Genomic DNA, 144179 nt, shown 5'->3' with positions numbered 1-144179 from the left:
GCAAATTCTGCTTTCAATGACTTTGAGTCATGTAGGAAGAAAGTTCAACCCCATTTCCATGTCCTTTCAACCCTGACTACTGAAGGAGCAAGTCTCAGTCTGGTCTAACATTTCTGAAGTACCTCTCTCTCTCTATTACTGATCCACCAGAGGGAAGCCAGGCTTGGGGTCAAAGTTTTCTAGCCAAAACAGCATCAAAGCACAACTTAGTAACAGCATTTTCTTCGCATTGTATTTATTTGTACACTTACCATCTATTTATGGCGTGTGATATGGTTTTCGATTCATGATAATGATATAAAGTTTCTTTCATTATTTATTACTTTATGATTTCAAAATTATGAAATATCTCAGACTTACATAAAAATGTAGACTATCATGTAACAAACAACTAGCTTGATTAAGGAACAAAAACATTAGAAATATGATTGAAGTCCCTGTGTACCCCTCCCCAGTTGTATTCTCTCCTTCCCACCTCCCCTGGCCAGCCACCACCCTTCTATAGAGTTGATTATTCCAAGGTATGCATCTCTGCTTTCACTAGATAGAGGATAGATAGATAGATGGATAGATAGATAGACAGACATACAGATAGATAGACAGATAGATAGATAGACAGATAGACAGGGCCGGCCCCGTGACTTAGCGGTTAAGTACGTGTGCTCCGCTGCTGGCGGCCTGGGTTCGGATCCCAGGCGCGCACTGATGCACCGCTTCTCCGGCCATGCTGAGTCCGCGTCCCACATACAGCAAGTAGAAGGATGTGCAGCTATGACACACAACTATCTCCTGGGGCTTTGGGGAAAAATAAATAAATAAATAAAATTATAAAAAAAAAAGATAGATATATATGGATATATATGTAGGGTTTATGGATATATACATAGGAGGGGATATATACATAGGGATATATACATACATACATATATACATACTTCTCTAAAATTATATGTGTGTATTCCTAAAATTATAATATATATATATGTGTATATATGTGTGTATTTATATGTATGTATGTGTCTATGAGGCTTAACACACACAGAAAAGTACACTAATCACGAGTGCGCTTTTTATATAGTAAATACACCCAGCCCATTAAAAAAAGTGACTGGCGCCCAGAAGTCCCCCTTGGATGCCCTCCCAGTCAGCATCTCCTCCCTCCTCCCCAAAGGTGACCACTATCTTGACCTCTAATGGCATAGATTAGTTTTGCCTGTCAAAACAATAGCAAGTATCACTTTGTGCAGGTTTAAAGTTTATACAAGTGGTATCATTCTGCATGAATCTTTCTGCAAATGTTCCTGAGATTTTTCCATGTTGATATTCATGCTTCCTTTTTAAAACAAATGTATTTAATTAAGAAGAGTGAGTTGATTGAAAGGAAAACATCGCGTGCTACTAAGACAAGTTGAACACGGTGTGCCAGAATTTGGGAAACATTGGTTCTAACTCTACTACCTTCTTTTACGGGTGTGGAAACTGAGGCCAGAGAGACTAACAGCCGTACCCCCAGGTCCCTCTGCAAGTTCGAGGGACAACTAGGATGAGGGCCCCAGCCCCAAATGTCTGAGGCCAGAGATCTTTTCCACTACATCATGTTGGCAAGAAACACTCCCCTCCACCTCACCCCATTGCAACAGATATCAACTCTATTTCCTCGCCAGGATTAGATCTCAACCTTGAACTGCAGAAAGTAAACTGTTTTTGTTGAGTTGATTGTTTCAGAATTAAGCCTGGGATGAGGGCAGTGTGGTGTTGGGGGGACAGGACAGCTGTCCAGCCTTCAAAGTTATGACAAGTCTTCCACTTGGCAGCCCACCTCGGTGACCTATATTTTAATACAGGCTATTAGATTATTGCTAATAAGACATCTTAGGGATAAAAGAATTACGCTCACTGCCCAGGCTGTGGTAAAAGTACAATTGAATTAGGGGCTGAAATCGTTTAGGACTCTGCTAGACAACCTGTCCCTCAGGCTGGGCCTGAATGGAGATATTAAGCTTTGGAAATAACACAGGAAAAATAAGTATAATTGATCTAAGGTAACTTCACTCGTCTAAATTAAATAATGTGATTGTTACAGGCAGAAAGAGTCGGGATGAGGAGCCGGACGGAAAAGGTTCGCCATCTGCAAACAGAGTTATAAGTAAAAGCCGGAGGGAATTGACTGTTCCCTGATGAGCTGAGCACCTCCTGATGGCTCTGAGAGACCACTTGGGCATTAGCAGGAAATGGACATAGTCCGGGCGTCACAGAATCTGAGGCCTGGCAGGGACCCCCGACCACCGTCCTTACCGTCGCTACCTAATACATGAGCCCTTCTTGCTCCCCTCAGCCCCACAGTGTGGGGAGCTCATGATCCCCCAGGAGGCCATCCAGTGTCTGCACCCTTGGTTAGAAGAGATTTCTCTGCGGGTGGCCGGCCAGCTGCTTTTGTGTAGCTTGCGTCCACCCACGTGAGTCCTGTCCTCCTGAACACCAAAAGCCAGTGCAATCCCAGCTCCCTGGAACGAGCTTCCACCCCCTCCCGTTGTCACCATTTATCATGGCACAATAGCATGGCACAAGTGCCAACCTGAGGCCAGTTCTCGAGTGGATAGTCTGCCTTTGCAGAACCGCGGCAGATCCAAGTCCCGTCTCCAAGGAGCTCTCTGGCCTAAGTATTTGCATTCCACCAACCCTTTCATTGATTTTAGGTTATTTGGGGGCAATGCTGGTCCTGGTGCTGTTCATAAAATGCAGACACTGCCATCAAGAGTTTCCCAGGCAGGGCAGGCCCTGCAAACCTGTGAGGGCAGAGACTGCTCACCTCCTCCATCTACTCCATCGTGCCCCCCTGGCAGCTCCCCTAGCTGTGTCTGTCCTACCCCTAGGTGACATAGCTGGCTGCCTGGAAGGTGAGACTTGGAGGTTCCCCAACCTGCCCCCAAATATTGCTGCTTCTAACTCTTTTAAGTGTTACCCTCTTCGGGCTAAAAACCAGCTAGAATATTTAAATACAAGAGGCTTCCTCCCTCCCTCCATCTTTTCTCTTTTTCTTCTGTCTCTCTCCCTCTGTTCCTTCCTTTCTTCCTTCCCACAAGTATTTCCTGAGCAACTTTGATGTGTTGGGAACAGTTCTATGAACAGGACTATCATGATAAAGAAGATAGTCGAGAACTTAAACTCAAGCAGGGGAAAAGTCTAGAAGCAAATAAACAAACAAATAAGGTATCAATAGATATTGACAAGTGCTTGAAGAAAATACCAGATGGTGGGTCAACTTAGAAAGCCTCGGAAGGGCCCTTAGCTGGATGATCAGGGAAGCTCCCTCCAAGGCCTCCCAAGCTGAGTGACCAGAGGATGAGAAGGACACAGCCCTGCAGAGAGCGATGAGGGATGATTCAGCTGGAGGGAGTGATTGGCGGAAGAGGATGTGAAGAGGTGGGCAGTGGCCTGATTTTAAGGTGCTTTTGGCCACTCTGAGGAGGATGGCGCCTACTCTCAACACAGTGAGAAAGTCTTTGAGGGCTTTTAGGCCACTGTGGTGACAGGGGTGGAGCAGGGACTTGATCAGGAGGTTCTGGAGCCACCTGGAGAGAGGAGGGAACGTGAAGAAGGGTTGAAGCCCTCCTCCCAGGCAGGAGGAGAAGGATTTGCAGGAAAGCAAAGGGCGGTTGTAATGACAAGCCTAAAGCACACCCCAAAAAACATTCTGGAGATGCTTTCTGATTCTGAAAAAATATAAAGAAATAGTTAAAGAGTCAACAGACGTGCTCTCTCTAGTTCTTTACGGATAGGACTTCCCTGGTTCAGAAAACTGCGTAACTTGCCCGGTCCTGCTGGGAGACCATCTTGGGGTCTTTCTCTGTCTTTCAAAGTTGGACAAACTGGGTCAGCTTTTAGTATGTGGGACAGGAGAAATCTTTATTCTTCAAAAGCCAGTTATTGAGTTGGAGAGAATCCTGTATTAATTCCCAGAGAGGATGTTTTCTAAAGTAGAGTCACCAGCTCTAACTTTAGCAGTATGAATTTCTTTATTCTGTTAATTCGGGAGAGGAAATGAATTGACTCTGGCATATCTCAATCTTCCCCATTGCACTTAGCACAAGATCCACTCTGTGGGCCTCAGCTTTCCTTTCTGTATAATGGGTAAAACGATTCTCAATGTTCACTTCGGTTCTGACCTTCTATGTCCTTACTGGGAAGGAGTGATGAATGGTGGATCTGTCGGCGCTCTAACCGGGGTGAAGGAGACCACTCTGAGCAAATGGGGAGCCCCTTGCCCATCTAATTGTGTCCTGGGATGGGGGCTGCTATGGACCGAGCAGAAATCAAATGAGAGGGGAGGGTCAGGGGCAGGATGGTCTGGCTGCCGCAACGGATTCACATATCAGTGTGTAATTACATTTTCCCAACTTCTCCTGTTGTTTGGTCACCTGGGGTCTTTGCAAAGCCTTCATTACTTTCCAACTGTCTGATTTTCTTTTTTTCTTTTTTTTATTTTTTCCTGTTACTTTCAGACTTTGAAATTAGTTCAGTGACTCAGCCATTTGACTTCTTATTAATTCCAGGCTCCCATGCCCTATCTGCCCATTCTCCTTCCTGTTTCTCAGAAGCCTGCCTTGTACTTTAACTCTTCCCGGGCAGCCACAAATTAGGCCACTGTCAACGACTCCCTGTTACCTTCACCTCTAAAGTACCGTGGTTCTGGGTAACCTTCCACTCGTCGTATTTCCTGTGCTGGGAGCTCCAAGTCCCATTTCTAGAGTGGAAACAAAATTCTAAAGTTTCTGCATATTTTCTAAAAAAAAAAAAAAGATCCCAAATAAAGCAAGTCAATAGAATATAACAAGCTGCAGCTCATAAGAGAAATCACAAAATTTCTAGGGCAGAGGAGGCTCCAGAGTTCATCCAAAGCAGCCCTTCTCTCCACCATGTTATCCCCAAACAGTGGCCATTTAACAAATGCTTGATTGCCTCCCGTGACGGAATGCTTACTTCTTCCAAAGGCAACGGACTCACCTTCAGACCTCTCTGATTGTCAGGGGGTCATTTAGGTCAAGCTGTCTCCCTATTGTTTCTACCCGCTGGCCCTGGGTTAGCCCTTGGATCCACACGAAAGAAGTTGATTCCCCCTTCTACATAATAACTCTGCAGATGTTGGAGGCGGGAATAACAACTCCTTCTCTGGCCCCATCACCACCCCACCCACCTTGAGTTTTCTCTTCTCTGGGCCAAGCATCCAGCCCCCATGCCTTTCAGTGTGGCTTAAGAGACTGATTCCATATCATAGCTCCCGGAATTGCCCTTAGAATTCAGCAGCTGCCAGGGACATCAGAGCTAATTGCTTAAGAGGCCACGGGGACACATTTCTTCTCCTCTTCAGCCATTGACTTTCTCAGGTTTCGTTGATCTGGTTTGTATCGATTACATCTCACTGAAACGCAAACATTTGTACCGCTTCACCGCCCTCGAGAGGCCTGCCTGTTCTCTCGCACCAGGGACAGGCCATAACCATTTGTGATCATTCAGGAAGGCGCCCGAGGGTCACTAAGACAGCGGTGGCGTCGCACAGCCAGATGTCAGCGTAGATGGTGGAAGGAGTTTCCTCTGTTACAGGGAGTCACCAACCAGTGCCTTGTGGGCCAGATCGAGTCCTCAGTGTTTTATTTGGCCCATCCACTGCTTTACAGATCAGAAATTTCACATAAAAATCTGAGTCTCTGGCTTCTCATAAAGCATCGGGAGCTCTGTCTGGGCCACCCTGAGTTTTGGAGAGGGCACAAGCTCTCCAGTTGAGCCCAGACTCCTTGCACTTCTCGATGGCCTTACTTACTTACCTTTCTCCCCACTTCTGTGATGTCAATTTGCAACCCCTTCCCTCGGAACTTCAACCTCTTTGGCATCGGCATTGTCCCCATGGTAGTGATGCTGTCTGGGAAAGAGTTATCACTTTGCCTCCACACGAGCATCCAGGGCTTTCCATGCACACCCACCTCCCTAGCCATCGCTGATCCTCCATCTGAACGCCCACCCATGTGAGCATTGCCAGGTGTTTCCTGACCAGGTCAAGTGCCTTTGGCCCTCCTGGTCTTTGCACATGCTGTGCTCTCTGCCTAAGGTACCTCCCCACCCTCCACCGCCACCCCATTGTCTGCCAAACATACATCCACCCTGAGTGATCAGCTGGGATTGATGCCCCTTTCTCTGAGATCAGGGGGCCCTGCAGGACTTCTCTCCCCAGTGCTCCCTTAGCATTGTCCAAGGGGTGGGCTTGCTTTTGCATGTTTCCCACATGGGAAGCAAGAAAAAGCATAGCCCCTGTACTCAGCAGAACTTACCACCTCCTTAGTCATCACAGATCTACACACGTGAAGAGAAGAAAACACACTCTGATAAAATCATCACTATTGTTACCCCTGAAAGGACTTGAGACTTTTAACGTGTTCACATCCATGGTGTCCTTTAATATCATCTAAATATAAACTAGAGAGGCCAACGACAAAATGTGAGATGGGCTGGAAGAACCAGAACGAGACTCTGCGTGATGCTCCTCGGGGAGGGACATTGCGCATGTCACAGGCGGGCCAGGAATTCAGAAGTTGTGAAGCCAGACCAGGGCTGACCCAGCTTGGTTCATCCAGATTCCTGAAGAGCCTGGCCAGAAAGTCCCAGCACGCATGGCGAGTTCTCTCAGGGACCTGGCCCAGGATCTGGGACCTCCACACTTTGGAGCCCAGGTGACCTGAGGAACATAGCCACCCCCAGGGTACCCAGCCCAAACTTAGGGAGTACTTGGCAACAGGCAGTCTTTACAAGTGAGCCATGGGCCAGGGACCTGGGACAAATTCAAATCTGCCAGTAGCTTCTTTATGCTGCCAGAGGAGGAAGGTGTGTCATGAATGTGTGGCCTCCACCATTTCTGGGGCTAGCAGCAGTGTCTGTGGGCTGAGGCTGGAGATGGCATTTCTCCCTGGGCCAGACCCACTCTTTGCTCTCAGAGGGAGCACTGGGGCCATTTTCAATCTTACAGACAGAAAGCAAGTCCCCACCCATTGCTCTTGGGGTAAACCAGTGGAGAAACCCAAACGCAGATGCTCAAGGCTGAGAGACGTTAACACAGATGGGTGTCTCTTGACAAGCCCTTGCCTGGTAGACTGACTGTTTTTCTCCTAAATGTGGAAGAAGAAAAGTGTGGCCTCTTTTGTTTTAGGTATTTGCTCACAACAGATTACGAGACCAGAAGGCTTTCCCATCCAGCAGCCCCTTCCCCAACACGCACCTCGAGGGCCTGCAGGACCCCCCTTCTCTCTCTCTCTGCTGAAGACGGGCTGTAGAAGGAACTGAACTTGGCTCAGTGCATGGCGCCCCAGCCTTATCTAAACTGGAAGGGGACTGTGGGGACCCGTGCGGGTGTCTTGCCCAGGCTGTGAGGGGTAATGGGGGCTACACCCCTGAAGGAGACAGCTACCTCCATCAACCACCCAGGAAAGGAATGGTGGTAGCTTTTAGCTGGGTGGAGGAATGCTCCTCCTCCTTCTCTGGGCTCCTGAAGAGAGGGGCAGAGTTGTGGGGCCTCCCCTCCGAGGGAGAGAAGCCACTTCGCAGCATTGCTGTGGCTGCCAGCACCTGTGCCGAGAAACGTGGTCACTCAGGGCAGGAGGACCTCATGAGCGATGAGGTCGGGGGGGCCAGTTTTGAGTGTTCATTTTCTGCAGTCTAATTCCCTCCTAGGGGCCTTAATGCCTCAGAAACCTTTTATTAAGCCATGCATCTTAGTGTGAACCGTGATTTGAGGAGCTGGAGAGCAGTGGTCTCCACTCTCAGGCAAAGAGGCCTGGAAACAGGGCAGCAGCCTTGAAGAATGACGAAGCTGGGGTGGTGGCCCAGAGGGAGAGAGGAGAGGTGACCAGCAGGATAGTTTTGTTGTCTGTGGGAGCACATCTTGGGGTTGATCAGAAAAACTCCAAGCCTCATAAGAAACATGGATATTCAATAGTTCCAGAAGGTAAAGTTTTAAGCTGATAGCATAGTTTGCTTCAACAGCCTGTGATGAGGATTTGGGCACAGGCAGTTTTATTTGGGAGGTGATCCCAGGAAGCAGGACTGACGGGACAGGACGAGGTACCCAGGGAAGGGGGAAAGGCCAACACAAGGGGGTGTGATCAGGGTTGTGCTGAGCAGTGGGGGCTCAGTTCTGGCAGTTCCTCTGAGAAGCTCCATGTACAGAGTGCCTCCCAGCATTGTCCCTAAAGGACGGAAGGCAGGACGTTTGTCCAGCAGCCCCCAGCCCCCGTTGGTGGGATGCTATGGCTAAGGGCATCAACTCCCTTGCGCTTTCAGACTGCACAGGCCAGGAGGGCTCCCAGCATCCCAGGAGGCCCTGAGCAGAGAGCAGAAAGGTGTGCTGCGCCCTCTTGAGGTTGTGCGCTGCCTGCAAAAGGTGAGAACTCTCCATTGCAGCAGAGGCTGAAATCAGAGGAGGGTCGAGTGGCCGTGATGCTGAGCTTCCAAAGTGCCTCTACAGTTGGGCATAACGAGAGGGCAGCCAGTGAAGAGCCAGCGGACATTCCCTGCCCCAGCCCAACCCCCACCGCATCCAGCAAGAAGGCCCAGGAAGGGGTGGTGGGAACTGCCCCCTCCCACCCTCATGGCTGGGCTAAGTCATGGGCTGAGCTGGGGTGGCAGCCCATCTAGCTGCCTGGCTTAGCCTGGGGCCAAGAGCAAGGCCGAGGTCTTCCTTGGGGTGGCTCCATCACCCTGAGGCCTGGGCTGCGTTGGAGAAGCTTCCGCAGAGCTGAACCTGGCCTCGCCCTGAGTCATGTAGGGTGGAGGATGCAGACGGACAATTGGCAAAGGTTTTGTCTTTGGTGAGGGTGAGGAGAGAAGCGAGATGAATGAAATCTTGGTTAGGGAGGAAAGGTGGGGCAGAAATTGGCATCTTGTTCTGTCTGGTCAACAAGACTTTGGCTAGAAGTCAGAGGTCATGAGCAGTCAGTCTGCTGGGTGGCTGAGTTCTCCTCGAAGGTAGAGGATTCGTCAGCCACTCGACACCTAGAATAAAGTCTAGAATCCCCAACTGGGCCCACAAGGATCCTTCAGCTTGGGGGCCTGCCTGTGTTTCCAGGCAGTTCTCTCACCTCCCCTCTCCTCACAGCCTCCACTGCTACCACACTGGTCCTCCTAGCTCCTCCACCATGCACAGGCTGGTCCCTCTGCCTGGAAGCTCTTTCTCCTTTTTGTTCAGAAAATCCTACTTCCTCAGGTCTTGGTTCCGACTCCTCTGACCCCACAGACTGGGTCAGATCTCCCGGTCCACGCTCTGGTTGGATCTAGTCATTTTAGTCACAGGCTGATCCCACACACCATTGATTAATATCCATCTTCCCTGCCAGAGTATAAGCTTCTTGAGGGCCAAGACCAGGTCTTATTCACCACACACCCCCAGCTGCTAACATAGTGCCAGCACCAACCTGGTTTGTTGACTGACTTGATATTCGAGCCTAACCAGATGTTCTGCTGAACAGGCAGGAGGAAGTAGGAAAGGATCTCATGGATTACCAGTCTAACCTGTGCATCATCCAGTTGCCCAGAGAAAGTGTGGTCACAGGCTTCTCCAGGGGAGGCCTGAGAACCTGGGGAGCTGCTGCTGAAGCTTGTTCTGCGCGGTCTTTGGAAACAAATCGTTTACAAAAAAGTATGTGTTTATTTCTTGTGCTGCTATAACCAAGTACCACAGGCTGGTGGTTTTAAACAGGAGGAATTTATTCTCTCACAGTTCTGGAGGCTAGAAATCTCAAATGAAGGTGTGGCCAGGGCCTGGCTCCCTCTGAAGGCTCTCGGAAAGAATCTCTCCTTGCTTCTTCCAGCTTCTGGAATTTGAAGGCAATCCTTGGCGTTCCGTGGCTTGGAGCTGCGAGGCTCCAATCTCTGCCTTCATCATTACATGGTTACCTTCTCCCTGGTGTGTCTGTGTTCAAATTTCTCTCTTCTTATATAGACACTAGTCAGATTGGATTAGGGCCTATCCTAAAGACCTCATCTTAAATTAACTAATTACATCTGTAAATACCCTATTTCCTAATAAGGTCACATTCTGACAACTTGGGGTTAGCATTTCAACATATCTTTTTTGTGGGAGACACAATTCAATCCATAAGAAGTACCAAAATCTCTTCCACTTCTAGCTATTACTGTCTCCAAGCTCATGGCCAAAGGATGGTATCAATGATAAAATCAATTGAGATGCTGTAGTGAATAACTCAAGACTAACAGGGCCCCTCAGTCTACTCTGGTCCACCCCAAGGTCCACTAGGGGCAAATGTGGATGCTGTCTGCGGCATTTCCTAATGCCATTTACTCTGTGTGGTGCTGCTCTGGCAGGGGTGTTGGAGCATGCCTGGTGCTAGATAATGCGCCAGCCTATCAGGGCAGGCGGTGGCTGGGTTCCCAAGCTCAGGGCCCTGAGAGCTGTCATTTACCTTTTCTTCCCTAAAGAAGAGTAAATATTTTGAGTGGTTCCAGAAGCAGGCTGGAAACTTTCAAATGGCTTCTCCTGATTGGGATCAGATTAAGGACCCCGGACCTCTAGCTGTGTCTTAATTGGGGGTAGTCTTCTTTTCTTCTGTGACAAAACCTCAGCCTCAGACCAAATCCATTCAGTTCAGATGATATATTGACATTGGGATTTTTTTTTCCAGTACACTAGTTATAGATAAAAAAAAGAAAAAGTTGATGCCTATTGGAATGGATTTATTAGTGGGTGTTGGGATAAGCAAGAAGCCACAGCTTTGCTTTCTTTTGTAACTCAAGGGGAAAAAAATAACCAGTTTGATTCAAGTTTTAGAAAATAAGCTTGATTTTTTTTTTCCAGTTTGGAGTTCTGGTTCACTTCTCTGAAGTATCCCATCTGAAAAGACAGCAAAGCATGCTTGTTCTGAGGAAGGCCGTTTATCCTCATCAGAAGTTGTCAATAAGACGCTGAGTACCCAGCATGTAGTAAGCACTCAATACACCCTCCACCCCCTGCCACTCATCCGAACTGCCTTAAGAGCTATCATTTGACTACACCTGGATCAATCAAGGAGTGCCCCGGCATTCTATCTCCCCTTGGCTGCCGTTTCAAAGTGGTTGGGAGAATGAGCTCCAATCTCTCCCAATATCCCTGGTCCTCCCTCTGCCTCTCTCCATCCATCTATAAAATGGGGGTCCCAGGGTATCAGAAGGACAAACTAGGCAAGATCTCTGCTGAGCCCTGAGATCTTTAGGAGAAAAATATCAGATTATATCCATCAGAGTCTCCAGATTTCCAAAGCTCAGACAATAATGTCAGCTTTCAAGAAAATACATTGCAGAGCCAGCCTTGATTGCCTAGTGGTTAAAGGTCAGTGCTCTCACTGCTTCGGTGGACCTGGGTTTGTTTCCTGGTCAAGGAACCACACCACCTGTCTGTCAGTTGCCATGTTGTGGTGGCAGCTCACGTAAAAGAACTAGGAGGATTTACAACTAGGATATACAGCCATGCACTGGGTTTTGGGGAGGAAAAAATAATATGTTGTATTTGCATAAGATGTTACACTTTGCAGGGTTTTCTCTCAGTCTCTCTGTGTCTTTGTTTTTCTCTGTCTGTCTCTCTCACACATGCACACTCACAAACACACACACAGGAGTTTTGTCTGAACTGATTCACAGATTCTCAGCGACAGTGTGTAGATAAATTAATATCCCCATTTTACTGATGAAGAAACTGAGCCCCAGGATGGGGAAGGGATGTGACAATAAGTCAGTGGATGAAAACAGGGACTAGAACCTAAGTATCCTGACCCTGACATTCTTTTCTCTGCATTACAGGTCCACTTAGAGGAAGGTGAGCTGAGGCAAAAATGGAGGGTGGGATGAGGAAGGCTGGAGCTCTAGGATGGGGGCCTCCCGGATTCGTTTCCATGCTTCCACCCTCTGCAGACTCTTCTGCAATGTGCAGAAGTCCTCCCCCCACCTCAAATGTGCACAGAAGCCCTGACCCCATGCCTGGCAATCAAGCTCTCTGGGAATAAACAAGGCTCTTCCTCCCACCCCCGGAACACTCAATCTCCTCTCTGCGTGCTGACCCCACCCCGGGAACCATGCGTCATCACTGTTAACGCACTGGGGCCGGGTGGCCTCCGCAGGAACTCATCCATAAACGCACAAACAATGGCTGAGGAAGTGCAGGCCTTTGATGTGGCTCAAGGGCCGCCATGTGAGGGATCAGAGCAATGGGGGCTTCCATTCAAGGTCATATTACCACTTCTATCCTTATGTGTGTCTTCACGTGTGTCCAGAGCCCACACCCATCTCCTGTCTCATCAGCTCTCTCCAAAGGCCATGTGCCATAGACAAAGCCACGAAACTGAGGCTCAGAGACTGCAGTGGCTCAGTGCTGGTGGGTGGGAATCGGAGCCGACCTACGAGCTAGGAGACTTGGAATCCTAGGCCAGCGCTGCCCCCAGAACTGAGGGACCTCTGCCCCAGAGCTGGACCCAGTGGTGACTTCGCCTCACAAAGTCTCAGCTTCCTTATTTGTTAAAGAGGCCTATTGCTTCTTCTGAGACACTGCTAGGGTCCAAAAAGGTGGCTTCTTAATGAAGGAAATCATACGGTATTTGACCTTCTCCCTCTGACTTAAGTAGTAGATAATAACAACAATAAACAAACACATAGAGACAGAGATTGGATTGCTGGTTACCAGAGGGGAAGCAGGGAGGGAGGAGGGTGAAAGGGATAATTCGGTACATGTGTGTGGTGATGGGTTGTAATTAGTATTTTGGTGGTGAACATGATGTAATCTATGCAGAAATAGAAGTATAATGGTGTACACCTGAAATTTTTACAATGTTATAAACCAGTGTTACTGCAATAAACAAAAATTTAAAAAAAAAATAAAAAAATAAAAAAGGTGGCTTCTTTTCGACAGTACTTTGAGAATTATTAAAAAAAAGAAAATTCTGCCCCCATTGTTTGAATAACCTGCTGAATCAATGTATGAATGAAGACAAAGCTAAGGTATATTTGTGGCTGTTAGGAGTGAGCTCAAGCTAGAAAACAAAATCATTCTCCAAAAATATCTTCTGGGGAGCGGAGAGCTGTAGAACATACCACAGGACCAATTATCCGGTTCCCTCTCTTCTGAACCATTTATGGATTATGTTTAAATGTTCCCACAACTGTTCTCTATTTGCCAAACTTGTTAGAAATGTCCATGACGCAAGCGTTGCAGGGCGATGATGGGGAAAGAGGCAGTTTTGGCAGATTTAAAGGCAGCTTACCAGCAGGTTGGGTTTCTGTTTACAGACAATTTAAACAAGGAGCCAAATTGTCACTGGGGAAAGTGACAGCATTTCTCTTTCAGGGTTTCTATGTTTTGTTTTTTCACCAAGAAACTCTGAGGTTGAGAGTATTCAGTTACTAATTTGTCCAGAAATATCATGGCAGAGTTGAGGAGGTAATACGAGGCCTACAGATGTGCCAGAATTTGGACGAAAAGGAGATGTAATAGGTAAAGACACAGCCAACACAGTGTGATAGGGTTGGGGGATTGTTGAACAACTGTTGCATTTTATTGCAGGTTGAATCTATTTTCTGAGAAAATGCCCATGTTCAAATAAATTAGTCGTATCAGAAATCCCTTTTAACCCCCTAAACTTTTCCCTGTCCATTTTATTTGAGCTTTGGTGAATCACTTGTTCTCCTCCAGCCTATGCATCCTAAAGTAACCTGAATGGAGGGGAAGTGATTTCAGCAGGCCCCATCAACGCCGTTCACAAGACCTGTGTTTACCTTTCAAAGGAAATTGCTTTTTCCTAACAATTATGACAAGCACAGAGATTTTGCTTCAATTATCTCAATTTAATTTGGAGCGCCTTCTAGCTTAAAACATTGACAAGCAGATGATTGAATCCAAGAAATCTGGAAAAATTTGCAGCTTTCTATTACGAGTGTTTTTCATGGAAGAAAACTTGTGTGTGTGTGTGTGTGTGTAAAATAAATTTAGGGGAAACTTCAGGCTTTTCTACTATATAGAAGCAAATTATGATTGAGCAATGCTAATTCAAGCAACCATACTGAAAGGTTCTATCCTTCCCCCAACTCCAGCTCCCAAATTATCACTCAATTCATCCACTTGAACCTTCTCCATGAGACACACAAGATTTACCTTTCTACATGGCAAAAATACTTGCAACAACTTATGAAGCTACCTATTGGGAAAATCAGTCTGAGAAACATAGAATCTCTGGGATAAAAGGAACCTCAGATGTGTTCTAGTCCATTCTTCTTAATTAACTGGAAGCCTTCTCCTTGATCACATTCCCACTTTTGGCTATGCAGGAAAGGAAGGGATTTTCTCTCCCTGGAGGCATACACCTTGTGCCCCTCTCTTTACTTACTTGGTGATCTGATAACATGAGAGCTTACAGCTTAATAGTCTTTGCACTACATTTTCCTGGTGTGCTGGGCCACAGGGTCTCCCTGCTGGGTGGGATGGGCAGGAGGTACCACTCTCTCTCACTCTCACTTGGAGCCACCCCAGCACTGGGTGTAAAGCCGCCTTTGCGATTCTTCCAGCTTCCGGAACAGATGTATATGGGCATTGGCTTTATAGTAAGTGAAAGGAAAAGAGAGAAGATAATCCAAGTGCTAGTTTGGATTCTTACCTTCTCATGGTGGTGCAGAGAGAGTTTGGCAGCCCAAACACTAGGGAATCAGTCATATAGAAAGAGCTGGAGAAAGAGATTTCACACACACACACAAAGGAATTGCACACAAAAAAGGAAGAGCTGTAGTGGCTCCAGTGCCTAATAAGCCTTGGTCTTGCAACAAGGTAAAAATATGCAAGGGGTAGTACATTATCCCAGCACGTAATTACTTTAGGACGTCTTACTACTGCCTTGTTAAAAAGAGAGTCATTTATTAATTCTTGGGATTTTCTGAGATGACAGAATTTATAGGATTTCTCTGCCTGTAAATCACACCAGTTCCCAAACTTCCTGGACGTGTTATTAATTGTGCTCTATTTCAGATACCAAGTATTAAATATCACTCCCTTCAGCTTCCAGTAAAACTACTTAATATAGCTCCCAGGGCCTTCATGAGCATGTTCTCCATGCCTGACTCTAACTGACTCTTGGACTCCTCTGCTTCAAGTCAGACTGAACTGTGCTCAGTACTAAGACCAACAAACCCCCTTGGAGCTCTCCTTTGATTTCACCCAGCTAATGCAAGCTTCTGGACTCAGCTTGGATTTTGCTTCTTTTAGGAAAACATTCCAGGCCTCTTTCATGAGGCCAGATTTAGTAAACTAACTCTGTGTTCCTGGAGTACTCAGAGATTACTTTGAATTCTAAATAAGCTGTGGATCAGTCCGGATCCCTGAAGAAAACAGATGGCGCCATCAAATTAGGATAATTTGAAGAGGGCTTCATAAAGGTCAAGTTCACAAGGTGTGTGCAACATAGAGGGAAACCAGATGCGATAACACAGTACTATGGGACGAGTAACAGTGAAGGCTACTACCACTCTTAGGCGGCAAGGGGAGAAAATGGTTATTAGAATCCAGGTAGGAGAGCCATGTAGAGAGAATTGCCTTGAAAGGAGCTATATCTTCGGCAAAGAGAAGTAGCCATCCTGAGGAGAACACTACAGGGAGGAAGCTAGAGTGATAGATACTCTGACTCCATGCTCTTCCCTCCCTCTTATTTCCTGCCAAGTCTCCACACTGGCTGAACCCAACAGGACATAGGAGAGCAAGGGAAATATAGTCTAAACTGGTCAACCTCCCAGGACTGAAAGCAGTCTGAGTATAAAGGCAGATCACATACAGGGAAACAATAATACGAATAACAGCTAAGTTCTCATGAGAAACAATGGAGGCCAGAAGATAATGGAAATGATATATTCAAAGTAGTGCAAAAAAAACACCCCAATCCACAATTTTATCCTCAGTGAAACTGTTTCAAAACTGATGGTTAAATAAAAACATTTTCAGATCAACAAAGACAGAGAATTTTTCACAAGTAGAACTGCGTTACAAGAAATATTAAATGAAGCTCTTCAGGCTGAAGAGAAATGACACCATATGGTAATTCAGATGTATAGGAAGAAATAAAGAGCAAAAGAAATAGTAAATATGTAAGTATAAAAGTCTGTATTTATATTTTTCTCTAAATTTATTTAGAAGACATAGGATCTTTTAAAGCAAAAATTATAAAAAGAGTTGCTGGGGCCAGCCTCGTGGCATAGCAGTTAAATTCGCTCATTCCACTTCAGTGGTCCAGGGTTCGCTGGTTCTGATCCTGGGCACGGACCTACTCACCACACATCAAGCCATGCTGAGGCAGCATCCCACATAAAAGAGCTACAACTCTACAATTATGATACACAACTATATACTTGGGCTTTGGGGAGAAAAAAGGAAAGGAGGAAGATTGGCAACCGATATTAGCGCAGAGCAAATCTTCCCCAAAAAAACAAACAAAAAAAAAGAGTTGCTGAGTTTCAATAATACAGATGTAATATATGTGGCAACAATAGCACAAAGAATGGAGGATGTAAATGGAACTATAACGTTAAAAGTTCCTATGATTTATATGAAGTATTGCAATACTAAGTAGACTGTGATGAATTATATGATATACGCTCTATAGCAACTACCAAAAAATAATGCAAGGAGGTATGGAATAAAAATCCAATAGATGAATTAAAATGGAGTCCTAAAAAATATTCATTTAATCTAAAAGAAGACAGAAAAGAATATATAACAACAACAAAAAAAGTTGGCAAAATAGTAGACCTAAATACAACCATATCAATAATTATACTAAATATAATTGGACTAATGGTGGGAACATTCACCAAGACAGACCATTTGCTGGACCATAAAAATATATATGAATTTCTAAAGATTGATATCTTACACAGTATGTTCTGTGATCACATAAGATTAAATTAGAAATCACTAAAAAAAATACAGAAAAGTCCCAAATATTTTAAAACTAAATAATGGACTTCTAAATAACCCATGATTCAAAGAGGAATTGTAAGAGAATTTTAAAAAAATTTAGAAATGCATTATAATGCACATACAAACTTTGTGGGAAGCAGTTAGGCAGTGCTTAGAGAGAAATTTACAGATATAATTTCCTATTTAGGAAAGAAAGACTTAAAATCAATGATTTAAGTATCTATGTTAAGTAGCTAGGAAAAATATGAGCAAATGAAAACCAAAACTAGAACTAGAAGCTCATAAAGAAGAGAGCAAAAATCAGTTGAAAAGAAAATAAGTAACAGTTATAATTAACAAAGTCAGAAGTTGATTCTTTGAAACAATAAAGTGAATAAACCCATTGATTTTATCTATTAATAAAGGTAAATTAATAGAGATCTTTGGCACTAGTAACACTTATTGTCTTGAAAAAAGCCTAGGAATACTGATCAAAAAGGAGAAAATATAATTTACCAATGTTAGGGATAAGAGAGAGGATATCACTAAGATTATACAGACACCAAAAGAATAACGAAAGGATATTATGCACAACTTTTTTGCAATAAATTCAACAACTTTGATGAAATTAACAAATTCTTTGAAAAACTACAACTTACAAAATTAAAGGTACTGATATCATCAAATGCTAGTGAAAACGTAGAGCAATCAGTATTCTTATCCACTGTTGATGGGAATGTAAATTTTCCAAAAGCTACTTTGGGAAAAACGTTTTACGGTTTCTTATAACACTAAACTTACAGCTACTCAATGACCTAGTAATTCTACTCGTAGGTATTTGCTCAAGAGAGGTAAAACATATGTACACAAAAAGATATGGAAATGAATATTCAAAGCACCCTTATTCATAATAGTTAAAACAATTCAAATATCCATCAAGAGGAGAATGGATAAAGAATTTGAGGTATATTCTTACAATGGAATCCTACTCTGAAATAGTTTTCATCAACATAAATGAATCTCATATACACTATACAAAAGGAGCTGAATACCAAAAGTACATATTTTAGGTACTTAAAGTATATGCTTTATAATTTCATTTATATAGATTCCTGAACAGACAAAGCTAATCTGTAGTGATAGAAATTAAAACAGAAGTCTTCTCTGTTGTGATGGGGGTTATTGAATGTAAAGAGACCTAAGGGAACTTTGGGGATAGGGGTGTGGTTTACATGAATGTATCCAGTTAAGATTTGTGCATTTCAATGTGTATATATTTTACTTAAAATAACTATAAAAATAACAATAAAAATGCACAATCAGGGGCCAGCCCAGTGATTAAGTGGTGATGATTAAGTGGTGATTACCGGCCTGGTAGTGGTTATGTTTGCCTACTCCGCATTCCGCTTGGGTAGCCCGGGGTTCTCGGGTTCAGATCCCGGGCACAGACACACACACGGCTTATCAAACCATGCTGTGGTAGGCGTCCCACAAAAAATAAAGGAAGATCGGCACAGATGTTAGCTCAGTGACCATCTTCCTCAGCAAAAAGAGGAAGATTGGCAATGGATGTTAGCTCAGGGCTAATCTTCTGCACACACACACACACAAAATGCACATTCAAACTTTTCTCAAAGTCAGAAATTCTATAATATTCCTTTTTCTCTTTATATTTTTATTTTACAAGTTTATGCTTAAGATCTTTTACTGATCATTCTATCACAATACTCTTAATTTTTATGTTTGATTTAAGGCTATAAATGTTAAAAATGTCTTATATTGAATTGAATGTATTATACATTTTTATTAATATTAAATACAAAGGAATTAATATCAAATACAAATTTCATTGGAAATGCATCTTTTAATACGATGGATAGGATTTCTTTCTAATAAGTTCATGTATCTGCTCATGAATATTACTTATTGCTAAAAGGATTCATGGTTTATCATCAGTACTATACTCATTTTTATTTTTATAGATGTAAGCCCTAAAAAAGTTTATTTACATATGTAAGAGATGGGAATGGAGGATTGTTACAAAAATTACTTTAATTAATTTCAAGTTATTTCCGAAAAATCATGTAGTAATCTATTACTAAAGATTATATGTAATGATCGACCACCAGCAGGCTGATTGGTCCCCTTTCAATTTTGTTGAAAGCAAGTAATTGAAACCAACTGTTTTACAAAAGTATTTGTCACCCAATTACCTTCCCATTCACTTTCTCAGTGCTTCCATCAGTATTTCAAATGGTTCCTTTGTTCCATGCCCAGGACATTCTTACATCCTGGGGTCAGGTATGATCTTAAGATTCAGAATGGGTGAGAAGTGTGCTTTTTATCTGTGAAGTATAGGAAATGGAAATGTAGACGAGGTCTCCTTGAAAGGAAAGCAGATAAATTTCAAGAGGTCACTCGCCCCCTTATCTTTCTATCCCAACCAAACTAGATTTCTGTCAATTCCATGAATACGCCCTGCTTTCTCCTGCATCATTTTGTTCCTTCTGGAAGAAACGCGCCTTTTTCCACTCTAACTTCTACTCATCTTTCCTGACACAGAGAGGACTTCCTCTCTGACATTAGACATTAATTACAGTTCCTCTTTTACATCTTCCCCAAGTATTTCAGACTTTTCTTTTTTGTAACCTCATCACACATATGACTACTACTTTTTAATGACCTGTCTTCTCCACTAGACTATGCATCCCATGAGGATAAGGACTATTTGTCTTGTTAACCACCGTATTCCTGGTATCTGTATGAGAACCTGGCACTAATTATGTGCTCGATACATATTTGTTAAATGAATTTAAATAAATGAAGAAGATAAGAAGAGTAAAGATCTTTCTTTCTCCAGGCTTGTTATTATTCCATGGTCTACTTTACCTTTGCATGGTTTCACTTTGCCTGAATGACCATGGCTTTATAATAAGGTTTTATATCTGATAGGACAAGTCTGCCATTTCAAATACTTATAATATGCCTTTTTCTTCAGAACTTCTTGGCTATTTGTAACCCTTTGTACTTCTATACACATTTTACAATAAGCTTTTTAGAATCAGCTTGTCAGTTCTACACACACATACACACACACACACATCACATCAATGAGGGATTTTTATTGTAATTGCTTAGAATTTACAGAACAGTTGGGGGAAAATTTACATGTTTATGATATCAAGTCAGCCTATGAATTTAATTAGATACTCTTATTCTTTTCTCTTAGCCTTATTTAATGCATTTTAATCATATTTCATAGTTTTCTCCGTAAAGTTGTTGCACATCTATTTCATATTTGTTCTCAGATGTTTTTCTTTTAAATATTTCATTTTCCAGTGGCTGATTACTAGTGTGTAGAAATGCAGTTTATGGATATCAGTCTAACTTTCTTATTAATTCCAATAATTGATCTGTCGAGTCCCTTAAATTGTGTTTATTCCATAAAATTTCTTTCTTCAATTTCTTGATTTTTTCCTGTTTTCCTGTGCTTGCTAAAACCTCCACTACAATGGTCACTAGAAGCAGTGACAGCAGACATTCTTGTCTTCTTTCTGATTTTAAAGGAATGCTTTCATAATTCAGTATGCTTTTTGCTAAAGGTTTCTGGTAGATAATTAGGTTAGGGAAGTTTCTTTCTGTTCCCAGATGGTCATGATGAGTAAATGCAGAATTCTATAAAATACCTTTTCTGAAACTATTGTGATGATAACATGATTTTCGTTTCCTAAATTGTGGTAGGCAGAATAATGGCCCCCCAAAAAGATGTCCGTGTCCTAATTTCTGGAACCTGCCTTACATGGAAAGGAGAATTAAGATTGCAGATTGAATTAAAGCTACTAATCTCTTGACCTTAAAATAGATAGATTATCCTGGATTAGCCGGTGCTCCCTTTAAAGTGGAAGAGGAGATCAGAATTACGTGATATGAGAAAAACTCTGTCTTTTGTAGTTTTGAAGATGGAGACAGGGGCCACAAACTAAAGAATGTTGGTAGCCACTGGAACCTTCAAAAGGCAAGAAAAATATTTTTCCCTAAAGTCTCCAGAAGAAATGCAGCCTCGCTGACACCTTGATTTCAGCCCAGTGACCTCTGGGATAAGATAATAAATTTGTATTGTTTAAGCCACTAAGTTTGGGGTAATTTGTTATAGATGCAATAGGAAACTAATACAGTATTAGTTTAATTACAGAAAAGTATTTTTTAATGTTAAACCATCCTTGTACTCCTAGAATAAATCCAACTTGATCATGAATTAATTTTTATGCATTGTTGGATTGTATTTGGTAATTAAATCTATATTCATACCTGTGAAGCAGAAAACTTACTGATCATTCTCAAATTGCCCTTGTTGGATTTTGGTTATCAAGGTCACCTTTCTCTGTTAAAATATGTATAATATTGGGATTATCTATTTCTTGAACATTTAAAATTTGTCTGTAACACCATCAGGGGTTTATTTTGGGGGGTTGCTTTTTAAGCTACTAACTAAATTTCTATAATGATTATAGAGCTATTCAGGATTTCTCTTTCTCCTTAGATTTATTAGTTAGATTTTTCTTAAAAATGTTCCTTTGATCTAAATTTTCAAATGTACTGACGGAAAGTGTCTCATAGTATTCTCTTATGATTTTTAAATTCTTTTTCAATATGCAGTTGTTCCCACGTTTCAATTTCTAAAATTGTTTTTCGCTTCATCAATTTTCCTAGGGGTTTTTAAAATTTGATCTTTTTATTTTGAGATAATTGCAGATTCACAAGCAGTTGTGAGAAATAATACAGAGAGATTCTGTGTACCCTTTAGTTAGTTTTCCTAATGGTAACATCTTGCCAAACTATTGCACAATGTCATAGCCAGGATAATGACATTGATACAGTGAAGATACAGAACACTTCCGTCACCACAAGAATTCCTCATTTTGCTCTCTATAGCCACTCCCACTCCCTCCCATTCCCCTCTCCCCCTTAGCATCCGACAACCACTGATCTTTTCTCCATGTTTATAATTTTGTCATTTCAAGAATGTTACATAAATGGAATCATATAGTATGTAACTTTTGGGGGATTGGTCCTTTTCACTCAGCGTATTTCTCTGGTGATTCATCCAGGTTGCTGATTGTATCAAGAGTTTGTTCCTTTTTATTCCATGATGTGGTTGTACCACAGTTTGTTTCACCATTCACCCATTGATGGACATCCAGGTTGTTTCCAGGTTTTTATTATTATGAATAAATCTGCTATAAACCTTTATGTGCAGGCCTTTGTGTGAACATAAGCTTTCATTTCTCTGGAATGAATGCCCAGAAGTGCAACCGTTGTGTCTTAGAGTATTGCGTATTTTCTTTTCTAAGAAACTGCCAAACTATTCTCCACAGCAGCTGAACTATTTTACATTCACAACAGCAATGAATGAGTGATCTAGTTTCTCCACATCCTTCCCAGTATTTGGCACTGTCACTACTATTTATTCTAGTCATTCTAATAGATGTGTAGCTGTGGTTTTAATTCACATTGCCCTAGTGACTAATAATGTTGAATATCTTTTCATGTGCTTATTTACCATCTGTGTATCCTCTGTGCTGAAATGTCTGTTCACGTTTTTTGCCATATTGTAATTGGATTATTTTACTTTGTTTTTACTCCTGGGCTTTGGGAGTTCTGTATATATTCTAGATACTTCTTTGTTAGATATGTGATTTGTAAATATTTTCTCCCAATGTGTAGCTCGTCTTTTCGTGAAGAAAAAGAGTTTAATTTTGATGACATCCAATTGATCAATTTTTGCTTTATGAAATTATACTTTTGGTGTCAAGTCTAAAAACTGTTTTCCTTCTTATAGAGCCCAAAGACTTTCTCACACATTTTTCTCTGAAAATTCTATAGTTTTGCATTTTACATTTAAATTTGTGATCGTTTTGAGTTAATTTTTGTATAGAGTATGAAGTTTACGTTGAAATTAATGTGATGATCCACAAGTAAATTAACTACCTGGCAGAACAGAACTCAACATTCTCTTAAGGATGATAGCCAAATCTAGACACTCAATAAAGTGGCATCTATAATGTCCAGGGTATAATACAAAATTATTTATATAAATAATCTGTGAACATTTGTGTACAAAGAAATTTGTATAAAGACATATGAAGAAGAAAAATATCACCCAATAGTAGGAGAAGAATCAGCCAAAACAAATAGACCCAGGAATGATAGAGATGATGAAATAAGAAACAAAGACTTTAAAATTACTAGTATAGGGCCGGCCCCATGGCTTGGCGGTTGAGTGAGCACGCTTCGCTGCTGGCGGCCCGGGTTCGGGTCCCGGGCGCGCACTGGCGCGCCGCTTCTCCGGCCGTGCTGGGGCCACGTCCCACATGCAGCGGCTGGAGGGATGTGCAGCTGTGACATACAACTATTTGCTGGGGCTTTGGGGGAAAAAATAAATAAATAAAACTTTAAAAAATAAATAAATAAAAAAATAAAATTACTAGTATAAATATATTCCAGAATGTTAAGGAATCTGCAAACATAATGAGGGAACAAATAGAGATTTCTCATTAGCCAAACAGAAACTATGAAAAGAACCAAATGAAAATTCTGAAAGCAAAAGATGCAGTATGGGAAGTGAAACATTTACAGTGTGGATTAGACATTTGCAGAGGAAACAATTGGTGAACTAGAAGTAAAAGTGACAGAAATGATTAGAACTGAAGCACACAGAGACAGGAAGGCTGGAAAACAAACAAACAGAGACTCAGTGACCTGTGGGATAATCCAAGTGGTCTAACATATTGTCATTGGAGGAGAGAAAAGAGAAACATTAGGGGCAGAACAGTTGTTTAAAGAAGTAATGGCTGAAATTTTTCCAATTGAGGTGAAAACTCTAAACCTACAGACCAAAGAAGTTCAATAAACCCCAAAAGGATAAACTTAAAGAAAATCACACCAAGACAAATCCTGATAAAATTTCTCAACTCTAGTAATAAGCAAAAAATGTTAAAAGTAGCCTGATGATAAAAATATATTATATACATGAGAACTAGGAAAAGAAGTACTTCTAGCTTCTCATAAGAGACAATAAAATGAAGACAACAATGGAATCTTTCAAGTAGTAAAGAAAAAAGTCAACCTAGAATTCTGTATCCAGCAAAAATATTCTGCACAAATAAAGGCAAAATAAAGACATAATCAGATAAAAGAAAGCTGAGAGAATTTATTGTCAGGAGATTTGCATTACAAGAATTGTTCAAGGACATTCTTCGGGCTAAAGAAAAATGATGGAAAGGTAGAATTACACGGAAAAATGAAGGGTGCCACAAACAGTAAATATGTAGATAAATAGATATTTATTCTCAAATTTTTGACTGTTTAGAACAAAAATGATAAAAGTGTTTTATGGAGTTTAAATGTGTGTGTACAATAACACAAATGGTAGGATGAGGTAAAATAGAAGTATATTGTTATAAGGTTCATGTTATAAGTGAAAAAACATACTATTTGAAAGTAGACTATATTAAGTTAAAGATATATATTGTAAGCTCTGGAGCAACCACTAAAAATAAATAACTATAGCTAATAAGCCAAAGAAAACATAAAGTGATAAAATACTAGAAAAAAATGATTAATCCAAAAGAAATCAGGAAAGGAGGAGACAAAAAATCAAAGGACAGATAGAACAAACAGAAAATAAAAAGCGAGATGGTAGACTCAAACCCAATCATATGGATAATTACATTAAATGGAAACGGACTAAATGCTCCAGTTAAAATTGTCAGAATTTGTCAGACAAGATAAAAAAGTTAGACTCAAATGGACCACAAAATACTCATTTAAGAGATGTACACTAAATACAAAAACACAGATTAAAAGTAAAAGGATGGAAAAAGATAAACCATGCAACACTCATCATAAGAAAGTTGGAGTGGTTGGAGTGGCTATGTTAATAACAGAACAAGGAGTGTTACTAGAATTAAGGAGTACTCATAATGATAAAAGGGTTAATTCATCAAGATGACATAAAAATCATAAATGATTATGAACCTAATGGCAGAGCTTCAGACAAACTGACATTTGATAAAGCCACAATTATAGTTGGAGATTTCAACATTCCTCTTACAATAATTAACACTAAAAAAAAAATCAGTAGGGATATAGAAGACTTATACAGCACTATCAACTAACTGGATCTAACCCACCTTTACAGAACATTACACTCAACGATTACAGAATACACATTCTTTTCAAGTATGCATGGGGACATTCATCAAGACATATCATAGGCTGAACCATAAAATGAGCCTTAAAACCATTTTAAAAAATTTAAATAAAATAAACATGATCACAGGAAGATTTTTGCCCCCGAACTAGAACCCAGGCCAAGACAGAAAAATTTCCTCATAGACTTCCTTTGCCAGAAGATGACTTTTTCCAGTTCATTATTTTATTTTTTATTGAAGTATAGTTGACATACAACGTTGTATTAGTTTCAGGTGTACAACATAGTGATTCAACATTTATTTAAATTGCAAAATGATCACTCTGATAAGACTAGTAACCACCTGTCATCGTACAAAATTATTACAATATTATTGTTGACTATATTCCTTGTGCTGTACATTACAACCCCATGACTTAATTATTTTATGACCAGAAGTTTCTACCTCTTAATCCCTTTCACTTATTTTGCCCTTACCCCCCACCTCCTGCCCTTGGGTGACCACCCCTTTGTTCTCTGTGTCTATGAGTCTGCATCTGTTTTGTTTTGTTTATTCATTTGTTTAGTTTTTTTAGATTCAACATATAAGTGAAATAATATGGTATTCTTTTTTCTCTGTCTGGCTTATTTCACTTAGCATAATACCCTCTAGATCCATCCACATTGTCACAAATGGCAGGATTTCGTTCTTTTTTTATGGCAGAGTAATATTCTATTGTATATGTATACACCACATCTTGTTTATCCATTCATCAGTTGATGGGCACTTAGGTTGTCTCCATATCTTGGCTATTGTTAATAATGTTGCAGTGAACACAGGGGTGCATATGTCTTTTCAAATTAGTTTTCTTCACATAAACACCCAGAAGTGATATTGCTGGATTGTATGGTAGTTTTATTTTTAATTTTTTGAGGAACCTCCACATTGTTTTCCATGGTGGTTGCACCAATTTACAGTGCCACCAACAGTGCACGAGCATTCCCTTTTCTTCACATTCTCATGAACACTTGTTATTTGTTGTCTGTCTGATAATAGCCATTCTGACAGGTGTGAGGTGATACCTCATCATGGTTTTGATTTGCATTTCCTTGATGATTAGTGATGTTGAACACCTTTTCCTGTACCTGTTGGTCATCTGTATGTCTTCCTTATCTTTTTAGGTCCTCTGCCCATTTTTAAATCAAAGTGTTTGTTTTTTTGATGTTGAGTTTTATGAATTCTTTACATGTTTTGGATATTAAACCCTTATCGAATATATCATTTGCAAATATACTTTTCCCATTCAGTAGGTTGCCTTTTTGTTTTGTTGATGATTTCCTTCACTGTGCAAAAGCTTTTTAGTTTGATGTAGTCCCACTTGTTTATTTTTGCTTTTGTTGCCCTTGCCTGAGGAGACATATCCAAAAAAATATTGCTAAGACCAATGCCAAAGGGTTTACTATGTTTTCTTCTAGGAGTTTTGTGGTTTCAGGTCTTAATTTAATCCATTTTAAGTTTATTTTTGTGTATGGTGTAAGAAAGTGGTCCTGTTTCATTCTTTTGCGTGTATCTGTCCAGTTTTCCCAACATCATTTATTGAAGAGATTGTCTTTTTCCCTTTGTATATTCTTGCCTCCTGTGTGGTAGATTAATTGACTGTATAGACGTAGGTTTATTTCTGAGCTCTCCATTCTGTTCCATTGATCTATGTGTCTGTTCTTGTGCCAGTACCATGCTGTTTTGATTACTATAGCTTTGTAGTATAGTCTGCAGTCAGGGAGCATGAAGGTTAGGTATTAATTCTTCTTTAAATGTTTGGTAGAATTCACCCGTGAAGCTGTCTGGTCCCGGACTTTTGTTTGGTGAGAGTTTTTGATTACTGATTCAATTTCATTACCAGTAATCGGCCTGTTCAGATTTCCAGTTCGTTTTTTTACTAAGAGTGTAGCCCTTCAAATGTCTGTTTTTCCTCCCCTGGGATCTCAGTTCCAAGTCCCACCTGATATAAAAATCTTGTCTTTTGTCTCCCATAGCCACAAAATACAAGCCTCTTTGTTACTTCAACTGAAAAATGGCCACAGACCAACTGTAACTCTTATGTCTTCACCCAGTTCTGGTTTCCAGCTCCCTCTCATTTTTGGCCTTTGAGGATTTCCCTTAGTATCTAGCATGCTCAGCTATGCTTTTCAAATACCTTTGTGATATTTTGTTAAGCATTCTAGGGGTTTTGTGGCCAGAGGGTTCTCAGATTATCTAGTTTCCATGTTTCTGGACCCTGAAGCCTGTCATATAATTCTTTAGTTATTCTATGGGTTCAAGTTACCTTGGCCTCATCAAAAGGTCCCACATTTAGAGCCAGACAGCCTTGGGTTTGGATTCCAGCCCCAGCACTCACCAGTTATGTAAGTCTGAGCAAGTGATAACATTTCTCTGAGCCTTAATCTCTATATGAGTTTTAGGGATCACAATCCCAGGTTTTCAAGTTTGTTATCAAGATTGTCTCTAGTCTAATACAATACAAAGCACAGTAAGTGAAAGATAATGTTATCATGATTCATTTATTCATTCATCAAACATTGAGTGTTTACCATGTGTTGGGCACATCTTCTAAGTGCAAGGAATAACAGACAATAGCTATATAAACAAATAAATAATTTCACATAAGTTTAAGTGCAATAACAAAAAGGGTAATGGGATTGAGAATATCTGTAGAGACAGAGTGGGCTATTTTGATTAGGTGATGGGTATTTCTATTTAATGACATGACATTTGATTTAAAAACTGAATCAAGTAAAGAAATGTTCTAAGATTAAATGTAATGGCTGTGCAACCCCATGAATCTACTAAAAACATTGAATTGTACACTTTAAATGGGTGGATTGTATGGGGTGTGAATTATAGCTTGATGAAGCTGCTTTTTTAAAAAGTCTGAATGAAGAAGAGAAGGCCAGGGGGAAATCTTTGGGAAAGAACATTCTAGCCAGAGGGAACAGCAGTACAAAGATTCTGAGGCTAGAAGGGGCTGCCGTCAGTCTGAGGACAAGAAAGATTTATTGTTGGTTGTTAGTGAGGGAGGAGATTGGGGACAGTTGGGAACTAGACTGTAGGAAGGGCCAGACCATGTAAGGCCTTGCAGGCCATGTTGAACATATGGGATTTTAACCAAATTTCAATGGGAAGGCTTTGAAAAAATTTAACTGGAGAAGTGATATGTGGCTTATGCTTTGAAATGATCACTGTGCTTTCTGTATGGCAAGAGAATTTATAAGATGGCAGAAGTGTCAGTGGGGAGAACAGCAGAGAGGGTGGTCCACAACAGTTAGAATGAAGCTCCGAGATATTCCAATTTTGACTTAGTCCTCAGTTTCCTCAAACTCTACTTTATTGATCATGTATTTTATTCTGAGATGAGAGATGTGACTAAAAAGGCCACACAGCAAAGGGACCCATAAGAAGTAGAGAATTCATTCATGCTCCACTACCACCCACAAAGGAAAAAGAGTATGGTAGTATTCTGAAGTTCGCCTTGCCTTTGGTTTACAGTAACTTGGATTATTCATATAGGAAAGTTTCAGGATTTTCAGCAGACCTACCCTGAGCCACAAGGAAGAGGGTTGGGAGTGTTACCCTCGCTAGACTGTGGTTCACCAATCTTTTCCCATCTCTACCACTGCTCAGAACCATTGTGAACCACCTCTGTCTCTCTTCCATTTAAGAACTCAGTGAGAATTTGATATCTAAAACCCATAAATAGGAAAATATATGGCAGATGCTAAATCTATAAATTCTATAAATCAGGCAGCTGTGTTGCTCTATTTAAATTAGAAGCATGGCCTTCGCAATCAGACAAAATTAGGTTTAATTCCAATTTAATGCCACTTAATGAGTGACTTAGGCATAGTTCTAAACTTTGTTTAGTAAAACTAGTGACAAGGATACCTATGCTTCATTGAGGGTTTAAATGAGTTGATGCCTGTAAATCACTTAGCACAATGCCTGATACATCGTAAGCACTCCAAATTGGTAGTTATTATTATTACTTATTGTGACAACTAGTAAGTCTGTTACTGTTACAAAGGGAAAAATGGTTTTTAAAAGACCAAGTCTACTTACCTTTAAACGACATGAACCTATGAACCACTACATGAGTTAAAATTACTATATGTATTCTAAGATAATTTCAAATTTTTTCCCATAATAAAATTAGTTTAAAACAAATTTTAATAATTATAAAATCTTTAGTGAATTTTTCATTTTGGAATTCAGAAAGTATAAATAAGTCTCTTAGCAAACTAGTTGTAATTATGGATTATTATGGAGTATTGGGTTGGATATTTTTAATAGTCCCAAAATGAAAATCACAGTCATGTGTTCAATATGAGAATTACATAGTATATGTATGTATAACATAGTATATGAGATTACATATACTATGTTATAGCTATCTGATGGAATATTAGGTACACTAAAAAATTTACAGGGAATTTTAATGTCAATGGAAAATGTTACATTGCAAGTGAAAAAGTAGGATGTAAAATACCATATACATTGTTACTTTGAGAACATAAGAACATCTAGAAAAAAGGGTGAAATAAAATATGTCAAAAAATTAATAATGGTTGATTTGGAATAGTGGAAGTAAACATGATTTTTTTCTGTTTATTCTTTTCTCTACTTTTTATCTTTTATAATGTACATAGATTCTTTTATGAGAATGATTAGAAATTAAGGTTAACATGTAAGAAAACATAGCAAGTTGGGTGTCATAATGTAATGGAGACAATTTGTTAGAACATGCTGGTCCTTACATAGACACTTGAGAAGTTTGTTGGGAGAGAATGATTACCTAGAAACAAGGTCACATTAAATGGAGTAAAAAGGACAACATATCTTCAGATATTACCCTATTTACCAAAGTCTGAGATATGTATAGTTTTGTACCACGTAACAAAGTTTCGGTCAATGATGGACCACATATGCAACGGTGGTCCCATAAGATTAGTACCATACAGCCTAGGTGTGCAGTAGGCTATACCACCTAGGTTTGTGTAAGTACACTCCATGATGTTTGCACAACGATGAAATCACCTAACCACACATTTCTCGGAATATATCTCCATTGTTAGGCAGATACATGAATGCATATTGGATACATATCAAGAACTTTGTGAGGGTCTTCACCTCTATCAAGCCACAATGTAACACTAATTTGATACTTTGGTATAACAATTTAACAAAAAAATTGAAAAGTTCATCCAAGTGAACAGGAAAGAGAAAAAAGATTGTAAATATGTCTGTTTTCCTAGGGATGGATTTCTTACTAGAATCTCTTTATCCTCTTTAGTCATTGCTATATAAAAACAAACACACAAGGACTTCTGTAGTAGGGAGCCCATCTGTTCCAATACAGTCAATGCCCCTCTCTTTAATAAAGCATCAGTTAACTGTTGTCAATTAACCACCCTGCACTTGCTACCATCTGCAGGGGAGAGTTCCTGATTCTGGGAAGGAGATATCTGTACTGCTGTGCCTCATACAGAGAGCAGACCATATGTCTTCTAAAAGGGAGGTAAATCTCTTTTAAATATTCATTATAGATACCACTACTAGCTAGCACACTCAGCCTTCCAAAGCTCTAAAGGCAAAGTCAGAGGAGAATTAAATATACATAATGCAAGCAACTTGGCCTATAAGCATTCAGTATGTCATTATCCTTCAATGGAACTGTTCTGATAGAAATTTTTATGGTTAATATGCCTTAGGATCTAGTATTTCTCATTTCAAAGAGTAACCCTTTTTTTTTCCTTCAACCTATTATATAAAACCACAGTGTTTTTAACTGATTTAATGAAATTGAATTCTTTACTTTAAATCTTAAGAGGAGAAAACTTAATAGGAATTTTTAAGAAGTCTCATCTTTGAAGGAAATCTTTGTTAAGATGGCATAAAAGTAGAGGCCTAGTCTGTAGTAATACTGATGATCATGACTTGTGTTATTACATACACCCCACCAGTCAAGTCAACTTCTTTAGGAATACTAACCACTGCTATTTTGAGCTAAAATTTGACTTTTTCATTAAAGTGATATTTAACATTTCATAAAGCTTAAATGCAAATAAAAATGATTAATCACATTCATAAATACACAAACTTATATTCAAACCCCAATATTAAAAAGGTATATTAGACGAGACAAAATGGCAAAACCATAATTTTTTAATTGCCAAGAATTTTATGTAGCAAGTTTGTTTATTCAGTAATAAAATAGGAATAGGAATATTACATTGGCAGAAGTGGAATTAAAGAGCATAAAATATTATTTTAAAAAAGGCAAACAGTAGGATCACTTTCAAGAGCCTCATAGAAAGCTTTTATTTTACAATGCTACTTTTTCACAATTAATACCTGGCTTTTTTACGATAAAAAACAATCATGGTACCTGAGTATTATATACATTCAATTGCATATGACAGATACGATTATAAAGATGTACTTTCCCAATTACTTAAGAAATTGTTTTCAGCTCATTCAATGCTTTGTCTAAATAGCTTTAAGACACACAAAAAGCAAACAATTATATATACATATATAAAGTTTTTAGTAATCAATTATCCAAATACATATTTACTCATTAGACTACTAACTGCTTAATATGTAAAACTAGCTGGAAATCATAACTCTTGATTAAATATAAACACCAACATCTCTCATGAGACTTCTCAACTTCAAAAATGGCTTTAAAAAATTAGCCTGGGGGTGAATCGCCAATATACTCAGAAACATAGCCAAAACAAAGAGTTTGAATTCAAAGACTGAATTCAGAATTTGAACAAACTATTTTTGTACATTATATTAATAAATTGGTTCTTTGTTCAAAATCTCAAACATAAATTATACTAACAATACGCATGCATGCATGAAATCCAATAAAAATGGCACTTGAGGGAAATTATTGCTTAACCAAAAGGAAAAATATCACTGTTAGATTCCTGCCTGGGGGTTACATTGTGGTCTCACATTAAAAAGTAGGTTTTTGGATTCCCTAGCCTTTGGTGATACTTTGGAACCTTTTGTGTTTTCCCTGTAGATATTTCAGACAAACTCTAAAACTTGAGAGGACACTTAACAAAACTCCCACTTGGATGGCAAAATATATTAATTCTAATATATAAATAGAGCTAATCTGATTCCTTTATTGGGTAAGCACTACATTACAAATTATCCAACTCAAATTAAACTCTGTGGCAAAAAATTCATTTTCTCATTAGGCAATCGATGTTACCTTCCATAATGCAATTCCCACTTAGCTCTTGGCCACAGCTGTTGTCTTTAAAACAAAGTTCTAAATCTGTAGATCATGCCAAAGGATATGATCTCCTTAGCAGGTGGCTAAGAAAATCCATAATAGGTATGCATGATAAAGAGAATATGAATTTTTAAGAAGTCCCCTGTAATGAACAGAGCTCTCCCTTCTAATCCGCCCACAGTCAGTGATCCAAGAAACTGAAATGTAAATAGAAAAAAAATGCATCTGTGAAGTTACAGGTATAAAATTCTGCAACGTTCCTCAGACTCTTGACTCTTATTTCCAGAAATAGGAAGGGATTAGAGACAATAGAATATTACTTTATTTCTTTAGAGGGCAGTAGATTAAAAAGTGTTTACAGTTGTTAAGCTCTATAATTTATAGTGTTAATAATGCTCATCAGTATTGAGAACATTTCACACATTTGGATATGCAAATTAAACCGGGAAATGCATAAAAACATATTTATCCCCAGAAACCAATCAGTACACACAATATAACATAAAAGTAAAGGAATATTACTTGATATACACATGTGACTAAAAGCATTTTAATAAGAAAATCTATCATTTTTATAAAAAAGCTTTCCATTTTAAACATCACCACTCAACAACGACATTTAAAACACTACCAATAAATGTCTGTACAATTTCAAGTAAGAGCCACTGCATTTTCCCTGGTGGGGAGATTTGCTTTCAGTCATCTTTTTTGTCTGAGGTACTCTCTTCATGATTTTCAGGACTGACTTTATTACTTGTGAGTGAGGGAGTTGCCTGGATTTCTTTCGGTAATGAAAACACGTGGCCTGTCTGAAGGTCTAAGTATGTTGTAAATATTTTAGCATATTCTGGATGCTTTAGGGCAAAACTTTTAAATTCCTCTAGAAAAGAAGAAAAAACAAAATCCAATAAATTGAGGTGAAGCTTCTTTTGGCATGATGTACACTAACATGTGAATTTAATAATACATTATTGCAAAATTCCATTACTCAACCCTCTAAAAACTGTACAACTATTTCAGAAGATAGCTTTTCCATGATTTAGTCAAGTTGAAGATATGCATACACTATGACTCATTAGTTCTATTCCAAAGTATATTACCTAGAGAAATTTGTGCATGTTGCATTCTGGGAGACATGTACGAGAATGTTCACAGCCACATTATTCATAAGAGGTGAAAAATGGAAACAACTCAAATGTTTGTCAACAGTAGAAGCAGATAAATAAATTGTGGCATATTCATGGCACATTAATGTTATACAGCAATGAAAATGAATGAACAGCTGTGTTGTAATAGCATGGATGAATCTTAAAGCCATTGGAATGAGAAAAGCCAGATACAAAAGAACACATACTATATGAGTTCACTATATAATGTTCAAAATCTTAGGCAAAACTAAAACACACTATTTAAAGATACGTACTTCTATGGTAAAATGCTAAAATAAAGCAAGGCTCAGATTCCTTTTTAAGTCAGGTCAGTAAAGCTCTATTTCTTGATCTGAATAGTAGTTACACGAGTGTACACTTTATAAAACTTCATTATGCTCTATATTTACCTTTTATTCAGTTTTCTGTATTTTTGTTATTTTTTTGTAATAAAAGTTAAAAAAAATTCTATTACTCAGGAATTTCTACGACAGGCTTTTAAAACTATTTTAATCCTTAACTCTGGTATAGAAATATACAGTCTTGAAAAGCAGAGCCCCGAGTTATGATCAATAACGGCAAGTAGTGTGTCCACTACATAATAATCACGGCATGAGACCTTTGAGCAGCAGACCTCTTCTTATCTCGAGTGTCTTAGATTTAGAAACTGAAGTAGAGCTACACAAGGCTTACTACATTAACCACCAGAATTTGAACCTCAAGCTTCCAATAACCGGGGGTTTCTGAAATATGCTATCCTCAGTTTTGCAATTTCTCTATCCTCTTCTGTTTGGATGAAGAACATTTTATTGAGCCTATAGAGCAAAGGGAGCCTGGTCTTTGGAATCACCTTGCTATTTGGCTCTATAATAAAAGTATTTTAACCCAACGTCCTATTTCTATCTATTTTTTTTTTTTAATCCCCTGATAACCAAGAGTCTACTTCATGGCACATTAAACCACCTAACAATTCTTGAAGATAAAAATAGGTCTTAGTGATGAGAAAGTCAACAGACTGAGCCCGAGTCATTCTTTGCAACTGCAACATTATTTTGCATTAATAGACCACTTTAGACTTCCAAATCAGGTAAGCTATTAATTGTTCTTTCTTAACATCCAAAATAAAGGTTCATCTGCAGGAGTCTATTTCAATGATGAGGACACAGGGGACATACGTGACTTCTAAGATGAGTAAGCATGAGAGTTGATCTACTGAAATCAAGAGCTTTAACTTCAAGACTTGTGTTCTGTTCAAAAGATCAAGGTCTCTGTTCTCTTTGGGGATGGCAGTGGCATTAAAGAACAACTCATTTCTAGAAGAAGTGCTGTGAACTGGTGATAAATGGAATTTGGGCATTAATTTGGCTACTGAAAAACCAAGAATGAAAACAATTTAAATGATCATATTTAAACAATTTAAATGGTCACATTCATGATACATTTCAATACCTATTCTTTGATAAAATCATGCTTAAATACTTCAAACATTCCTGCAAAAAAAAAAAAAAGTACTTGCATAATATTGGGGAAAGGAAAATATTCTGTGTATTCTGAAAAGAAAAAGATTGAACTCCAAAAAACAAAGCATATTTCCCTAAAAAATTATTAAAATCGAAATTCAATTACTTAATAATTTGATTAATTTGAGTAATTTGATTAATAGTCATAAAATTATGACTACCTACAAATAAATTTTGGGATTAGCTTCCATTGAAATAGCTATTCCAAGTAGCTTTCCAAAATCTGGTATTTCAGAGTAACAGAGTCTTACTTATGAAAGAAAAATGGTCAGAGAATTATTAGTTCACATGGGGTTTATGACTCATAAATTTTATCTCAGGAAATACTTTCTCATTTTATACTTTCTTGCTTTTTTTTTTTTTGTAATGCACTTAGAGTATAAGTGCCCTAGGCACTTAATTACCTGAAATAGAATAAAGGGCAGCCAAAATGACAGTAATTAAAAACAGAGAGTAATGTGATCTAATTCCCCGGTCCCATGAAAGTTAACAAGCTGAAACTCTTTGAACATCATAAGGAAAAATGCATTCATGAGGAATCCCTCTCCAGCCTGAGGGAAAAGACTGGGGAAGATAAGCCGACTTTACATCTAGGACCACATCAAAGCCAAGGCTGGGAAACAATCACCTAGGCCTCTCGGCTGCTGCCCTGTGTGGTGTGTTTCTCAATGACTGCACTGTGAAATATGTGAAACTGATGTACCATCCTTCCGCCCGACAGAGCTTATTGTGATGTGTGGACTCGAGCCATCAGGAGAAAAGTCGGTCACTGACAGATGGACCTGCCACTTGGCCAAAAGGTCTTCCTCCACGATAGTCCCTACCTTTACCTCACCTTTACCTCACCGGGTGCCAACAACATGACGAGATAATGAATGTGAATGCTTACCTAAGCACTAACAGTAAACATCAACAGAAGGTCTAGCTACTGTTACGCTTGTTGGTACCTCAGTCCATATCCCTCTATTGTGGTTACAACCCAGTTTGGTTAACTTGCTCCGTTTGGCTTGGTCACACTGGCAGCAGAAAGGAAAAGCCCCTCCAGGAGAGGCAGGTCAATGGTGTGGGCTCTAAAGCCGGGCTGTCTGGGTGTTTGAATCCTGGCTCTGCTGTTCTCTAGTTGGATGATCTTAGGTAAGTTACTGAAATTCTTTGCATCTCAGTAAAGTAAGAATAACGAAGAGTATTGATTAAAAAGGCTTGTTGTAAAGATTAAATGAGTGAATAAAGATAAAATGTTTAGAAGAGTGCGCAGCATATGCTAAGCCCTCAATAATTAGCTACTACGATTACACCACTATTGCTATTATTACTATCATCATTATTGCTATTATTTCTACTGTTCATATAATTAGTGGAGGGAAGGAAACAACATTCCCATATGAGGGTCAGTCCAGAGTTCGGATGCCCTCCTTATAAACTAAATCAGGGGCCAAACTGCCTACTCACCATAGGACACAGAATCCCCCTGGGCTATTTCCTTGAAGAGACCAGAAACATCAAGATCAGGCACTCCAAGGGAAGCCTGCAGAATGGTTGAAAACTCTTCCTCGGTTATGTAGCCATCCTTGTCAAGGTCAAAGAGCTGAAGGAAAAAGAAAATAAAACGTAAGAATTAGCTCCCTCAGGAAAATAGTGGTGTGGAATAATCTTGGAAAATAAGCTCTTTAATAATTCAAACATTTATTGTGCCACGGATTAGGGATATGTATATGAAGAAAGTATGGTCTCTCCTGTCCTCGCAACACTTACAGTTGAGTGGTGGAAAGATACAGAATTAAAATAGGGGCTACAACAATAGGAAGTACAAAGAGACATGGGAGTCCTGTGGAGAACAAGATGAGAGAGAAGTCAGGGAAAGCTTTACAGAGGAGTTGCCTTTTGAGTTGGGTCTTAGAACATGAAGAGATAGTCCCAGACCATACAAGGAACTAGCAAGTGATTGCTGGGGGCTCGAGTCAGGACTGAAGGACAAGCAGAGATCTGATCATGATGGATATATAATGCCTCACCTAACCCTGCAGGATTATGATGGGAGGGGATGTGGTGTGATCATAAGTGAACTGACGGAGCTCTCTGAGGCAGAGTGTGGAGGATGGATTGAGAGCAGAAGGTTGAAAACACTAGAGGCAGGAAAAACAATTAAGAGACTGAGGTGGAGAAGCAGGAAGGACAGGAAGGGACAGAATTTATAAGGAGGCAAAGATAAGATTGCATATCAATTAGAAGTCTGCAGTGATGGAAAGGAAGGAGCCAAGGACGGCTGAGGTGTTCCAGCTTGGGCAACTGGGTGAAAGTGGTTACATCACTAAGAGTGGGAGCACAGGCGCCCAATGAGATCAAGAGCTGGACCTGGAGAGGTTAAATTTGAGTCAGAGGTGCCAGGAAAAAGTAAGTGATTCTGGGCCAGCCCCGTGGCTTAGCGGTTAAGTGCGCACGCTCCGCTACTGGCGGCCCGGGTGCGGATCCCGGGCGCGCACTGACGCACCGCTTCTCCGGCCATGCTGAGGACGCGTCCCACATACAGCAACTAGAAGGATGTGCAACTGTGGCATACAACTATCTACTGGGGCTTTGGGGGAAAAATAAATAAATAAAATTAACAACAAAAAAAAAGAAGTAAGTGATTCAGCATATCAGCTCGGGAGAGTGATGAGGCTTGAGATAGGAATTCAGGTAAGAACTGGAACTACAGGTGTATTGAAGCTTATCCGCAGAGAACATACCAAGTAAGGCAAAGCCCTGAGAACAGCAAGAGTTGAGGTGTGTGTAGGGAAGAGGAACCTGCAAAAAAAAACTCAGAAGAAGCAGTGAGAGATCGAGAACCAGACAAGAAGAGCATGCATTTTGGAAGCTAAGGGAGGGCTTTCAAGAAAGGGGAAGAGACTTTGACAGTGGTTATGGCCAACAGAGTAAAATGCCATAGAAAGGTCAGCCAAGAAGCAAAGAGGTTTGCTGGATTTGGCAATTAGGAGATCCTGATGACATAATGATGTAAAGACAGTTTCCAGGAACTGGAAGCCAGATGGTAACAGGAATCAAGGAATGAACAGAGGTGAGAAGTGGGGGCAACAAGGATGGACTTCCCTTTAAGAAATTATGTAGCAAAGGAAAGGAGATAAATGGGGCAATAACGAAGCACAAAAGGAGGTTGTCCTTAGAAAGGGAAAGACAGAATATGTTTATAGGTGGAGAGGAAAAGGCAGTAGGGTGAGATAGATTGAAAGTCAAGCAGCAAAACAGGGGGAACAGTTAGATAATTAAAACCCCATATTTAAAATCCTCTCCTGGTTATTAAAAATTTTTAATGATATAGCACTGACTGGGCAGGCACTGATGAAAAGAGTTCAAATCACTTCACACATATTAACTCATTCGACCCTTACATCGTCTTATGTAAGGTAGGTGCCACTATTAGCCCTATCTTACAGCTAAGAAAACAGGCACGAGGAAGTCAAGCAACTTTCCCAAGGTCGCTTGTACTTGTAAGAGGTGGAGCTGGCATCAAAATCCAGGCAGCTAATATCTAGAGGTCCTACTGTTAAGATATCTACTTCTGACCAAATACATGATCAAAACCAGGAAAAAAAATAGGCATTAGATAAGGTGTGATCATCGTGAAAAGAGCAACAAGGAAATATTGAATAGTATTTTAACTGTCCATGAGGGTTGGGAGGAGAAAAACATAGTATTTTGAAGCTGTGATTAACACCCACAGCTGAGGAAGCACTGCTTCTAACCCATTTTCCACCACTCAGCCCCAAAGTGGAGGTAAGAGAGTTGGAAAGTGAAAAGTGAGCTGGCATTTATTTTCACAACCTGCAGCCCCAGGGCTCTTGATGGGCCTTGGACTTCAAACTAACAGCCAGGATTCAGTCACACCCCGCTCCTCACCAGCTCTAAGCTCTCCTTAAAGGCTTCCACTCCTCAACAAGTCTCACCAACTCATCCAACAGTCTAAATTCTTGCCACATTGGGTGCTTTGGTGGGTCTCACTTCTGTGTAAGTTCCCTTCACACGTCCATACTGGAGACTTACTTCCTCTCCTGTCCATTGTCACGACTACTCCAGATCACTCCCCTCACTAAAACTCTCAATTTCCCTCAATTACACATCATCCCCAATAATCTCCCAGCTACACAGTTCTTGGATCTAAGGTAAATCTCATGATCTGGGCTCTGGTAGAACACTTAACACCCTAGTTTCCTTTGAGAACGGGGGAATGACATCTCCCCATTGCAGAGAATACTGCGGGACTCTTAATCAAAACATTCTGTCTTTCCTGGCGAGCACATGGCCCAAGACCATTTGGACCCTGCCTGGAACATGAAGGATGAACGGAGCTGGAGTTTGCTCAATCTTGTTGCAGTGCCCAAGGGAGAGTGTAGAGTAGTTCCTGCAGCTGGGGCCTTTGCAGCTGCCTGGTTTTGAGTCTTCCCTTGAGCCTCCTCCCCAGTCTTCCAACGAATTCCTCAGCCAGAATCTATGCCTTCAACTATGGCTTACAACCGCTGCAGTTTATTGCTTACAACTGAAGCATTCTAACATTCTACCTCCAAAGGTCCCTGTGACGATGAAATGAGATCAAAGATGGGAAGTTGTGTGAAGTGCTACCCAAATAAAAGGATGTGAATGGATCCTATATAAAAGGATACTACCTCATGAAAAATAAAGGTATGCCAACATATTTTCAAAAAACCTAAAACATACCTAAGAAGGAAGTTGAAAAAATAACCATTGTAAAGCATGACCCCTGCCTTACAGAAAAAAGAGTTAATTATATATTTAAGTCCTCCTTTCCTCCTTCCCCCAGCCCCAAACCAAGGTCTAGGCTAGATAAAAATCACACGACTCCTTTAAAAACAATAATTACTGTGAGTAAGGGCCGAATTTTCTATCAGGTCTTTCATTGGTAAACCAAAAGTGACCATTTGCCCAACTAAACTTGTAATTACACATACAATCCCAAAACAGAAACAGAAATGTATCGGGATTGGAATAAGTTAGCTATGTGTGTAATTTTAGGTTTTATGATGAATAAGTCTGTAAAAGCCAAATGTTTTAAACTTGGAAAAAGTTCTGGCCCTTGCCTTATGACCATCTGCTAAGCATCAACCACTTGGGTTCTTTATAGGCCTAGCAGTTAACTCAGTTTAAACCAATCTGAAATAAAAAGTAAACGAGGACTCCTCTTGTCAATGATAGAACACATGAAAATTCCTGAGGCTATCCCTGGTGTCCTCTAAGACTTGAGAAAGAACTCTTGGAGGAAGAGAGTCTTTGTAGATAATAGAAGGGGAAAAAAAAACAAAAAAAATAACGGCTTGTTGGAGTCACAGTGGGATATTCTTCTCAGAGACAATCAGGAAGAGATAACAGCAAGAAAGAGGAATAGAGAATAGAGAAGGTCTGCAGCTGTCATGGTGGACGGAAGCAAAGAGACCAGCAAGGGGCTGAACAGTAAGTCACTACATACAGCTTGGTAAGACAAGTAGGGAGACCAACTTTTTGTTTTACTTGAGAGCAGACCATATAAGCTTAGAACTCCAAGGGGACATGCCCCTTAAATACTAATTAGATGAAGTGCCTTCCATCTCAGAAGAACTGAAAACATAATTTGGGAATGTATTCTTCCCTCTCTTTTTGGGCATGTAATTGATAAATGGAGTCTGAGCCCTCACAATTCAAATCTCCATCAAGTTCTGCTGGGGACTCTTATTCATCTGCCTCCTCAATATTGCAGTGAAAATAAGTGTGATACTGCAGGAAAACATACAGTGTGGAAACTTGGGACATTTATGATGATGCCCACCTGACACCACCACAACAAAATAAATTCCATCAGGAAAATACCACTTAAAATAACTCTGACATACAGAGCGAGAAAATAAGGATAGATCAGAACTTTCCACATGGTGAATTAGGAGGATTAGTGACAGGTGGTGTTTATTTATAACCCTCACTTAGGGGCTTCAAAATGGGGAGGCTGAAAAGAAATAATTTTTTAAACTAATTTGTCAAATCACCTGCTCTTCGATCTTGACGTTGTTAGCTGCTTCCAAAGACGTTTTTGCTTAAACTGATGCTGTGTTTTCTTCATTCTCAGTAGCAATTGTCTTAATCACATTACCCTCGTGTACATGTCACAGCAGATCTATAAGCTCATGTAACAGATTCACTGATTTTCAAATAATACACTTAGAGTCGACACTTGTTTATGAGACAGACGAAGATGCTTTCAGTGGGGCTGACAGTACCTTAAATGCCACTTGGATGATCTCCTCTGTGTTGGCAGGGTTGCACAAGACAGCCAGGCCAATCACATACTCTCGGAAGTCGATACTGCCATCATGGTTCTGTGAAAGGAGGGGGGAAATCAATTAGTAGGACCACTAGTTGAATTACTATTAATCACGGCCCACAAGGTGAAATGCAGTTCTACAAAACAGCTCAACATCATTGTGCACTGAGCCTATGTGGAAAAAATTTCGCACTGAGATAGAACAGCAAGCCAACGGCCCACCCATTCTCAATTCAGAAGGAAGAAAACTCTATTTCTGTTTAGCAATAAATATAAACATTTTATCATTGAGGCTCATTTGGAGTGGCTCTGTGGCACCCAGCATGGGTTCTTGAGCTCAGCCTTGATGGCAGCCCCTCTGGGGAGGCAGGATCTAGGACTTTCATCCTAGGTAGGAATAAAGCACTCATTCTCCCATTGATAGTGGCCCTGCCATGATGGCCAACACCAATGGGTCCCTAAACAACCCTCTACGTGTAAAAAAGGGAAGGGAAAGGAAAAGGGCAAATTGAGGCAATAACTGTAGCTAACATTATTTCTTCCTTCCAGGCTTAATCTGCAATACACCAGGAGTAACTGAGCAAACCTGAGTAACTTCAATGCCCCTTGGTGATATCAGGCCCCAAAAGATCGGGTACTTCTAAGCCTCTGGAAACTACACCTAACTAGTGTGATGGTAATATCTATACACCTCACGATGTATTTCGTGATGGCAATATGAAAGAAGAGGTTGATAATTCTAACCCAGGCTGACTGAATGCAGAGTTTTTACTACACATTAACTACTCACCTAGACAGGAATTCATAGAGAGTTTGAAATGGAGAGAAAGAGAGAGCTTAAGGAAGAGGAAGAAAGGGAGAAAGAGGCACAGCAGAGCGGGAAGGAGGACTGAAGGAAGAGACAGAAGAGCGAGAACTAAAAGGAAGAAAGGAGGAGCAAGGAAAACGAGATGGAGAGTGGAGGAGAAAGATGGAGAGGAGGAAAGACAGAAGGAGGAGGGAGAAAGGAAGGGTGTAAATAAACACAATGATTGTAAGCCCACGTGTTAGAATCATTTTGGCAGCAAAATCTTCAAGTCATGAATCCCTAGATAAACTATGAACTAGTAACAACAAAGCTATGAGTACTTGAAAGATTAACAAATAATGTCTGGCATCAATAAGAGTGTAATCTTGAACTGTGACTGAGTATCTACTTTTCAACCATCAAGTCTTCCTTTAGGGCAAGGATTGCTTGCTTTGTGCGGCAGTGGATACCCATTACCCAGTTCACACAGGTGGGCACTAAAAACAATACCACCTTTTTTCCATTGACCCTTACCTACTACTCTGGGTTCATTTTAAATCACTAAGGCAAGTGTTCTGCCCTGGGGTTTCATGGAAAGCAGAGGCTGAACTGGTGTGCATTTTTTGTATGTACATTTTTCTAGGGAAATTTTTGTAGCTTTTTATCAGCTTCTCAAAGCAACCAAGACTCAACAGGTCAAGAATCACTTTCACCACACTACTTTATCTTACTGCAGGGTGGGAAGTAATAATGTATTTTCACTTTCGCACCGGAGAAGATAGAAACAGGGAGGTTTCAAGATTTCCCTAAAGTAACAGGGTTTATTCCTGAGACAAAACTCAGGTCATCCAACTTCCATTTTTGTCTGGTTACCAGACTCTAAGAGAGCTATTTTCTTCAACCCATTTTATTGATGTATCATTTACATTCAATAAAAAGCATCCATTTTGAGTGTACAGTTTGATGCATTTTGACAACTGTATACACCACCACAATCAATATTGATGACATTTTCATCACCCCAGAAGCTTCAGAGAAGGTAGAGTTTCAAGGGACATAACTTCCTTCTTGTGCCACCATTTAATTTTCTTCTGCATTTTAGAGGGTTGTTTTCCATTAGCGTTAGAGGTGGAGCAGATTATTGAACCATGGGTATAGGTATTGCTCAACACTGGTAAATTTCTTCTGCAACTGGTTTTCTCCACGAAGCAACATAGAAGTCTTGAGTAGAAGTTCTTAAGAATACACATAAGATTGATCTGTGGGCACTGAAGATACAATCATAGATTGTATGATTAGACATACTCCTTTGAAGTTATGTTGTATCTTTATTGAGGCATCCAATTTTTATTTATAGTACCAAACCCTGCGTATAACACAGATCAAACATAACTCATTTTTCAGATGGAGAAAAAGAAATGTCAAGGATCCTTGATATTACCACTAGTCACAAAACAAGGTAATATTCTGGACCTCTGATCTTCATTAACAGTCACTTATGAGTGGTTTTAACTGACAAAAGAATGTGAAAGCAGAGCCTTGATAATCATTCACATGAGAAATTATAAGTAAATTTTCATCCTAGTAATGCGAAAGAAAAGGAAAAGCATGAAAATTATTCTGAGAGATTTTATTATTGGATTAATAAAATAATACATTGTTAAGTTTCCAAATTCAGAATAATAAAATTGAGAACTGGAAAGAATCTTAGAAATCATCTTTTCAACTTCTTCATTTTCACTAATTAAAAAAATGAGACATAAGTTTTACTTGAGGTCACAAAACTCACTACTGCCACAACTACAGTTAAAATTTAGGTAATCTGACTCCCAATCATTCAAATTAAAACAAGTAGCTTGATAAAATATATTCAAAAAAAGTACTAAGAAAGTAGACAGCAAAATACACTTTTTTAATTTTTCAATTTCGTATCAGCTCCATGATAAAAATTATTCCTCAGATCTGTGATTCTTTCCTTAAAAACCCATTGAACTCTTCCGGAAGAATTATGAACTTAAAAAAAAAAAAAAATTGAGACTTGAAAATATTTCAGGACCACATCTCAAAGGAGGAGACCAGCTTTCTGGAAGGAACCCCTAATTCCTTCCATAATCTGTCCTAATCTGGAGGCCAGGACAGCCCAGAGTTGGAACCAAGGAGTTGCATTGAGTCACTGCAAAAAGAGGAGGTAACGAAGCCTCGCTGAAACTCTAGCTGTGGGCCCCACCCCTGCCCTGGCAGTCAGCAGGATCAGAAAAGCATGGAAGTGAGGGCTGGGGTCACTGTGGGACCACGTCACCCCAACGTCTTTCCACCCCACAGTCATACCACACCGCCTTCCAGGACCAGCAGGAAGTTCCAGGCCACTTGTTCACACATGGACCATTTGAAATTCCAGGAGGAATAAATGGTGATTTTCACGTGTCTGATTCTCAGGTATCAGTTCCCTAAGGTTTTTCATAGTTGAATTTATTCAACATTTTCATTCCTATAGAATCAGATACTTTTTACAACTTTTAAGTCTAGCAACATTTAAGGAAATGGTTTTTAATACATTTCGAGATGGGAAACTCCCAAGGATAGGGACTATTTTCTCTTTGTTGTAATTGATATATCCCTGCAAATGAGAGATAATCAATGCCACCAAAATAATTTCAAAGTGAAACAGAACCTACTATGCTGCAGCCAACAGAAAAAGGCTTTGAGTCTTTGAAGAAACTCTACAAATCCAAAGGATTATTATTATTCAAATTCCGTTTACCTGAATGTTCTTATTAAGAGCAAATTTCTACCCACGTACATAATTGTATTACTAATTTTCTATGAATTAAATTGTTTTAATCCACTTGGCACTAAAACTAAATATTTTTAAAAAGCAATTCTGAAAGCTTTTCAAGATCAATAGGCACTTACATATCAGGACCCTGGAGGTGCCTCCACAAATATTTTTTAAGGCCTCACTATGGGTTAGTTGTGCAATACTACTGATGAAATTTCTGACTGCGGTTGCTATATAAATCAGCTTTTGAAAACAGATGTACTACTGCTCAAAAAATATTTAAAAAGTGACCTTTAAGATGATATATAAATTTTGAATGTTCTTGGATGTTTGTTTTCTTAGGTTCAGAGCATATAGTTCTTTTTCCTCCTGTTACAGTTTATAGAATTCAATGGATTATATCAAGTTAAAGGTGTTTTTCAAAATCATATGGGATATTTCGAATTTAAAAATGTAGATGGTACAATTTTACATTTTTTAAAAATCATTGAGTATTATTTTCAACTTAGTACATTGATTGTATTGCTTAATGATAGAAATTTAAAATTAATGGGATGGAGTTACATGAATCAAAGACCTTCATCTTAGACTATAAGTAATTTTCCAAACAGAAATGGCAAAATTTTTTTTAAAATTTCAGGTAAATACTCTCCCTCTTATATTGAAAATGTGCCTTTAAAACATCAACTATTGGAATGAAAACTAAGAAATTCAATCATTCATCTGGCTATTGGTTCTATACAATGTCAAAGATTTGAGTACTTGAAAAAATCCAGAGTTTGGACTGAATTTTCTGGTATCCACTCTAGTGACTAGGGTAATTTGTGCAAATTTTATATATATTCAGAAAAGAAATTTAGGTAACTTCAGGATGTCTTGCCCTGTGCATGCAGGAAGAGAATCATAAAAGTAGGTAATCCCTTAACTTGAGGAGCAAGAGAAATACTTAACACCACCGCTAGTGTGAGGTGATTGTCTTAACTTTTATAAAACATCTAAAATGAAGTAAGGAAAAAAGAGCAGGGCTATATTGTCCTTTCCACCATGTGGAAAGGTTAAATTATAAACTTAATATTCTGAGACCTTAAAAGGCGTCTTGGCAGCTTTCCCCTTTCTCGGCCACATTCCTACACCCATGCCTAACATATTAGTGGGCTTATTCTAAAACGGGGATCCTGATATTAACGTGTGGTTGCTGGCAGCAGCCTCCTTCTTATATAACCATACCTGGTGTAAGTAGCATACCAGAACAAGCTTAAACTACAAGTCCCTTGAGGATGTGATCTTTGTGCCGGGCTCAGTGCAGAATTTTATGCACGTGGTGCTTCATAAATATTATATGGTGGTGACAATGGTGAATACAGAGGTCAAATGCCAACCCCTCTTAATTTCACCAGGGATTTCTCCCAGGCAGCTGAGGGCTGTTAACAGGCCAGTTAGAACAGTTACACTTTCCTCCAAATGAGTCAGAAGGGGAAGGAAGAATTTATCTTCACACTTAGGAGGATCCTCCAAGGTAGCCCGGGAGAGAGGGCATGCATTAAAAACCAGAAAAGCAGGAGGGGTAGAAATCAATTCAATAGCAGGCAGGTGAGCTGAGCAGCAGTTGGAAATGCAGCCTCTCTAGCTGAGGCTACTCGCACAGTGATTCTGGAGACTCCTTGCTCCGCTATAACCACCTCAATCAAAATGATAAAGCCAGACCAAGGACCATACAAGGCAGTTTCTCTGTATCCCTACTTTCCTTCTCCTGGACATTAGCAACACTGACTCCCCCACTAGGCCTCAGTTTCAGCTGAGACCGATCTGAAAAACACTGTGAGACAGTATTTACTTTAAAACAGTGGCTGTCAACCTTGGCTGCTCATTAGAACCACCTGAGGAGGTTTAAAAATTCTCGTCTCTGGGCCCACCTCCCAAGATTCTTATTGAACTCATTTGCAGTGAGATCAGGCATCAGTGTTCCTAGAGAGCTCTCCCAGTGATTCTCCATGGCAGACAGGGCTGAGGACCACTGCAAAAAAAGAGTCAGCTATTTATATATCTCTATGTTGCTTTATATACCAAATAACTGATTACAATTTGTGAAAGTTTTTCCTTTTTTTTCTGTTTACTTTTCTCCTGCCTGAGTTTTCAAAGAGGAGCAAAAGAAGATTCCTTGCTCTGAGGCAGGGCAAGACATGACAAGAGCTGGCTAACATCAGCTAGGCATGCCTGATTTTGTATGAAATACATGTAAGAGTGGTCATTTTGATTTGTGAAAGCAGCCAGAGACATTCGGGACTAGGGGTACACCCTTTCATTCCCTAATGCCCTGACCTTTTTCATGAATGTATCAAAACAAAACAAAATTGCTACATACTTATTTCACTAGAGAAACAGGACTAAAGAATCTGAGAATTTTAGATAGTTGCTCCACCATTAAAAAAAAAAAAATACTACCCTTAGAAGAAATTGCTTAATTTCACATTTCTGAACCTCTTTCTATACAGTTAAATACATTTCCAGGAAAGCATTTTTTATTTTTTTACATAACGGAAAGGCCAGATGTGAAATTAAGAGAAAAACAGATTTTAAACTTCCCTCCTCCTCACTTTTTTTAAGGGAAAAATATATTTCCTGAGTGCTTTGTTGATTTATTCCTGAATTTTTTCATAATCTCATTCTTAACAACAACAACAAATCTCCTGCTCCTTGGAATTCCTTCACCAAATAAGCAATGACCTATTAAAATCTACTCCATGAGAGCTCCGCCCTGCATCCCCCATCACACATATAAGTCCATATAAATCCAGTATCTTAAAAAGCTAATATACAAACCACGCAGAATATTTTTCATGAAAAATCTGTTTTAATAAGCAGTAAAGGGCAGCGCAAGTTCAGAAATATGTAGGGTTGCGAAAGAGCTCACTAGGAGATGACAGCTGTTGGACGGGGTACCAGCAATCATGCAGACAGTGTGGCTAGGCTCTCAGCAGTCCTGTCCTCCAGGGAGGGGCCTGACGTCCGCCCACTTCAGGAATACATGGTCAGCTCCAGCCATTCCTGGATAGACACTTCAATTAGGCCACTGGCATTTCTATCCAGAGATTTGAAGGCACGGAACATGGCATCTAGGCGGACCAGACAGCTGATGAAGTTGTTAAAATCCATACTTCCATCCTCATCGGCATATCGGCGGATGATCATTTGGTAGAGTTGCTCATTTAGCTGGAAACCTGCTGCCTGCAGAGCCCGCTGCAGCTGGGAACTTCCCAGGAACCCGGAATGGTCCCAGTCATGCTGCTTATAAACACACTGCCATTTCTTGATGTTGTTCCAGAGGTACTTAAATTCTTCAAAGCCCAGCTTCCCAGTCGTGTCACTGTCCATAACAGATACAATGCTCCGGCAGGTGTCAAGACTAAAGCCGTCAGTCTTCAGATCCTTGTGCTTGGCAAGGACTTTGTTGAGAATATTCATTAGGTCGGTGGCACCCACCTCCATGTCCGGTCCAGCCAGCTGTGCAAATTGTTGCCGAAACCGCCTAACTTCCTCACTTTCATTGGCCTCCACGGTGGTGAAATGCTGCTGAGTGGGTGGCGGTTCCGGGGTATACTGAGCTGCCGCAGCCTCACTGATAAAATTCACAATTCCTCCAACTATCCCTCCAACATTTCCTCCTCCTCTTTTCTGACCGCCTCCTGCAAGAAGGCCTCCAAGAGCTTCTCCAAGACCTGCATTTGCTCCTTCCAATAAAGCCTTTGCAAGAAACATGCTGTTGGTTTAACAAGCACGTGTAAAAGCTGCTGAAATCTTGGAGATGGTACGAAGAGCGCTGAAATTGAGTCTAAGTAGCTTATCTGTGGAAGAAGTGGCTTTTCTGTACCTGTTTACACTGCACCACACCCCATGGTGTGATGCCTCACCTCCTACTGAAGTTGCCTGAATTCCATCAGGTCCTAGCACCTGTCATTTTTTAGAGGGCCTCAATGAAATATTCAGAAGTTATAGTAAGTATGACAAATTAACTATACATTTCTATATATCATTGATTTCTTAGTTCTTTCTCAGCTCCTGAAAGATGACATGCATTTTCCTCCTAGGAGAAGGTAAAGGACTCAAGTATATCAAGAATTTCTCTTCTAAGGAATATTTATTGTTAGGTTAGAATTGAAGAGTTCTTGGGCATTGGAAGGATATTTACGTAATCCCCTCCCTTTAGCAAAGATTCCCCAAATCCAATGTTCTTCAGAAAAACTCGGAAGGGGGATTTTTAAAATGCGGGGTCCCCAGGTCCCATCCTCAGAGATTCTGATTCTGTAGTCTGCTGTGGGGATCATGATCTGCATTTTTGGAATCTTTTTTGAAGTGTAACATACATATGGAAAACCGTACAAATCATAAATGTGTAGCTCAAAGAATTTCACAACCTGTACACACCCATGTCATAAAACCCAGAGCAAGAAATAAAACCTCACCAGCACCCCAGAAGCTTCCTCCTGCCCCTTTCCTCTCCCAAGGGTAACCACTATCCTGACATCTAACACCATAGATCCATTTTTGTACCTTAAATAAATGGAATTATACAGTATATACTTTTTTGTGTCTGTTTTTTTAAACTTTTAGTTAATTTTTTTAATTGTGGTAAAATACAACATAAAATTTACCGTCTTAACCATCTTTAAGTGTACAGTTCAGTGGCATTAAGTACATTCACAGTGTTGTACAACCATCACCACCATCCATCTCCAGAAATTTTTTCATCTTGCAAAGCTGAAACTCTGTGCCCATTAAACAATAACTCTCATTCCCTCTTCCCACTATGCCTTGGCGACCACTATTCTACATTATGTCTGTACGAATTTGACTGCTCTACGTATCTCATGTAAGTGGAATCACACACTATTTGTCTCTTTCTAACTGGCTTATTTCACTTAGCATAATGTCTTCAAGGTTCATCCATGTTGTAGCATATGTCAGAATTTCCTTTTTAAAGCTAAATAATATTTCATTGTATGTATATAACACATGTTGTTTATCCATTCACCCACTGGTGGACCCTTGGGTTGCTTCCATCTTTTGGCTTTTGTGAATAATGCTGCTATGAACATGGGTGTACAAGTAGTTCTTTAAGTCCCTGCTTTCAGTTGTTTTGGACATATACCCAGAAGTGGAATTGCTGGATCACATGGTAATTCTGTTTTTAATGAACCACCATACTGTTTTCCACATTGGCTATACTATTTTACGTTCCTACCAACAGTGCACAAGGGTTCCAATTTCTCCACAGCCTAGCCAACACTTGTTATCTTCTGGGTTCTGGGTATTTTTTTATAGTAGCCATCCTAATGGATGTGAAGTGATATCTTATTGTGGTTTTGATTTGCATTTCTATAACAATTAGTGATGTTGAACATCTTTTCATATACCTGTTGGTCATTTGTATGTCTTCTTTGGAGAAATGTCTGTTCAAGTCCTTTACCCATTTTTAATTCGGTTGTTTGTTTTTTGTTGTTGTCGAGTTGTAGTTCTTTTTATACTCTGGGTATTAACCTTATCAGGTATATGATTTGCAAATCTTTTCTTCCATTCCATGGGTTGCCCTTCCACTTTATTGATAGCGTCTTTTTTTTTTTTTTTTTTTTTTTTTTTTTTTTTTTTTTGTGAGGAGATCAGCCCTGAGCTAACATCCGCCAATCCTCCTCCTTTTTTTGCTGAGGAAGACGGCCCTGGGCTAACATCGGTGCCCATCTTCCTCCACTTTTATATGGGACGCCGCCACAGCATGGCTTACCAAGCAGTGCGTCGGTGCGCGCCCGGGATCCGAACCAGCGAACCCCGGGCCGCCGCAGCGGAGCGCGCGCACTTAACCGCCTGCGCCACCGGGCCGGCCCCTTGATAGCGTCTTTTGATGCACAAAAGTTTTTAATTTTGATGTAATCTAATCTATCTAATTTTTCTTTTATTAATTGTGCTTTTGGTGTCATATCCAAATCAATGAGAAATCCGATGTCACAAAGATTTCCCCCTATGTTTTTGTCTAAGACAAAACACAGCAATTGTAGCTCTTTTTAATAATAATTTTAGCTCTTATATTTAGGTCTTTGATCCATTTTGAGTTAGTTTTTATATATGGCATAAAGTAAGGGTCCATTTCATTCTTTTGCATGTGGTTATCCAGTTTCCCAGCATAATTTGTTGAAAAGACCCATCTTTCCCTATTGAACGGTCTTGGGACCCTTGTTGAAAATCATTTGAATGCACACCCACACGAGGGTTTATTTCTGGGCTCTCTATTCTATTGCACTGGTTTTTGTGTCTGTCTTTATGCTAGTACCACACTGTTTGGATTATTGTAGCTTTGTAGTAAGTTTTGAAACCAGAAAGTGTTACACTTCCAACTTTGTTCTTTTGCAAGATGGTTTTAGCTATTCAGGGTCCCTTGAGATTCCATATGGATTTTAAGATAGATTTTCCTATTTCTGTAAAAAGAATACTGTTGGGATTTTGATAGGGATTGCGTTGAATCTGTAGATCACTTTGGGTAATACCGACATCTTAACAACATTAAGTCTTCCAACCCATGAACATGGGATATCGTTCCATTTATTTGTGTCTTCTTTAATTTCTTTCAGCAATACTTAGTTTTCAGTGTACAAGTCTTCTACCTCCTTGATTAAGTTTATTCCTAAGTATTTTTTATTCTTTTTAATGCTATTGTAAATAGAATTTTCTTAATTTCCTTTCAGATTGTTTATTGTTAGTGTATAGAAATACAACTAAGTTTTGTGTGTTGATTTGTATCCTGCAACTTTACTGAATTAGCTTATTAGTTCTAACAGGGGTGTGTGGGTGTGTGCGTGTAAAATCCACAGGTTCTTTTTTTTTTTTTTTTGCATATAATGTCATGTCACCTGTAAGCAGAGATAATTTTACTTTTTCCTTTCTAACCTGCATTCCTTTTATTTCTTTTCTTGCCTAACTCCTCTGGCTAGAACTTCCAGCACTATGTTGAACAGAAGTAGTGAAAGCAGACATCCTTCTCATGTTCCTAATCTTAGAGGAAAGGCTTTCAGTCTTTTACCATTGAGTATGATGTTGCCTGTAGGCTTTTCATATATGGCTTTTATTATGTTGAGGTACTAGGTACTTTCCTTCTATTCCTAGTTTGTTGAGCATTTTTATCTGAAAAGGTGTTGAATTTTGTCAAATGCTTTTTCTGCACCAATTGAGATGATCGTATGTATTTTCCGATTTATTCTGTTAATGTAGTGTATTACATTGATTGATTTTCAAACATTGAGCCATCCTTGCATTTCAGGAATAAATCCCACTTAGTCATGATGTAAAATCCTCTTAATGTGCTGTTGAATTCTGTTTGCTAGTATTCTGTTCAGGATTTTTGCATCAATATTCATATGCGATATTGCTGTGTAGTTTTCTTTTCATGTAGTATCTTTTTCTGACTTTGGTATCAGGATAAGGCTGGCCTCACAGAATGAGTTAGGAAGTCTTCCCTCTTCTTCAGTTTTTAGGACACGTTTGAGAAGGGTTGGCATTAATTCTTCTTTAAGTCTTTGGTAGATTTCACTAGTGAGCCATCTGATCCTAGGCTTTACTTTAGGAATTTTTTCTTTAGGAATTTAGGAATTCCTAGGAGGTTTTTTTTTTTTTTTTACTGATTCAATCTCCTTACTAGTTATAGGTCTGTTCAGATTATCTATTTCTTCATGATTCAATCTTGGTAGGCTGTGCATTTCTAGGAATTTGTCCATTTCATCTAGGTTATCCAATTTGTTGGCATACAGTTTCTCATAGTACACTCTTATAATACTTATTTCTATAAAATTGGTAGTACTGTTCTCTCACTTCTGATATGTGTATGGGTTTTCCGTTGTTGTTGTTGTTGTTCAAAATTACTTTTGTGAGATTTGATTTTATATTTTTAATAAGTATCTTCAGAAGTCAGTCTATGACAGATAGTCCCAGACAATACGTTGAGAAACCCTACCTTTGATACTAGGTAGAGTCAGGGTACAAGTCCTTCAGAGGTCTTTGGAAGTTCTATTGATGAACTTGGAAACGTGGCCAGGACGTAATAACTAAGTCATTATTTCACTTAGTAATTTGGGCCTCAATTTCAAATCTACAAAATGATGACAATAGTATCTCCCCTGCCTACTTTATAATGATTCAATCTCATTTATTATATATCATGACTTGGACTGAGTGTTTAGGATACAAAGATGACTATATCAGGATTATTGTGCTCAAGCATCAAGTAGACCCACAGAAAACTAGTTGTAATGATAATCAGAACTCAGTGTTCACATTTCTACTATTAATACTAAACTATTACATTTGTATATAATACTCTTTGGAATTTAGGTTTCATAGAATTCCTCTGAAAGACACAAAGGTATTCGAAATAAGGAAAGAAAAGCCAGAGAAGTTAAGCTATTTATTAAAGATCATATAGCTAACACATCGTACTGTATTATCAAACTACTGTGGGAGTCCAAAAGGGGAGCGACGAATTCTGCTGAGGCAAAGGAAAGGAGAACATTTACCTACAGAAGAGATAACGTGCAGGCCTGACTATAGGCTGAGTCAGAGTTCTCCCAGAAAACAAGGGACATGAAGGGACAGTATAGTAAAAAGACAGAGGAAGAGAAGGATGTGTGGTATTCAACAGATGGCGAATAGGCCAACGTGATGAGAGTCTATTGCTGGGAAGGATGGGAGATAAAGGCAGATGAATAGGATAGAATTGGATTGGAATGGGCTTTGACTGCCACGTGGCAGAGTCTATCTCACAGGTTACTGTGGGAACCACTAAGGCTTGAATATGAAGTCAAAAGGAGATTAGGGGTGAGCTTCCTTTGTAAACTGCACAATTCTAGAATTGAATAATGATTATTCTAGCTATTATTAGGAAGAGAATAGTAGCTAGGGGACACTGCTCTGTTCAGGACATGAGAGCAATGTCTCCTTCTGCCACACCTAGTGCTTTGTGTAAACATCGCCAATGACTGGTTTTATGGCACAACGACTCCAATAACTGTTATCATGGGCACAATAAAATGGACTCTGCGAACACCAAAGGCCACTGTCTTCCTCAACTACACAGAAGACGCACCACAGAAGGACTGTCTTCCTTTTAGAGGATCGCCAGGGGCCATCTGGCCTCAGATGGATTTAAATCCATTGATATAAACCTCTCTCAGAGCAAATTACATGGGCTTTGTTTTTAAGATATTGCAAATTAACTTGGTAGCATCCATTGCCATATAAAATGTGGCTCCTTATGCCCATCTGAAGTGTTTCTTGCTGAGGTTTAAATCCAATTCCTCTCATTTATTTTCTGTGAAGATGGAGGGCATTTGGCTAGCAGTTTCTTATAAGCCATCACAGAATAAAAGACTATCATTAGATTAATGGGCTTTTCCTTCTCTGGACTATTTAATCCTCTCAGGCTATTTATTAGAAAATTAATAGCAACTTTGGCTGCTGTCTGGGGGAACTCTACTGTCAGATCTGGAGAACAAGAGTAGGGACAGAGGCCACATCTGATGGAAAATTTAACCCCAATTTGAGAGGAAAGAATTATTGAAGTTAAAAAGTAAACAGTGACACATGTATGCTATTAGCAACATTATTCATAATAGCCCCAAAGTGGAAACAACCTTAAACGTCCACCAACTGGTGCATGGAGACACAAAATGTGATACATCCACATAAGGGAGTACCATTTGGCAATAAAAAGGAATGAATTACTGATACATGTGACAACATGGATGAACCTCAAAAATATTATGCTAAGTGAAAGAAGCCAGACACGAGAGACCATATACTATTTGATGCCATTTATACCAAATGTCCAGAAAAGGCAAATCTGTAGGGACAGAAAGTCTTAGTCTCTATTCTAGACCAGGTCTAGAATAACACAGAAGGACTTACAACTCTATAGTGGTTGCCTAGGGCTGGGGGATAGATAGGTGACAAGAATTAACAGTTAATGACACAAGGAGTCATACTGGGGTGATGGAAATATTCTAAAACTGATTCGTAGTAATGGTTGCATGAGTTGGTAAATTTACTAAAAAACATCATTGAACTGTATGCTTAATGGGTGAATTACACGATATATAAAATATGCCTCAAGAAAGTTATCCAAAAAAAAAAAGTCAACAGTGACAGTTTGTAGCAAAAAGAATACTGAACCGAGTTCTAGCTCAGTCCTACGATAAACTAGCTGTGTAGCCTTGAGCATGTAACTTCCTCTCTTAGGCTGGCAGCCTTCCACAAAACGAGGAAGATGGGTAATCTGACACCAAGGGTCCTTTCGGCTCTAAAATTCTCTGAGCCTAGATTTTCATGTGTCCTGAAACAGTGACAGCAGCATCATTCTTACCATGCACTTCGTTTCCTTCTGGTGCCCAAGTCTTTTTATACTATATATTAGTTTAATTCAATCTTTCTTTATCTTGGGTCTGGTTTCACAACTTTTAAAGACATGTTACTTTCCCTTATCCCCACTTTGACATATTATCTGGTTTTCAAAAGTATTCCTGATTGCAACCCATCAAGTACGTCACTTCTCCAAACAGAATTCCAAGGTGGGGGGCCTGAACCAGGTCTAGAATGACATAGAAGGAGTCACAAGCCCCACTTCGAGCGAAGCCTTTCTGTCAAGTGGGGCTTTCACCTAGAATCAACATGATCTGGACCAGACCTTCCTAATTTATTGATGAGACTGTCGGATGAACTCAAAAGCCTTTCAAGGGTCCAAACAGATAACATCTATTTCGTTTTCTTTATTATCGTAGGCTGTCACTCTGTCATAGGAGGAAATTAAATTGGTCTGACACAATCTGCTCTTTACAAAGTCCTGTTCTTTACTTCCTTATACTCTTGGTGGAGGCCAATAATTGCTCATTTGCTCTAGTAAAAAAGTTAAGCTTTAACTGTTGCAGTCTCCTATCTGTTTCCTCTAAGCATCTCCTCGGTATACTGGCACTGAGAAGCCAAAAGTCAAGCAGGAAATTCTCATGCTTAAATGGATATTTCTACTGTAACAACACTCAGAAAATACTACGATGGACTAAATAGGGGAGCTACGTCAACCTGAGAATTGAAGAGGGAAATGGTCAAACATATAGGACCCCAAACTTTCAGGACAACTTGTATGACTTAATAGAAAAGTTCATCCAGCCCACTCAGAAAGTGATAGCCTTTTCCACGAATTACATCATATAAGTTACAGAGTAGATTCCATATAACAAATCCTGATTAACTGAGATTGGAATCAAGATGAGTTCTTTTCACATGAGCTATGAAATACTATAATACATATCAAATCTGAACTGGAAATTTTAAGGATAGAAGACTTCACTGGTGGTGGCTACCATTCAGCTCTGCCACTGTAGTGAGAAAGCAGCCATAGACAATACATAAACGAATGGGCACGGCTGTGTCCCAATAAAACTTTATTACAAAACAGGCGCCAGACTGGGTTTGGTCCAATTGCTGATTGCTGTTATATTTCCTAAACTGATGAAAACAAAGAATGCTGGTAAGGTTCAAGGACTGGACTGAAGGACTACAATCAGTGCTTATAGTGACCATTGTTAATTTGGGGGATACTCCGCATCTGATTTAAAGGGGATCGTCCTGAATCTTTATTCTGGACTAATGTGTCTACCTCTTGTTGACACCCTCCCACAGCTCTAACTAGTGGCATTTCATTCATCTTCACTGATGAGAAAGACTGACTTCTAATTCTTCAGTTATAGTCTGGCATAAGCTCACTCTCTCTTTTTACCAATACCATTGTGCACATATCATAGACTAATAACATTTAGATAGATGGTTACTATTTTCATTCTGTAAGAAAATTGTGAAAACTGTCATGATTTTTCCCATTTCTGCCTTCTAACTTGTACTTAGTTCTTCTGGCATTACTAGGTACTTTGTTTAGACAGGAAAAGTGTGTGTCTACTTCAGCAATCTAACAATCCAGCATCTTTGGCTATTGTAAACTTCTGCAGATCTTTTATTACTGTTTCACATTATGTGGCATGAATGCGCTTCTTTATCCTGAGTTCTTGCTGTCAGCCTTGTTCTTGATATTAGTTCAAGTGCTACATCATGAGTGCCAATAATAACAAGCATCCTTGCTTGCCCCTTCCTGTTAGAGAAGGTGGGATGCTCTGGTATGCAGAGTTCCTGCTCATGCTGAGAGTTAGGACAGGGTACTCCCATGGCTTAAGTAATTGGAAATAAACAGAGAAATCTTTCTGAGTGGGAGAGATGAATGTTTCCACTCAGTTGTATAAGTTGTTCTGAAAATTTGGTGCCATATGTTCTGCAAAGTCAAAAATATTTACTATCTGGCTCTTTAGAGAAAAAGTCTGCTGACCCCCGAAATGTAGCTTTGCCACCAGTGAGTGTACATACTGTTAAGGTGATGTGTTTCAGATGGAACATTAAACTGAATGTATCATGAGATGTAATGCAGAAGAGATATGTCTTGCTACTAGTAAGAGGTAAGAGGCAGATAACACGGTATATTGTTGAGCTAGCAATAAAGACAACACGCGTACTGAAATAGTTGAGGACTTCATCTCATAGGTCTATAACGTACTGCTGGCAGGGTAGCACACAGCTCTGCTCAATCATACAGTGCTGAAGGAGGATGAAATGAACAATGATACTGTTATGGACATTGGAAGACATTGTTATAACTGTAAAAATGACTGTGTTATAATTACTTCTGATTTAGCCAATGTTGTTTCTTAATCCCATTAAGTGTATTTAAATCCCTTCAAGTGTGCTGGCAAAAAAACCTGGCATTTAAAACTGAATTATAAATATAAAAAATGTTGAGAAGCCACTGTTTTAAACTATTATCTCAGTCCTCAACACTAATTCATCTGGACATTTGACTAATCCCAAATTCACCTCTGATCCAGAAAGTTCAGTGTACATTCATGAAAATAAAGAAGCTAAATTAAACTTAAACATGAAAAGCGTCTTTTTTCTTTCTTTCTTTCTTTTTTTCCCCAAAGAGATGGGACCTCTCCAAAGGAAATTATCCCAAACTAGTGAACTATGCCATGCTTTGGATCACAAATGCTTGAAGCATACCTGCCATCGAATATCTGAGAATCTAAAAGAACATGTCAGAAGGTCAGAAGGAGCTGAAATAGACAGAATGTTTTTTTAGGAAAACTGAGACAAAAACCATTATGAAGTTTTTGTAGACTAGCCAAGAATGTATGTGGAAAGAAAGAATAAAGGAATGTGCAGAGAGATTCAGGTCTTTCTCCAGCCCTCAAATACCAACCACAATTGCATTAGATTGGGAAGAGACTAAGAGAGGAAAAGAAGAAAGGGGAAAAAGAAGATAAATGGGAAAGGGACATGGGAAGGGCTTATGGGAGCAGCTTGCACTGCAAAAATGTATAGCTACTCAGAGCAACAGGAACACCCCACCCTTTCTTATTCCCACCCTTCCTCCCCCAAACCCCCACCCCTCATTAAGCATTGAGTTTAGCAAGATAAGGTACTCTGAGAGAAACAAACTGAAGCCACTGAACTTCCTTGTCTTTCCCATCAAACATTCCCCAGCTAAATCCCTCAAAGAGACTGAGAAAACAAGCCTAGCATGGAAGTGAGTACGGGTACAGGGCGTGCCAGCAATCGCGTAATTTAGCTTCTCAAAACAAAGCAAATCTTCACAGGCACAGACATGCAGATATGTTAAAAACCAAAAAGGAAAGAGAGAGAGACAGACAGACAGAGACAGAGAAGGAAAAAGAAAGAAAGAAGGAAAGAAAGGAAGGTCAAATGTATTAGTCATTAATTCTCCAGACTATTTTTCTCTACCTCCTAGTATGTTGGAGATCAAAGAAAAGTGCTTTAAAAAACAGCTCATGTGGGCCAGCCCCGTGGCTCAGCGGTTAAGTGCGCATGATCCGCTACTGGCCGCCCGGGTTCGGATCCCGGGCGCGCACCGACGCACTGCTTCTCCAGCCATGCTGAGGCCGAGTCCCACATACAGCAACTAGAAGGATGTGCAACTATGATGTACAACTATCTACTGGGGCTTTGGGGGAAAAAAGGAGGAGGATTGGCAATGGATGTTAGCTCAGAGCTGGTCTTCCTCAGCAAAACGAGGAGGATTAGCCCGGATGTTAGCTCAGGGCTGATCTTCCTCACAAAAAAACAAACAAACAAAAAAAACCAAACAGTTCATGGTCTATATCTAAAGCTGAGTCACACTATACAAAGAAGCGAAGAAAACTCACACTTATAATTGATATGTGAGCCTATGGAAGAAGTCCACGCAGAAATGTGATTGACCAAATTGGCTATAAAGGCTCACGGGTCTCCCAACTGCCTGGAGCCAATTGTATTCTCTGAGTGAGTCAATCTGGCTAACACAGGTTATTTTAATCCTTGGTTTATACTCCTGTCTCCACTCCCAAATCTTCCCATACTGAAGAGGGCTAGAGAAACAAAGAGGCATTGGTAGGTATCATCAGTCATCAAAAGACAGAACTGGTGTCATAACAGTCCTATAACTGCTAGTTATCACAGCTTGACGCCTGAAAGACAGGGCAACCTCTATAGAGACGATTTTTAATTTTGGTTAAAAATCCTGGTTAGCAGGAAGTCTAAGATGTGTTCTAAACTTCCTCCTTGGTCTGTTTCAAGTCACTTCCCATTTCCCCTTCTCCTGTCCCTATTTGTATGTCCCTGCCATATTTCTCCTTGCACCAAGTTCTTTTTTTTTTTTTTTTTTTTTTTTGGCAAGGAAGATCAGCCCTGAGCTAACATCCGTTGCCAGTCTTCCTCTTTTTGCTCAGGAAGATTAGCCCTGAGCTAACATCTTTGCCCACCTTCTTCTATTTTGTATATGAGACGCCACCACAGCATGGGTTGATGAGCAGTGTGTAGGTCCGCACCTGGGATCCAAACCTGCGAACTCTAGGACGCCAAAGCAGAGCATGCAAACTTAAACACTGCGCCACCGGCCCGGCACCCCCAAGTTCATTTTTATAGAAACTTTATTTAAAACGACTTGCATGGTTTCTAGAGCCATACTGGAAGATGCTATATAAATCTCACTGAAAGACTAATAATAGCGTAAGTGACAAGTTCCTCTATTTTCCCAACTTGCACAGTTATATTCAATAATTTAGTTCTCCCTTCCCCTAAATCTTCATTACACTTTATAGTAGTATCGCTGCTGTGACACAGTATTATTTGAGGGACAAGGAAAGATGATTTGTAAGCAAGGCTAGAAGAGAGGCCTGGGCACTACCTATAGAAGAAGGTTGCTTAACTGCATCCTGTTAAATAATAGTCCATCTAGGAGATCACAGAATAAATCATTAGGGACATTAGTGTGCCCTGGGTAAAAAGCAAAAAAGCCCTGTCCTGGTTTCTGTCATCAAGCTATAATTTCTTTGCAAAGCATCTTTTTCTAGTGGTTAATAGAGAACTGGGACTTCTGGTGCCAGCTAGGATGGAATAAGCCCACTTTATCCCATCTCTCCTTCTGATTACAACTAGAAACTCTGATCAAAATACAAGAAGCAACTACCTCTGGATAAAATACCATAGCAGGAGGATTAGTGAGGAAAATCAAAACTTGAAGAGAACCAGTAGGGCAGAGAAATCAAGGAGGCCTGAAGGCAGGAGAACATCATTATTAAATAAAGGGAAGAACTATCAACTCAGAATTCTATATACAACAAAAACATCCTTCAGGAATGAATGCAAAATAAAAGTCATTCTCAGATAAGGGAAAATAAAGAGATCACAATCCTGAGTCTTTATCCGAGTGAAACGAAAATCTACCTTTACACAAAAACCTACATACAAATGCTTAGAACAGTTAAATTCATAATTGCTCCAAACTGGAAACAAACCAAATGTTCTCCAACTGGGGAATGAATGCATGCACCAAGTGTGGTACATCCATACAGTGGAACACCAGTCAGCAATAAAAGGGAACAAATTATCGATACACACAACAACATGGCTGAATCTCAGATGCATTACGCTGAGAGAAAGAAATGAGACTCAAAAGGAGATACATTGTATGATTCCATTTATATGGCATCTGGAAAGGGCAAAGCTATAGGGATGGAGTGATTGGCAGGGGTTAAGGGTGAGGGAAGGGCTTGACTACAAAAGGAGAGCTACAGGGAATTGTTTTTTGCAACTGTTGTGTATCTTGAATGTGGTAGTAGTTACATGCCTCTATGCATTTGTTAGAACTCATAAAACTGTAACCAAAAGACTGAACTTTACTGTCAATTTTATATATTAAAAAACAAATTAGAAATAGAGAACTTAAAATCTTACTATATTTTTCCTAAGGAAACTTTTGACAATTTAATTATTTAACTGTATATACTTACATATTCAGAAGCAGAAAACTGTATCCCCAATAGTATGGCAGATGACCAAGCTTTGCCTGAAACCTTTGTTATAAAACATTATTTGAAAATAGAATCTATTTGGTCTTCACACATTTGGGGGAAAGTCCAGAAACCAGAATAGAATAGCACCATATCATCAATGTATAAACTTGGACATAAATTTTTAAATTCTTGCCAGTTATATAAACCTTTCCAGTTCCATATTACGAACATGGTTATAGGGTAAAAATATTTATTTTTGACCCGGTGTTTAAAATAAATAGACACTATCATAACTGTTGTAACAAAACATACACACACAATTATTATTAGTTTATTATTACTACTACTCCTGTTATAACTATTAAGGGGGAAAAATAAAATCATGCGATTAAACCATGGGCTCAGTCTTGCTTCTTCTAACAGCGACCTAACAAGTTTTTCCAGCGCCTGCCCTATTGATTTCTGCTCTGTGGGAACTGGCAGAGTAAAAATGTTTGCATGTTAAAGATTAAATTTTAACATACCCTGTCAAAGAGTGCAAAAAGTTGTCTCAAGACATCCGATACAGGCAACTTTAAATATTCTGCAAATTCTTCAATTCCGATTCTTCCTCCTTTTGAGGAACTTGCAATGGCTGCATATTCATCCAGATGCTTACGAATACCATCCCAATCTAATCTAAACAAAGAATTATAAATACATGTGATTAGCCCTTTACAATCCACATGGACGTTTTATGAACATTATTTTATTCATTTGTCTGAGGGAAAAATATTTTAAGGGTTAAATTTGAGGAGGATAATAAAATGGATATTTTAAACTGCATATTGAACATGTATACAGACTTCTAATTTTTTTTTTTTTTAAGATGAGATGTTTTGTTGTTTTTTTTTTTTTTTTGAGGAAGATTGGCCCTGGGCTAACATCTGTTGCCAATCTTCCCTTTTTTTTTTTTCTTTTTTCTCCCCAAAGCCCAAGTACATAGTTGTGTATCATAGTTGTAAAGTTGTGGCTATTCTACGTGGGACTCCACGTCAGCATGGCTTGATGAACGGTGAGTAGGTCCGTGCCCAGGATCTGAACCTGAGAACCCCGAGCTGCTGAGGCAGAATGCACAAACTTAACCACTACGCCATCCAGCTGGCCCCCAGACTTCAAATTTTTTAAAGGTTATTAGTATAACTGTAATTATCTCAAATAAATGAGGGAAAGAAAAGTGAGAAGAAGGACAATGTGGTAGAATAATAAATGACTCATGAGAAGAAAATAAGCAATCACATTTTCCAGTAAATATTACTTAGTAAGTCAATAGTACTTACTGAGTTAAAAAAATACAATTCTTGCTTTCAAGGAGCTTTCAGGATGACAATAAACTCACATTTCACAAAATGTTGTGAAACACAACAGCAAAACATTTTTGTTATCTAGAAGATATAACTGATATTTGCTCTATCAGTTATCAAAATATTATTTTTTAATATTGACCTTTAATACAGTAACTGGTTCTGCAGCTCCCTCCTAGGGAGGATGCCGAGGTCTATTAAATCAATGAATTCTGCACATCCCTAATAGGGCTGAAAACAGAACGAACTGTAATAAGAGGGGGACTTGGGGGTTATACCTTTCATATCAGATAGTTCAAAGGGAATGTTCTAAATGTTTTAAACTAGATCATAAAAGCACAAAGGAGTGTTTTTGCCTTTGTTTAAAAATTACATACCCAGAAGAGAAAGGTAGATCGAGGGTTTAAGTATTTAAAATCCAGTGATGGTCAGAATCGGTACTCTATAAGTCAATTCATATTTCACATGAGAAGTGAAATATGCCAGTATAATCTAGTGATGCCATCCTTCTTCCAAGAAGGTAGCAGGACTGATTACTCTGAGACATTCCTGAGTAGGGAGGCAGATCTGTGCTGATCCACATTTACTTTCTCTTGGTCTCCTCCTGTGACAAATACACATATTTCTGAGTCAACTGTTCTTGAAAAAACAAAACTAGATGAACTAAATGGGGGATAAATTCACAACTCTGGCTTCTTTAATAAATACCACGTCGATTCTAGAGCTGAGCATTAATGAAACCAGAGAAAATAAACATACGGGATTTCAGATCTCTTTTGGACACCTTTATGATAGTGTAGTAATTTTAAAATACGCTTACTTCAATTTCCTGCTAATTTTGGTAAATTCCACCAGCCCAGCTTCCATCGGCAACGTGAGCTGTCCTGCGGAAATCATCAGTCTGCAGTCTTCGTAGGTGTGATCTGTTACTGGAATCTCCAGAGCTCTTAAAAGTATGAAAAAGCAAACAAATTCAATTTTTTTAAAAAGGTAATGATTTTTCATGAGGCCTGAACTGGTCAACAAACAACAGTAAATGGAAAAGTATTTATTACTCTTTAAACCAGTCACTTTGGCTCATTATTGCCAAAGAGACATATTTCTCTACTTTCCAAGACTTACTGCAGCTGAGTTAATCTTGTTATGTCTGCATGCTTCTGTCAGTTGATCATTTTTGTGTTGTGTTTTAACTATAACAATAATAGTTGACTTCAGTCTCAGGGAAAGTCATGAGAAGATTCAAGTTCAGGTTCAAGTCCTAGCAGAGTCTTTTACCAGCTATGTACCTTCTGGCATTTAACCTAAGCCTCCCTTCTCTCAGCTGTACATAGGAGTAATTACTCACTCCACAGGGCTATTGTAATGACAAACTCAGAATGCTGGTGGAAGTACCATTACAACAGATAAATGGCATCTGTACATATTATAAGTGAACAATTTATTCAAATCACTAGCCATCTGCATTTTTACATCTTTTAAAACCGAAGACCACCTTCCTGCTACACAGCAATCTTCTAAAAATACTGAAGAGAACTGATAATAAGCTCATATTTCTTCCAAACCTAAACATCCTCCATCCTCAAAGGAGAGCATAACCCCTTATACCTCCCTCCTGCTCAGAGATCTAATACTAGTGAACTAGATTTGGAAAAAACATACATTAATAAGAACTTGGAAATACACTGAGTACCCAAGAAGAAAGGCTGTGCAGGACATAAAATCATTTTCTGAAGATCCCTCTCCACAAAAGTTTTGTTTACAAATATTCAATGAAAATCATAAAATTATGTCTTCAACTACATTTGATTTTGTTGAATCATTGCTAAGAACATTAAATCTTCAATGAGTGCAAGAATAAATCACTTTTTTCTGTCTGCAACTAGGCTGCTTTTGATTAATAAATATTTTGGTGTAAGAATATATAGGAAAAAGTAAAAATTAAAAATGTTTCAGGAAAATAAAATTTAACGTAGAGCATAATAGTTAAGAGCTTGGGCTTAGGTCATAGGAAATGTGGATTTGGGTCCCAGCCCAGACCCCCTCTACCCGCTATGATCTTGGGCCAAAAACTTCCCCTTCTGAGCCTCAGTTTCCTCGCCTGCCTCATGTAGTTGCCGTGAGGATTATGTTAGCACAGCACTTGGTAAATCCTTAGTAGTAGTAGCACCACCACTATCTTACACCGACTTTACTCCTCACCATTTTCAAATGCTTTTATCATATACTTTCCTACTTGAGTCTCCGAATAACCACAACCACGAGAAAGGTAAGGAAGAATTATAATTCCCACTTTACACGAGGAAAACCAGCCTTGAAGGGGTTCGTCCAAAGGTGTGCAGCTAACTGAGGTCTCTTGTACTCTTTATCCCAGGCCCTTGGACCTCCATGCCTCTAAACTCAGAAAAAGCCTGCCAAACAAGTCTCTCCTCTGTTTCTAGGCACATTTGGGGAAGTCAAAACATCTGATATAAGTTTTCTCAGTTCCTAAGACTTATCTTCATTCCTAACTTTTGGACACAAGCTGGTATGAAAACATAAGGAAGAAATCAATATAAAAGCAAATTTTTGTCGCTGGTCTAGAACTAGATAAAACAAGCAAACCTAGGTACACAGCAACAAAATTTTTTTTGCTAAGCACTTCTTCTTTTTTGAAAATAAAGTTATTCTGCTGTAAGATATTAATATGATATATATGTGTGTATATAGGTGAATATATATTCTTGTATATATGCATATATATTAATATGAATATGTGTGCATACATTTATGTGAAAAAATACATATTCTTGCCATAAAGCCAAATTCAGCTATGAAGCTAACTTCGGAGTTCTCATTGAATTTTTACTATGAGAGTAACTACTGCTGGCCTATTAGCTCCAAACCTACTACTGGGAATGACTGAGGGCGGTGGTGCCTGGGGGTGGGTGCACACCTGGAGGGCGCTGGGGCTGACTGGGTGGTGGGAAAGTACAACACACACTCCTTCACTACAGGACGAGAAGTGATTTATCTAATTAGACGAATAGCCAGTTAAAACTCCCTTAAATGTAGGAAAATATTTGCCTATGTTTTGTAGTTTCTAAATCCTAAATTGATAGCCATCCGTTAATGGGGATGATTTTTTCTTTTTTTTTTTTTTTCTTTTTTGCTGAGGAAGATTTACCCCAAGCTAACATCTGCTGCCAATTTTTATCTTTTTTTGCTTGAGGAAGATTAGCCCTGAGCTAACACTTGTGCCAGTCTTCCTCTAATTCGTATGTGGGTCACTGCCACAGCATGGCTGACGAGTGGTGTAGGTCTGTGCCTGGGATCCAAACCTGCGAACCCAGGCCACCGAAGCAGAGCACATGAACTTAACCACCACGCCACAGGACTGGCACAACTTTTTCCTTTTTCTATGCATCTATTGCATTTCCTTGCAAACTTTCTCCTTTCTGGTGCTATAATCATTAAGGCCTTTGAAACACCCAGACTTGGCAGCTACATGGAGGCTGAGGGGATAGTAGGCGGCCAAGGCAAGAAGCGGGCAGACCATCACGAGGCTTTGTCTGACAGCAATGGGCTAGCTTGGGAGAATCCACCCTGTGGAAGGCACTGGCTGGTCTCTTCAGATTACTGTACCTTCCCTGACCCTCTTCTGGCAAAGACAGATTTCCATTAGTTTGGGGCTGCAGCTGGGGAAAATATTTACAGATTGTCTTACTGACGAGATTCCTGGGCACATTATTTTACTTACCAAAATGACTTGGGGAATGAGGGCCTCAGGAAAAAAACAAACAAACAAAATCGTAAAACTATGTTAAACGTCATTTACCAACCATGTTCAAACTATTTACTGATTATAATGACGTATAGACACTTACTTTGCCATTAAATTCCGGATTCTATTGGCAAAAACGACAGGATCATTTTTTTCTTCATCATTTGGTACTTGAACAGGCAGAAACTGAAAGACAAATATACCTTTCCATTACAATCGTTAAGTCTAAGACATTAAATGCTAAAAATATTAATTTATAACCTCTGTATCATCATATTAATCCCGTGTTCCTAGTGCGTAGGTTGTATGACGCCAGGAAAGGAACGCTGTGCGTGGACTCAGAAAACTATATCCAAGCCCTGGGTCTGTCTGTGTGTTAACTGGTATGTTTTTGGACTTCTCTGAACTGTCTCAGCTCTAAAAAGAGGGCTAGGATCCTACTGTTCTAACCACGAACTACTATCCCATAAATCATGTAGGGAACTGGATTTAACAGTTTGGGATAGTCAGTACAAAAATCCTAGGGTATGTGTCTGCAGAATGAGTTAAAAAGACCTGACTATGTTGTCCAATGTATCATTTAAAAATAAACATGACAACTGCTAAAAAAGTAAAGAATAAATTAAAAAAAAAAATTGAGTACCTCATTAAAAAAACAACAAGAGGGCTATGATCAGCTACTTCCCTGGTTGTTGTGAGGATGAAATGAGCCAATGTCTGGAATTCTGGAAGCTGTAGTAACTAAGATCTTATTCTCAGAGCTGCATTTTCTACCCCTCTCACTTCTTTGTGTGAAAATGTTATTATTTTGTCTTTTATAGCTTATCTTGTCCATCCATTACCATATCAGCCATACTTTTATCATTTGATCAAACTTTGTTTTGTCATGTCTTCTGCTTTTTTTAAAAACCCTTTGTAATGGCATTCTAGCTTTTGCTTAACACCACGTTTTGCATTATCATTTAAAATTGTACTTTTTTCTCCAGTTGGTATTCTGTGACGCCTCATTTGTACTGACCTTGTTTTTATTTACGTTTTTCTATGAATAAAGTTGGGGTGCCACACTGAAGTCAGTACGTATTTTTTGAGCACCTACTCTACACCAGGCAAGATTAACAGGACCCTATTCCTGCTCTAAAGGAGATCCAGGTAGGTTTCATAGGATAGACAATACAGCACACACTGAGTATCATTACCCTTATTACCCCAAATGATAGGAGGACTCAAAGGCTTCATTAACGTCAAGTCATACAGGTCACAGTCACAGCCCACAGTCTATCAGATTCTAAATTCTTGTTTTCCCTACTCAACCATCCTTCCCGGAGTATGAAAGCGAGGAAATAACTAACTTGTCCAGGGGGCAGAGAAGAGTCTTTACAGAAGAGCTAAGACTTGTTCTTGGCTTTTTAAGGATAAACATGATTTCACCAATAGCCGCTGTTTGTTGAATTATAACTATGAAGCAGGCACCATGCCAGATGCTCTATAGGCACTATTTTATTTCATTAATCCTCCCAATTTAGTCATAAGGAATCGTGGTTCACAAAGATGAAATCACTGGCTCAAGATTCATGGCTCATTTTCATTCAACAAGTACTGTTTAGGCACCTACTATGTGCCAGGCACCGCACTGAGCCCTGAAGATGTGACCATGAAGTCCCTGCCCTCAAGGAGCTCCCTATGCGGTGAGGTAGAAATTTATGATACAATGAGCTCAGTCCACCAATAGGATATCACTCATTAAGCACCTACTGTGTACTGGGTACTTTATATGATTAACTCTCAACAATTCCTTGAGACAAGTTCTACCATTTCAATTTGGTAAGTGAAGAATGTGGCTAGAAGGGAATAAACAATATAGCAAAGGCCACACACCAGTGGCAGGGCCACAGCTCGAAAGAAAAAGAAAGATTTGTATAAATACCACCACTTCTGGACTCACGTGGACCTGTTTTCAAATCTTGTTAATCATGTTAAGAAGCCTACGGGCAACGGTGACTTAGAGATAAAGTTTGAGCAAGTGGGTGACGTGACCAGGTCCAAGTTTTTGAGCAGTAACTTCCCTGGTAGGGAGTGGACAGACCCAAGAAGAAGAGGCTAAGAGCAGGGAGAGGCCCTGGAGGCTACTGCAGTCACCCTGTGAGAGATGGTCAGACCATGAGTAGAGGGGGTGAGGACGTGGAGGACAGCATGGATGCACGTGGCATTTTTAGGGTAAAATGGATGGGAATTATAGGATAACGTGCTATACGTCATTTTACTTTCCACATTTATTTAACATCCTTTCCAAGGGAGCAGTGGCATATGCTGCAGAAAGAGCACTCAGCCTGGGTTGTTGCCTCTGCTCTGCTGTGTGGTCCTGGCAAAGTCATTTACAGCCTTTATGGACCTCAGTTCCCTCTCCTGTCAAATTAAAACGTCTGACTAGATGATCTCTAAGGTCCTTTCCAACTGGAATTCTATGTCTAGCTTTCCATTTCGTATTGTTATTCTTTAAGATGGAAAAATAAACTAGGCCACCAGAGGTCCCCACATCACTTATATATCCACGGCAACAAGCTAGCTTTGCATATGAATATTTCTAAAAAGTCTCTCCATTCTGTTCTAGTAAAATCTCTTATATTTGCTTAGTATGAAATCCAAGGAAGAAAATAGGTTCATAAAACCTCTAACAAAATAATATAATAAAGTTTTAAATTGCCATATCATTCTTCATTTTTAAAAGAAGTCAAATGATCATTTATAATACACTTGATTTGCAGGTCATAAAAGCACATACTGAAAACCCTGAAAAATAAATGGCTGCTACACTGTCAACCAAACATAATTCAATGAACTATGGGCTTGGTTCCTTTTAGTGCAGGTAATATTTTCCATAAAAAGATTTTTAATAACTTTTGTATCGGCATGGTATTTTACTCTTGAGGAAACAAATTCCACTGAGGGCACAAAATAATTAAAAGCCTAGATTTGACACCCATGGGCCTTGGAGGCCATAGGCCTCCTGGGAAGCAATTCAACAGAAATTCTAATAAAAAGTGACCTCTCCTTGGATAAGACCTTGCCCTATATAATACAATTCCATTTTGTATGAAGTCATTCAAGGCTCACAGCATGAACACACCCTTTATTGGGGAAGGTCGATCAACTAAAGAGAGGGGAATACGATTGCCATTATCTATTACTGTCCCCTAATGCATCTGAATTCCACAGTGATTTCAGGACCCCATGTTTTCCTTCCCACCCTCATCTTTTCTCATGATCCCCTGTATCCACACTGATGACGCATCTGACATCTTGATTTCACAGTCCCTTTGTCAGCCCACAGATAGTCTTCTCAACTCCACCTCGGTCATGGAAACAAACACGACTCTAACCTCCTCCTCTGACAAGTTCTTTAGTCAGCGTTTCCCCTCATTATCTATCAGTGTTTACTTCTCCCCTAACCTGGTCTTGCATAAACTGCAAGAACCTGATGGTCACTCCCAGAACCTATTGGTCCCTCTTTATCCACTCCCTCCTGGCAACCTCTGGCTGACTCTCCCCACTGGACTTTGGGAGTCAGACAATTCCATACGGCCTGTCACCTCCATGGTGCCAATCCCAAACCCTCAGTCACCTCTCCTCATCCTGCCTTCCCACTCCTGTTAGAGACCACTGAGGGACGCTGAACAAAGGTACAAAACATTATTGGTTGAGGCTGCTACAAATTCATGTTCACTTCCCGAGGGTTCCTCATAGCTACTTGAAAATTACCTTATTTCCCAAGGTGACCATACTGCCTCCAAACATAGTTTTTTGTCTGTCTTATTTTTGCCAAAGATCTTCCTTTATCTTTTTAAATTGTGCAGGTGTGCCAAAATATGTGATCTTAATACCGAGTCTATTTCCTTATTGTCTACGTGATGGGAGAGGATCAAGTTCCTTAAATGGAACCTCACTGCTGCTTGGCATCCCTTTTATAACTTTTTTGACCTGCTGGCATCATATTTTACTGTTTCAAACATGATCCATGCTTCTCAGGTTGCAATTCTACTTCCATCTCAGTGGCGCATTACTTTCCACTTTAGAGAGGAGACAGTGAAGGGGTTCAGGACAAGCCACCCCAAATTACACCACTTTGGTAAATGGATTATTTTGAGCTGAAGGCGCTTGAAGAATAGCAAATGCAGGGAGAGGCTTTCTCTAAACTCCCTTTATCTGCCTAAAGTCAGATCCTCCAAGAGGAACTCAATTATCATAAACCCCTTCCTGGGGAGTTGCCTCAAACAGAGAAGACTGACTCTTATCAGAGGAGAGGAGACGAGGAGTCGACATCACACCCAGACAAACTTTATCACCCCCTATCATATCTCCCATCTGTTCTTCTAAGGGCCCACTCATCTTTCCTAAAAATCATTTACTCTCCCCTAAGTGGCCTATATCCTCCCTCCCTTCCCCTATTAAGATGGTATACATCAGTCTTAGCAACATATTTTCAACGACCATGTCTGACAGGGCAAGGGAAACAATAGAAAAAATAAACAAATGGGACTACATCAAACTGAAAAGCTTCTGCACAGCAAAGGAAACCATCAACAAAATGAAAAGACAACCTAACAATTGGGAAGAGATATTTGCAAACCATACATTTGATAAGAGCTTAATATCCAAAATATATAAAGAACTCATACATCTCAACAACAAAAAAAAACTAACAACCCAATTAAAAAATGGGCAAAAGACCCGAACAGACATTTCTCCAAAGAAGATATACAGATGGCCAACGGGCACATGAAAAGATGTTCAACATCATTAACTATCAAGGAAATGCAAATCAAAACTACAGTGAGGGGGCTGGCCCGATGGCATAGTGGTTAACTTCGCAGGCTCTGCTTCAGCAGCCCAGGGATCGTGGGTTCGGATCCCGGGTGTGGACATACGCACTGCTCATCAAGCCATGCTGTGGCAGTGTCCCACATATAAAGTAGAGGAAGATGGGCACAGATGTTAGCCCAGGGCCAATCTTCTTCAGCCACAAGAGGAGGATTGGCAATGGAAGTTAGCTCAGAGCCAGTCTTCCTCACACACACACAAAAAAAAACCAAACAAAAAAACAAACTACAATGAGGTATTACCTCACGCCAGTCAGAATGGCTATAATTAACAAGACAGGAAACAACAAGTGTTGGAGAGGATGTGGAGAGAAAGGAACTCTCATACACTGCTGGTGGGAGTGCAAACTGGTGCAGCCACTATGGAAAACAGTATGGTGATTCCTCAGAAAATTAAGGATAGAACTACCATACGATCCAGCTATTCCACTGCTGGGTATTTATTCCAAGAACATGCAAACACAAATGGGTAAAGATACATGCACCCCTGTGTTCATTGCAGCATTATTCACAACAGCCAAGACTTGGAAGCAACCTAGGTGTTCGTCAAGGGAAGAATGGATGAAGAAGATATGGTATATATACACAATGGAATACTACTCAGACATAAGAAACGATGAAATCCAGCCATTTGTAACAACATGGATGGACATTGAGGGTATTATGCAAAGTGAAATAAGCCAGAGGGAGAAAGTCAAATACCATATGATCTCACTCATTAAGTAGTAGATAAAAACAGCAACAAACAATTACATAGAGACAGAGATTGGATTGGTGGTTACCAGAGGGGAAGGGGGGAGGAAGGAGGGCAAAAGGGATGATTAGGCACACGTGTGTGGTGATGGGTTGTAATTCGTGTTTGGGTGGTGAACATGATATAATCTATGCAGAAATTGAAGTATAATGATGTACACCTGAAATTTATATAATGTTATAAACCAATGTTACTGCAATTAAAAAAAAAAAAAGACAGTATATAAGCTCTCAAATCTCACCACTTTCCTATGTATTCACTTTTTATTCCTGTGATGCCCTTGTGTATATAATATTAAAAATTAATAAAATTGTATGCTTTTCCTCTGTTGATCTGCCTGTGGTCAGTTTATTCCATAGATCCAACTATCAAACCCAGACAGGTAGAGGGAAGTCTTTCCTTCCCTACAACAGCCCATGTGAACTTCAATTTCCTGTTCCATTGCCCCCGGGACTGCCTCCACGGATCCATCCCCCGCCTCCCTTCAATATTCTCTCCTCCTTCACCACATAGAGTCCAGGAGGAGACTCACTGACATGTTTCCCACACCAACACCTCTTGTTTGTGCTTTTGGTCCCAGAGCCTCCTATCTCTGTAAAGCATAGGTCCCAGAGCCTCCTATTTCCTTCTGTAAAGGATCCAGAAGACTCAGTACCAGTAAAACTGGTTTATTCATTGTTTCCTGACCACCACAGGCATATTCCTTTCTACTAAAGAAATGATGATGAGAAGGAGAAAGATTGATGAGTGATGATACCATGATCCATCTTTTCTTTTCCCAAGTAGCAGAAAAGGATTTTAACAGATCAGTCTTAACAAATGTGCCGTTCTAGCACTTCCCAGGATTATTCTTGTAGGTCTTCAAAAAGAGAAAATGCAGAAGAAGGAAGGTATTTATGAACAACATTTGCTGCCTCCTTCCCCAAAATCTAGATGATAAGGGAAATAAAAGTTAATGCTTACTGAACACTTACCATGCATCAACACATAAGTAACCTTATTAAATCCTCACAACCCTATACAATAGCTGTTATTATCCCCATTTTACCAGTGAGAACACAGGCTTAGAGAAGTTTCAGTAATTTGCTCAAGCACATACAGGTAGGTGGTAGCAGAATTGAAACAAAAGCCCCAGCTAATACTCTTTCAAAACACTTTATTTCCCTACTACTAATTACAAATTCCAGAATTCTACCAGGTTCCTGAAGACACTAGCTTTGTTATAGAACAAGTACATATGTGGGTGTGTGTGTGTGTGTGTCCTCGTGCGATGGAAGTTTTCTAAATGGCTCGTTTGAGATTCAAAACTACAAAACATTTTAGTGTTTTTGGATATTTAAAGTATATAAACACATTTGAACCTTCCCTAAGTAACTAGTTCTTTGGCGATTTTAAAAGTGATATAAATCTACAGGTATTGATCATAACACTCATTATTAATTACAATCGTTTTCTAAATCAGAATTTTTTTTAATGAAAAAAATCTCTTTCTATGATTGAGGCAACGAATTGCCCACCATAAAGTATTGTAGGTCTAATGCTGGCCACTAGAAGCTCACTATAAGCTTTGCAAAGAAATTTTCCTAAAGCAAAATATGCCTCTATGCCTACAGACAAATCATTTTTATGTATCTGTATTATAATGGATGGCTTTAGAGTCAACATGCTTTGAATGCAAACTGAGATATAGTGTATGAAGAAGGAAACTGACAGTACAGTCAATGTGAACGCCCTGTTTCCATTCATAAACTAGCTGAGCCCACATAGTGCTATACAGTGTGGCTTTGCAGTTACTTTCTCTCATGAGATAAACTAGCAGGATCTTCACTTATACCATACGTTGAGATGTTTCCTACTAGTTATCTTATTTCCTATGCCCCTAAGCCATATGCTTATAAGGATACTTGTGATGCAGCTGGCTGATAAAAGTAATCACTACAAGACTCCCTAAGTACACCCACAATGCCATATTATCATTCAAAGAGTAACTTTCAGTTAGAACCATTCTGTAGACCCACATGACATCATCGTTCAAGGATGCCAGGAGACCAATTACATAGGACATGAGGTTTGGGATTTATTGTATTTTTAAAATCCAAGAGCCAAGAAAATAATAACCTTTTCAAAAAATAAGTTTCTGTGTTGCGGAAACAGAGAGGGAAAGGAGAGAGGTGTTAAGGCAATATTCCTCAATATTACATTTTCTAGATTTTAGATATCCAATGGTTTTGGTAATTAAAGAATCTGATTATCATCATTAATGAGGGAGACTTGTGAAACTAAAAGAAACAGCAGTCAACATATTGAGATGTCTGGTGACTCACGAGAGCAGAGTGTCTAAGAGGGCACTTTAGTAATCCACTCAAAGTTCATTTTAGAAACCATAAAACTAAGACCATATTCTTGAAAAATACATCTTGAATCAGGTTTAACTAATTAATATTCAAGAAGTTCCAAAAACATATTTTAAAAATAATAACTAGGATTTCCATCAATTTTCAAGAAAAAAGAAAGAGATGAGGGTGCTTCTGAACAACCAAAGCAACTGAATTTGAAGCAACTAAATGCACCGAGAATTTGACTAAGGTACACGTGGGGCAGCTCAAGCTGGGCCCCCTCGGATGTGGTGGAAAAGCTGGAGCCTCAGACACGGCACCCAGCTCTTGAGACCCTTAAGCCAGGATGTGGATATACCCAGTCCCAGAGGACTGCGGGGGTACGTTTCTTAGTTCCATCCCAACAGTGGGGAATCAAAATATCTCAAAATAATAAAGTAGCTAGGAGTCCCCTGGGGGGTCAGGTAGCATCATAGATCGAAAATAAATATAATTAAAATAAGAATACTAAATTTGAAGCCCACAAATTCTCCTCCTCTTGCTCTGTACCACAATTCTAATACATCAGATCCCTACCAGGCCAGCTATTTTAAACCGGTTAAAAGCCATTTTGTTTGTGAAGTTATCAAACAAAGGACACATTCTTTTCTTTGCCAGAAAATATTATCCAAACAGGTCTAAGAATAGGCTGGAGAATGTAAATATTGTAATTGAAAAAAAAAAAAAAAAAAGAAAGCCAGCCATGATACAGAAAGGAAATGTGGTAACAGTGATCAGGGTAAAAAAATGAGGAATTTGCACACCTCTGTTGTAATACAGTTTGACCACTGACACATGTGCTAGACAAAAAAGTACAGTTCCACGGGCATTCTACAGACAGTTCTATGCACATTCTATGTGCATTTATATAGATACACACACACACACACACACACACACACACTATCTTCCAAGTTTGCAGAGAAGATATAGCATGGCTGTTCTAAGTGTGGGTTTTCTTGCTCTTTTAGAGAAAGGAAACAGGGCTCGACTCTCTGAGCAGCTATCAAAGAAGGAAGAGCTGTGCTTGGAGTACTTAGAAATAATACGACACAGTGCTTCCCGAAATGTATTCTATGCAACAGTGGTTCCAGGGGATAACCAGAGGAAAGGGGGTTTTGTAGTCAAACATTTCAAAGGCACTGAGACGTCTTGAGGAAAGAATCTGATTCATTTTGTCTACCCTGGTACTTCCTAAACTTATTAGGACATAGATGAGTCTTTCCTCTAGAAACATCTAAGTATATTCCAAGAACTAGTGTCTTTTGGTCACACTGAGAGATTCTCAGCTGGTTTTATAGGTGGGGCAGTGTGGCATATAATTAATAAACAGATATTTCAAGGCAGGCAGACAACCCGCAAGTCTCAAGAAAAATTTCACTCAAGTTATAAACTCATTCTGAAATATAATTTGCCCTCCTGTCATTTGGTATTGCTGAAAATCTCGAAATGGCTGGACGACGAGGCCACTCAGCAAGGTAAAATCGTGTTCTTGTCACTTAAATTCCACAGTCCTGTCAGGTGGAGCACTGGCCCCCACTCGGGACTCTGAATTACATATGCAAACCTAAGGTTTTCATTACACAATCCATGGATGCCATTGGAAAATCCAGGCAAGACCTCGGGACCCATTATTCTGACCCTCTCTCTTCAGAGGTTACCTGAGGGTATTACTAAAACCAACTAGATTCTGAATTCAGGGGTCAATTCTGCATTATTCCTAGAATCTAAGAATAGTTCTGGAACCAAGCTTCAGAGTCTTAAAAATCTGGTCAGAATTCTCAGAATGATCTAATTACTCCCTGACTCCCCACCTGCCACTGCAACTCAGACCAAAAGCCTGTCCTGTGAAGGATGGCATGAGCTGCCTCCCAGATATTATTTCCTCAGGCTCTCCACGTGCAGAGGGATTCCAAAAGTGAGGGCTTCTGACCTCTGTGCCTCTCTGGCAACCCCAAGTAGTACCTCTCAGCTTTCACAGAATATACTCTTTTTTTGTGTGTGTGTGAGGAAGATTAGCCTTGAGCTAACATCCATTGCCAATCCTCCTCTTTTTGCTGAGGAAGACTGGCCCTGGGCTAACATCCATGCCCACCTTCCTCTACTTTATATGGGACCCCGCCACAGCACGGCCTGACAAGCGGTGCATTGATCCGCGCCCGGGATCCGAACCTGTGAACCCCAGGCCGCTGAAGCGGAGCGTGCGAACTTAACTGCTACGCCACCAGGCTGGCCCCTCAGAACATACTCTTCAAGGGGCTGTGGGGCTCCCTCAGCTACAGCGGCTCCCTCTGTCAGGATGGGAAGACATACCATCCAGCTGGGCAGGGGTCACCATTAAAAGGAATAAAAGGACAGAACAGGTGATGCAAAGCTGGCAAGCCAGGTTGTTACACATTAGAAGTTCCTGGAAGTTAGAGGTGTTTCCTGGTGTCATTCTAAGGGCTTGATCTAACAGCCTAGGTCTAGACACGCAGATTATTTTAAAGGGCTCATTTTAAAGGGGCTGGGTTTAATTTCTAACCTTTATATATCTGGTCTCTCTAGACTAGAAATTCAAAATAAAAGGAAAGGCCAAATCTCAAGATCCAAGGCTACATTTTGCTGGGAAAGATTTGGCCTGAGCGAACATCTGTTGCCAATCTTCCTCTCCTTTTTTTTTTTTCCCCTCCCCAAAGCCCCAGTGCATAGCTGTATATCCTAGTTGTAAGTCCTTCTAGCTCTTCTATGTGAGCCGCCGCCACAGCACGGCGACTGACAGACGGGTGGTGTGGTTCCGCACCTGGGAACCTAACCCGGGCCACCGAAGTGGACCGTTGCCAAGGCTACATTTTGAATGACTTACCTCAATTTCCACCCTTGTGAAGGGCTGGCAGAAAGTAAGCACACAAAGTTGAATGCTGAAGAGAAAAAAAAGAGAAGGGCACCTTTATATGGTAACACAAGTACCATCTAATATTACTCAACAATCCTTTCTTTACACAGCACCTCCCCGCCACACTTCATATGTATTTTGTGTTTATAAATGCCACACTGCAGCTAGGACACTTCTTGGGCTTAGAAAACTATTCTTGATACTCTAAAGTTAAATCACCAAATGCAATACCAAATACGTATTTGTGAGTCAGAGCTGCAGACTAAACCCCAAATTTGAAGTCTCCTTGACAACTCAGGCTCATAGGCCTAAGTCCCTAGAGAAAGTACCCAGGGCCACATTTTAAAGTACGTAAATGTGTTTATAGGAAACTCCTGAGTGGCACACTACATTACTAAACTCTTTTTTTTTTTTTGTGAGGAAGATCAGCCCTGAGCTAACATCCAATGCCAATCCGTTCCCGTCTTCCCCTACTTTATACGGGATGCTGCCACAGCATGGCTTGACACGCAGTGTGTTGGTGCACGCCTGGGATCTGAACCTGCGAACCCTGGGCCATCGAAGCGGAGCACGCACACTTAACCACTCCACCACTGGGCCAGCCCCTAAACTCTTTTCTGATATTAAAAAAAAAAAAAAAAAAAAAATCAGTGGGCCTTTCCTTAAAAGCAGATCCTTAAAAGCAGAAACTTGACCATAATTTTCCCAGTTACCAATAAGTGTTTCAGTTATGAGGAAATTTTCTGAAGAGTTTTAAATTTCATTGTAAAGCTAGACAAAGGTTTTCTTTAAAATGATTGTAACCAATCCTCTCAAAGATAATTTTCGGAATAGTTGTTCCTACTTGCAGCTTTCTAGTACATATTTAGACTCTCTGGATAAGATTTCTATGGGATTTTTATTTAGCCTCATTTAGACAGATGACCCAGAAATCTGTCAGAGTGGATTAGACAACATGTCTAAGAAAACAACCAACCAACCTTTTTTCGCTATTAAGAAATTAAAATCTGATTTATCTGTAAAAATTACTTGAAAGGATTTACTTAAGACAAGGAATTTAGGAATATGAACAAGAGATTTAGTTTAAAAAAAAGGAATTTCGGAAATAGATTTGCCAATTCCATAATTAATTATAAATTGTTAAAAGAAGTATCAGTTTTCCAACCTTCCATCTGAAAGGGAAATATCTTTTACTACCAACCCCAAACAAATAAAGTCAATCCATATTATCTACCATAGAGTAAATCGTTCTTTAATTATTTAAATTGAGCTTTGGAATTTGGGGATTTGAATAGATAATTCTGTTCTGAAAATTCTGAAATGCTGTAAAAAAAAAAATGAAACCACACATAAGATCTCGTTCAACCTGTGTTGTCTGCACTACACACAAACCAAACAACGCTTTCTAGACTGACACAAAACAGCTTTTCACAGCTGCCCCTTCTCGAAGTTTATTCCCCCTGTCCCTTAGGGTATCTGCTTTGGTGTAGAATCTCTTCCTTAGAATCTGAGCGGAGAGCAGCACTTGGAGCAAGGCAAGTGAGAAAATTGATTTAGAAGGAACAGACACCGTGCTAATACGTCATGAAGCAGATCAGAAGGTAAAGGTGCAAGTGAGAGTTACCATAGGTAACTGCATTTGGACAAAACAAAGTTGTGCCTTTTGAAGATTTTGTGTTTGTTTACACATCCCAAGAAATCTTTAACTCTGAAAATACTTTTTTCCTCTCTTTCTTTTCTGAATTCCCTCTCCTATTTTCTTTTTCCCTTCATCACATGCTTCCTGGGTTAGAAGGCTAGAGTAACTAAACCACTCTATTTTCTATCCCTGATCCCCCTTCCAGAAAAGACTTCTCCCATTTGACCTTCACATCTACCTAGACTACTGCAAAACCACAAAAGTCACATTGACTGCACAGTGAACCCAAAGCCACCATCTCCATAAGGAACTTAACTTGTAAAGGCCACACGGATGACAGCCCTCAGGAAACATACACTATCCACCTAATTTTTAGGCATTTCTTTTTCTCAAATGCTCTGATATTACTTGTTTCTCCTAATTTTCCCTTGTATAAAAGCTGAAAACCAGGAATTCAAAATCAGTAATGACAAAACACATGTGTTCTAGCCAAATGAATAAATTGATTTCCTGAACAGTTAAAGATAACATAACATCTAGATACTCTTTACAATGTATATTCTTTATTTTTGGTGGGGTTTACTTAATTTGAATTACCAAGGACTGAAGCATAACAGAAACATAAATGTTTCACATGTTAATAAACATTAATACACGTAGCTGGCCCACCAATGACCTATTCTGATTTAAATTGTTATTTCAAAGCAATTCACACACACAAAATGGAGAAAATAAGTATGCAGTATAAAAAAAATCTGACTTTCAGAAGTTGTTTGGATTATCTAAAAGGTATGGAAGGAAGCCCACAATGTACTTGAAGGCAAATAATGATTTCTCCAAGTGGTTGTCTCCTACGCATCAACAATGTTACCTGAACTCTGTATATCACAGCATCAAAATGCACTACTTGGTGGGCTCCAGGGCAAAGCCTCAAACCCAGGTGTTTCAGAGGACTCTCACCAATGAAAACAGGCTCAGACTTTTCCAGGGAACCTAAACAAAAGACCTTCTTGATAGAAAGTAAGAGTCTACGTGTTCTGTTCTTTTTAAAGGCCTATTTCACTTCAGCTTGCTTAATAGTGAAACTGTATTCCTCTCCTCTCTTAAATGTTTACAGAAACTGCTGATTGCTAGACTTTTAAAATCCAAGAATGGAACTGAAAGCTTGGCTAGCTATTTTCTCAACTCAAGTCAGACACATCACAACTATTTCAGGCCATATGACTGAATTGCTCTGGGCTGCTTAAATCAATAGAGTAAAACAACGATGGAGACACTGGATAATGGTAAATCTGCGATGGAAATGAAACTACAAAATTAATGCTAAGTATGATGCAAACTAGGTCACTGGAATGTTTCTTAAGAATTTGGAGATAAACACTTGAGACTCATTAGAACATGACAGACAACTCGAATTCTGCACATGGGAGACACTGGTGGCTAATGGGCAAGACAGTTATTCTCTCTATAGAGACTTATCAGTTACAAGATTTAAGGAGCTGATTAGAAATCTTTACTTTTATAAAGACAAGCTTGTTTTGTTTTTTTTTTTAAAGAAATTATCTTTCTTTTCCTTCACTAGAATAAAATTTATATACACCGATAATAGATATAAGCAACTTACAATGTATATCCTTGCCATGTCCAAGTCACAGTATCCTACAATAACAAAAGTATTTAAACTGTTAGTCCAGAGAAAAATTACCCAATAATACAAAAATCTTACTTTAATATTGGTATTCATGTACTTTTTTCTGAATTAAAACAATATGTTAAAAAATAAAGCAAACAGAGTATTATTGTTAAACAACAGTGAACTGATCTATGAATTCTTGGATTATATATCTACATAGCAAAGATCCATCTTCCTTATCTATCTTCCACCTATCTTTTTATGGAACTAAGTTGCTCTGAATTTTTTTTTAAACTATTATGCATGCTTAGCTATTTTTCTCCCCATAGGAACATATCCGATAACTAATTTGCTTAGAAAAATCAAACTACATCATTCTCCAAAAAAAGAGTTATTTAGGAAAAAAGATTAAAGCAGTGCATAGTGAAAGAATTTGAATAAATGAAAAATGCAAACCCATAGGCAGAAACACAGTGAGTAAAAGTTTGATAGATTTTAATTTTTTTAACCATAGATGTCCCAGGCTGAGAAACCAGCCACTGAATAGAAAGTTGAATTGATCAAGAACTCAATCTTCAACACATAGATAATTAAAAATTACCTCTTGCCTTTTTTATGTAAATTCTCTAGTAAAGAAAGTTCCTCTTAGAACCAAAACATCCTCCAAGAAACCTTTATTTAGGAAAATGGCGGCACAATCAATATCCAGAAGGTAACAATGTACCTAGCTAGAGCAGTAGAGGCTATCTCCTGAGCCAACTGTGGACTTTCTACAGGATGTTACCTTCTTTTCAGATAGTTTCTTGCTTAAGCTACTTGCCAGGGGTCACATAGCTAGCAAGTACTGAGCTAGTAATTAAATACCAAATCTATCCCAAATTTATCCTAATTAAATCCTCCTCCCCCAGTAATGACCACTGAATCTGGAAACATTTCCTTCTAAGCTTAATGAAAATCACAAATTTACACAAGTTTTCTAATGTCCAGTCTAATGAGACCCTGAACCTGAGACTTAATTGTCCCATCATAGTGACAACAGAGTAGCAGCTCAGGAATGTCTTCCTGTAGCTGAGTAAAAGCCAAAACAGTATGTAACATTGGTATCAACAAATATATGCCTATCTTGAAAACTTTAAAAAACTAAATGTGGCACAGAGAATGGGTCTACCCATCCACTTCCACCATTTACCCATCCACACCTTTATTCAAATGTGAAAAGATGCCCTAGGGCATTGGTGCTGTTTGGGACGCTGAAATTCTTCCCATAGTGAAACACCATGCTTACCAGCTTGTTTGGGTATCTGAGGAGGATCGGCTGAACCGGAACTCCTGGAATGAAGGCTCCTATAACCACATGGAAATTTTATGACACGTTCTTTATATGAATACAAGTTTCACAATAAAGACAACATTAATAATAAATGGTACACATATACTGAATGTTTTAAGAGTACACATCAACTATTCGCTGTATGTTGGTAAATCCCTAGTGTTCACCAAAATGAGAGATTTTTTAAAATTCAGAATTATGTAAGCAAAATATTAAACGTTGTGCCTAAGTCACCTAAAATATTTATTTATTTACAACTCCACTTGTTTTTGTTTTCCAAATACCTATTATTAAACAGGATTTAAAAGAAAGTAATGATAAAACCAAGACACAGAGAAAATAAGAAGAAAATCTAGATGAAACCAAGTGCTTGGAACAAGAACTACCACACTTGGTAGAAGTGAGCTCTAATTTTGGCTCTGAGCATTCTAGCAGCCAACACAAAAATATTTTAAAGCATTATCAATTACTATGAAATTACACATTACTATGAAATTCACGACTTCATAATATGAAAAAAAGGAGTGAACCTTAGAAGGCATTTGAAGGCATTATCATGATAATTGAAACAGCTTTTCTATTTGATGACACAGGACCCCAGGTGTCTGTGAGGGGATCCTTGGAGGAAAAGAAAAATCTGCCAGTGGTTTCTGCTCAAACAACACACACACACACACACACACACACGCGCGCGCGCGCGACACTCCAAGGAAGAAGGGGTTATGATACCAAAAGAGAAAGCAAAAGAGTGGATTCACAACGTTAAAAACTTTTTATCAGAAAAGGAGAAATGCTCAGAGCAAACTAACGAGTTATTTTGTGTATTACTATCAAATCATTTGAGAAATCTGCCATACTACTTTGTCACAATACATAATTTAATTTATCTCACCTGGTTTAAAAGTAATCAGACAGGACCGATTAGTACAAGTACCTTCTGGGAAAACTAGCATCTTGGAAGAAAAGGAATAGATTTAATATTTCAGTCTAATTAATAGATTACCTCTTTACTTGCTTTCTTATGACTTCACAAATAGCTGCCAGGTCTTGTAAAACAGAAATGAAATAAAAGGCTAACACTTGATTCTAACGAAAGCTAGAATCAGATTATCTGGTTCTCCTCTAAAAGAAGTGTAGTCTGATCATTAAGATAATTAGAAAATGGATTAAGGCTTTGAATAGAGAATACACTTAGTAAATATTTCTTAATGATGATGCTATGATCTGAATAAATTTAAAAGAAGATGCAGACACTAAGTCATGGTCAAAGTATACATTAAATTCTTTCTTCTACTGCTATACATCCTTAAACAAATCATTTCCTACTTTTCTTTGTTTCAATTTTCCCATTAAATGATATCCACTCCTACAACATATAGTTTAGGGATGTATGGGAGAAAATGGAGGACAATACGCCTTATGCTTACTTGAATTAGTTGACATATGGAATTCAATTTAGCATCTTTCTTTGAGGAAGTATGTTTAGGTTTTAACATACTCCTTCACGTTTTCCATGTGAAAGATTGCAGTACAGTTAGTTTCCCCATTAACTGAATGGCTTGATTTTCTGAAGCTTTTAGAATTTAGCAAAGAGGAAACTGTTAGGTACAAAATAAAATAAGAAAATTTCTGCACTCACTGTAGTTAGTATGTGTATTCAGTTAATATGTGTATTTTATAATGGAGAGGGAAAACATTAGGCTAAATTGCCACAAAAACAGGTTACCTGTAACATAAAAATTATGAAGGTTCAATTCCATCCTCTAATTAAAAAAAAATGAGTTTCCTATCACGATCAGATACAATATCAAATATGATTTATTCAGTGGAAATTCTATAGCTACACTATTAACAATGAATGGATATAGAGTAAATCATAAAATCTCAGAGCTGGAAGGGGCATTAAAAGTCATCTAGGATTTCTAATGCTTGAATTCTTTCTACAATATCCCCCTCAAGTGGTTGCTTAGCCAATGCCTAAAAATTCCAGAAAAGGATTCCAAATCAGACCATTGTACCTCCGGACAGAAAGTTCCTCAGGATCAGCAAAAAGAGCTGAAATCTATTTACTTTGTTAACTTTCAGCTCCCAGTCCTAGATATATTCCTTGGATCCAAAGAGAAAAATTGAACACTTATTCCAAATGCCATTTCTCCCCAGTCACTTTTTAAATCATTCTTCTCATGCCTTAGTTTCTAAAACCTCCTGGTTGGTCATACTCCTCTGGTTACTTTGACATCTATACATCATCATGGGTGGCCAGATCACTGCAAGACATTAGTTCTGCTAGAGATCGCTTGTTTTCACCTAGGCACAGATAGAGGGATACTTATCAGAAGCACCCATGAGGCTTTCCTTATCCAATAAATGTTGTCCCTCCCTCACCTTCAAAAGGCATTCCAGAAGAAGGGGTGGTGAGATGGTAAAGCTTGAGAAAGTTCTACAGGTGATTCTTATATGCCCCCTGAACTAAACATCCCAGATGTTTAATTCAGATTTAATCAGATAAGATTAAAAATTGTAATCACTTTTTCAATAAACCCACCATATTGTTGAGTATAATTGAGCTTTCGTATCTCATCTTTAAGATGGTAAATAAATTCAGAGGTAGAGAATTACTTTTTATGACACAAAGTAAAAATTGGTTCAAAGAGTTTGAAGAATAAACAAGAATGATACATTTAAGTCCACAGAATGTCTCATGGGGAAGAGAACGTCTTAATATTCACTCATTTATTCTGCTTCTATTATGCTAAAGACATCTAGCACAGGTGTCTCCAGATATTGCTATCTGTGGATCCAAATGAGCATGTTTACAAACGTACAATAAATAAACTCTCAACATATGTAAATGAACATCTACTGTTTTTCACCTGGGGCCACTCCCCTCCTGATGTTGCTCGCCTTATTATTTCATTTATTGTGTTTTTTCGAGAATCTGGATCGACACGGGATACCAGCACTGGTTGCAGAGCTCGTAACAGTCCTGTAAAACAAATGAACAGTCACAACCAAGTCAGTCCTGTCGCTCAAGCTACCATAGCAATGATACTGGATAAATCATGACACAAATTTTATGGAAAATCTCAAGATATAGCAAATCAAAGAGGTCAACTTAAAAACAAACAAAAAAAAATTCTAATGCAAAGTTCATTAGAACTTAGCTTCCGGTTTCAAAAGGAGAGGTGGACATTTAGACAAAAAATATTTCATTGATTTAATAGGAGTTAGCAGAAAGAATATGTAAAGAAGCAAATACAATTTACTCCCTAAATGTCTTCCTCCTCAACTGACATTAAACCTGTGGGATATACTACCAGATTATCTTGTTTTATTTTAAGAATATCCTGAAAACTGATTCATAGTGAATTCACAGTACACATGAACAGGGGGCAATTATTATTCATTTTACTAAAATTTTCAGCACAACAGTCTTTTAAGTGGGTAGCTTCCTTATGCAAAATAAACCTTCAATTTACCAAAAAGCTATTGCTAAACAAGTTTTCAGGAAAACACCATATTACACAAAGCAAAGCGGTTACACTGAAAAAAAAAAGTGTCTTTCTGAACTGAATGACAAAAGCTGCAAGAACTCCTATTATTTCTTCAGAGCACCAAGGCAACATCAGGCAGCTTCACGCCCACTCTCTCATCTCTTGATGTTTGCAATAACCTTGGGACAACCCGGAGCAGTTACTTGGAGACTAATACCTTAGGGAGAGACCCAAGCATCTGCTGGGAAAAACATTTCACTTGCTTCATTATTTTTTATGGCAGGAAGCATGTATTGTTCCACACCATAATTTTCAAGGAGTCACACATTGTTCCCTCATGGAGATTTGGGGGCAGTAATGAAGAAAACAGAGTTAGGAGAAAAGACACAGCTTGTTTATCAGCCTAATATCCTGAAGAGAAATTCATGAAATAGCACGTAACTTGTGTTTTCGCAAATTCTTCGGTTCAGTTCTCTCTCAAAAAAAATCAAGCATGTTTGGCATTTAAAACCTGGTCTTTCTGACCAGGTATATATATAAGAAGAGAAAGAGGTGATGGTTCAGTAATAAAGGTAAGATTTAAAAAAAAAATCACAAGGGTACCGATAGGGAAGTCTCTATTTTTTTTTTTCATAAATTCCTTCTTTCAATATAGTACCTCATTAAAAGAACGGGAATATGTTTGAAATGTTTTATTATTTTCAAGTTTTAAAAAAAGTCTACCAATAAACTACATACGATTTTTTTAAATTCAAAGCATGAGCATGAAGACATACATATATATTTTTATGTGCGTGTGAGGAAGATCAGCCCTGAGCTAACATCTGCCAATCCTCCTCTTTTTGCTGAGGAAGACTGGCCCTGGGCTAACATCCATGCCCATCTTCTTCCACTTCACATGGGACGCCGCCACAGCATGGCCTGCCAAGCGGTGCATTGGTGCGCGCCCGGGATCCAAACCGGCGAACCCCGGCACGCACCCAACCACTCGCGCCACTGGGCCGGCCCCTGAGCATGAAAATATTTTATCTATGTTATCTTACAAGTACTTACTGCCAACCACAGGCGCCTGCGCGTTCTCATTTCGAGATACCATAGACGGTAACCCGGCTACCACACAGGCGATTCCATCAAAGAACGTCGAATGAGGGGCCACCACAAAAATCGGGGCTTCCACAGCATTTGCGACCTTTCCTTTCACAGTAACTATAAATCCCATCGAAAAGAACAAAGCACGACCCAGAAACTTCAAAACTGGTTGGGTAACTGTCCTTTGGAAATAAATATAAAAAAGACATTATTAGCTTGGCTAATTGCAGCTAACAGCAGGGCGTTACTCTAAAACACAATATGAAAACAAACACATGTCAGAACACTTTATTTTAAAATGTAGCTAAGAAGAAAAACAGCTAAGACTTAACATGGAGCTCTCACTGCCAGGCACTATTCTAAATACTTCACGTATTTTAATTTCTTTAATTTTCAGCCCAATTTTAGGAAATAGGTATTACTTACGATTATCTTCATTTTACAGATGTGAAAACTGAGGCACAGAGTAGTAATTTATCCAAGGACATATGGCTAATAAGTGGCTCCATTATTTTGTGACTATAAAGTGGTAAGAATGAATTTTCAACACACATCCCCCACTGAGAAATCCATCAGTATTGCCCTTCAAAGGAGTCACCTTGGGATTCCACATGTATTAAAGATGCAGCTATTTCCCAAAACACTTTCAGAACTCTCATCTTGTAACTGTCTTAGAGTTATTTCAGGAATAATTCTGTGTGTGTGTGTGTGTGTGTGTGTGTGTGTGTGTGTGTCTGTGTGTGAGGAAGATCAGCCCTGAGCTAACATCTGCCAATCCTCCTCTTTTTTGCTGAGGAAGACTGGCCCTGGGCTAACATCTGTGCCCATCTTCCTCCATTTTATATGGGATGCTGCCGCAGCATAACCTGACAAGCAGTGCGTCAGTGCACGCCTGGGATCCGAACCCTGGGCCGCCGCAGTGGAGCGCGCGCACTTAACCGCTACGCCACCGGGCCGGCCCCAGGAATAATTTTTTTAAAATAAGCCTTGCTATCTATATCATCATAGCTCTTAGATATCATCAAGAATCTTAAGAAGCAAATTCACCAAATCACTCCCTTAGAACAGAGATGCACTTAATTCCAGAAATCTAATTGTTTACTCTTTAAAAAGAATCTATCATTAAAAATTAATTCATTCATCAAACTGTGCCAGGAGCTGTGCTGGACACACAAGACAAGTAAGATGCAGTCTCCATCCTTGATAAACTCAAGTATGGAAACAAAAACATACTCGTAGAAATGCAAACATGGGATGACATCTTAGTATGTAACTAAGCATAAACTTTGCATGAAAAATAAAATACGTATATCTCCCATAAGATATCTAATGAGAGCTTTAAAAATAGGCTTCCTATTTAATTCTCTCAACATTCTTGTAATAACACAGTGAGGAGCTATTAAGCAACTAGCTGCTGAGGAAGTTTCTCTGACTTCTATTTCACAGTAAGGAGAAGTGAGACCCAGAAAGCCAGAGGACTTTTCCAGAGGGCACAGGGAAATGACCGTATCTCCCCTTCTTGCCCTGTAGTTGAGAGTTGACATCTCTATTTATGTAAGCATAAAAAGCTCACCCCTTCACAGAATTTCCATAGCTCCTATTTTTTATTTATAGTTATGTAGCTTCTAACAACTACATTCCAAAATATCCCATATTCAGGGCCACAAACACTTCTATTTAAATGTTTAAAAAATGACTAAAAGTCTGGCGTTGCATAGTAACTCCAATGTGACCTATTTGAGAGGAGGTAGAGAGACTGGCTTATTAACAGAAGTAGAACTTGCTTTTCTAATAGTTGTTATATCTGTCGTCTGGATTCTTAGACTATTCCTTCCATCACCATAGGTTTTCATAGGCCATTAACAATAGAAACCAAAGAAATAATTGAAAGGAATTGGTGGGTCATGAAAACATCCCTTGAAGTATTTTTTTACAACATGAAAACTTGAGTGTTATGAAGAAACAAAGGAGTACGATTGGCAAGGACTGAGATGGCATTAGTTCTCTGGGGGCGTTGCCAGCACTGGACTCAGTTTCACTTCAAACTAGCCTTGTGTTTAATATTGACATTTGTTTACTAGAACATGAATCGAACAGAAAACTGCACATTTCTTAAAAAGTTTTTAGAACAGTGTTTCTCAAAATTTATGGAGGATGTATTCTCATTTGAGATTTGGATGAAAGGAATAGAACTTTGTGTACAAAAAAAAAAAAAAGTGCATAATTTCAGAGAGTTCAACAGTGCCCTAAACCCATCTACGGATTTCTGTGAAATCCATGGAGTCCACATTAAGAGCTCCCACTTTCAGGACATACAGATGGTGACAAGCTGGTTTTGCCCAATAGGAATGAACTTTTACCAGTAACTCTGTTAATTCATGATCAGTCTCTTCTCTAATATCATGCTAACTAGATAATGCTTGAGAAGCAGTTCCATTCTGCCTCCAAGCTAATGTTTAAAAAAGCTAGGCTATATTAATAATTAAATTTTTACTACTAATAACCCCTGTATAATTGATCCACTTAATTATACCACTGCAGAAAATATGTAGTTACTACAGGGGGACAAAATCAAATGTGAAAACTGAGGAAGAGCCAAAGAAAGCCAGGTATTTTTCAGCTGCAATGGTTTCAGGTATACTAATTGGGTCTTGCGGAACTGGGGATCTATCGTTTTTTGTCAATAAGTCAGAAAACAAAATATTTCGATATTAGGAAATTACAACTTCAACCGATAAATTAAGAACAGTTTCATCTGAGAAAAATAAATGATTAAAATTGAGTAGGTAGCAGTTAGATAAAACTATGATAGACCCTTCTTCATCTTGATTTACCTAATATTTATACATAATCACTTCTTACCTCCTCCAACCAGTTACTGGGTGGGTCTGCTTTTCAGGACAGCATGCTGTTGAAATTGCAGCAAACGGCCATGCCAATAATAAAATTAACCCCACCAACAAGGCGCGAATTGGAAGCAGGATAATTCCAAGAAAGAAAATCTGAAAGTCAAAGTTGATAAAAATAGATGAATGGATATTATTTTAATACTGTAGCTATCAAACAGAAACACGCAAGAAGAAAGTTTGGTGGTATTCATGCGTTCACACAAGGATGAATTGAACATTACTCTATACCAGACAAGGATCTAAGCACAAAGACCAGTAAGACATTGTATCTAGTCTAACAAAGCCCACTATGTAGCAAAAGAAACAGTGAAGAAAACCAAATACTGTAAGACAACTTGATCAATGAAAGTAAACAGAGGATGCTGGGGGAACAAAGAAAAGGTATGTCTGACTTAGCAATCAGGGAGAGCTTCCTAGAGGAGTCGAAGCTGAATAGTCTGGGAAGACAAGTAGCAGCTAGCAACATTAAGAGGGGGAAATTGCTTTTTGAGAGCTATAAGTCGACGGAGGGGTGTTAATAAAGGCATTAGAGTGTGAAGAAGTAAATGAATCATTTTATATACCTGCCTATCTTTCATAAGTAATAACAATAAGGAGATGGGGGAGGAAAAAATAAAAATAATAAAAAATAAGAATAAGAATGAAAACTAAATAAATAAGAATAGCAAATAATATGTGAATGCTTACTATGTACCAGGCACTCTAAGCACTTGGTACACAGTAACTTATTTGATTCTTACAACCTTAAGTTGTGTTATGTACAACCAAGTGTATGGCACAGAGAGAGTTAAGTTAAATTGCCTAAGATCACACAGTTACTAAGCGGCAGCACCAGGATTTCAACCCAGCCTGGTTACAAAGACCTTACTCTTAATCCTACACCATACTGCCTTTTAAGTGAAATTAACTGTCCTTATGTATATCAGATTGTCTTTTTTTTTCTCTTAGCCAATTACACCACTCAGTGCTGTCTTTCTTCTGTCTCTACTGGCCCCTAATGTGAATCTGAGCATCATCAAATAATTTGTGAGAAACATCAAAAATATTCCACTTATCTGTCAAATTTTCTGACATATAATTTAATCTAATTATTTGTATGCACGTGTGAAGTAAAATTATACACGAGGAAATGTACAGATTTTAAATGTATAATCCAGTGTTTTCATAAATGTATACTCTTGTAACCACCACTCCAATCAAGATACAGAACACATCTACCACCCAGAAAGTCGTCTTGTGCCTCTTCAAGCCAATCCTTACCCTCTTAGGCAACCAATGCTGGATTTCTATCACCATAGATTAGTTTTGTTGTTCTTTTTTGTGTGCGTGTGAGGAAGATTAGCCCTGAGCTAACATCTGTTACCAATCTTCCTCTTTTTGCTGAGGAAGATTGGCCCTGGGCTAACATCCGTACCTATCTTCCTCTACTTTATATGTGGGACGCCTGCCACAGCATGGCTTGATAAGTGGTGTGTAGGTCTGCACCTGGGATCTGAACCCACAAACCCCGGGCCGCCAAAGAGGAGCACACAAACTTAACCACTACACCACTGGGCCGGTCCCAGTTTTGTCTGTTCTTAAAGGCCATTTAAATGGGATCATACCTTGTGCATTCTTGTGTGTCCAGCTCCTTCCACTGAACGTAATGTTTTTGAAATTCAACTATGTTGTTTTATAGATCAGTAATTCATTCTTTTTGATTGCAGAGTATTATTCTATGTATGACTACATGACAATTTGTTTATCTATTCTCCTGTTGATGAAACATTTGGGTTGTTTTGTGGGCTATTATGAATAAAGCCACTACAAACATTCTTGTAGAAGCCTTTTTGTGGATATTCGTTTTCATTTCTCTCAGGTAAATATCTAGAAGTGGAATGCTGGGTCACAGACATAGTTTAACTTCATAAGAAACTGCTAAACAGTTTTTCAAAGTATCATTTTAGTGTCACTGGTAACGTATGAGAATTTCAGTCACTGTACATCCTTGCCAATGTTTGGTCTTGGTAGCCTTTTTAAAAAATCAACTTTATTAAGGCATAATTTATATAAAATAAAATGCACCTATTTTAAGTGTATATAGATTAAGAGTTTTTCAAATATATACCCCTATGCAAACACCACCACAATCAAGATATAGAACATTTCCATCAGCCAAAAAAGTTCCCTCATGCCTCTTTACAGTCAATACGCCCTCCCTGGCCCTTGGCAACCACTGATAGGTTTCTCTCACCATAGTTCTGCCTGTTTTAGATTGTCATATAAATGAAATCACACAGTATGTACTCTTTTATGTCTGGCTTCTTTCACTTCATATTTTTGAGATTCGACCATGTTGTCACACGTATCAATAGTAAAGACTTTTTAATTGCAGAGTTTTATTCCATTGTATGAATATACCACAGTTCATTTATCCTTTCATCTGTTCACGGACATTTGTCCTATTATAAGCTTTTAGCTACTCTGAATATAGCTTCTGTGAACATTAATGTTCAAGTCTCTGTGTGGACATATAGTTTCATTTCATTGGGAGTGAAATTGTTGGGTTAAGGTATACTTCACTTTGCAAGAAACTGCAAACTATTTCTAATTAATCCCATTAAACATCTTTTAATTGGGAGCATCTTTGCTGGATTTTTTATTTCTAACATATTCCAAAGTGGCTGTACCATTTTACATCTCCACCCACAAAGCATGAAAGTTCCCGCTGCTCCACATCCTCACCAACATTCTGTGTTGTCAGTCTTCGTAGCCATTCAACTGGGTGTAAAATGAAATCTCACTGTGGCTTTAATTCACATTTCTTTGATGAACAATGATGTTGGGCGCATTTTTCATGTGCTTATTGATCATTCCTTTAATTCCTTATGTTAAGTGTCTGTTCAAGTCTTTGGACTATTTGTATTGGGTTGTTAGTCTTTTTCTTATCAATTTGTAGGTGTTCTTTATATGTTCTGTATACAAGCCCTTTATCAATACATGTATTGAAAATATTTTCTCCCATTCTGTAGCTTGCCTTTTCGCTTTCTTAATGGCATATTTTGATAAGAAGAATTTTAATTCTAATGAAGATTAATTTATCAATTTTTGTGTTTAGTTATTTTCTGTGTCATTTCTAAGAAATCTTTACCTACTTCAAGGTCATGAAGGGATTTATTATTTCCTTCCTCTTCTAAAAGCTGTGTGGTTTTAATGTTTCAATCTATGATCTGTCTTAAATTTCTTTCTGTGTGTAGTATGCAGTAGGGATCAAGGTTCATTTTTGTTTATCTGATTTGTTTTGTTTTGTTTGTGAGGAAGATCAGCCCTAAACTAACATCTGATGCCAATCTTCTTTTTTTTTTTTGCTGAGGAAGACTGGCCTGGGCTAACATCCATGCCCACCTTCCTCTACTTTATATGGGATGCCGCCCCAGCATGGCTTGACAAGCGGTGTGTCAGTGCACACCTGGGATCTGAACCTGTGAACCCGGGCTGCTGAAGCAGAGCACGCCCACTTAACTGCTGCACCACTAGGCTGGCCCCCTTATTTTGTTTTTTTTTTTGCTGAGGAAGATTCACCCCGAGCTAAAATCTGCTGCCAATCTTCCTTTTTTTGTATGTGAGCCACCACCACAGCACGACCACTAACTGACGAGTGGTGTAGGTACGTGCCCAGAACCAAACCTGGGCTGCCAAAGCGGGGTGTGCCAAACTTAACCACTAAGCCACCAGGGCTGACCCTCAAGGTTCATTTTTATCCATAGATTTACCTAGTTGTTCTAGCACCATTTGTTGAAAAGACTTGACATTCCCCAGTGAATTTTCTTGGCAACTTTAAAAAAAAATCAATCGAACATATATGTGTGGGCTCTCTATTCTGTTCCATCAATCTATTCATCTATCCTTCTGTTAACACCCCAGTCTCTTAACTGCTGTAGCTTTGTAGTAAGTTTTGAAATCAGGTAGTGTGTGTCCTCCAACTTTTTTTTCTTCAAACTATTTTTGGGCTAATCTAGATCCTTTGCATTTCCACATAAATTTCAGAATTAATTTTCCAGTTTCCACACAAACAAAAGAATCCTCCTGGGATTTTTATTGGGATTTCAATGAATCAATAGATCAATTTGGCAGGAATTATCATCTCAATAATACTGATTCTTCCAATTTATAAACATGGTATATCTCTCCATTCATGTAAATCTTCATTAATTTCTCACCACAGTGTTTGGTTGTTTTCAGTGCAGTGGTTTTACATGTTTTTGGTTACATATATTCCTAAGTATTTAATGTTATTTTATTGCTATTATAAATGAGATTATTTAATTTCACTTTGCAATTGCTTACTGCTAGTATATAGACATAAAATTGATTCTACATTTTAATCTTGTGTCCTACTACCCAGCCCAGTTCACTTAGTTCTAGCAGTTCATTGTTTTGCAGATTCTTTAGATTGTATGTGTTCTACATATACAATCATGTCATCTGTGAATAAAGAGAGTTACATTTTTTCCTTTCTAATCTGTATGTCTTTTACTTCTTTTTCTTATCTCATTGCACTCGCTAGGACCCACAGTACAATGCTGAAGAGAAGTGATGAACAAGATATTTGTCTTGTTCCCAAACTTTGGGGGAACAGGTTTGATATTTCATCATTACAATGTTAGCTGTAAGTGCTTCATCAACTGAAATCATTGTATGCTTCTCATTGTAAGTTCTGCTAATGTGGTGAATTATACTGAAACAGAAATTTTTGTATGTTAAACCAATCTTGTACTCCTGGGATAAACCAAACTTGGACAGGATATATTATCTTTTCCACATATTGTTGTATTTGACCTGTGATATTTTTTTAAGGGTTCTTATACCTGTGATCATGAAGGAAATTGGTCCACAATTTCCTTTTCTTATAACATTTTTTTCAGATTTTGGTATCAAGGTAATGCTAGCCACATATGTTTTCATATGTTGTGTGTTCATTTTCATTCATCTCAAAGTATTTACTAATTTTTCTTATTATTTCTTCTTTGAACCATTGATTATTCAGGAGTGTGTGATTTAATTTCCACGTATTTGTGAATTTCCAAAATTTTCTACTCTTTTGGATTTCTAATTTCAATCCATTGTGGTTGGAGAACATACTTTGTATTATTGTAATCCTTTTACATTTATTGAGACTTGTTTTATGGCCTAATATAATTATCTATCTTGTAGAATGTTCTGTGGGCACTTGAGAAGAATGTGTTTTCTGTTGCTGTTGGGTGAACTGTTTCACATACATCTGTGAGGTATAGTATGTTATAGTGTTGTTTAAGTCTTCTATTTCCTTGTTGACATTCAGCTTCATTGTTCTATCACTATCAAAAGTGGGGAATTGAAGTCTGTAACTACTATTGTTGAATTGTCTATTTCCCCATTCAATTTGTCAGTTTTGCTTTGTGTATTTCGGGCTTTGTTGTTAGGGTTATATATAACTGTTATATCTTCTTGATGCATCAACCCTTTTATCATTATAAAATGTCCTCCTTAATCTCTAGTAACAATTTCTGTCTTCAAGTCTACTTTATCTAATATTAATATAGCCCCTCCAGGGGGCTGGCCCCATGGCTTAGTGGTTAAGTGCACGCACTCCGCTACTGGTGGCCCGGGTTCGGATCCCAGGTGCGCACCGACACACCACTCGTCGGACCATGCTGAGGCGCGTCCCACATACAGCAACTAGAAGGATGTGCAACTATGACATACACCTATCTACTGGGGCTTTGGGGAGGAAAAGGAGGAGGACTGGCAATAGATGTTAGCTGACGGCCGGTCTTCCTCAGCAAAAAGAGGAGGACTGACATGGATGTTAGCTCAGGGCTGATCTTCCTCACACACACACACACACACACACAAAATGTATATATATATAGCCCCTCCAGTTCTCTCTTGGTTACTGTTTGCATGGTATATCTTTTTCCTTCCTTTTACTTTCAACTTAGTTGGGTATTTGAATCTGAAGTGTCTCTTTTTTAGACACCATATAATTAGATTATGTATTTTTATCCATTCTGCCAATCTCTGCCTTTTAATTAGTGTTTATTCCATTTATATTTAATGTGATTACTGATAAGGTAAGATTACATCTGCTTTCTTGCTATTTTCTTTCTGTATAGCTTGTCTTTTTTTATTTCTCTATTTTTCCATTACCACTTTCTTTTACATTAAATAGATATTTTCTAGTGTACCATTTTAATTTACTTGTCATTTCTTTTACTATATTTTAAAATTTATTTTCTTAGTGGTTTCCCTAAGTGTTCCCATCTTCACTTATAATAATCTAGTTTGGATTAATATCAATTTAATTGTAATAGTACACAAAAATTATACTCTTATAGCTCTATTCCCTCCCTACTCCTGTTTGCCATTATTGTCATATAAATTACATCTTTAGACACTGTATGTCCATCCACGTACCTATAAATATTGCTTTATGTAGCTGTCTTTTAAATCATATAGAAGAAAAAAAGATTTAAAGACAAAAATTTATATTTTTACTGGCTTTTATATTTACACATGTAGTTACCTTCACCAGTACTCTTCATTTCTTCATGTGGATTCAAGTTACTCTCTAGTGTCCTTTCATTTCAGCCTGAAGAATTCCCTATAGTATCACTTTCAGGTCATGTGTGCTAGTGACAAATTCTCTGGCTTTGTTAATTTCTCCTTCATTTTTGAAGGATAGTTTTTCGGGCTATACAATTCTTGGTAGACAATCTCTACTTTTAGCACTTTGAATGCTGCTTTCTGGCCTCCATGGTTCCTGATGAACAATGAGACATTAATCTTATTGAGGATTCCTTGTACATGATGAGTTGTTTCTCTTTCTGCTTTCAAGATTCTTTTTCTTTGGCTTTCAATAGTATGACTATGATGTGTCTAGGTGCAGATATCTTTGAGTTTATTCTACTTGAATTCATTGAGCTTCTTGGATATGTAGATTGTTTTTCATCAAATTTGGCAAGTTTTCAGCCATTATTTCCTCAAATATTCTTTCTGTCTCTTTCTCTCTCCTCTCCTTCTGGGACTCCCATTACACTTATGTTGGTACACTTAACAGTGTTCTACAGGTCTCTGAGGTTCTCTCGATTTTTCTTCATCCTTTTTTCTTTTTGTTCCTCAGACGAGATAAGCTCAATTGACCTATCTTTAAGTTCACTGATTCTTTCTTCTATTTGCTCAAGTCTGTTGCTGAGTCCCTATAGTGAATTTTTCATTTCAGCTATTGTAATTTTCAACCCCACAATTTCTATTTAGTTCTTTTTTTAAAATAATTTCTATCTCTATTGATATTCTCCACTTGGTGGCACACTGTCTTATAATTTTCTTTAGTTCTTTATACATAGTTTACTTTAGTTATTTGAACATATTTAAAATATCTGATTTAAAGTCTTTGGATGGTAGGTCCAACATCTAGGCCTCCTCAGGAATAGCTTCTATTGACTGATTTTTTTTTCCTATTTATGGGAGATTTTTAACTGTTCTTTGCATATCCTGCAATTTTTTGTTGAAAACTGAACATTTTAAATAATACAACATAGCAACTCTGAAAATCAGACTCTCCTCGAACACCAGGGTTTGTTGTTGTTGCTATTTGTTGTTGTTGTTTGTTTGCTCAATGACTTTTATGAACTAATTATGTAAAGTCTGTATTCTTCATCCTGTGTGGCTACTGAAGTCTCTGATCAGTTAGCTTACTAGTCAGCTAATGATTAGATAGTTCCTTAAGTGCCTGGAACCAATAAGTTTCCCAGTGTTTGCAAAGGGTCTCTGTGCGCATGTTGGGGCATACCTTCAACACACAGCCAGGTGGAAGTTCACAACTCTGCCTTAGCTTTTACTTCCTGTTTGTACAGAGACTGAAGGTTAGCCAGAGGTGAGAGCTTAGGGTATTCTCAGATGTTTTCAGGGCATGTGTATAGCCATGGGCATGCACACAGACCTACGCATTTGGATGGCCTTCTAGATTCCCAGGAATATGTCAAAGCTTTTCAAAGTCCCCTATGGACATCTCATTCGCTAGCTTTTTCTTGTGAACTTTTTGGTTAGCCTATTGTTTGCTCCAATCATTATTCACTGTCTCAGACAGCTGTGATTTTAAGCATTTGCCTTGGATTGTTTTTGACAAACATCCCTGGAGGAAAGACTATTTGCAGAGGGTGAGCTCCAAGGCAGGTCACATAAAGACAGCAAATAACCAAGAAATAATCTTGACTGCAAGAAAGGACCACAGCATAGACCTTGAAGAGAGAGTTGGAATGAGGTTATAACATATTCATATAAGATTTACACATATTCACAACAAGCAGCTACTATGGATTTTAATTAAATAAGTTTAATATTAAATATCAGGCCACTCTTTTTCTGTGCCATTTCCAGGTTTGCAACAAATAACAGTACTTAATAAACCAATTTTGAGTAACTCTTTGACAAATTAAGAGGATTCTCCATCATATTTCCATTTGATAATATGTCATCTCTGTAGGGAGGTGTTCTTTTAACACTCTATCAGGATTACCCTCTCCTCTGGATTTTCTTAATAGCCCTTATTAAAACATGGAATTATATATTTTTGTACTTGTTTAACTTTTTCAGTGAAATATCAGCTTTAGATTGGCAGGATCCTTATTTTTCTTGTTTACTGCTATATCTCCAGAGATTCGCATTGTGCCTGGCACACAGTAGGCATTCAACTAATATTTTTGGTATGGTAAATGACCCCACAATTACAACCAAACATTTCAATTCCATATTCTATTGTGGAAACGAAAGGCTACTTTTTTCCACGTCACTAAGTAGCAGACCCTTAAACAGTCAAAAAGAGAAGGGGAGGGGCAAAGCTAAGTCCTATAATGAGATGCAAAAGTGACAACAGTCCTTAAGCAAGACATTGATGATCGCTCAAGATTAAATTTAGTCTGAATTAATCATATTAAGTCATACTTCAATGAAAGTACATCCATCTTTTAAACTGGATAATATAGAGAACGTTGTTTTCCAATCACGTCTATTTAAATCTTCTCTTTACCCGGAACATTCAAGCCATTAAAACCCCTTTGGTATCTCTGGTCCACGTGGATTTTCAATTTCTTAAAAAATAAGCACACTATATTCAATTCCATTCAATCCAAGTAGTAAATTTTAATTACAGTATACTATTCGTAGACAACAAATAGTACAAGATAACTATCAATATTAACTAGTATTCAGCAAACAATACCACATTCTTTCACACATTATCTCACTTAATTTTAGCTCTTTGAGGTATTATTATTCCAATTTAACAGATGAGGACAGTGAAGTTGAGAGAGATTAAATGACTTGGCTAAAGCCATATAATAAACAGCGGGTTCTCTAGTCATCTTTCCATTATAGTACATCTCTTAAAGAGTTATTTGGAGGTGCTCTCTAAATAATAACAGGCCATGCTATAAAAAAACTTAATTTACTCTAGGTACAATACTTATCAATATGCCACTTTAATCCTTCCTCCAAAATATGAAGCCAAATAGATGCACATACTTTCATTGAAGTATGACTGATTTGACTAAATCAGACTAAAATTAATCTTGAATGATAATCAATGTATTTAGAAATATTTCAGAAGTTTTAAGACATAAAGGGAACATCTATCCACTTAAAGACATGAAGGTCAAATTTTTAAACATTTAGTTTCTTTACAAAGAGGTATGACTGCATTCATTATCTTCCTCCTTCCCTCTCACACCCTTCATCAACCAGACACTCATCTACCATCACTCTAACCACCACCCCACACTGCTTAGCCCAGCACTTAACCCACCTCCACCATAGAGGACAATGGTCTCACTGCATACACATAGGCTGCGCAAAAATTACACTATCTCAAATCCAAAGTAAAGAAATGTGTGAGATGGACAGGAAAACACCAAACCATGTTTTCATGCAGAACACACAGGACAAATGTAGCCTGCATAGTCTATCTTGTTCTCTGATCACTAACTTCACCAAAGAGGAAGTCCAAAAAGTGAATGTAACTGCTAATGGTAAAAGCAGCACTTTACAAGAAAAAGGAAAGGAAAAGAAACTTCCTTTTTGCATATAGCCATTTTCAACAGTGGAAGAAAGTTTGGGCTACCTCTCATCCTTGAACTGAGGAGAAGTGTTTGGGTAAAGACGATTCAGGACCAAAAACTCTTGAACATCTCAGGCGGACCCACATTATCCCTTTTCCTAGATTCTGATTTCCTACCCTTGATGCCCCTGCTCGGCTAGATCATCCCAGCCTTACTTCTTGTTCTAATTTCAGACCTGGGCTCTCTGCCTTCTCCCTCACTCTCCCCACTCCAGACTGACTCCTCTCCTTCCCTAAGGCAAAAAAGAAAAAGACTTCCGAAACCCACTCTCCTGGAGTAGGTTGGCTTTCCACTACACTCTGACAAACTCAAGTTGAAGTTTTTCTTGCAGATTTATGCCCCGTTCTCAGCATGGAATGCTTCCTCTGCCACTGGCCTGCTCAGCCTCCTCCAATCTAGGACTTTCCTCTCAGAAGCCCATGTTCTTTGCATCTTCTCTTCTCACACACCCCTCAGACCATTCGCCATGTGCCCTCAGTTCTCAGACCCACATCTCTGCCCCTTGCAGACTCATGGCCCCTTCAAAAGCCCTCCCCTCTCAGATCTACATCTCTTTCTTCTTCAGAGCCTTTGCGTCCCAGACTTACGCCCTGCTCAGACACCTCCTCTGTCACACCCACCTGAGACACCCATACCTCCTCAGACAACCTCTCCCGTCAGACCCATGTCCCCCTCAGATCACCTTCTCTATCAGACTCATGCCCCTCCCCTAGATCTGCCTCCCCTGTTAGACCCAGGCGCTCACCTGGATCTGCCTCCCCTGTTAGACCCATGCCTTTCCCTGTGTCTGCCTCCGCTCAGACCCACGCCCTTCACCTGGATCTGCCTCCTCTCTCAGACCCACGCCCTTCACCTGGATCTGCCTCCCCTGTTAGACCCATGCCTTTCCCTGTGGCCACCTCCTCTCTCAGACCCACACCCCTCTCCTGCATCTGCCTCCCCTGTTAGACCCACGCCCCTCCTCTGGATCTGCCTCCCCTTTTGGACCCACGCCCCTCACCTGGACCTGCCTCCCCTGTTAGACCCATGCCTTTCCCTGCGGCCGCCTCCTCTCTCAGACCCACGCCCCTCCTCTGGATCTGCCTCCTCTCAGACCCACGCCCCTCCTCTGGATCTGCCTCCCTTGTTGGACCCACGCCCCTCACCTGAACCTGCCTCCTCTCTCAGACCCCCGCCCCTCACCTGGATGCGCCTCGCCGTGCCCATCCGCGTCTGCTGCACGAAGGGGTTGGGCACGGGCGGCGGGAAGAAGGACGCCTGGCGGGGCACCATGAGCGGCCGCAGCCCCGCCTTCCCCACGCCCGCGCCCGGCACAGTGGCCGCCACCGCCGCCGCCTCTGCGCACCGGCTCATGGCCCAGCCGGGCGTCGGACCGGACCGAGGCGACCGATGCCGAGCGCCGAGCGAGCGCGGCTGCCCAGGCTGAGCGCGCACAGCAGTCCCAGCCCGAGGCTCCGCCGCGGGGCCACTGCGCAGGCGCCAGGGTTACCTAGCCGCCCTGGTCTCGCCGCGCCCCCTCTGGCTCTGCACCCAGGCTCTGGCCCCACCCCTGAGCGCTAGCCCCACCCTTTTAGGTGTCGGCTTGTCCTCTTTGCTAATATAGCTCCGCCCCCTTGGAACTGAATGTTTTTCCCACAGAGCAATGTGCCCCATTGACAGACAGTTTAGGCAGGGGTCTCTGCTTTAGGATCAGGCCCACTAGGATTACCAATCTCTTTTACTGGCTCTGTGACATTGGTCAAGTCACTGTCTCCATGAGCCTCAGTTGCCCCCTTCTGTAAAATGGGGATAAACAGAACTTGGATCCAGCAATTCTAGGAGCAACCCCTCGGCTGTTCCATTAAGGGAGTTAATATATTCAGGGTGGGTGTTTTATGTGTTTGATTTCTGGTGTACGTTTTGTTTTTGCTTAAACCAGTCTGAGCTGGATGTTTGTCAGTTACAGCTGAAAGAGTCCTGACTAATACAGAAATTGATACCAGGACTAGAATCTGTTCCACTCAAAACATAGACTGACGGTGGGGAGATTCCAAAGGGAAATTGAGCTGCTGTTACTAGAAAAAGGCAAAAACAGCTATTGCCCTCCATGCTAGATGAGGAACCTGGCCCCAAAAAGGGAAATGACTTGGGCTGTGGCTCCATTTCCCTCTGAGGAAGTTCAAGGGCCTCTCTGGACCTATATGGGGGGGAGGGGCAGGGGAAGGATAGGGATTTTCCCAGGACCTGAGACCACTTGGTCAAGCCCTGAGCAGCTGAGAGTCAGAGGATGGAGATGATGAATGACATATCCTTACTGATCACTGCTCACAGCAGGCTGGAGGCCACAGTGAGGATCTGAGTCTGGGCCCTGGGACAGCGCCTCCTTCAAACTTTCCACTGTAGAATCTCAGAATCTTTCAGCCCTACCAGATAGATGTGTGGCTTCAGCTACTCACTTAACCTCTCTGAGCCTGTATCCTCATCTAGGAGTGGAAAAATTCCTACCCCAGAGGGTTGTAGTAACTAAATAAAATAATGCATGCGTAGTGTTCACAGAAAAGCACTCAAAAAAATGTCAGCTTTTAGGTACTATTATGCTGGGAGCAGCTGAATTTTCTCCGTATAACAGAGCGCCTTAATATCAGTGTACTACAGCCATGATAGAAACTTCCCCAGCCTCGTGGATCTTCAAAGAGGCGCTGGCAGACCCTTGTGGCTCTTTAGCCAGAAACAGGCACAGAAGGCTGCCTCTCCAGGGTCCTCGAGGACCTGAGCCATTGGGCAGGCCACAGGAGGAGAAAAGATGACTCTGGGCCCACCAAGGTCACCTCCAGAGTCCTGTCCACTCCTCATCCCCTTCCCACAGCTCCACCACAAGAGGCCTGAAGCAACAGACTGTGAGAGCCAGAAGAGGCCTCTGAAACACTCCCAGGCTTTAAACGTGTGTTGCAGCAGCTCCAGAACTTCTGCATAGGAGGGGATAGGGGATTAGGCCATCTGGAGGGAAAGAGGGGCAAGGGGCCTGCCCAGTAATAGAAGCTGTGTTAGAAAGCACACACATTTCTCCCCCATCTCTGTTTATTTAGGGTGGCGTTGGGGGTGGTGGTGGGTAATGCTGCTGATGGAGATTCTGGGTTGTGGGCGAAAGCTCCTCCTCTAGGTCATCTTTGACCTTGACTCTGGTTGTTACCTAATAGCTCTGGTACCCTGAGCAAATCACTTTTCTCTGGGCCTAAGTGTCCTCATCAATAAAAATTGGGCCAATAATAGCCTCTCCCTCTTTAGGTTGTTTAAGTGATGCATGTAAAGTGCCTGGCACATAGTAGGCACTCTATTAAAGGAGGGGGTATTATTGTGGTTCACTGTCAACAGTAGTAGCATTAGAATCGGTACCATTGTCAGTGAAGACACTGAGACTCGGAGGAAGGGAACCTTAACAAGACCCTGCAGTTAAACTAACAGCCTCGCTGCTGTTGCCGGGCTCTCTCCATAGGACAGCTGGACTCTCTGGTTCACCCATCCTGAAGGGCTCTTGCTGTTTATTTTGGCAGCTCTGACATTTCCAGCAAATGTCACCTGTGCCCTGTAGGGCGCCGAGATTTAGAGGTTTTAAGTTTCTCTTCTGGGTGGGACTATGGCATCTCTCTTGGCTCTCAGATAACAGCCTGCAAACACTGCCACTCAATTGGTGTCTTTATTCATACTTGTTGACATTTCCCATGGGGAACTGTTGAAATGAGAGGAAGGGAGGGCTGAGCGAGGAGCCACAGCTTGGTTTTCCTCCAACCAGTGGAGGAAGTGACGGGGTGGGGTCACACTGAATAGAGTGAACAAGGGAACCTTCGCTACGTGGGCTGAGATGCATCGTGCAGTGACTTTGGATAACCCGAGTCCCCTGTCGGGAAATGCAGTTTCGAAGTGGAAAAATAAAAAAGATCAGAAGAAAAGAACAAAGTGCATACAAAGCAAACTGCTAACGGAGGGAAAGTTCTAAGGCAGCCGAAGTGAGAAGCCAGGTGTCTGGGGCAGCCACCTGGCCATGCCCCTGTCCCACTGCCCCGTGCCAGGCCATGCTGTCGGGCCACCAGTGCCTTGAGACAGTCTCTGTTGGCTCCGAGGGTGCTGTAAGCCACAGAAGGTTGTGAAGGGAGGAGAGCCTGAAGTGTGACAGCACCAGGGCAGCCCAAGGCAGGGCTGCGTGGAGGATATCAAAGCATCTCTTTCAGGGTGGCTCTGGGGGGCTACTGGGATACGGGGAAGGGGCCCCCGGGAGGGGTACAGTCAGCACCTTTCCTTGGACATAGGGCAGAGCCACTCTCCAGAATCTTCAGTTACCAGGTGGAGATGAGAATGCTGATTAACAGAGCTGAAGGCTGCCAGGCCCATCCGGGTCCTGCCCTGGTGCTCAGGGCCCGGTGTGCAGAAGGCGATGGAGAGGCAGGGCCTGTGGGAGCCGGGCCCAGCTCAGCAGCCCAGCCAGTCGGATTTGATGCTTCCGAACTTGACGCTCTTCAGACTTTGGTTCTCCAACTTCAGGTAATACGCACCCTTGAAGAAGTAGCTGTGACCTGGGATGAGAAAGAGGAGAGGCTGTGACCACCCTAAGCTCAGACATTATGGCACCTGGAAGGTTCTTGGGAAGCTTTGAGAGTCTGCCTGCCATGGGGAAGAAGCTTTTAAACGAGGGAAGACCTCTCTGAGGCTGGAGGAAGGGAAATGGCTGTGGATGAAGCTCTTTGGCTGCCTGTTTCTTCATCTTTAAGATGAAGATAAAGATGCCAACCTCTTAGGGCTTGTGATGAGGATTAAATTAGATAACATATGCTGTTATTAACATAAATAACAGTACTCTGCTGAGCCAAGCACCAAACTAAGCACTCTCCATCTACCAAAGGTGTCAAACCTGGGGGCTGCTAGCCCTATCAGGCCCATAGCGGGGTTTTATTTGGCTCACATAAGTTTTTTGTTTTGAATTCTGAATAAAGTTGCCAACATGTAGACATCTGGAAATTTCACATAAAAATACAGATTTCTCACTTCCTTTTAAAAGAGCTAGAACATCTAATAACCCCAGCCCCCATTCTTGCAGGGCAGCAATCATCAGAAGCAGAGAAGTAACCGTCCTCTGTAAATGAGCCATGTGCTCGCTGGTTCACCACAAACCCCACCACTGCCTATTGTCTGCCTTGCATGCTTCATTCATCTGTGCTACTAGCCTGGCCCCTAGCGGCTCTGGAATTTGTGACTCCTGATATACATGATCTCATTTACTTCCTTTGAAACCCTTGTACATAGTAGGTGCTCAAGATGTTTATTCCTGAAGATAACCCTTAAACTAGCACCTGATTGTACAGAGCTTTTTCTTGCACATGTAAGACCTTTTGCCACTGGAAGTTAGGGCCATGTGCTTAGCATAAGAGAGGGGCTCAAAAAAGTCTTTGTGGAATTTAATTGACATTTCCTCTAAAAAGCCAGACTGGACTCATTTCCAGGGCCCTAAAGAGCTCACAGAAGCCTCCTCAGGAATATGGCTTTCAAACTCTAAATTCTACCCCTTGATGATACTGGTTGTGTTTCATTCAGCAAAGGACCAGAGGCAAATTGAGTTCAGTGGGGGATCTGCCATATCAGCGACAGGGCATGACAATTTGTCCTGTCTCAAATGGAGCCATCGCTCTGCTAATGGGCGGCAGTCACAAGGCCTCTTGTGGAACCCAAAAGGACCTGGATCAAACCCCAGAATGAATCCAGGGCACAGAGCCCATGCTCCAAGCCCCGGGCAGGCCTCCCGCCCACCCCTCCCTGGCTCTAGGCCCTGCAGCTGTGAGGGGCCTTTCTGGGTCTTACTGCCTGGAGCCGGCTGAGTGAGCAGAGGTCAGGGGTCTGGACGCCTTCCCAGCCCTGGGCTGAAGGGGCTGGTTTGTTTTCCCCGGCGCCCCATGCCTTCCTGCACAATGAGGGAGTGTGTGCTTGCGAGAAGCAGGGCCCTGGCTGGGGGCGGGGAGTCCTAGAAAGCGGACGAGGCCTGGGTAGCTCACCACCCCCCTGCAGGTCCACCACGGCGTCCAGGTTATCAGGGATGGCGTTCCAGGCGTCTGCAATGAGCTTGGGGAAGCCAGGATCCATTTTCTTCTTCACCTCATTGTATCTGCAAGGAAGCGGACATGGTAAACCAGCAGGGCCTCCCTAAAGGCCAGCCACCCAACCTGGATGGGAGGGCCCAGCTGGTGGCTCCTGGGTGGGCCTGGGAAACCAGACCTAGCCCTTCAGGGAGGCAGCCGGCTGGAGTGGAAGGGCAGGGCTCAGACCTGGGTCTGAATCCGAACTCCACTACTCACTAATTATGTAACTGTGGACAGTCTAGTAAAAACGTGCAATTACTGCTAACAGTCAAGCAGTGTGTTAACCACTTTCCACGTATGTCCTTTCTCATTCAATCTTAAGACAAGCCTATGACACAGTTATTACCGTAAAACCCACTTTACAGACCAGAGGCTTAAAGGGGGCACCCAGCTTCTCAGTGGTTGTCCAACCCAGGCCTGCCTGGTTCCAGGGCTGCAAGTTGTTCTCTGAGCCTCAGTTTTCCCAGCTGTAAGATGGGGTTGTATTTAATTTATTAATTAATGTACGTATGAAATAAAATAACATATGCAAAGTGCCTACCCCCATATCTGGTACTTGGTAGGCATTTGGGAAATATTAGTTCCCTTACAAACTCTGATCCCCACTGCAGTAGGAGGAACACTGGACTAGGAGCCCAGGGACGGGGTCCTGCCTGTGATTCTTTCACTGGGTGGGCTTGGACAAATGGCTGCTTTTTCGTCTACCAAGTGGAGATGACAGTCTGCGTGCTGGGAGATGATCTCGGCTGGGACAGCGAAGTGGCCGTGCAAGGTGGTGCATGAGCCCATGTCCTGTTAGTCCCAGGATGAACCTCCCGCCACAGCAGTGCTGGCTGCAGCTCTCAGGGCACACGGTTATCCTGGGTCCTGCCTTTAATTTGGCAGGACATGGACAGTCTGACTTCATACTTTGAGTATTAGTTGGCATATTCTTCTTCCTGGCTGGCAATACCTCTGTCTTTTTAATTTGGGGGAGAACTCTTTTTTTTTTTTTTGGGAGCAAGATCAGCCCTGAGCTAACATCCATGCTAATCCTCCTCTTTATTTTTGCTGAGGAAGACCGGCCCTGAGCTAACATCTATTACCAATCCTCCTCCTTTTTTTTTTTTTTCCCTTTTTCTCCCCAAAGCCCCAGTAGATAGCTATATGTCATAGTTGCACATCCTTCTAGTTGCTGTATGTGGGACGCGGCATCAGCATGGCTGGACAAGCGGTGCGTCAGTGCGCACCCGGGATCCGAACCCGGGCCGCCAGTAGCGGAGTGCGCGCACTTAACCGCTAAGCCACGGGGCCGGCCCTGGGGGAGAACTTTTTAACTGTTGATGTCATTTCGATCCCTTCGCTTCTCCACTTACTCTCACCCTCTTCATTATTCTATAAATATCTAATGAACTCCCACCGTGTAGCTGTGGATATTGCAGTAAACAAGATAAAGTCTTGCCTTTGTGGCGCTAATTTTCTAGACAGGTCTGTGTTTGAATGCCATCCTGGTGACAGCCAGAAGTTCCTCTGCAGTGACTCGTCGTGGCTTTTCTTCCCCATGGCCAGTCCAATGACCTCCACCCTAGAGGCCAACAGCTTCCCCTAGGAGCTCCCTTCTACAGGCTCTTCCCCCTCTGCCCCTCACCCTGAGAACTGCCAGAAGAGCCTTCCTGAATCCCAGCTCCCTCATAAGACTTCTTACAGAACCTGATGTGCTTCCTCGTGAGCCGGGACACCAAAACCAGGTTTCCCAGCTCAAATACCCAGCATTCCATCCACATCAGCCCCACTGACCGCTCAAACTACATCCTCTGTGTGGGCGTGATGATGGCTGAGAGCCGTGTCCTTGAACTCGCCCTCACTTCTTTCTCTACCCACAGGAGGGGGGGAGGGCAGGAATCAACCTCATTTCACAGATGAGGAAACTGAGGCTCAGAGAAGTGAACCCGTTTGCTCCCAAGTTCTTTTCCTTCAGGAAGAACACAACATCGTGGCATCAGAAGATGCTGGCTCTGAAGGGGACCATGTCTCTTCATTTTCCTCTGTGTCCCAAGTCTCCTCTTACAGTGTTTCCCACTCACTGGGACACTGTTTTGAACGGTTTCTCTGTGACACTCTGTACTTCTCTGTGGCTGCACAAAGTGCAGTGTAGAGCAGGTGTTAAGAACACAGACATTTGTGTCCCAGCTTTCCACGGGTGTATCCTTGAGGCACTTCAGCCTCAGTTTCACATCTGGAAAGTGGGGCTAATAATAGTATCTACCTTAAATGAGAAATACAGGTGAAAGGCACAGCCTCAGGCCTGGGATGTGGTACAAGGCCTGTCAGGAGACCATCAATATTTTATTCAAATGTGCTTACACTCTTTCCCTGCCTCTACCGTAAGCTCCATAAGGCAGGAGTGACTGTTTCTTGACCCCAGTCTTCCAGCACCTAGCTAAGTACCTGGCACATAGGAGATAGTGAATATATATTTGAGGGCTTAGTGGAAGCTTCCAGAAGCAAAGGCTGAGCACTCCCTGGCACAAACTAGGGAATGGCCAGGCTGGAGGCAGCTGCTCATCCTCCGTCACTCTGGGGCTCTCTCTCCTTCTCCAGCAAGGAGGTCTCTGGGGCCTCTGCAGACTGTACCCCAGGACCAGCATCTCAAGCTCATTAACCACCTCTCCCGGGAGAGAGGTCTGTGTCCTTTGGAAACCCAGCCCAGAGCCTCTGATGGGGCCTTCAGCTCTGCTGCTTTTAAGGAAGTGTCACAGAGCTCCCTCTGTAGAGCAATCTATCCCTCTCGGACCCTGGCTTTGGGACGCGGATTGTTGCAGAAAAGGACTGGGAGGCAGACAACTCTGCCCGAAACTCAGCAAGACACTGCTACAGCCTGAGTGTGTGTGTGTGTGTGAGTGTGTTGTGTGTGCACTCATGTTCACACACAGACACGTCTGTTCCTGTATGTTTACATACACAAGGTGCATCAGAGGGTGATCATAAAAGTCCTTCCAACACCATGATTCAAAGACACTAGGGTTCTTTGATTCTACGATCCACTTTTCTGAGAAGCTGTACCTCTCACTGTCCACGATTCTAAGATTTAGAGATCGGAGCGCCTACCATGCTGAGATGCCATTCGCACTACATGCGTGTGCCTGGAATGTTCCGGAGCCTGTGGGTGGAGAGCCCGCTCCATGGTTTCCTGGCTGACTGTTTTCTTTCTAGAGGCTTGAGATATCAATCAGCTTAAGTTGCTAAGTATCTTAGCAATATGTCTGGAATTCCACCCTGACACAGGCGGCCTGCGACGGACACAGCTTCTGAATGCAGGGCAGCCAGGGGTGAGAGGAGGGAAGGGGGAGAAGAGAGGGGCCCTGGGAGGGAGGCAGGATTGATTCAGGGATGGCAGACGAGGGGCCCAGATGCAGTGGCAGCCACAGGAGGAACGTGGGACGCTAGGAGGGAGCGTGGTGGAAGTCACGCAACCACTCCTTCCCCACTGACCAAATGACCCTGGAGGGTCCAGTGTGGGGGCACAGGGTTAGAGGATAGGGGACGCAGTTAAATCCTGCTCTGTGGGCAACACACTTACATATAAATAACTTAGGCAAGTTGTTTAATTTCTTTGGGCTTCCGTTTCCTCTTCTGGGAAATGGGAAGAATTATAATCAAACTCCTGAGGTCTGGGCTGCCTCTCGCTGACCATTCCTGGATACGGGGCTCCCTGACCCCTAGCCTTGATCATGGCCTCTCAGAGTTGAACCCTTTTTAGATGACCTGGAGCAGAGAGCTACCTGCTTCCAAACTGGGCCCCTGCCAGCCTGCGCCTACAGCCACTGGGCCTGCTGCAGACGTGCCTGTTGAGAGTGCCTACTGCTGCCAGTGGGGCCTGAATGGGATGCCGGCTCCTGTGGGCAGCTGGTGCCCCCATCTTTCAGTCTTCATCATATTTTGCCCTCTGCCACCCCTGCCTCCATTCCCATCTCTTGGGACCCCGCTATCTCAGGTACAGTGTAGAATAGTGAAGAATAGCACATTCTCTGGGATCCAGAATTCCATGGTTCAAATCCCAACCCGCCATGATTCGGCTGTGTGACTTTAACCTCTCTGAATGCAGGTTTCCTCATCTGTAAAGTGGGAATAATAATAACACCCACCTCATAAAGCCCTGGAATAGTGTCTGGCACATAGGGTCAGTAGTAGCAGCTATTATCTTTATTTTTATTACTCCTTCTTTAGTGAGTCATCCCAGAATGTGAGGCTCCAGATCAGACAGATAGGGGCCTGACCAAAAGATTTCTGAGAAGGGAAAGGAGGTTCTAACCAGAATCGTACAGCAACGTACACAAGGATGATTCATCCTTTGGTGACTTCTGGGAGGGGCTGCAGCCCTGGCAGGTTAGACACCAGAGAGGGGCATCCATGGCCCAGTCCTCCGACCCTGACCCAGGGCGGGCCTCTATGTCCCTGAAGCCGGCTGTGCTGCCTTCCTTCCCACCTCCCTCCCTTACCTCCAGAACTTGTCTCCAGCAAAGATGTACGTCTTCTTATTCTTGCTCCAGTTAAAGGCAGCGTCCACTCGTTGAACGTCGGGGGGAAGCCCCAGGCTGGTCAGCGGCTTGGGGTACCCTCGCTCCAGGGTGCTGGCAGAATAGACCCAATATTCATTCCCTGCAGTGGAAGCAAAGGCGTGTTGGCGACTGGTGCTGAACTCCCCAGGCCGGCCTGTTCCTCCCATCACCCGTGCGCCAGGGACCCCACTGTGGCCATTCTCCACGGGCACACAAGTTCCTGCTCCTTCTGGATTCAGTGCCCAGAACAGGGCTCACATACATGGTCTTACAATTGGGTATAGAAGGTGCCTGGCCCAAGAGGTAAGTGGGGGCTGAATCCAGCCCCTGCTCCACTCACCAAGCCATGCACTCTAAGTGTCAGGCCTGCCATGAAGAAGCATCTTTTTCTAATTTGCACAAAGGTGACCTGTGGGCCAGTAGCTTCCCTGGCCACAGCCCAGGATGATTCTGGGTTGGAGGAGATAGGGGGCCGGATGGCGGAACATGTGCCCACAGTGTTGGCCGAGCCTTCAGCTCCTCCAGGAAGCCACCCCTGTGCCCCCACCTCAGACCAGGGCAGGGACGCTGTGGGTCCTCCCTCCCCCATCACAGCCCTTACTGCCCTCCCTCCTAATAGCCTGCTTTTCTGTCTCCCCCATTACTTTGTGAGCTCCAGGGGGGCAGGGGCTGGATCCCTGGTAGGTGCTCAAATAAATGTTGAATGACCAGGGTTTCCCAAACATTAGCCATATGACCCTACCTTGATGATTTTTACCACTTATGGAAACTTCCTGGACTATTATTTACTTAGTATTTTGCTGTCAAGGAATTCACTTTGAAAGCTATAGAAATAAATTTATTTTAAACATTAGAAATGAAAACAAGTTTTTAAAAAATTCTAACTAAAAATGTTGTGTACCAAAGGCTCTAGCATTAGAAAGAGACACCAGCACTAAACTGTAATTTTCCTTCTAGAAGAGGAGTCAGAAGAATTAAAAAAGAACGAAAAGGAAATGAAACCTTCACTCTGTGAGTCAGTGCTATCTGATGCTGAGTGTCTGAACCGATCTCCCAGACAAATCCCACGCTTTCGGAAATGATGGTTGAAAGAATGGATCCATAAAGGAGAGGACGCACCCACAGGTGCACAGGAACCATGGTGCAGAGCCCCGTGGGGCCTGGGGCCAGAAAAGACCCTTCCCACACACCTGCGAAGAACACAGCTTTCTCCTCCTGTGGGGCCTCGTACACAGCATCGATCTTTTCCGGGAGCTCAGGCCAGAATGTGGCCACTAGCAGGGGCCCAGTGGGCTTGTCACGTGGTGTCACTGTCCGCCAAATGAACCTGGGGGCGGAAGGGGACACAGGAAACCACACCTTCAGTCACTCTGCAGCTGTAACCACACGTGCCTCTCTAGGCCCAGTCAGACACATCCCAGCGAGGATGCCCTGGGATGGGGAGTTGAGATCAAAGGAAGTTTGGAGAAGGACTGCAGAATGGGCAGAGCCCCCTCTGCAAGATGCTACAGCTGAGAAGCAACTTCTTTGGTCCTCTTCTGCTCCCTCCTCCAGGAAGCCTTCCCTAACTACCCTCTGTCCATACTGTGCTCCCCCCTCCTCTGAGCCTCTCAAAATCGACAACCCTGAGTAGCTGGAACAGTAGTTTGTTTGATTGTTTCCTAAGTGTCTTATCTCTCCTACTAGCTTAGAAGCCAACTGAGGCAGGGGCTAAGGGCACTTAAAAGCACTTCCTGAATTGGAATGGAATGGATTTGTGCACTCTGTCAAGAGTCAGAGCTGTCATTTATTGAGGGCCTACTAAGTGCCAAGTACTTCATGTGCCTTGTGAAATGTGATGCTCACAATATTGTAAGATAATAAGCATTCTTGGTGGTCTACCCAGCATCTACTACCTATTTATTTCCCTATCATCCTGCCTCCCAGAACTCTCATGTTTATGATCCATGCTTCCCCACCGGTGGACCCAATCCCCAGTGGGATTAGCTTAAGCCACTGGGTCTCAGAGTAGGATCCCCAGAGCAGCAGCACCAGCATCCCCTGGGAACTCAGACATGCAAATTATTGGGCCCACGTGAGACCTATGGATCAGACTCTCTGGGCTTGGGGCCCAGAAATCTGTGTTTTAACAAGCCTTCCAGATGATGCTAATGCATGCCAAATTTGGGAACCGCTGGTCTAAGCCTGGCCAAGCTCAGCATTCCCTGGCAACTGTTACTGATTCACCACTTGTCATGTGATTTATGTTGGCACAATAAGATTGAACAGATAGACCTGTTCACATCTATTTCACATCTGGAGATCTCTCTCTCTCTCTCTCCTGCTGGATGTAGGCAAGGAAGCCTGTAGCCTCAATTGCCACCGGCAGCCATTGTGTGACCATGAGGGACCCAGTCTTAGGATGAGGTCAAGGCAGAGGATGGCAGCGGACAAAGACCTCATCGAGTCACTGACCCTCCTTCTGCCCCTGGAGGCAGCCCTACCCCTGGACCACGTGAAAGTAATTTCTCTCCATTGTTTACGCTGGTTTGAGTTGGGGTTCTCTGTTACTTGGAGCCAAAACATCGTGACACAGGAAGGTATCACCATCCTTATTTGGCAAATGAAACTCAGAGGGATTATAGTATGATCAGGATTCGAATCCAGATCTGATGCCAAAGTCTGAGTTTAATCATCTTCCTGTATTGCCTTTTTCATCCCCTCAGTGCCTTGCACTAATTTTGGCACAGGGATGGTGCTTAAATATTTACTGATTAATTCAATGAGCCCATTAAACACGCATCAACTTCCTTTTGAAAGTGTGACTTGTCAGGCCAGGGAGGGCTCCAACCTGGGCCTGGGCTCTGCACCCCTTCCTGGGTCTACAAGTCTCAGATGCACACGTGTGGTCAGGGCTTCCATGATGGGAAGTGCTCCAGGCTGAGGACGGTGCAGGGAAGGAGGCCCCCTGACTCACCTCTCCCCCATCCCTGTGATGAGGGCTGCAGGACAGCATCGGGATCTATTGTTACGCATCCTGGTTTGGGCTTTGGAGGCCTGGTGGTACCTGACTTCTCATTGCATTTTGAGTCTCATCTTTCTCTCTGCATTCTTGCCATCTCCCTGCTGGCATCTGCCCCTCAGCACCTAGCCCAGGGCCTAGAGCAGAGGAGGCCCTTCACAAAAGTTTACAGAACATCTTCCAGCCTCACCAGGCTCTCCGTTCCTCCCTGTGTAAGCCAGGAACTTTCACAACTCGATGGCTTTGCTTTTGCAGTTCCCTGTCTCAAACACCCTCCCAACCTGTCAGCCCTGTCCATCCGAATCTGCTTCCTTAAAGGGCCTGCTCACGTGCTGCTTTACCTGTGGAGCCTTCCTTGACTTGGATGTGCTCATAAAAGCATTTTGCACGTGCTTCTGCAAGCACGTCTCTTCCATTCTGCCGTGTATACTGTCAGCTCTCTATGCCTCTGTTTCCCAAACCAGGCTAGGGATGCTCAAACTTTAATACGCATCAGAATCATTGGAGGAATTTGCTAAAGTGCAGATTTCTGGGGCCCAGTCCCAGAGATTCCAGTCAGAGGGCCTTGGGGTGGGTGCACAAACCCACATTTTTTACCACTTGCACTCTAGGTGGTTCTGGGGTAGGAGGTCCATGGACCTCCCTTTGACAATATTGCTCTAGGCATTAAGCAGCCCCTCTGCCCCCAGCATGCCACCCCCACCCCCAGCTCCTAAAGCCTAGCAAAGTATTTAGCACAGTACATGCCAAATAATGATTTGTCGATAATAATAGCTAGTATTATTGAACATACTCTGTGCGTCAGGCATTGTTCTAAGCACTGAGCTCATCTAATCCTTACAACAGCCCTATGAGATGGTGGGAATATTAGTCCCATTTTATACATGAGGAAATTGAGGTACAAAGAAGGTCCCTAATTATCTTCCCTAGGATCATGCAACTAGCAAGTAGCAGGTCTAAGATTCTAACTCAGGCAATCTGGCTCCAGAGCCCACTCTGTCAACTACCACACTCTATGAAAGGATGGATGGATGGATGGATGGATGGATGGATGATGAATGAATGATGCATAATGGATGGATGGATGAATAATGGATGGACAGATGGGTGGAAAGATGATGGATAGATGGATGGATGATGGATGGATGGTGATAGCTTGATAATGGAGAATGGATGATGGATGATGGATGGATAGATAATGGAGGGATGGATGGATAATGGATGGACGAATGGATGGATAGATGATAGATGAATGGATGGATGGGTATACGCATGTATGTATGGAGAGATGATGGATGGACCCTTTAATGCAGTCTTGGATACCATCTGCCATTCTCCAGGAGGGCTAGGCCAGTTGTGTGAGTCTCAGCCCTTGGTTGATTGAGTGGGGGTCTTTATGGCACAAAGGATACCGCCTCTCTCTACCCTGTGGTTACTTGCTCCCCATATATTATAGAAGAATTTGACCATCTGAGGTCAAGAACACTCCAGGAGAAGGCCTGCGGCAGCCTGGATTATTGTCCCCAATTCTTCTCTCCATCCCTATTTTTGAGTTATGCATCCACATGCGTTTCCATGTGACTCTGCACTACCGCCCCCTAGAGTAGGTGCTGCGCTTAACCATGTGATTTGCTTCAGTCACGGGAGTGTTCTCAGATGATGCAAGGTGAGGCTTTCAACGTGCTTGTGTGGTTTGATCTGGCCTCTTGTGCTTGTCATCTGTTGCAAGCAGCCGCCAATCCCAGGAGAAGGAGTGACATGCAGAGCATACTTGAACCCAAACTACGGCCCCAAGCCAAGACACCTAGAAGACCCCTAGACTAGGAGAGAGCAAAAGAAATGCCTTTTGTGGTAAGCCGCCGAGATCTGGAGGCCGTCTGATATGCAGCAAAAACGGTCTAATTCAGGCCATTCTGAGAAGCCCCCAGTGGGTCCTTGAGCAAGGGGTAAGGGCACAAGAATAACGGGCCAGTGGCAGAGGACACAGGGCAAGGAGGGCAAGAGGCAAGCTCCCGCACTCACCGGTCCTTGAAGAAGAAGATCTCCCCACGGATCTGAGAGATGCCATCAAAGACGATGTCCTGCTTGCAGATCTCAGGAGTGACCGGTCCCAGCGTGGGGGTGGGGCCAGTGCCAGCGCCAGTGTCAGGGGAGCCCCCTGGAGGAGGACACCTGACCTCAGACTCCTCCCAGCTCCAGGGGTTCTCCCCACCTGGCTGAATCCCCAGGGCTGCCCACCCAACCTGCTAAGAGTCAGAAGAAACAGTATTCTGGCTTTAGTGTGAACCCGGGTAAGATAGGGACGAAGCCTGGACACGGAGAGAGGAGAGTGAAGAGACACCGGAATCCCGTGGCACTGTTATAAATGCTCTTCATCGACATCACCCACCCCAGTCCTCTCTATACCCCTGGAAGGTAAGCACCATTATTACTCCCGTTTTACAGATGCGGAAACTGAGGCCCAGATAGGCTGAGTGACTTGCTCAATGATTCAAACCCAAAGCTCAGGTTCTCAAGCCAACAGGAGAGTCAGGGCAGTCAGGCCACTCGTGTGTCCAGCACTGGGGTGTGGCACTTTCTCAAGTCTTCCTTCCTGTCCTCCTCAAGATAACCAGCCACAGTTTACAGATAAGGAAACTGAGTCCAGAGAGGTAAAGACTTGCTCAATCTGTCGCAGCTGGTGAGTGATGGAGGCGGCACTGAAACCTGCAGCCTCTCACTCGATTTCAGCTTCTTTCCCAAGTCCCGTGTCCCCAGGCCTCGTCACTCAAGCACCCCCTCACTATTCTGGTTTGGTCCAGGTACCGCTTGTACCATCGTATATCTACTTTTTCAAAAAGCAGACTCACTCTAGTCTCATTGGAAGCACTAATAAATAAATCATTGGTTTCAAGCACTAGTCGTATCGTGTCTATTACACATTAAAATAAAAAGAATCGTTATGAAAACCAGAAACTTTCACCCCTGTATCATTAAGGTCACTCCACACGCTGGGAAATTCTATCCTGTACTGAGCTAATTCTCCTGGATTCTAAACCTAACTTGGTTATTAAACTGGGTGACCTTGGCCCAGAAGGGTTACCTTTCCCAGGCCTCAGTTTACTCGTTTAGAAATGAAGAGCCCATTTTTGCCCCTCCGGTCTCACTCTGGGGAGCCAAGAGGGGCACGGATACTGGTGTTATTTGGAAAGGAAAAGGACCGCCCAAGGGTCCCCTTGGAGTGTTGCTCTGACACCCCTGGACCAGGTCAACTCTCCCGCCTCCTGCCCTGGTCTCCTGGCAACCTGGATAGATGGGACTTTCCTGGTTCCGCCCCCTGGGCCTCCATCCCAGGCTGCATGACCCCCCAAGACCCCCGCCCAGCCGCCCCCAAGCCGAGGCTTACCGTAGAGCTCTTGAATGCCCTTGATGTCATCGTTGGACAGGCGGAAGTGCTTGGTGTAGGTGTAAATGGGCGCCATCAGGGCTCCGGGGTCCTGCGAGTGCTCCAGCCCCATCGCGTGGCCAAACTCGTGGGCTGCTACCAGGAACAGGCTGTACCCTGAGGGCCGCAGGGAGGGGAGGAGGCAGAGAGAGAGGGAGAGAGATGAAAGAGGACTCAGGACCCGGCCTCGGTGATGGAGACTTTTGAGGACACCCCCACGGTGGGGCTGAGAGCCCTGGAAGTGGCGTGTATTTATTCATTCTGGAATGAACAGACTATACCCATTGCTCTCAAGTAGGGTCAGCCACAGTCCCCTGGGCCCTTTCCAGGGCAGGCTGCACGTGTGCTATCGAGGAGGAGAACAAGTAGCACCTCCAAATCCCCTGCCTGAAATCCCATTTGTTGAAAATCATGCTTTCTGGCTTTTTGTGTTTCTGTATAAAGACTACAGGTGAAACCTGCTCCGCAGGGTCTCCAAAGAGGTAAGAGAGAGGGGACAGCCTGGCCCCGCGAGTCCACCATTCCTGCCCCAGGGAAGCAATAAAACCATTCCCATTCCCTCAGACAGCGGGCAAACCCTGTGTCACACCCTGTCATGGGTTGAATTGTGTCCCCGCAAAAGATGTCTTCAAGTCCTAACCCCAAGTCCCTGTGACTGTAACCTTATTTGGAAACAGAGTCTTTGCAAATGTAATTAGGGTATAAGTTAAGATGAGGTCATACTGGAGTAGGGTGAGCCTGTAATCCAAGGTGACCTGTGTCCTTATAAAAGAGAAGACACATAGGGACGAACACATAAGGCCGTGCAGCGTCAGAGGCAGAGAGAGGAGCGATGCAGTCTTCAGAGGGAACTACCAGAGGGGGCCCTCCCGACACCTTGATTTTAGACTTCGAGCCTCCAGAAGCCTAAGAGAATAAGTTTCTGTTGTTTTAAGCCACCCAGTTTGTGGCACTTTGTTAGGGCAGCCCGAGGAAAATATACACCCCCGGTGCCCCATGCCAACTCTGGAGCCTTAAACCATTCAGGCAGATGGAGAGCCCACCTCTGGGTAGAAGCTGGAGCAGAGAAGGTAACATCAGGATATGTCCTAGTGTGGCATTGGCAGGAAATAAGAAAAACTTATCTGGCCAGGCTCTGTCAGCTGACATTCTCCAAATTCCATCGCATTATGAGTCAAAAAGAAGGAAAGTGGCAGAAAGAGGGGCTGACCTAATTCAGGCCGGCCCTGGACCAGCCCTCTCACCTGGCCATCTCGGGCCGTCGGCGAGCCCAATGACCCTGGGCCCTGCAGACTGGAGTAGGCACAGTGCCCCGAGCACCTGCTCACTGCACTGACCACACAGTAAGGTCATGGTCTGTTTCCTGGTCCCTCTCTCGCCCCAGCCCGGGAGTCCTGGAGGGCAGAGAGCTGCCCCAGCCGGCTGTTCCCTCAGCACTGACCAAGGACCACCATCCACAACTTGGCAAAGCATGGTGCCGATGGGGCAGGGAGGGCTCTGGGGCTCTCCTGTGCTGCGTGGAGGGAGGTGCTGGAGCAAGGATGAGGCCACTTCTGTTTTCCTCTCTTCTCCTGCCCACCCAGCTCCTGGAAGGCAGCTCTCCACTGGAGTGGGCATGCCTCTTAGGAGAATCCTGTTTCTGGAGCGGGGTACTCTGTGCCCAGCACTGAGACACTCTGGAGTAGTAACATCCCCACCCAGAGCGGGGTAGAGCAGGAAGGGAAGAGTAGTATCTCCTCAGGAGGGCTGGTTCCCACCCGGGAAGCAGGTACCAGGGTGGATGGGGTCTTATGCTGGAGGCCATGTCTCTGCCCGAGTGGGCAGGGCCTAAGCAGGGCACCTGCCTCCACAAGGGACGGGCAGTGTCTCTGCCAACTGGTGGGTCTAGAGCAGGCAGTGTTCCCGCCACGGACGGGCAGGGCCTCCGCCAAGACAGTGTCCCTCCCAGGGTAGGTGGGTGTCTCAGAGGCAGTGTCTGTGCCTGAGATGGGTGAGGACTCAGGAGGGTCTCCAGGCCAGCTGTGTGTGTGGGGCGGGTGTCTGGTGTCTCCGCCCACTGGCCAGTGCCCTGTACCTTGGTCGGGGCAGAAGCCCCACTTGCGGTCGTCGTCGTAGTTGGCTGTGGTCGCGCACCACATCTTCCCGTCACTGCGGCCCGCGCTGGTGCAGCTCTCGTGCTTGTTGCCCAGGAAGGTGAAGGGGAAGATGCAGGGGGCACCTTCCGAGTTCCCACCAACAGTGGACATGGCTGTGGGATTAGGGACATGGGTCAGGGGCAGCGAGGGATCTGAGGCCACCACCAGGGACAATGCATGATGCAGACATGAACAATCATGCTTACTGAGGGTTCACCCAGTCCCGGGCACCAGATCAAGTGCCTAATACACGTCTCACCCCCTCACAATGACCCTGTGCAGTAGGGACTGTGTGTCACCCCTATTTCATGGATGGGAAGACGAGCTCGGAGAGATGAAGAAACTTGCCGGAGCAGATACTGCTAGGAAATGTGAGGGCTGGGATTCAGACCCAGGCAGCCAGATTCCAGAGGTTTAATTAGCCTCCCGTGGATGGGGACAGAGGGGCCAGAGGTGAAGGGGCTGGGCTGAGCTGATGGTGCCAACGCACCTAGACCAGGAGCTCCATCACGCAGGGTCCTGCAGAAGACGTACCTGTCTCCTGCATAAAGCACGTGCTCACTAAACACCTGTCGGAGGGAGGGAGGGAGGGAGGAAGGAAGAGAGGAAAGGAAGGAAGAAAGAGAGGGAAGGAGGGAAGGAAAGGAGACAGAGGGAGGGAGGGAGGGAGGAAGGAAGGATGGAAGGAAGGAAGGAAGAGAGGAAAGGAGGGAAGAAAGTGAGGGAAGGAGGGAAGGAAAGGAGACAGAAGGAGGGAGGGAGGGAGGAAGGAAGAAAGGAAGGGAGTCTTTATTGAAAAATAGACCAAAAGATAGAGATACAGACTAGGACAAAGAAAGGCAGGGAAGAGAGGCTCCAAGGTCAGACAAAGGGAGAGAAAAACGACCGTCAGGGAGGCTGAGACAGTGGGGGTCATTCAGAGAGGGTCCTGGGTGGGCCGGACATTAGGCATCATCAATTCGGCTGAACTGGCTGTTGGTGCCCAATGTCTGTTCCACTTTGGGTGCCCATGCCGGACCAGCTGCTAAGTGTTCTGATTAGGACCCCTGTCCTGGGGAAAGGCGGAGTGGAGGGGGCTCTTGCGGGTTTTCTATCCGAGGGCAGGGTGCTGGCCCCCAGGGGCAGGGGAAGCGGCAACACCCACCGGTCTCGGGGCAGAAGCCGTATTTCTTGTCACGGTCGTAGTCCTCGGTGGTGCCACACCAGCGGTAGCCATCGGTGCGGCCCTCGGTGGTGCAGCTGTTGTAGGATGTGCCCTGGAAGCGGAACGGGAACTTGCAGGGCTGTCCGTCGGCGTTGCCACCCATGGTGAACAGGGCTGGGGTGGAGGAGAGAGGGAGTGCGAATGTGAGAGACCACCCACCTGCCCACCTGAGAATCAGCTGGGCGCCCGTGCGGGCACAGAGCCGGCTGGCCGCCCATCGGACGGTTCACGCCAGTGAAGCTGTAGCTTTGTTCATATATTGAAAACCATCCATACTCGGTAAATTGCTGCTTCCCTGAGCTCCTGGGGAGTATTCCTGCCTCCGTAGCCAAGCTGATACCCCCCAGAATCTCATGGAACCCCCCCAAGCAATAAAATAGTTAACACCTGACGCAGAGCAGGGGGCCTCCAGAACCCAGCCCCAGCCCCGAAGTCACTGTCCACTCTGCCTGCTGGATGCCCACACCATGCAGATGGCTAACTGCATCTCCATGATGGGCAGGACCACAAGAGTTTACCCATTTGACAGACAGGGAAACTGAGGTTCTGAGAGAGCTGTTCCAGAACTGCTCATGGTCACATAAATGGAAGAATTGGATGAGGGTTGTAACCGAAAGCTACAAAACACACTAATCTCAGTTTCTCTTGCTCACTCTCTTTGTCACATACACACACACACATATGCACACATACACGCACAGAGGAAGCTTCACCTCCTTCCAACCCCAGGCGCTTTCCAAGATGGCCCTGCCGTGGTCCCTGCAGGAGAGAGGAGAGGAGGAGGAGCGAGGGAGCGGGAGGTGGGGTCTTTGGGAACCTTTTAATACACACCCTGGGCTCCCACTCTCCTCTCTCCAAGACAGGGACCATGAGGAGAACTCAGGGAGAGAGTGGGATTCAGAGCCCGGGCCTGTCTGCCTTGGGTTCTCCCCCAGCTCCCCTGTCCCCTCACCCACCTCGAAGCTACAAAATGGTGCGCCTCTGGAATTGCCAACTAGCAAAACCACAAGTGCCTAACAAGGACCATCTGTGCACGCCAGCGCCAGAGGTGACCTCACCAGCCCCCCGTTAACTCCACCATGGCCAGAATGGAGCCCAGTCCCTGGCTCCACACCGCAGGACTCGGGGCCCCATATCCTCACAGCTCCCCTCTCCCCAACCAAGACACCTTCTCCTGCAGTGCCAGAAACAAGGAGACTAAGGGAAGAGGCAAAACTGAGGCCAGATGCTTTGGTGGCCTCGGCGTGGGGAAAGGCAAAGTGTTAACCTCAACGGAGGCCAGCCTCCGCCTCTGACCTCCCAGCCATGTATTTCTACCACCCAGGAAGCCCCCATCTTCTCTTAGATTCTGCCCCCAACAAGGATGGAGAGCAGCAGACACTGACTCAGCAGTCAGGAGGGCCTGAGTAACCAGAACCTCTGCCCCGAGATCTGAACACGTGCGTGTTGTGCGTACTTGTGTCTGGCTAAAGACCAAGTCAATGGCTAGTGTCCAAGGCAGGGAAAAACCCTTCCCAAACTCATGAAATTACAGCTGTTTCCACTTCATTATCAAGACATTCTGTTCCAGTCACAGGGGTTGACACAGAACGTTAACGCCACCTGAATCTCTACTGGGAAATGCAATTGTTCAATATTTTTGCTTAAAAATTTCTAACTTATTAATGGTCAGTGGCTTGCACTCTTACTTAATACAAAGTATTACGTGAGCTTCGGTACTAGAAGCGTAAACAAGGACACAATTAACTCGCTATTTGTTTCTTTCCTTCTGACAAGATGGCTGGTGTTCAGTGTTCAGGTGCAGCGGGGTGAGAGAGATTCAGAAACACATAAAATTGCGGCCAGAAGGACAGAGGCATATGTGCATCAAGCAGTCTGTGTGGGATGGGGAAGAAAGGAGTATTTAGAAAAATTTTTGGACTGGCTCCCATTTCCCCCAAATTTTCTGGGCTTTCCATCTCTAAAACCATCAAATATGATGACCTGATCGAGTATGAAGTTATACGTACTGTCTTCTTATGATTTACAAGTATGAAGTGTCAAGGATATATTAAAACAGGATTGAGTGTGTATGTCAATACCCTTACCCCTTTTTAAGAATTTTCCCTTTATATGGCTTCAAAATATCTGAAAATTTTATGTCTCAAGGACTGACAAAAACACACACACAAATACTGAGTTAAGTCTAATGCCTTTGCTAAGACAGACGCAGACAGAGAGACAGACAGAGATCAAAAGAGGCAGATGGAACAGCCCCTATGCCCAGACACAGACACACACACATACATACACACTAGCAGAACCAGGAGTGATGGCTAAAATTCACAGGGTCGGTGTCCCCAAGCCAGGCTGGGTACCAGCCTGGGGGTCAACTCTTGCCTCCCAATTCCACTGCAAGGCTTCCGATGCATCCCCAACCCTCTCCTCACACCGATGAACCCTCAATCCTGGCCAGAGTGTAGAGAGCAGTTCTAGAGAGAACCACTGGGCATTTTAATAGTTCTAAGTTCATTCTAACGCATGTTAGAACAAAATAATTTGCACATCAAACCTGTGACTTCACAAATATTATTGCTAATGGTGAGACCTCAAAAAAATGGAATAGATTTAATGAAAGTATTAAGTAAACGGGCATACAAGTGACAGGACGCAGCAGTGGCTCCAATGGGAAGGGTGGGGCCTGAAGGAAGTTGAGGGCACGCTGGTTGACTGGCAGCGCCAGGCCTGGGGAGCACGGAGGGCAGGGTATGGTGGGAAGCCCGGGGACGTGGAGGCTGAGGTGGACGCTCACCTTCGTGGGGGCAGAAGCCGTATTTGCCGTCCTTGTCGAAGTTGTAGGTGGTGGAACACCAGAGGAAGCCGTCGCTGCGGCCCGTGTCGGTGCAGCTGGTATACTCCTTGCCGTTGAAGAGGAAGGGGAACTTGCAGTACTCCCCGTCGGCGTTCCCGTACTTTACACGGACCACTGGGGGCAACACGGGGGAGGTGAACCCCTCCAGGCCTTTCTTTGGAGACCAGGACTCCGACTCACCCAGGGGCGTGGCCTCCCTCCCTCTCCCATCTCTCTGGTCCCATCAGAGCAGATGGAGGTGCCCGAGGTTGCCAGGGAAGCCACAGGCCTAGTTGCTAGAGGACAGGGAGGCATGCAGAGGACTGGAGAGGAGGCTTGGGGCATGTGGATGGTCCCTTCTTACCTTGCCCTTCTCCCAGGGTCCACAGCTCATCGTCGTCAAAGTGGGAGTCTCCCCCAACACCAGGGCCCGGGGCGAAGGCGTGAGCCAGCAGCCCATCCTTGCCATCAAAGGGGTATCCATCTCCATGCTCTGAAACACACCGGGTCTCAGCTTTCAGCTGCCCCAGCTGGGCCCTGACGCCCAGCCACCCCCTAATCCATGGCTGGGGGCCTTTACCACCAAGCATCTGTCCCCTTCCCTGTCCTGCTGGGGTTATCCAGGACTGGGGACACAGCGAGTCAGTAGAGAGTTGCTGACTTGATTGTTACCATCCTGGGGTCTACACTACTCCCTCAAGTCTACAGGGCCCCAGTATCTCTACCTTCATTGTCTACACTACCACTGATGACACTATACCTACCCACACACGTACACTGCCACACCAGTGTCCTCGCCACTCACCCTCACTGTACCCAGCGTCTACACCTTCTACCCTCACGTCCACACCGCCCTTTTAGCCGTACGACCTACCTTCACGTCATACGATCAGCAATATCCACAAAACTAACCCTCATGCCTACTTTGCCACCCAGGTCCATACCACCCACCTACCTGTCTCCATTGTCTCCTCTGCCCTTTACCCACATCACTACACCATTCACAATGTCTACACTACCTACCTTCATGTCTACACTACTGCCAGTGTTCATACCAACAACCAACATGAGACCCTTGACCCCGGGCTCTATTCCACTTGCTCTCATGTCTACACTGCTCCATTGTTTCTGACCCACTCTCATATCTAGAGTTCCTCAGTGATACCAGCATTATCCAATAGAACTTTCTGTGACGACGGGAATGTTCTTTTGCTGTTTAATTCAATAGCCCGTAGCCTCATGAGGCTACTGAGCGCCTGAAATATGGCTAGTGTGACCAAGCAACTGAATTTTAAATTTTACTTAATTCTAACTAATTTAAATTTGGATAGCCTATGTACCCAGCGGCTACCATGCTGGACGGTGCCGGGAGACCACCTGGTTTCTGGTTTACACTGCCTCCAGAGCATACCCAGTGTCACGTCACCTGCCCCACATCAAGCTGGCTCTCCGCTGTCTGCTTCCATCTACACTACTGCAGCGTCTACATCTCCTACTCTCCTATCTAAGCTGCCTTCAGGACCCCCGTGCCTCTCTGATGGCCAGATCACCCCCTTGTCTCTACATGGACCCCCTGGTGGCCCTTCTTCTGCCTACCCCAGCGGCCGAAGTTGATCATGATGTCAGCCTCTCCGTCATGGATGCGAGAAAACCGTAGTGGGGTCACATCACTCCAGACTTGGAAGGCACGAGCAAAGGCACTATCCACCGTCTCGGGGTCCAGATCAGGCGTGTAGCCAATGATCCTGGAGGAGGTAGAAATGCATGTGAGTGTGTGTGGGTGTGCCACGGAGTGTGAGTGTGCATATGCACGTGTACAAGTGTGTATATGCCACTGTGTGCATGTGAGCATGCACAAATGTGTGCAAGGGTGCATGCATGTGCACAAGTGTGCGAAAGCATGTGAGAGGTGCATGAGTTTGTGCATGAACATGTGAGTATGCACAAATGTGTGCGCATGAGTGTGCATGTATGTGCAGGTATATGTGTGTGCATGTTGAGCAGAGCTCACTGGGAGAAGAGCCGGCCCAGAACGCCTTGATGTCCCGTGGAGTCCTAGACCAGCCCGTATCTTCAGGCCCTGTCTCAAGAGTCTCATCCTTCACGTCTGGCTGGGGGTGGGGAGGGGGACATAGGCAGGGGCATAAACAGCGCATTATGGGAAACAGGGCAGAGACCTCATCTTTGGAATCCCTCATGAGCCATATAGAACACAGCTCTCAACCCTACTAACAACCAATGATAACAACTCTATAATATAATATAAAACCCAATTAGCAACCAACCGTCGAGTTCCCTCTGCCTGCCCCAAAGACCCCATCTAATAACAATAATGACTAGTACTTACTATACTCTTACTATATACTGGACACTGTGAAAGCCCTTTATAGATGCGATCTAGCTTAGTTCCCAACTAACCTATGAGGAAGGTTTTGTTTCAGCCCCATTTTGTAGATTGAAAAGCCAAGGCTCAGAGCCCTGGCAAGTCGCCCAAAGCCCCTCAGCTGGTAAGTGTGAGACTGAAGTCCAGGTCTGTGAGACTCCAGTTCCTAAAAACTTTGTGTGCAAACTCCTTAAGGTACCAAGCCCTCATAAGACACCTCCCGGGGCCCACGGAGACCCAGTGTCCAGAGCCCAGGGTCCCCCACCGCCCCGCCTCAGCACCTGTACGTGATCTGGTTTTTGTCCCACTTGGGCTTGCGGGGGAAGAAGTTGTAGTTGGCCACGTCGGGGTTGCCACAGCGCGGCTTCCGCATGGTCTCGATGGTGCTCTGGTCGAGTTCACCCGTCTGGGGGAGCCCAAAGAACTTCTGCATCTTCTTCAGCGTGTCCTTCAGCACAAACAGGTTGCAACTCTCCTTGGGGCAGCCGTAGAAGGTGTTCAGGTATTGCTGGAAGAGACGAGCACCCGGGGCAAGCAGCCACGTTAGGATGGCACAGTTCTGACCAAAGCAGTCAGGGACCCAAGGGCACTGGGTGGAGCGCTGGGTTCCCAAACCAGCTCTGTCACCCGCTAGCTGAGTGACATAAAAACTGTAGAGAGCACAGCTAGGGTGCTTACTATATGCTCAGGCACTGAAGTCAGCAAGTGTTAACTCATCTAATGCTCACGAAAACTCTATCATGTAGATATGATTACTGTCTCCATCATACGCAGAGCACAGAGAAGTTAAGAAACTTGCCCAAGATCACACAGCTCACAAATATCAGAGCTGGATTTGGACCCAAGCAATCCGGCTCCAGAGCCCTTGCTGGGAACTGTAACTCTCTACCACCCTTCTTCATCTCCATCACCTCTTTTAATCTACTAACGGCTGATGACACACGGATGATTTTCCTCACTTTTCTTATAAGGAGATTCAAGGGCTATGTGCCCGGGCTGCAGCAGCAGTCAGATCTGGGTTCAAATCCCGGATCTGCCATCTCCAAAAAGAAAATGGTCCTCTCCTTCAGGAGCCGCACAGCTGGCTCTGCCTAAACTGAGGCCAAAACCAAACAGACCCCTGCAGAGCGTCAGGGACCAACCAACACATTCATTTGTCCCACAAATGTTTTTTGACACCTATCATGTGCCAAGCCCTGCACTGGCGCTGTGGATAAACCGGTGAACACGACAGATGTTTCTAGCCTCTAGGGTTCAAATCCCCAGGTGGGCAGGCTGACGGACCACACATGAATGCAAAATTAAATACGTGATGGGGACTGTGTCGGAACGGTGAAAGGAGCCAGGAGACCTTACTGCAGAGGCCCTAACCTCGTTTGGGGGGGAAGGTAGGAGAGGGTATAATAACAATAACAATGACATAAATAATAATAATGGCTAACACCGAGTGCTTATCATGTGTCATGGACCCTTCGAAGTGTCTAAGGTGACCGCTCCTTTAACCCTGCGACAGGTAGCATCTTTATCTTCAGTCTGCAGAAGCAGCTGAGACTGAGACGTTGTCACCTGCCCGAGATCACTAGGCCGGCTGGTTAGTGTGCTCTCTGGTTTGAAGCCTGGCCCTCCAAGTCCAGAGCCTTCTTCTCAAGCACCCCCCTGCACTGCCTCTGGAGAACGTGGACTTCCACAATGTGCAGAAGGTGTGGGGACCCAGGCAACTTTGTCAGTGCTCTACTGTCACCCCCAACCAAGGGCCACATCACTAGCCGGCCAGCTCCAGACCCTGGAGAAAAGCGGCGCCCTAAAAATGTAAGGTCTCCCAACCCATTTACCCAGAGAGGGCAGAGGCCTAGATGCTGGAAAGGGGGGGTGTCACATCCTGAGAAGGGGTTCCCAGGGTGACCAGAGGGCCTGGGAGTCCTGTCCTGGGCAGGCTGGGGACCAGGCTGAGGAAAATGGGGGTTTCTAGGGTGGCTGCAGCAATAAGAGGGCAGATGCCTCATGGGCTGGAAGGTACACGCTGGGCGTCCCGAGCCAGAGGTGCTTACAGGGGGAGGCGCAGTGTCCTTCCGCTGCCCCCAGCTCCGCCTGTGCAGCACTGAGGTCGTGGCTCCCCTCGAGCCGCCCCTCGAGCCAGGCGCGCGCTCTCGCAAAACAACCTCTGAGCCGCAGCTCGGAGCCGCGCCAAGAGGGAGGGCTCGCTGGCCGCTCTCCGACCCGCGCCGGCTAGGGCCGCCCCCGCCCCACGCGCCGGGGCCCTCCGGTGCCTGCCCCTCCCTCGCCCGCCCGCCGCTTCTCTCCTTCTCCTTCTGTGCTCCGACCCCTTTGGAGAAGCTCAAGGAAACTCTCCGAGGTCCAACCCTGGAACCTCTTGTCCATTGAGCCAGGCGGAAAAGTTGCACTCTCTGCTTCTCCCCTGCCCCAAATATTTGCCAAAAGGTCCTTCGCGTGGTTTGTCCAAGGCCTCTTTCCAGATGTGTGCCAAAGGTTCCCAGAAGGTTCCAAAGGTTTGCCAAGTCCCGCTTTGCCCAGAGCTCCCATCCTCACGTGTGCGAAAGTTTAACCAAATTGTGTGCCAAAGGACCCTCCTCCCAAAGTCCCACAGGAGTTTAAAAAGATCCTCTACCATTTGCAAAAGAGACCACTTTAGGCCTTTTGCCAAAGGCCTACCAAGACGCTTGCCAAGGGCCTTGTTAGCCAACCCCCAGATGTGTCCAAAAGTTGTTTACAAAGCCGCCCCCCTTGCCAGATCCCCCAGATACTAGACAATGTCCCCGTTATTTACAAAAGGGGTCCTTTCCATCTGTTTGCCAAAGCACCTCCTTCCCCTCCCCCGCTTGTTTCTCGCCTCCCTGCCGTGTCCTGAAAGTTGCCAAGTTGTTATCAAAGGCATTCTCCACTTACCAAAGCTCCCCCACGGGTTGCAAAAGAGATTCCTCCTTCAGCTTGCCAAGGACCCCCCAAGCTGTTTACTGAAGGCCCTCCCCCATGCTGTGTGCCCCACGTAGGCGTGGGGGCAGGGGTGGCGGGGAGACCCCCATCCCTTGCCTCCGAAGTTTGTTTAAACTTGGCTGGTTGAGGCCAGCGTAGCAACTCACCACAGCCAACTCTTTGTCCGTTTTAGGGGCGACATCTCCAGGGAACTTGATGATGGGCGACGGCGCGGCGGCGGCGCGGCCCAACAGGCAGCCCAGGACGCAGAGCGCCCGCAGGGGGCCGGCGAGCGCGCCGCGGGCCACTCGCGCCTCGGTCATTGCGCTCCCGGGCCCCGCGCGTCGCCCGGGGGTCGCTGGCTCGGTGTGTGTGGCCGCGTCGCCGCCTGGCTGGCGCCTGCTCCGCCGCGCAGCCTGCGCTCCGAGGGGCCGCTCGACTCGGTGGCCTCGGCTTTGCCCGGCTCAGCGGCGCATGGTCCGGCCCCCGCGCCCCAGCCCGCGCCGCCGCCGCCCGTTCTCGCCGGCGCTGGCAGTCCCTTTGTATGTTTAAAGCCCCAGATGCGCAGCCTCCAGCCGCCGCCGGAGGGAAGTCTGGATGCAGCGGAAACAAGGGAGGGCAGCCGCCAGATGTGGCCGGCTGGGCTGGGAGGGCGCTGGCAGCGCAGGGAGGGAGGGGGGGCGCACTCGGGTCCGCCCCTCTCCGCCCCACTCCTCCGCTCGCCCTCCTCCTCTTTTCTCCTCTCTCTTCCTCTCTCCGCTTCTTCCCGCCCCCCTCCCCCTGCCAGCGGCTCCAGGCCTCTGCGCGCACCATCAGTGCGCGACCTTTCTACTCCTACCCCCCAATCCGGGCGCCGAGCCTAAGGACCCCCTGCGGGGAAACATCTGGTGCGGCCCTCTAGACGCTTGACGTCCTGAGGTTGGACAGCAGCGGTTCTCGGAGGGGCGCCCGGAGGACAGGACGTCCTGCACTCCCGGGGACAGGGATCAGAGATGGGGAGGAAGGGTCAGAAACAGATGATCAGCTGCACGGATAGATGGTCAGAGACAGAGATTTTAAATGTTTAGAGATGGAGACAGAGACGAGAGAGATGGACAGAAATGGAAAGAGCCAGAGAGATGGAAACAGATAAAGGGGAGAGTTCCACCTTCCTCCCTCCCTTCCTCCCTTCCTTCCTTCTTCCCTTCCTTCCTCCTCTCTTTCCCTCCTTTCTTTCCTCCTTCTGCAAATATTTAAGCATTCTCTTGGCCTCAGACATAGTGCTAGGTGCTAGATACACATTTGGAATGGCCCCTGTCTCTGAGGAACGTCCCCTCCGTCTCTCAGGAAAGAGAATTAATTACACGCTAAACTGTGATGGGGAGCTCCAGCGGCTATGGGGACACCTGACTTCAGCTCCTAAACTAGTAAAGATGGTCAGGGAAGGCTGCTTGGAAGAAGTGGCTTCTGAGCTGAGACCTGAATAGGACTGCTGGGTGGGTAGGGGGTGATGGGAGGGATGTTTTAGGCACAATCTAGGGAACAACATACACAAAGGTCCAAAGATGAAAGACAGCAAGATGCACTGGAGAAGGAAGTTCCCTCTCTCTGCAAAGGGTGGGGGCAGGGTGAGGACATGGGACTGGGGGTCAGCAGAGGAGGAGGTGGGACGGGGGTCAGCAGAGACCAGCCTGGGAGGGGAGGAGCTGGGACCGGGGGTCAGCAGGGATGGATTTGAGGAGCAAAGTCATGGGCTGAAAGGGTCGGCAACAAGCTGCCCGTGAGAGCCGTGGAGGTCGTGGTGGTGAGTCTGGTCTTTATCTAAGAACCCAAGAGCCTCTGCAGCTCGGGCCTCAGTGGGCTTCGGGCAAGTACAGGCTTGTCTGGCAGGCGTGCGCAGCTGACCTGCCAGAGTCCGTCTAGAAGGGGCCCCCTGGGAGGTACTTTGCCGTTCAGGAGGGAGCAGGGCCCATCGGCCTGACCCGGGGAGAGGCCCTGGCTGTTTGCAGGAAGATGACTCTGAGGTCAGTGGGGGAAGGGGGTTGCCTCCTGGCTCAGCCCCATTTGGCTCCTGTCCATGTCCTGTGGATAGCCAGAGAGCCAGGTTGGAGAGCCAAGAGCTGGGAGTGAAAACGGAAAAAGTTGCCTCACTAAAGCATGGTTTGCAAACTCGTGGCCTGTGGGCTGAATCCAGCCTGAATAGCATCTTGAAATTTGGGAAACTTCATGTAAAAATCTGACTTTCTGGTTTTCTTTTGAAAATTCCCCCAAATCTGGCAATACTGAGTGCCAGTTGCCACATGGCAACAATTAGCTGTAGCTGAATAGCAGCTGCCCCCTTTAGATGAGGCGTGTACTTTGGTTTGCCACAGTCCCCACCATTCTCTATTGCCTTGCATGTGACTCACTCAGCTCATTTGTATCACTTGCCCCATTTCAGGTTTAATCTTTTCCCAAAAGTCTTTGTGAGAGATTGGGGCTTAAACAACATAGCTTTGGGGCTCCTCTGGCAGAGGGCAGCTTTGACAGCACCTCTGAACAACCTGTGTAGATTTGGCATTCCAAGGGCGTTGGTGTCCAGTGAAGGTGCTTGGTGCCAATTTAGAGGCACAAGGGACTGGGAGAGCATAGACAGTATCTAGTGGTAGTGGACTTGTTGGTGAGCACATGCGATACACTTCGGGGTCCCTGTATCCCTTTAGCTCTCTCTGCCATGCTAACGTAGCAGGGTGACCCTGGGAGCCCCATGTTGATGTGGGAGAATCATAAAATGAGAGCAACCAGACCCACTGTAGACTTTGTAAATGAAAAACAGACTTTTCCATGGTAAACCACTGAGATCTGGGGAGACGGTCATTACTGCAGCATCTTTTAGGCATCCTAATACAGGTGTAAATGGTCGGCACAGTGGGTAGAATTGTGTCCCCCCAAAAGATACGTGCAAGTCCTAACCTCCAGTACCTGTAAATGTGTCCTCATTTGGAAATAGAGTCTTTGCCGATATAATCAAGATAAGATGGGGTCATAGTGGATCGGGCTGGGCCCTAACCCAGGGAATGGTGTCCTTATAAGAAGACGAAATTTGCACAGAGACACACGGTGAGAACTCCGTGCACCACGGAGGCAGAGATTGGAGACATACAGGGAAGGAACATCAAGGATTGTTGGGAGCTCCTAGAAGCTGGAAAAGGCAAGGAAGGGTTTTCCCTAGAGTCTTCGGAGAGAGCGTGGCCCTGCCGACACCTTGATTTTGGACTTTGAGCCTCCAGAACTGCGAAAGAATAAACTTCGGATATTTTAAACCACCCAGTTTGTGCTACTTTGTTAAGGCAGCTCTGGGAAATGAATACAGGCTACAATTAGGAGATGCCAGAATATGGCATAAATTTCTGTCATTCATTCATTCATTCAGGAAAACTTTAGTGAACACTGTTCCCTGTGCTGTGGCACAGCAGCATCGAGATGAAGTTTGCACTGACGAAGAAGGAAGACGATGAGGCGAGACCCCAAGCATACGAAGGCGGTGTGCTGGGGGAGGTAGTGGCCGTCTGTGGCTTATGCCTTCCAAGCCCCTGTCCTCCTGCCTGTGTAGCTGCCCCTTAATTCTCCTTTGGGGAGCCTCCTCTCCCCAACCCTTGGTCTATGAGGTTCAGTGGCTGTGACCTACCTTCTGGCTCCTGGGTCCATGTGACGCAAGCCTGGCTAAAAAGCAGATCTAGTGCTGCTGGCTAGGTGATGGTTCAGAGATGGGCTGGAGAGTCTGTTGGAGCCAATGAGAATTAATTCTGGGATTTTCGCTGGAGGCATTTGGGGCGCAGCCTACACTTTCAGCTCTAAATGAAGTTGGTGGAGTTGCCCTTAGGGACAGAGGCTTCCTGAGAGGAAGTTACAGTAAAGAGAGCAGAAGTGGTGACACTGAGCTCCTGCTGCCGTCAGCTGAGCTCCTGGATCCAGCCCTACCTGCAGCCGGAGTACCCTGAGCTTTTTAGCTTGTGAGCCAATACATCCCCTCCTCCCAACTTGGTGTTGTGTTTTGCTTACGCCCGTTTGGGTTGAGTTTCTGTCACTTGCAGCCTGAGCATCCTGACTCAGCTGAGAAACCAGGACCAGTCACGGCCTGCCTGAGGTCACGGCCCTCCCTCATTTTGTCTCTGCCTCTTGTCTCGGGGACACCTGAGAAGCACTCCTGGGGGCACACGAGTGTGCCAGCGCTAATAGTCCTAGAGGAGTGAGGCGGGACCTTCTCTGGGGGCAGGGAACCCAGGGACCTTCAGGTTTCCTGCTGGGACCCCAGCCCCGGGCCCACGCTTATGGATTCCAGGCTCAGAGGCTCAGCAGGCCCGGCTACCCTGTGCCTAAAACCCTTTACCAACTTCAACCCACTCTTGGAATAAAGCCCACTTGCTCGCCGCGGCCTGCAGAGCCCCGCAGAGCCCCGCGTGACCTGCCGTGACCTCTCCATAGCAGTGGGGAACCCAGCGGGGAGCAGATGGCTCTCCCGGATGAGGCTAATTCCGAGAGAGCTACTGACAAAGGGATTAAGTCCAAAGCCTGTGGGTGGGGTGTGGGGGGAGCCGGGGCGCAGGGGCTGAGGATTTTGTCCCCGGTGGGGTGGGAGGTGGAGGGCTGTGTGGAGGAGCGGACAGAACTCCTCACTCCCCCTGCGAATGTACTTCCCAGAGGACCTAACCAATACACCTGCTCCTTGGCCTGCAAAGCTTCCCGTCTGTTAGATTGCAGCTCAAATGCCACCTCCTCACTGAAGCCTTCTTTGATTGACCCCAAATGATCTGCCCCCTGTGTTATTTCCTTCCCGCAGATACAATCTTGTTACTTTAATTTCTTGTTTGTTTATTGACACTTGCCATTCCTCCAGAATGTCAGCTGTGGCCCAGTACCTAGAAGGGTTTAGCACATAGTAGGTACTCGATAATTTGTTGAATAAATAGTTGAATAAAATTAGTGATTCTCCCCTAGACGTGGGAAGATGGATGGGCAGGCTCAGTAGCCAGAGGTGGGGATGATAAGGTGGTCCCCAGAGTAGGAGGAAAGGCCAGAATGAGCACTGGAGGGCTCTGACCTGGGTTATCTAGGAGTCATTTTGAATGACTCAAAACTCTGGGGCTTCCTTTGTCTTATAAACGCACAGACTCCATCCTAGGTCTTCCCTTTCTGTCATGTGGAGGTCAGGTGAGAACTGACCACTTTAGACTTTGGAGGGTCTGAGGACAGAGCTGTTAATTTGTAATCAACAGCAGGAGAAACTTAGGGTAGACTTCAAGTGGGACTTCCCAACAGTGACACGAAGGAATGAGACTTTAAAGGCTCCATAAAGTAGGCTGAGACAACTGCCTGGACTAGTTGGGTGGACACAAGGACCTTCAGACAGCTTAAAGATCCTGGCTGGGCTGGGAAGGACAGGTGGGCCAATGGCTTCCTTCCTGGCCGCCCCCACCTTGCCTGTTGGCCCTCCATCCTGTCCCCACCACACCCTGTGGGGCCTCTGAGTCTCTGGTCCCTGCCTCCCCCAGCCTCCACCCCTGCCCACCTGCCCTCTCTCTCCCTGCTGGGCTCTTAGCCTTGGGTTTGCCCACATGGACGGCCTCTGGCTGGGCTGTGGTTTGTGCTTGTCAGCCCCCACTCTCGGTTCTTCTGTCCACAGCACTCTCCCTTCTCCTTGGGAAACCGCACCTCCTCGCTGTGGCCCAGGCCTGGGCCGTAGGAGCATGGAGCTCTCGGGCCCAGGAGCTTCCTGCCGGCTTCTGTCTGGGAGTGGGGGGGTGACACCGGCCGCAGAGTGAGGGGAAAGCAGAAGACACAGATTCGGGGACACTGTTTGGGACCCTGGATCCAGCCTTACCTGAAAGCAGTCTCGTCCTGGATTTCTCAGTTCCATGAGCCCTGTTCTAACAGGCCCTGTTCTAATCCGATGTGGGCAGCATTTCTGTTACTTGTCGCTGAAAGCGTGCTGGGTGGGACCTGTGATATCTGGGAAAGGCCCCACTGAGCTGCTTCGGGCGGCATTCCGAGTCCCCGGGGGACGAGGCTGCGCCAGTCAGCGTCTGTGGCGGCGTGTGTCTGTCTGTCTGCAGGCAGCGACCCCCCCTCCTCCGCTCCTGGGGGCCGAGCCCTCCTCGGGGCACCGCGAGGTGGGAGAGCTGTCAGAGCAGAGACGGGCCCGCGGGCCCCAGAGCAGCGGGAGGAGGCGCCACATCCCGGCCTGCGCGAGCCGCCGGGCAGCGCGGGCCCGGGGGGCGGATGGAAACCCAGCAGCGGGCTCCCTGCCCCGGGAGGCGTTCAGGCCGGCGGGGGCGCAGCAGGGAGGCTGCGGAGAGGACTCCCCCAGAGAAATGGGGTCTGCGGCAGGCGGGGTGGCGTGCGCCCGGGGCCCCGGGGGCCGGAGGACCTGTCCCCCGGCGGGCGTGTGCTGCTGGCCGGCTGGCCGCCCTCCGGGGATGGCCTGCGCGGAGCGCACGGCCTCTCTCGAGCCCACGCCTGGTTGGTGCAGGGCTATAAAGCCTCTGTCCCCGGGCCCCAGATGGACTCCTCTGCGGGGCGCCCCGGGTTTCCAGTTTCCCCCGAGTCCGGATGAGGCCTCTGTCGAGATGCACAGCAGCTGGACCGCAGCCCACCTCCTCCCCCTGCCCCGTCCGCGTCCTCCCCTCCCCTTGCGCGGGTGGTGGTCCCAACAGCAGCCCTTAACAGACCTCCCACTCCCTAATTCCCACCTCAGGCTGGGCGTCCCCGGCAATCCATCCTGCCAGCATCCCCCACAGAGCCGCGGGGTCCTCTGCGGTGAGGCGCTGTCCCCTGGGTGGGCTGGGGTTGGGGACCATGCTTTTCCGGAGGAGGGGGAGCATTTGGGCAGCCCATGCGTTTGTTGTGTTGTGTATGTTGTGTTGTAGGCTGGCCTCCCTGGAGAATGGGAGGCCACCCGCGGTCTGGGGAGAGGGAGGCCCAGACCAGGGGCACAGCCGGAGGTCACGGGGCTTGCCCGAGCTCTTGGGGCACTGATGGTGGACGGCAGACGAGAGGCGGGGGTCGCTGGGAAGGACGAGAAGAGGAAGCACGAGGTTGCTCACTCAAGACTCACCAGCGCGCGGATGGAGCCTGGAGATGGTCCGCGGACGCCGCTCTGCTAATGACGGTCACCCCTGGGAGAGCCTGAGCGCCACTGCGTGTCGGGCGCAGCGCTAACTCATTTTTTTTTTTTTTTTTGTGAGGAAGATGAGCCCTGAGCTAACATCCGTGCTAATCCTCCTCTTTTTGCTGAGGAAGACCGGCTCTGAGCTAACATCTGTTGCCAATCCTCCTCCTTTTTTCCCCCAAAGCCCCAGTAGATAGTTGTATGTCATAGTTGCACGTCCTTCTAGTCGCTGTATGTGGGACGCGGCCTCAGCATGGCCGGAGAAGCAGTGCGTCAGTGCGCACTCGGGATCTGAACCCGGGCCGCCAGTAGCGGAGTGCGCGCACCTAACCGCTAAGCCACCTGCCCCCCCCCCCCCCCCCCCCCCCCCCGCTAGCTCTTTTATGGACGGTGAATTTCCATTGTGTTCCTTTGAAGTAGGTGGTATTGTCAGGATCCCCGTTTTATAGTTGGGAAACTGAGGCACCGAGAGGCAGACCTGGTCAATGTCACGGACCCAGCCTCAGCACCAGGATGCCTCTCGGGGCTCCCTGACCCCTCAGCCCTTGCTCAACCACCACTCTACGCGACTGCCCTGGGGGGATGGGGAAACTGAGGCACAGAGGAGGATTTGCCCGGGCCACACAGTAAGGGGAAGAAAACCAGCACCTCCAGGGGCTCACGTTGAACCAGCCACTGTGGCCGGCACCTTCACACAGGTGGCTACTCAGTCGTCCCCATGAACCTGTGACTAGGCTCTGAGTATGATGGGAAAGGTGAGCCCAGAGAAGTGAAGTGGCTTGACCAAGGACACACAACATGTAAGTGTGGTGCTGAAACGTGAGTTGACTGAGTCTTTCCCCCGCAGCAGCTGCTGCCTCCCCTGCTGCTGGGCCCTCTGTCAGCCAGCTCCCCAGCCCCACTGTCTTCTGCCCCCTTCCAGCACCCCTGCAGACAAACACCCCCCTGCCCCTCGGCTGCCCTTGGCTCACTGGTTTCCCCTTTGCTCAGGAATGTTCTCTAGATGCCCCACCTTGGCTGATCCATGACTCCACCCGACTTTTAAAACCAGCTCAGATCTCACCTCCAGGGAGCCCTCCTTGATTCCGAGCCCTTGTTCTGCCACCGCGTTTGGGTACCAACCACAGCTTACTCACGGTGTGACCCCTGGTGACAACCTCGTGGAACCCCACTCCCCTTATTTGTCCAACACTCATAATAACCATCTCTCATGCTGGGGGAGAAGCTGTTAGTGTTTATCAAACACAACACAGCGCCTGGCATGCATGCACTACGCACTTAATAATTGGTTGATCTCTACCTTTATAATAATTGTGTTTCCTGCAGGGCTCACCAAGCAGGCCTGTGTGTGTGTGTGTGTGTGTGTGTGTGTGTGTGTGTATCTGTTCAAAGTCTTTATTGAGCACCTACTGAAGTGCAAAGCCTTTACACTAGGAGCGAGTACCAAGACCACTGGCGGATGGGGCTTTGATGGGGACAGGGGTTGGATGCCCATCACCCTGAAATAGAACTGGCCTCCCCTGGCTCAGGGCTCCTCTCTGGGGCTAGAACCCCCCTCGGCAGGGAAGGACGCGTAGCCCTCCGACCACTGATTCTGTAAGGCGAGGCTGTCCCGGCCCCACCTCACATCAGGGCAGCGGCTCCTCCTGCAGGCGGGCTGCGCCATCTGGTGGCCACTCTTGGTGACGCAGCCTTAGGGTTGGGAGCCGCCTGGGTCAGACCATTCTCTGGACTCGTGGCTTCATCTAGTGGCACTAAGGCGCAATTACACTCTATTGGCTTCAACCTCAGAATCACCGGAAGAGGTTCTTAAAACATACCAGGACTCCACCTTAGACCCCCTGAAGCAGAATTGGGCAGGGAAGATGCATCCCTAGAACCTGCATTTCAGACAAAATTCCCGGGTTCTTCTTAAGTCTGGGAAAGTTGACGTTTGAGAAGCACGACCTTAAAGGGACTTCTCCCGATGTATGTGTACCTGCTCCCCACCTGTGCGGTAATAAAACCGTCACCACTTCACATCTGGGATTCTCGTTTCCAATGAGAGGGGAGGAAATTGAGGTCCAGGGAGTGGCAGTCACGCACCCACGAGCACACAGCGAGCCAGCAGGCACCTTCCCTCCTAGCTCTGGGGCAGGTGCGAGAGCAGGAAGGGGGCTCGTGTGCCGTGAGGAGACCCGTGCCTGCACTTTACGCATCAAGGGCTGTGCAAAGGTGAGATGGGGTCACTGGGGGACCTCCTGGCCTCTGGTCGTGTGATACTGCCCTTCATTTGTCTGTCTGTCTGATTATTGCTCTAACTCTCTTGCCTGCCTGTCCTTCTCGTGGTTGGGGTGAGGGTGGGGTGGGGTGCTGACCTGTCAATCAGAGAGAAGGCCCTGTTCTAAGCACTTTATGTGTATTAGTTCCTCTGAGCCTAAATCAAGCCCCTGAAAATGTATTCTTAAGATGATTATCCCTTTACACATGAGGAAACTGAGGCACGGTTAGTGAGCGTTGACCCAGGCGATCTGCTCCAGGCCCTCTCCCAGCCCGCTGCCACCCCATGCTCCAGAGTAGGCAAAGTTTGGCTTCTGTCTCCTTGACGACGTCACAGCCTCCCTCGCTGTCTGGGTCTCTTTGCTCCAATTCGTTGATTGTGCTGGTAAATGTTTATTAAGCCCTGTACCGGGCCCTGGATATACAGCAGTGATTCACTACAGTCAGTGCTCTCAGGGGCCCTGTACCCCATTGAGGGGAGATAGGCCATATAAAGCAGACAAATTAATAAATGAGGTAATTTTAGATGGTTGGAAGACCTGTGAAGGGTGAGATCAAGATGATCAGGGGGAAGCTTGAGAACGGATGTCAGGGAGGGCCTTTCAGAGGAGCTGATGTTAGACCTGAGGCCTGAAGGTGGAAAAGGAACCAGAGATGTGCAGAACCAGGGAAGAGTGTTCCAGGTAGAGGGAATGGCAGGTGCAAAGGCCCTGTGGTAGGAGCAAGCTTATTGTATTTGAGGAACGAAGAGAAGGCCGCTGGCTGGAGCAGAGTTGGTGAAGGGCACAATGCACATTCGTGGGCTTGGTCACCAAGCATCAGTGACCCCTCCTTTGGGGAGGTTCCCTCCTTCCCACTGAGAAAAGTGTTGCTGGGAAGGCAGAACAGGATACCTGCCTTCCCTCTTCAGGAACCAAGTGGGTCCTTGGAGCCTTCTTGGGCCAGGCTCTTCCTCTGAATGAGTGGGCTTGTGATCTGGGCTCAGCCGATGGGATGCTCACGGAATCTTGAATGACATGAGTAAAAACAGAACTCTGGGAGCCCAAGCACGGCAGCTGTGGGGCCCCAGGGGCCTGGTTCTCACCTTGGCACCTGCCCCAGTTGTGTAGCTTTTTCCTGCACCCCTCTTATCACTCCAACGAACCCCCATTTGCTTAAGATGGCTAGAATTTGTTTCTGTTGATTACATGCAAATAACCCTAATGACGCAGTGTGGGAATAAAGAAAGATGAAGCTGGGGTGTCAGCGGGGCCAGATCATGCTGGTTGGCCGGGCTAAGGGGTTGGATTTTGTTCTGTGGACAATGGGACCCCTGTGGATTCTCCTGGCCCTGCCCTTCTGAGATCCTACAATTGTGCGTAGGTGGCTTCCAACCTGCAGGGATGACCTTATTCCGTGAGCCCCGTCAGAATGGCTCCCTTTCCACCCAAGCCAGGCCCCTGACCCCCTCCACTCCACAGCTAGCCAGCAGTCCCTCAGCAGGCGCCCAGGCAGAGCAGGAAGCCAGTGGCGTCGAGCTGGAGATGATTAGTCTGTTTCCTGCACATTCCCCGTGAGGTCTCAGACAAATGCCTCTAAGACTTGAACCCCACCACACACTCCAGCAAAAGAAGAGTAAGGTGAGAGGAAGGAGGAATGGGCAATCAGAACATCCTACGTATTGTGGGACCCAGGGCGAGCGGGAGGGGCTAGGGAGCCCGAGGGTCAGCGGGTCCCCCTTGAATTCCGAAGCATCGGGAACCAGTCACAGGATCAAACAGCAGCTGGTGACCCCAATCCTTCCGCCCCAGCAACAAGCCGTGGCTATTGTTTTTCTAGGAATCCAAGCAATCCCCTTTCCTGTAAGCGCCAGCCCATCCTGCCCCCAGGTCAGTGGGGACAAGGCTCCCTGTACCTCAGCTTCCCCTCCCGCTTTCCACTCAGACAGGAAAATCATCAGAGCTTGACTGACAGCCCTCTCAGCCGCAGCCCAGAGACCCACAAACTCCCGTCTCAGGCTGGAGTCTCCTGGAGCCTCGACTGTGATGTCCAGTCTCCAGCTCTGGGATGTTCTCCGTGTCCCGTGCCCACTCTTGTCAGGTTCAACCAGTCCTTGCCTTCCCCTCGGGGGACCAGCACTGAGGGTTGCCACTGGCCACTCCTTCACACGGTGGAGGCTCATTGGGATAAAGTGCCCCCGTCGCAGAATCCGAGAGGGACTTATGGGGGAATTGCAGGCGGGCAGCTGGGAGGGATTTATGGAGGCCTGGGAAAGGGGTGGGGGGTTTCCAGAGTGCACCTGTGGGCAGTGCCATGGCCCCCTTAAGGAATATTCACCAGGCACATCACCCCGAGTTGTGCAAAGTTAGAGTGAGGGAAGTTGGCCTCCTTTCTAAGCCTCTAGGTTCCCCTTGATTCAGATTCCCAGAGGACCCTGCCCCGGGACCTGTCACTGGCCCTGTGTGTGTGTGTGTGTGTGTGGAGGGGGTGATGGGGAGGGGGAGGGGGACGGGGAGTTCCAACAGCTTCCTTCAGAGGCACCACCTTCCTCCTTGGCTCCCACCACACAGCCATGGCCACCCATGTGGGTTGCAGGTGAGCACCCCTCCCTGCCCATGGAGGAGACTGTGGCCTGCTGGGGATGACTGACAGGTGCCCAGAGACCCCCCAGGGCAAGGCAGAAGCTGATGAGCGGGACTTCCAGAGCTTCAAGTGGCTCAGGAGGATCCTCTGTAAGGGCAGGGGATCAGGGAGGACTTCCCAGAGGAGGCATCACTGGAGCAGAACCTCGAGGGCCGAGGAGGAGGAAGAACATTCCAAGCTGGAACACAAGGGTGGGGAAGTTCTGATGTGTGTCATGTTTAACCTTGAACCAGGGGTCCTGCCTGAGGGCTTGAGGGGAGATTACATCCAGCTAAGACAAGCCCCCGACATGCTGCGTTGGCCTGTGTCTGCTGGAGAGGCCGTTTGTAATTCAGGCAGCAACAAAGCCTCTGTGGCAGAGGAAGATCCAGCCGTGGGATCCACGCTGCCTCCTGAACCCCAAATGTGGGCCCTGGAGTGAGAACTCAGCCTGCAGGTGCCCCAGAGCCGGAGGACCGCATGCAGCCTACCGAGTGCTCTGTGGGTCCAGAGTGCTCAAACCATGTTGGATCTAAAAAGGGAGAGATTCCAGATGAAAATGCCCAGGGCCCCGAGCTCTTGGGTGTCACAGCCCCAGACAAGTGGAGTCAGGGGTCAGGCTGAGGGACAGACGGGTCCTGCTGAGTGCAGGTACGGCAGGCGGGAGCTGGGTGAAGGCTGGGCGCTGCTTGAGTGGGGGATACTGAGGCCACAGTGGACTCCACGGTTGATGGCAGTGTCTGGAATGTTCTTAGGCCTCCCCTCCTCCGCCCCATCCCAGCAACTTAGAACTGAACACTCTGATGCTTGTTGAACCGGAGATGCCGTTTGAGTCTCTGATCCCTCCAGTTTTCTGCGGGGTGGCGGTGTGTGAAACATCAGCATAGATTTGTTTTTTAAAGCGTGAATTAGTTACTGTATCAGTTAGCTATCGTTGCCTAACAAATGACTCCAAAGCTTCGTGGCTTAGAACAACAAACATTTCTTATTTTTCATTAGTCCACAGGCTGCTGGCTGGTTCTGCTGCTCTGGTGGGGCTCTCTCATTTTCCTGCAGAGCTGGTGGCTCAGCCGGAGGTGGATTGGGCTAGGCGGGCCAGGCTGGCGTGACGTGACTCCACTCCACGTGGTCTCTGGTCCTCCAGCAGGCTGGCCCAGCTTGTCCTCGCGGTGGAGACAGCCTTCCAAGGGGGACAGCAAACCACTTGAGGCCCAGGTCAGGACAGGCACACTTACTGTGTCACATTCGATGAGTCAAAGCAGATTCAATGGGTGGGGAACAGACTCCAACACAAGACGGGGGCAGTCCAGAGTCCCACTGGAAAGGGCCTGGAGAGATAAGGACATGGGGCTGTTTTTTGCAATCAATCTACCAAGTTTCTAGCTTCTCTTAAGTTGGGAGGTCTGGATTCTCACTGTCCACGGTGGACTGGCTACCCCCTTAGACAGGCTGGGCTTTCTCTGGCTTATGCAACCTCTCCAGGCCTGTGTGACCCACCTGGCCCCACGTGAGTTGGTGGCCTCTTCCGTCAATACCACCATCTCATGCTCATTAACCATCTACGGCTCCCCACTGTCTACAGGAGAAAGTCTAAGCCCCTTGGCTTGGCATTGAAGGCTCTTTATCATGACTATTCCAGGCTCATCTCCTGCCTCTGCCTCCGTGTCCCTCTCCCCTGCTCCCCTTCACACCCTAAACCCTCATCCCACATTTGCAAACACAAGACGCTTCGTTTGTGCCCTTCAGAATCTGTCTGCTTCACAGGCTGTTCCTTCTGCTGGGGATGATGTCCCCCTGCCTGGAGAAACATGCTCGTCCTCAGGGCCCGGCTCAGCGTCATGTCTACAGGGCCTTGCTTGATCCTTTTGGGCCTCTTCTATGCCACCCTCCCCATCCTGATGCAGCACAATTAATTCCTCCTTCCTTCCTCCGTCTTTGAGAGTGCCATAAGCACAGCCCTCTCACCCCACTTAATGCCCCCGTGGACACGCCCGCTTCCTACCACGCTGTTTCTCTCCAGGGAGGCTGTGAGTCCCATATGGGCGAGGAATGGAGAGGCCATGTGGCAACATACTCCTCGGGGCCAGACAGACCTCCATTCAGGTACTGTCTCCACCACTCATGAACTCAGTTACCTCGAGCAAGTTGCTTGATGATCTTTCTGAGCCTCAGTTTCCCCACCTGTAAAATAAATTCACAATATATCTTTCTCAAGGGGTTGTTCTGAGAGGCTTAACTGAGATAACACAGAGAATATACTTAGTACAGGAACTGGGACGTAGCAGATGCTTAGTAAATATTTGTTTCATGAATAAATTTAGCCCAGTCCCAGGTCCTCTGCATCCTCTGCACCTCCCATCCCACCCCTCCCACCAAAATCCACGAGACCCTCTCCATTTCCTTCCCCACAACACTATTTCTATTCTCTGATCCATGTCAACTTCTTAATCACTTTGCTAGGATGGGAGGGAGGAACGCAAAATATGTCCACAAAATACTTGAAATTATTGCTATTCAGGGATCAGGAGACAAAGATTAGTTGCCTGTCTCTGTCTCACAAACAAATTAACGGAGTGGCAGCTTTTGGTGCAAAATACGATTCTTGTCCAAAGGATTAGGCATCTTAAATCCAGCTAGAATATGCTGTGATCGTGTGTATTTTTTTTTTAAGCAAAGCTGCAATAATCATACATTTACAACTAATAAATTGGGTCCTTTAATTCCTCTGCAATAAGCCTTTGAAATATAATCTGTCATTTCAGACCTAGAGAACATGACTTTTCATAATTATAATTCTCCAGCATCCATTACTATTTATAATTAAATTCACTTTTAAGAAATCCGAAGTGTTTTTTTTTTTGTGTGGATTATCTGTTCATATGATGTCATGATGGTAAAATTAATGTACAATCTGTTGAATAAATTTGGCAGGTTCTTATACAAGAAACACACACTACTATTGATCAAAAGCTGGAAAGACCGACAAGACGACCAATATATACACTATTTCTTAGCAACAAGCTCAAACAAAAGCAGAATAAACCTGAGCGTGTCTCTCCAATCTCTGCCTCCCCGAAGGGCGGCCAGCTCCAGGAAAGAAGAATGTTGGAAATAGTTGAAAAAACACAAATGTTAAATTACGGCCAAATTATCTGCTGGAGAAGAGGCAGACCCATAAATTTTGAAAAGCAATCGGATGAAGGCGCCAGGCTGGATGATCAGAAAACGGGAACTAAGAGACCCCCGAAGCAGAAAATACAAGCAGGAGATGTATACAGACCCACAGCCTCAGACCCAAAGGAAAAGATAAGCAGATAAAGAAAATGGGAGCCTTGACCTCAGAGAAACGGACACAGAGAGAGCAGGTTTCGTGGTCTACAGTACCATCCTGGGCTTTAATAAAGCATACGCTAGAAGCATCTTGCAGTTTTGCATCTCTGGACATAAATGAGCTGAGGTTTTGTCACCCAGCCTGAGGTCAAGGCTGCAGGCACCATGAATGGGCCTGTTCCCTCCTCCTGCCTCAAGAGAAGTCAACGCTTCCTCAGCGATGGGATTTCGAGAATGACGGGGAATTTTCTCCCCATCAGTGGAAATGTCCTCCCAGGCTTAGTCCTCTGCCTGAGGCCCAGGAGGTGCCTGCTAAAGTGATCATTTGTCCTGAGGGGGCAACTTGAATGAATCAGATATTTAGCATGAACCCGGCTACCTTTTGACAGAGGTGTGAGAGAAAGGGCGTCTCTTCACGCGGGTCAGGGAGTTTGAGCAGGAGGCCTGGGTGAATTGTCGCAGGAGAAGCTTCCGGCAACCACAGGGAGGGGCATGTGTGTGTGCGTCAGGGTGTGTGTGTGTGTCTCTGTGTGTCTGCATGTGTGAGTGTGTCCACGTGTCTGTGTCGGTGTGTGAGTGTGTATCTGTCTGCACATCTGTTTGTGCATGAATACGTGTCTGTATGTGTGTATCTGCGTCTCTGTACACGTGTCTACATATACATGTGTCTATCTGTGTTAGCATGTATGTAAGCATG

The 144179-nt window shown here is 43.5% G+C and overlaps 3 protein-coding genes across 3 annotated transcripts; all 3 read right to left on the bottom strand.

The window, feature by feature from the left end:
* Nucleotides 1-32754: 32754 nt before the first annotated feature.
* On the bottom strand, nt 32755-100987 carry LPCAT2 (lysophosphatidylcholine acyltransferase 2). Its single transcript, XM_058527829.1, has 14 exons — nt 100802-100987; nt 89440-89579; nt 86542-86759; nt 84868-84980; nt 82887-82947; nt 81950-82008; nt 80656-80690; nt 77363-77417; nt 66618-66700; nt 63575-63700; nt 61936-62089; nt 41381-41479; nt 36573-36708; nt 32755-33335 (listed from the first exon to the last, which is right to left on the bottom strand). The coding sequence occupies exons 1-14, from the start codon at nt 100970-100972 to the stop codon at nt 33151-33153; spliced, it is 1635 nt and encodes a 544-aa protein (XP_058383812.1). The 5' UTR covers nt 100973-100987; the 3' UTR covers nt 32755-33150.
* CAPNS2 (calpain small subunit 2) lies at nt 47817-49056 on the bottom strand. Its single transcript, XM_058527830.1, has one exon. The coding sequence runs from the start codon at nt 48744-48746 to the stop codon at nt 48006-48008; it is 741 nt and encodes a 246-aa protein (XP_058383813.1). The 5' UTR covers nt 48747-49056; the 3' UTR covers nt 47817-48005.
* A 2286-nt stretch (nt 100988-103273) lies between the features above and the next one.
* Nucleotides 103274-128789, bottom strand: MMP2 (matrix metallopeptidase 2). The gene is made up of 13 exons (XM_058527828.1): nt 128334-128789; nt 125517-125743; nt 124449-124597; nt 123217-123345; nt 122814-122987; nt 119963-120136; nt 118758-118931; nt 116645-116800; nt 115282-115417; nt 111449-111585; nt 110199-110358; nt 105637-105746; nt 103274-104166 (listed from the first exon to the last, which is right to left on the bottom strand). Exons 1-13 carry the CDS (start codon nt 128487-128489, stop codon nt 104063-104065), a joined length of 1986 nt encoding a protein of 661 aa, XP_058383811.1. The 5' UTR covers nt 128490-128789; the 3' UTR covers nt 103274-104062.
* Nucleotides 128790-144179: the final 15390 nt, after the last annotated feature.

The sequence above is a fragment of the Diceros bicornis genome, chromosome 32, assembly GCF_020826845.1.
Source record: "Diceros bicornis minor isolate mBicDic1 chromosome 32, mDicBic1.mat.cur, whole genome shotgun sequence".
Classification (NCBI taxonomy): Eukaryota; Metazoa; Chordata; class Mammalia; order Perissodactyla; family Rhinocerotidae; genus Diceros; species Diceros bicornis.
The sequence above is the reverse complement of the archived record's forward strand: the minus strand, read 5'-3'. Positions and strand labels throughout refer to the sequence as shown.

Coding starts and splice junctions, on each gene's coding strand:
- LPCAT2 (XM_058527829.1), bottom strand. CDS start 100,972: ATGAGCCGGTGCGCAGAGGCGGCGGCGGTGGCGGCCACTGTGCCGGGC. Junction 89,580..100,801: donor GCACGGCGAGGCGCATCCAG/GTGAGGGGCGGG, acceptor TTTGACTTTCAG/ATTTTCTTTCTTGGAATTAT. Junction 86,760..89,439: donor CCAGTAACTGGTTGGAGGAG/GTAAGAAGTGAT, acceptor TTATTTCCAAAG/GACAGTTACCCAACCAGTTT.
- CAPNS2 (XM_058527830.1), bottom strand. CDS start 48,746: ATGTTTCTTGCAAAGGCTTTATTGGAAGGAGCAAATGCAGGTCTTGGA.
- MMP2 (XM_058527828.1), bottom strand. CDS start 128,489: ATGACCGAGGCGCGAGTGGCCCGCGGCGCGCTCGCCGGCCCCCTGCGG. Junction 125,744..128,333: donor CGGACAAAGAGTTGGCTGTG/GTGAGTTGCTAC, acceptor CGTCTCTTCCAG/CAATACCTGAACACCTTCTA. Junction 122,988..123,216: donor GACCCTGGGAGAAGGGCAAG/GTAAGAAGGGAC, acceptor TGTTGCCCCCAG/TGGTCCGTGTAAAGTACGGG.